At 40.3% G+C, this 122,112-nt stretch overlaps 1 protein-coding gene across 5 annotated transcripts; it reads right to left on the bottom strand.

The window, feature by feature from the left end:
• Positions 1–2,889: 2,889 nt before the first annotated feature.
• col18a1.S (collagen type XVIII alpha 1 S homeolog) lies at positions 2,890–115,594 on the bottom strand. 5 transcript variants are annotated; one of them, NM_001088739.1, is given in 43 exon segments: positions 2,914–4,705; positions 5,306–5,421; positions 5,883–6,080; positions 6,170–6,421; positions 6,501–6,536; positions 7,448–7,576; positions 8,284–8,357; positions 8,555–8,711; positions 8,826–8,927; positions 9,831–9,874; positions 10,296–10,358; positions 10,910–10,946; positions 11,297–11,341; positions 12,184–12,252; positions 12,431–12,475; positions 12,582–12,617; positions 14,339–14,413; positions 17,079–17,141; positions 17,315–17,341; positions 17,949–17,978; positions 18,180–18,263; positions 19,691–19,726; positions 20,250–20,312; positions 20,429–20,473; positions 20,723–20,749; positions 21,623–21,673; positions 22,197–22,337; positions 23,455–23,499; positions 24,046–24,099; positions 25,591–25,749; positions 27,716–27,769; positions 28,202–28,285; positions 28,605–28,667; positions 29,791–29,817; positions 29,970–30,161; positions 30,268–30,294; positions 37,951–38,069; positions 38,843–38,945; positions 40,635–40,676; positions 41,723–41,806; positions 47,222–47,766; positions 113,600–113,664; positions 115,420–115,494. In NM_001088739.1, coding segments are annotated over 43 exon segments (3,933 nt in total). In that variant the 5' UTR covers positions 115,431–115,494; the 3' UTR covers positions 2,914–4,491.
• Positions 115,595–122,112: the final 6,518 nt, after the last annotated feature.

Genomic DNA, 122,112 nt, shown 5'->3' with positions numbered 1-122,112 from the left:
CAATCCAATTTTATTACTTGTCTCTCTATTCAGCAACCAGATGGCTGCTGAAATGCCAAACTACTAAGCTGCTGAGCAAAAAAAATGTAAAAACCACAAAATTAAAAAAAATGACAAATTGCAAATCTGCCTCAGAATATCTACCTCAAACTAAAAATGTATTTAATGGTGAACTACCCCTTTAAGTAGCCATAAAATGCAGTGTTAGAATGCCCAATCCCCTTTAGAATAATATTGCAGTCATGCAACTTGAAATTGCTGGTAAGTGAATGCTGCTATATGGGGGATGTTTCAGCAATGTTTTTGGCTGCTTAAAATACAGGTATGTGACCTGTTATCCAGGATGCTTGGGACCTGGGGTTTTCCAGATAACAGATCTTTCTGTATTTTTGGATCTTTATATTAAATATATTAATAGTAAAAAGATGCAGGTTGAGAGTGTTGCTCCATTAAATAATGGTACCAGTATGGTTGTAACAGATACAGATAAGGCAAATATGTTAAATCAGTTCTTTTCTTCAGTGTATACAATAGAGGAGTCTGGGTTCACAGGCTCACTTAATAACTGCACGAATGGTTCAGCTCAATCTAGTCAGTGGCTGACTCAGGATATGATTCAAAAAGCTTTAATACAAATTAATGTAAACAAGGCTCCAGGGCCTGATGGCATACACCCCCGGGTTCTAAGAGAGCTTAGTTCAGTTTTAGACCAGCCCTTATTTCTGATTTTCTCAGATTCACTGTCATCTGGTATGGTGCCTATGGATTGGAGAAAAGCTGATGTTATTCCAATATTTAAAAAGGGATTACGATCTCAGCCTGGCAATTATAGGCCAGTAAGGTTGACATCTGTGGTGGGCAAATTATTTGAAGGCTTGTTAAGGGATCACATTCAAAATTTTGTCCTAATGAATGGCATTATGAGCAACAATCAGCATGGCTTTATGAAGGATAGGTCATGTCAGACGAATTTGATTGCATTTTATGATGTGGTAAGTAAGATTCTGGATAGTGGGGGGGCAGTAGATGTGATCTATTTGGATTTTGCCAAAGCGTTTGATACTGTGCCCCACAAACGACTGCTTTCTAAACTAAGGTCTGTTGGGCTTAATGAAGTCGTTTGCACATGGATAGGAAACTGGCTACAGGATCGGGTACAGAGGGTGGTTGTTAATGGGACATTCTCTACTTGGAGTAAGGTTCTTAGTGGGGTCCCCCAGGGCTCAGTATTGGGTCCACTTTTATTTAACTTGTTCATTAACGACTTAGGGGAGGGTGTTGTAAGTAATGTATCAGTGTTTGCAGATGACACAAAATTATCCAGCCCAATTAATTCCATCCAGGATGTGGCATCCTTGCAACAGGATCTTGACAAACTGGCAATCTGGGCAGCTAAGTGGCAAATGAGATTCAATGTTGATAAATGTAAAGTCATGCACCTGGGATGTAAAAATATCCAAGCCACTTATACCCTTAATGGGACTGCACTAGGCACATCCATTATGGAAAAGGACCTTGGAGTCCTTGTAGATGATAAACTTGGCTGTAGCAAGCAATGCCAGTCAGCAGCATCAAGGGCAAATAAGGTCTTGAACTGTATTAAAAGGGGCATAGAGTCACGGGAGGAGGGGGTCATTCTTCCACTGTATAGAGCACTTGTAAGGCCCCATCTAGAATATGCCGTACAGTTTTGGTCTCCATCACTCAAACAGGACATTATTGTATTAGAGAGGGTACAGAGAAGGGCAACTAAGCTGGTAAAAGGTATTGGAAATCTTAGCTATGAGGAAAGACTGGCCAAATTGGGGATGTTCACGCTGGAGAAGAGGCGCTTAAGGGGTGATATGATGACTATGTATAAATATATAAGGGGATCATATAACAATCTCTCTAATGCTTTATTTACCAGTAGGTCTTTCCAGCTGACACGAGGTCACCCATTCCGATTAGAAGAAAAGAGGTTCCGCCTAAATATTCGGAAGGGGTTTTTTACAGTGAGAGCTGTGAAGATTTGGAATTCTCTCCCTGAATCAGTTGTACAGGCTGATACATTAGATAGCTTTAAGAAGGGGTTGGATGGCTTTTTAGCAAGTGAGGGAATACAGGGTTATGGGAAATAGCTCATAGTCCAAGTTGATCCAGGGACTAGTCCGATTGCCATTTTGGAGTCAGGAAGGAATTTTTCCCCCTCTAAGGCAAATTGGAGAGGCTTCAGATGGGTTTTTTTGCCTTCCTCTGGATCAACTGGCAGATAGGTAGTTAATAAACAAAAAAAAAAAAAAAAAGGTTGAACTCGATGGACATGTGTCTTTTTTCAACCTTACTTACTATGTTACTATGTATACCTTAAGTCTACTAGAATATCATGTAAACATTAAATAAACCCAATAGGCTGGTTTTGCTTCAAATAAGGATTAATTATATTATAGTTTGGATCAAGTACAAGATATTGTTTTATTATTACAGAGAAATTTTTATAAAAAAAATTTGGATTATTTGGATAAAATATGGTCTATGGGAGATGGCCTTTCCGTAATTCTGAGCTTTCTGGATAACAGGTTTCAGGATAACGGATCCCATACCTACAGCATCTAAAGACCCATTAAAGACTTGTCTCCATTCTATAATCCAGAGAGACCAATCATAGCTGATTTATTGTAGCTACAATACGCCAGTAAAAGCTAATTGATGATTGGTTGTTGTAGGTGGGACGGCCCAACTACTATACAGTATATCCCAGCTTAACACATCTCCAGAAGTTTGATCAGGGTTCTTTAGTGTGTCTGTGATTTAGCAGTGGAAGTCCCCTCGTGTGTATGGGTGACACTTGCTCTCGATAGACAGATCAACCCTCAGAAGCACCGAATCAATAAGTAACACACACAGGGGTTTGTCCTAGAAGTATTTATAGCAATGAATGTAAAATATCCACAGGTTTGATTTGTTTCAAAAATACAAAGATTACAGTAAAATAAACTTCATCTGTTTCCTGGTTTAAAAATAATCTAAAAGCATTTAAAAAAATAAAGATTTTTTTTTTAGCACCTTTAGAAGTAGAAAGGAGTTTTATCCCTCACTGACGGCAATTTATTACTATAAACCTGTGTGCCAGGCTCTCATTTGCTGACATCATTACGGACAAGGCAAGTCTACCAACCTCAAGACTGTAGCCTACACCCCAGCTCTCTGTTCCTCAGCTCAAGGTTCATGGAAAGCTTTCATACAGGAGATATATGGCACCATGATCCTGAGAGTTGAGGGAAAGAAGTCCTGTACTGCAAATACTACAGGCCACAGACAAATACATAGAGTAAAACAGCACCTGGATGTTGCTTCTCATACAGCAGGAAGCTTAATGCCATCTGCTGACTGGCGGCTATGGAGCTAACTAGTATCACTTATTACATTAACCCCCCCCCCAAGTGCCAGTGGGGCCAATTAGTTCTTCCATGAAAATTGCTGGACCAATTTAGGATAAAAGCCGCATTTAATTTGTGCATTTGCTGCAGTTGGGGTTGTCACTGTGCAAATAAAGGTTGGTCATTTTATAAATCACCACTACAATCCCCAAAAGAATTCTAACTACTGGAAAATGTACATATTTTTTATATTTTCACTAAAATCTGAAACTAACTGTACAAATCAACTTTTAACAGCCGTGGCCAATGTTTATAAACGAAGGATTCCTTGTATGTCAGTTAGGCCTAGGTTGTCTCAGTGTAGTAAGGTGGGGCTTCTGGTTATGAACTGTATTTTATCATGAAGAATCTGTACAGAAACAGCCCATAGACCATCCCTACTGGAATCCCCCACGTAGCTAAGCAAACCCACATTAGGCCTGAGTGCACTCTGTAACAGGTATATACAAAGGAATATAGGAGTGCCTAAACATTATGCCAAGTTGCTGCAAGGAGTCAGTGGTAGAAAGAGGTTTTTAAACCTTTTATGGGTAAATTCAATTATTTTCCTGTTCATAAACACAAACTACGTTCTATTAAGCATTTGCCACCAGGTGTTTTTTCAGTGTATAAGGAAACAGACAAAAGAAATACATGTAGTAATATGTGTGGGTCTGTGTAACTAATAGTGGTTAAATATTACAGAATACATACAGACTATTCCTATTTTTGGCCGCCGAGTGAGTGGTGATGAGCACCCATGAGCTCTGCATCCACCCTGTCGGCCTCAAAAGGCTTTTGTGAAGAATGGGTTCTGGAAGTTCCACATTCCAGGGAAAGGATCATTGTCTGAGTTTGGAGAATGTAACACTAGAGCTGCCACAGGGTTTTCAAGCGGAGGCAGGGAATAGCTCACACAGTGTTTCCAAGCAATGTTGCTCCATGAAGGCTGGGACAGTAAAACTGCACATAACGGCTCATGGGAGAGCAGCTTCAGACACTCTTTGGTCTCTGGACAAAAGAAAAACAAATCCTGGACAGTCCATGTGCAGCCTCTGTTAAGATTAGCACCCCCTAGCTTCATTGTGTGCATCTACTTCCGGTTATTAGTCATGAAGCTGTTCTCTATACACAAAACAATGAAGTTCTTGTTGCAGCTCTGTGGGCGCTGTTCTAAGAGTTTCCCACTTGTCAGCGATGAAGCCTGACCAGTCACTGCACTTTCATCTGTGCGCCAGGTCTCGCAATAGCTTTCAGTAAGTCGCCGCCCTTTAGCGTCTGACCCATGCCAAACCATCTTCTGTGGCCTAGACAGAGAAAATACCCATCAGACAATCTTATACTGCTGTGTCTACAGAGGCCCCAGGAGGCACACAAACATGGATGGTAATGACAACTAGGATGTTTCTACACAGGTCCAGAGAAAACATGAAAACAGATGGGAATGACAGCCAGGAGATTTTGTTCATACAGGCTAGAAGAAATCAGGTGCCCAACCATAGAGGAAGCAGGTCCTTAAAGTGCTTGCGGTTAGAAAGTATGGGGGCCCAGTGGGACACTGACTGATGAGTAATTTTAATACATTAAATACTGTATTTCACTCGTAAATGCCTGTGAAGTGGATAACTCTTACTGGGTCCTTAATTGATCTGCAGAAACAACACCATGCTAAAGAAACAAATGCAAAGTTCCCTGGCCCTGGCACCCATGTACCACTAATCAGCTGATTCATTTCTTCATTAGTCTAAAAATCAGTTGCACAGAGATGTGTTCCAAAGGCATCTGAATCTTGTATGTATTACTCACTCACAGAAAAACAAAAACCCACCCATAACTGATTGAGGCAAATATATTTATATGTAGGAGTTATTTGTTGGAAATGTATTGTACATTTAGTTTAAAATTACCATGTAGGGTCCGTTGCAACATCTTTTCCATCAAAAGAGAAGATACGTGCACCAGGCCTCATCTGAGCTTCCGAACCAGAAAACAGTGACTCCCAGTTGTCATACAACACTTCATCCTGCATGGAGATAAAATCAGTTGCATGTTAGTGACGGTCAGGTAATGCATTCCATTCCAACTACAGCACTTTTCCATCAGCTGGTAAACTGCTGCTCCCAGCATCCTTTGCAGGATACAGGTATGGGACCCGTTATCCAGAAAGCTTCGAAATTACAGAAAGACTCCATTTTATTCAAACAATCCAAAAATTTGGATTATTTCCTTTTTTCCTGAAATAATAAAACTTTACCTTGCACTTGATCCACACTAAAATAGAATTAATCCTTATTGGCGGCAAAGCCAACCTATTGTGTTTATTTAATGCTTTTAGGAGTATTTTGTAGTTGTATGGTATGAAGATCTAAATTACAGAAAGATCCATTATCTGGAAAACGCCAGGTCCTGAGCATTCTGGATAACAGATCTCATGCCTGTACTAGCCATAATTAAGGACAAACCAAGCCACATGGCCACACTCACCCTGAGATTAACAATTTGCACAGATTGCCGATCAGCTCTGCGTACAATGCTGTACAGATCCTGAAGTCGGGAGGACAAGAATGCTCTAAATGTGCCATGTAGTCCAGACTTGCGGGCCTGCTCGAAGCACTGGAAGTCCACTCCTCGGATGGATTTCATACTGCCACTCAGAGGAGCGTTCAGAGCCACCAAGTGAAGCTAAAAATACAGGTAAGAACATGTCACATGCAAGGCTGGATTACAATCGCCCCATACACTGCTAAAGCCCACAGGTCTAGGCCTCTTACCGCAGGATTAAACTGTTGGTGAGTGTGCACAGGTGATGGTTCCAGTGGATGAGGGTTTCCATGGTGGTGATGGTCTGGAGGTGGTGGATCTACTCTTGGTGGCTCTGGGAGTCGTGGATCACTCCAGGGTCGGGCACCTGAAGGAACATTTGCATTGTTGCTGTTCTCCTCTGTAGACTGAAGGTAATCTGAATCTTTGTTACGGTGTGGATATGGAACTACAGGGGCTTGTTCCGCAGCAACTTCATTATCCTGTTGAATAAACATCTTAGTTCATACCCAGCCAGGAACTATTGTCCAAAGCAAATAATAGTAAATATACAGAACATACCTGTCCCGGGCCAGAGAGTGCTGAATATTCACCAAGCTGCCAAAAGAAAAAAAGTATTAAACCTCCAAAGGAACAAAACTGGTGCATAATAGTGTAAATACAGTGTTGCTTCTAAGGCAAACATTGGTGTTGCCATTGCACAAGTACTGGTGCTGTATTTCTGCCATAGGTGTGTCTGTGCTTTGACTCCTATCACCCATTCACAATCATCGCATACAAACATAAAAATGTACAGTATATTCCCATTTCATTGTTCCCCTAAGAATTATTAGTGCTGTCCAGTTGTCTGTTACTTAAAGGGATACTGTCATGGGAAAACATATTTAATAGTGCTGCTCCTGCAGAATTCTGCACTGAAATCTGTTTCTCAAAAGAGCAAACAGATTTTTGTATATTTAATTTTGAAATCTAGATATGTTGTTCGTTTCCCAGCTGCTCCAGTCATGTGACTTGTGCTCTGATAATCTTCAATCACTCTTTACTGCTGTACTCCCCCCCCCCAGCAGCCTAACAAAAGAACAATGGGAAGTTAACCAGATAGTAGCTCCCTAACACAAGTTAACAGCTCCCTGGTAGATCTAAGAACAGCACTCAATAGTAAAATCTAGGTCCTACTGCGACACATTCAGTTACATTGAGTAGGAGAAAAAACAGCCTGCCAGAAAGCAGCTCCATCCTAAAGTGCTGGCTCTTTCTGAAAGCACATGACCAGGCAAAATAACCTGAGATGGCTGACTACACACCAATATTACAACTAAAAAAAATTACACTTGTTGGTTCAGGAATTAAATTTTATATTGTAGAGTGAATTATTTGCAGTGTAAACTGTGTAATTTAGAAATAAAAACTACATCATAAAAATCATGACAGAATCCCTTTTAATATACAAGATTCACAAAAAGATATCAATACCTACAACACAATTTGACTATAAGTATGAAACTCACAAGAATTTTCCGGAAGCCTTCTCTCACACGCACATACAGCTCCGCCCTCTCCTGGACCAGCACAATTGTCCCTTCCTGCAGTCTGTGGGCTAAGTTGATCATAGTCTGATAGGTCTGCAGCACAGTAGCCTGAGCCAAGGAAGAAAAATTGGACATTTATGTCATGGGGAAAATATAAACAAGCATCTTTTTCAGTTAAGGGTCATGGTCCTGAGTGCCAAGATGTTAAATATACTGTCTGGCTGAATTGTGGTATGCTTAGTTACCCTCAGAAGCATGGTTATTAATAGCTATGTACAGTAGGGGCAGTTTTTTTTTCCACAGCCATCCTGGGCATCATGGTGCAACTACATTTTTTTCTGGAACTGGATACTGGATATATAGACCTGTAAGCTTGTAGCATAAGAATAATACCTTATTTACATATGTGTTTTCCCAATGCATTTAATGATAATTTACAAATTATAGGTTTAGTGTTGTTCTGTCGCTTGGAACTATAACTTGCACAGGAAAATAGGACATTTTGTTCAGAATTCCCATGAAATTCAATCTCAGTGGGTAATGTGAGCCTCAAAGCCCTCTATCATCTCAGGGTCTGTCTGCCCAATATGTTGTCATCAGCCCTTGCTAAGTTACAACCCCACAAAACCATGACATCTAGGAGTTATTTTTCATACAGACTAGATAAAACAGCCCTGGGCTAGTATGAGAACCATAAAAAAGTTTGCAGCTCAGGTTTAACAATGGGTAATATTACATATGTGCTATAAATAGATTTTTGTGTAGTCGCACCCTCTTCCAATTAACCATAACGTAAGAATTGCATTTAATCTTACCCCGGACAATCCTCCTGATGTTCCTGGAAGACCTGGTGGGCCTGGTGGGCCAGGAGGTCCAGGTATACTGATGGCTGCAAAAAAACCCCCAAAGAATTTAGAATTGCAGAATTATCCTTTGTTTCACAGAATATACTTCCAATAGCTCAGTTCATTGATCATACTGAAATGTTTAGTAAACAGGGTTAAAAGTAATTGGAGATTCAATTAAGCTTATAGTGCTTCCCCAAAGAATTCTGGGTACTGACTATGGGCTTCATGACTCACTTACTTTGCCTGTGAGGGCCAGGGTATGAGGAGGAGGAGCCTGGTAAGCCTGGTGGACCTGGGGGCCCTGGTGGACCTTGCCGTCCTTCATAACCAGTTCCAGGATGTCCTGGTGGGCCAGCTGGGCCGGGAGGACCTTGGACACTTTCTCCTTTAGCTCCCTGATAAAACAGATGCCACACTTATTATCATTAAACAAATATATGTTTGTGTGTTTGGTTTAAAACTATGGATACTGTAGTAAGATTATATCCAACAAGACCTCAACCTCTTACCGGTAGTCCTGGATATCCAGGGTTTCCAGATGGCCCTGGGATCCCCTGTCCATTGTCACCACCCCCAGGTTCACCCTTCTCTCCTTTGAGTCCAGCTTCTCTCTGTTAGAGCACAATTTGTCAGCTTGCAAAGTTTAACATATAAAGTTTTCTAACATTTAATATCTGTTATACAGTTTACAAAATATAACGTTGTAACCAAGTCCCAAAAATATAAACGGATGATTTGCCCAGGTGCATCCAAACAGTGCACATGTCTATATAGCAGAAACAGGAGCACTCATGGGACTTGTAAAAAAGTTAAATAATTCATTGTCAGTGTTTAAGGGATCTTTTCTGTGCCATTTTCACATGTAGCTGGCTATTTGCAGGACATGTACAGTAAACAAGACATTCTAGTACCATGTATATAAGTTGGGCACATCACCCCTACCCGAACCACATAATTTGTACTGCATGTACCCCCTTCATTCTCCAGCTCCTAAAACAGCAGCTTTCACCCGGCGGCCATTTTCCTTCTGACACAGAGGCTGTGTCCTGCTTGGATTGAGCACTTTAATGGTTATGCTGAGCTCAGGAGAGGAGGTTGGGAGAAAAAAATAGGGACAGCTAGAGCAGTGTTTCTATGAGAACCAGCAATCTCTCCACTGACTGCTAGACTCTAGGGTGTGTTTAGTAATCTGGGAACAACTGAGCATGCCCAGTAACCAACAGCCAAAGTAAATAACCAAAGGGAGGGGGCTTGAGCATGTTGGAGCAGAAGAAAGAATTCCAAGTCATTAAGTGGATGCAGCAGCCTTAATATTAACCTTTGAACAACTAAAGTGGCAGGTATTGAAAGATTTTAGGCTATTCATAGATTTTATTTTTGTGGGGGGTTTACATGTCCTTTAAGGTTGTGTTGGTGTTTGTTTGAAAGGCTTGCCTTGGCATGACAGACACATTGACAATAAATTATTACAACTTAAATATTTGATGTTATCAGCTACACTGGTTGACACTCACCGTTAAGATTGAGGCAAAGGTACTTAAATCATAGGGGAATGAACCTGAAATAAAAAACACTGGATGTATAAGTCATGTATTGTACATTTTCCTCTTTCTTTTAATCAACCTTCATACTGCCATAAATATATATAATCAAAATAACCAGTTCCCCAATCAGTACTATTATCAGTATGCAAAAAATATCACTGGTAAGTCCTCTGACTCCTCTCTAAGCATTTAAATGGAATGCATTCATAAATTAAGCTCTAATGGATGCCTCCATTATTGATCATACTGGGAACGTTAAACTTAGTGCATGTATACAAACATTATAAAATCTATGACTTTGATGAAACTGCTGTAAAAACATTAAAATGCTTTCAACTGGCCAAACAACATTAATATATTTTCATATACTGTTAAGGTGAATGATAAGGATCAGTTTTTACTGTGCAGCTGGAGCTAAGTGATAACTTTACATACCTGGTGGGCCAGCAGGACCAACATCACCTTTGGGTCCAGGAAATCCTCTCTCCCCTTTTTGGCCTGAAGATCAAACATAGACAATTTGAGGAGCTGAAACTAAGAGCTCTATTAGGTCAAGTCTGCAGAAAACACTGCAAAGGGCACACTGTTAGACCAAATATAGTAGAGTGAACTTAAACAATACAAGTGGAACAATGAAGACTGCAGAAGCAGAGAAAAAACCAAGAGATCTTTTTCCTGAAAGCAGAAGGTAAAGTAGGAACAATGAGTAACACAAGGAGAAATAACCCACAGTAATATTTTTGAAAAGAACCAAAGAAAAGTCCATAAAGATAGAAAGTTATGTTGAAGGATGAAGAAAGATCATATTTTATGATAGAAACAAGATGAGAACTTACAACAGAAAACAAAACAGAAAAAAGGAGGTTGGGTGTCAACAAAGATGGCTGTATGAATGAGTATTCTTAGGTAGATGCCAAACAAAATGGTTATGATTTGCTATGTTCAGCCTTGAGGAAAAATAAAGATGAAGGCGGACAACGTTTGCCAAGCAAAGAGGGGGAACTTGACACTTTGACCCCTTTTCATCTCATCCCAGCCCATCAAATCACCTGGATATGCTCTTGGGATATTCGGATCTCCATACACCTGAAATGAACATTTCAATAACAGTTATAAATATATTACAAGTATTGTACTGCATACCCTAAACTGTACAAATGTACAATGTTATTGTTTTCAAACTGTACTAGTCCATAGTGTGTATATACATATGTATTCATAGTTACATTGCATATTCCTACATTGTATATATTTCATATCAAATTGCATACTTAGAGTACATTATATATTCTTTTTAAGTATTCAGTTTGTATCACTGAATACTTTGTCATGTACACACACACGTTAATGTATACATCCACAAAATGTACAGTACCATCCACACAAAAATGTACCACAATTCACACACCACAATGCTCCACAATCACATAACTTACCACACTGCCAGGAGGACCGGGAGGGCCAGGAGGTCCAGGAGGCCCCTAAATAACAGAATAACAAACATGTAATTAAAGTGGGATAAACTTGAGAGGCAATATCTTCTCCACTGGTCCACAAGAATGCAGAGTTAGTTTTGGTTGCTGCACTTCAATAAACTATTTTTCCAAAACACCAAACTCAAAGATTACTTTAGTGCAGTACCTTTTACACTATTTGGATTCAACCCTTACTATGTGGTTCTCCCTGACAAGAAAGCAATATATATACGGATTTGTGGCAAGGCCACAAAGGCCCGGGCCTAGGGCGGCAAATTATTTGGAGCGGCACACGATCCGAATCCGGCCCAGTATATACAGAAACATTGTCGGATAAGTCAACTGGTTGTATCTAGAACAGCAAGCAAACACTGCAAACACAGCTTTCAGGAATGTCTAGGAGGATGGTGAGCATTCACCCTAAATGTCTAGTATTTGGGCTGATCCACTGAACCAATGCTTTGGTCAACATAGGGCAGTGGTTGCATGAAATCATGTTTTCATACATCTGTAATTATGTTGTCAGTTAAATGTTTGACATTAAATGTTTGTTAAATGTTTGCAAAGTAAGGGGAGGCTGAACCTGAAAAAGCTTAAAGACATCAGTCCATGGGGAGATCTGCAGTTTGGGAACTTCAGCTTTTAAAATTACTTCGTTTTTATTCCAGATTCTAGCCAAGCACACACAAGCATCTTTAGCTAGAAGTTGGCAAATAACTTTTATACTAGGACAAGTGAACACATGAATAGGTTTCCCAATCTATTACACTGGTTGGCTGTTTGTCTCCTCTTGGATCCTTTGTTTCAGCTACACACTATAATCACTTACTTTATGTGACAGAACTTACATTAAGGCCAAAGCCACCACTTGCAGGATCTCCTTTCTCCCCTTTCAGTCCATTCATACCAGGACGACCCTGCAGAATTGCAGTCAAGATCAGTTTAGGAAACAAAGGAGTGATAGTAAGAGAATGTACAGTCAGGTAAAGTGAAACTAAACAGAGAGCCAAAAAGGTAGGGAAGGAAACCAGGTAAACAACTAGACCAAGAATTAGAACACAAGTAGCCACCAAACCAACCAGACAGTTTACTTACAGGGCGTCCTGGAAACCCGATTTCTCCCTTTTGTCCAGATGGTCCCTGAAGTCAAAATGGTTAAAGGTGAGCAAGTCAGATGTAAACATATATACTTCCAATACTGTATTCACTGACACCCCAAAATTCCTATTTAGGATAATTAACTCACCACAGAGCCTGCTGGTCCTGTTGGCCCTTGCTCGCCCTGGAAAACAAGCAATTCAACATTTCATACTCTTGTATTACACTGTGACCAAATGGTCTATACTGTCAAAACTTTTCGATTTATTAGATCTGTGTTTTTCTGCTTAAAGGTTTTTTCTCATGTTTTTTTCAAAATGCACCAGTTAATAGTGCTGTTCCAGCAGACTTCTGCACTGAAATCAGTTTTTTTTAAAGAGCAAACAATTTTTTTTATATTTAATTTTGAAATTAAGCATGGAGCTAAACATATTGTCAGTTTCCCAGATGCCCTCAGGTCATGTGGTTTGTGCTCTGATAAACTTCAGTCACTCTTTACTGCTGTACTGCAGTTTGAAATTATATCACCCCCTCCCTTCTCCCCCCAGCAGCCCATCAACAGAACAATAGGTAGCTAACCAGATAGTAACTATCTGACACCTCTGTTAAAGGATTTGTTTGCATTACTAAAGGTGTTCCTATCTCCTCCTAGTGGTAGACATGAGATTAGCACATCATGTCAACTATGAGTTGGGGTTAGCGAGTGTGACCTAGGTAGTGGTAAAATACAATGGAAAACAATAGCTGTCTCAAAGCAGTTTAATCCTGAAGTGCTGGATCCTTCTCAAAGATAAGAATCGGGCACAATGCACTGAGATGGCTGCTTCCACATCAATATTACAGCTACAAAAATATATTTGTTGCTTCAAGAATAACATTTTAAATGGTAGTGTGAATTATTTACAATGTAAACAGTGTAAATATGAAATAAAAAGTAGACCAGAAAAATCATGCTAGAATCCCTTTAAAAATGACAACCAACAGCCAAATAACTTAGATATGTGAAGAGGAGTTTCTATTAAGGCATTTATTTATTGGTGTCCGCCTGCCTCAAGCGCACGTTATTTATTCATCACACTTCTTTTTCAGTGCCTTTATATTCCTTTTATTTAACAACTTTAAAGGGGCAGTATACCCCTAGTTCAACATGATTGCAAATGAAAATGGCTTTGGCTGAACATAACTTTTTGCTTATTGGTTTAATTAAGGAAAAGCTATGGTATTTGTTGTTTATTGAAGCTACTCCATGTTTGGTCCTTGTGATAATGATGATTACCAGCATTTTCCCCTCCCTCCCCCTTTAAGGGTCAGGGCAAACAGGTAGATTCAGGGAGATTAGTTGCCTAGCGACAAATCTCCTCTTCTTCGGGCGACTAATCTCCCCTAACTGCCTCCCCTGCCTTCCCGCCAGCTAAAATGTAAATCGCTGGTGGGGTGGCACTCGTTTTCCGAAGTTGCCTCACAAGGAAACTTCGGGCGACTTCGGAAACTGAAACGCGCCGAGTGCTATCCCACCAATGATTTACATTTAAGCCGGCGGGAAGGCAGTTCAGGGAGATTAGTCGCCCCAAAGAAGAGGAGATTTGTCACCGGGTGACTAATCTCCCTGAATCGGTCTGTGTGCCCTGACCCTTACTCTTTGTTGCAACTGATTTGTAAGCAGTAGCCAATTATGAAGAGGGATAAACTGTGGTCTGGTAACATAATTATCGCTTGTGCATGGACCAAACTCTGTAGCTCAATTGATAACAAAACCCAAAGATTTTATCTAATTAAAACAACAGACGAAATATATGTTCAGCACAAAACTATTCACTAAATTCATGTTAAAAAGAGGGTACAATTCCCCTTTGACACTTAAGTTTTGTCCATGGACACAAACTTTAAAACCTTAATTTTCCATACCTTCTCTGCTTTTGATAGGTCAGTATAAATGGTGCCATCGGGTCTCATAATAAGTCCAGGTTCTCCCCTTTCTCCCTTAAGGGAAACATAGGAATATTATTCATATCCACCTCAATAATTTTTGAGATTACAGTACAAGAATTCCAAGATAAATGTTGCTGTTTGTAATTAAATGCAACACAAAAATTAAATGTTGTTAACTTCAATAGTAAAGACTGGGCAAGCTTTATTAAAGCAGCAGACAACCAAGCCTATATTCCAATAGAACCTAAGGGGCTGCTGTAGTAGACACTGGGCCAAATCTTCACCTGGGCAGTAACTCATGGCAACCAATCAAATTTTTCCCTTTGGTGACTGTTTTTCTTGCAGGGGGATTTAAAAAACAAATTTTTATTTTAGGCTTCTGCCCAGGTACATATTTGCCCAGTGTTTATAAATGAAACAGTAACTTAAAGATTGTTCACCTTTGAGTTAACTTTTAGTATGATGTAAAGAGCGATATTCTAAGACAATTCGCAATTGGTTTTAATTTTTTATTATTTGTGTTTTTGAATTATTTAGCTTTACAATTAGCAGCTCTCCAGTTTGCAGTTTCTATAATCTGGCTGCTAAGGTTCCAATTACCCTAGCAACCATGCACTGATTTGAATAAGCTATTGGAATATGAGTAGGAGAGGGTCTGAATAGTAGTAGTAATAAAAAGAAGCAATAACAATACATTTGTAGCCTTACAGAGCATTTGTTTTTAGATGGGGTTAGTGACCTCCATTTCAAAGCTGGAAGGCATTAAAAGAAAAAGGAGAATAATTGAAAAAACTATAAAAAAAATAAATAATGAAGAATTGGCCATTCTATAACATACTAAAAGTGGACATAAAATGCCAAATATTCAAACGTTAGGCACCACACAGCGATTGTATTCGCTTAACTCAATGCTGTTCTGTGGTACCGAGGGCCAAAATTTTACTGGACTATGTGGTGGAGGGCCAATAATGGGAATCAGTGTTGGCCATGCCCCCTTTTAAACCACACCCATGTCACCACAAGAACTTTTAAGATCATATCCACATTAACGGAGGTAGCACACAAAAAAACCAAATGGTTGGTGCTCACTGCAGGGAAATCCCTCATCACTCATATGCGAAAAATTGAAGTCATGTTAAAAACATACACTTTAATCCATATGCCTCATCCTCCCCTGTGGATAATACAACAACCCCCCAACACATGATTAAACACCTTAGGGGCCCTTAACAACAATTTCCAAATGCTAACAAACCCCAAGAAAAAACTCCTAACAGGTTTATATTCCACAGGTAGCGTAGGGCAAGCAGAGAATGGCACACACAAGCAGTACTGGGCAAGCGAAGAATGGCACACACAAGCAGCACTGGGCAAGCGAAGAATGGCACACACAAGCAGCACTGGGCAAGCGAAGAATGGCACACACAAGCAGTACTGGGCAAGCGAAGAATGGCACACACAAGCAGCACTGGGCAAGCGAAGAATGGCACACACAAGCAGCACTGGGCAAGCGAAGAATGGCACACACAAGCAGCACTGGGCAAGCAAAAATGGCACACACAAGCAGCATTGAGTAAGCAGAGAATGGCACACACAAGCAGCACTAGGCAAGCAGAAAATGGCACACACAAGCAGCACTGGGCAAGCGGAGAATGGCACACACAAGCAGCACTGGGCAAGCAAAGAATGGCACACACAAGCAGCACTGAGTAAGCAGAGAATGGCACACACAAGCAGCACTGGGCAAGCGGAGAATGGCACACACAAGCAGCACTGGGCAAGCAGAGAATGGCACACATAAGCAGCTCTGGGCAAGCAGAGAATGGCACACACAAGCAGCATTGAGTAAGCAGAGAATGGCACACACAAGCAGCACTAGGCAAGCAGAGAATGGCACACACAAGCAGCACTGGGCAAGCAGAGAATGCCACACACAGGGAGGGAAGGCAGAACAGAGCAGGAGACAGGGAAAGCTATCATTCTAATATGTACTACATACAATGACACAGTGCTGGTGCCCCATTAGCATTTTGAATAAGGTGTGAACAGGTGAACAATGTGGGCAGTTTCAGTCTGGGTCTCTGGTGTGAACAGTACAGGCCTTTAGGATATAAACAATAGAAGTGTCACAAGTGTGAACAATGCAGAAGGATCACAGGTGTGAACAATACAGGGGATTAGAGTCTGAAAGTGAGGTTTAAACAATACAGGGGCCAGTTAATCTCTGTAGTGATACCTTTTAAATCTTATATATGGTAAACAGACACAGCATGTGGGGGGACACAGAAGGGGGGCCGCCAGTTGGACAGCCCTGATTTAACTGATACCCTAAACCGTTGCTACTTAATTTGGGTAAAAAAAAATAACAGTCCTTTAAGTGCAACCTTATATAGACCACACACCTATATAGACCACTCACATATATACAAATATATATACACATACCAATACTAACTGTGTTAGTATTATGATTGTCCACTTTAAAATCACTGACCTTTTTTTAAATTCATTTATGCTTGTCCCCCTTTGAAACCACTGACCTTTGTTAAATTAATTTATTCCATTTTGTTTCATTAAGCAAAAAAAACAGTTTTTAGGCAGAGGGCCCCTTTAACACAACTTTTTTGGAGAAAAGATGCAGCAACAAAATGTTCCAGTAACATTAGCCTTTTAGAGGTCTTGTCATGGTGACAGGGTGCGCATTCTGTTTTGTTACCTTTGCTCCAGAAGTTCCTGGGAAACCATCCAAGCCCTGATCTCCTTTGGGTCCCCTTGGGCCCTGCAGAACAAACAAAGAAGGTCAGACAAAACCGTCCATGTTCATCTGCATGTACAGAAACATATATATTCGGCATGCACGGACCCGGTGCAACAGCCAAATACACTGGTAGGCAATAAATACAGTTTCCAATAAACCCAACTTCCCCCAGGTTACTATTTTTCTATTCTCACCGGAAGTCCAGCTACACCTTGCCTGCCCTGCAAATGGAGAAGATTCAATTATAATATACATTAAGAAATGGTAAATGAGAGAACAGGAATACTTGGCAAAAAAGGATAAATGCTAAAACAGGCTCTCAGTTCCCGGGCCACATTCACTGAAGGGTTTGCAGAGCTTCATAGAAAACCATAAATAAGATAACGACTAGTTCTGTGCTGTAACTGAGGTGTATTTCATATCCGCCATTTGTGCAGCCACCACAGAAAGGATTTCAAAGGAAGAACCATATACTGTACTATACAACATCCTTTGTGTCCTACTGATTAAGACAGAGCTCATTTGCAAAAATATTAACTAAATTGAAGACATGTAGTTGCCTATAGTAAACAACCATCAGTTCATTTGGTCAGTCTACTGCCATCAGAAAACAAAAGCTAAGATCTGATTGGTTGCTTAATAAATCTTAATAAATCAGCCATGGTAAATCATTTTTTTTTTTAAATGTTCCAAACGACAAAGATTTGACATAGAGAGGAAGGTCATAGCTTCCACCATGTTCTTCTGGGCTCTCTCTAAATGCCAGCATTGCATCAGCCCTTGACCCAAAAACATAAGTGAATTATGTATAAACATTAATGCACCTACCTCTGGTCCTGAAATGGCACCAACAGCACTCTAAATCAACAAGAAATATATTAGAATCATTACGGGAAACAACATTACTTAAAATGCAGGTTATGCCCACCATTTTAAAGGAGGGAAACACAGAAGAGCTTGCTGGGACTGCGGGGATTAAGCTAAATGGACAATCGGATTTCTATGAAATTATCAGAGCAAAACTATTAATTACAATCTTTATTGTAAAAGGAGACTCACCTTGTCATCTGATGGTAAATAAAGAACCTGTCCAGGAGGTCCAGGTGGACCTGGAATACCAACACCATCACGACCAGGTTCTCCCTATTTGAGAAATTTGAAAATAAAAAACAGAGACATATATTCATTCTTGCAAGCTTCTAGCCAGACAAAATATGCACAGTCCCAAATATGATCAGTTTATGACAGATTATCATGGAGGAAATGGAGTTCATGTTGCCGGGGCTTAGCTACATGTATAGAACAATCAAGTCACAGACAGAACATTGTCTGATGTTATTTTTTCCTACTTATTTTAATATGAATGGTTAATGCTAGACTGAAACGAACAAGCAATTGTCTCACAAAGAATAAAATCTGCATATCTATGGCCAGCTTCAGGCATAAAAGTTAAAGGACTACTAAACCCTAAAAATGAATATGGCTATAAATGCCATATTTTATTTTGTACCAGCCTAAATTTTCAGATTCTCAATAGCAGCAATGATCTAGGACATAAAACTTGTCACAGGGGGTCACCATCTTGGAAAGTGTCTGTGACACTCACATGCTCAGTGGGCTCTGAGCAACTGTTGAGAAGCTAAGCTTAGGGGTCATCACAAATTATCAAGCAGAAAATGAGGTTTGTCTGTAATATAAGATGATGCCACAGGACTGATTATTAAATTCTTATGCTAATTGCACTGGTTTCTGTGATGTCATGTAGTAATTATCTGTATTAATAACTAATCAGCCTTATATTGTCACATTTCTATACTATGTGTACTGTATATTGTGAGTGGGTCCCTAAGCTCAGTAAGTGACAGCAGCACAGAGCATGTGCAGTGAAACAGCAGAAAAGAAGATTGGGAGCTACTGGGGCATCTTTGGTGGCACAGATCTTTACTGCTAAAGGGCTGTGGTTGCCTTGGGCTGGTACATAAGCCCAAAACATAATGTTGAACAGTTCTAGCTACTTCTTTAGTTACACTTTAGTTCTCCTTGCACATATGGAGCTGATGCATTCTTTATGTATTGGTATTTCCTAACCTGCCTGCTAGATATCTGCCCGATATTTGTGGGGCACGCTATCCAAAAGACACCACACATGGGCCAATAAGCAGCGACTAGAAGGACATTTTTATCAGCACATTTATGAGCACCTTTACAGCTGTATATGTAAATAGTGGTTATATGGGTTGGGAAACTTCCAACTATCTTCCTTCCAAATATTCCACATTATTCTCAGTTTCTATTGTACTATGGAAATGGCAATATCTGCCTCTGCATAGCATGTTTCAACTATCTTCTTTCAAATATTCCACATACTTCCCCGTTTCTATTGGATTCTGCCTCTGCATAGAATATTGCATTAGCATATTGTTAATAGGTGTGTGCAGAGGAACTTGTGTCTATTGCCTCTTTAACATGGGAAAGTCAGACTACATTGAACATCAAAAAGCCAGATAAACTAAAATTAGAATTATACAATAATAATTTCTTTAGTAGCAGACAGATAACTTGACACTTACCCGCTCACCATGTTCACCTTTTTCACCTTTTAATCCCTATAGAAGAATAAAGTGTATTTTATATAACAAAGCTTCATGATAACACATTCCTGCTGCTGTTACTCTAAATTATAAGCAGAGATCAGAGGTAAAGGATAATGCAGAAGAATGATGAAAGAGATTTAAGCAAAAAAAGTTGGAGGGTACAGTAGGAAGCACCTGAAACCAGAGTCGATACAACAATAAAAGTCTTAAGAGAATTTAAGAAGAGAGTTATGGTGACAATAGCTTAGACAGATGGTGCAGCCAATGACTACAACATACAATAGAGGAGGGGAGAGAATAGACTAAAGCAATCTTTATAACTACCCAGTTAGTTAATGTGGATGTTATAAGGTTATTGATGGTGAAGCACCACATTACACATAGGAGCAAAAAGTAAGAGATTTGGTGTGGGCTGATTGTTATAGAAATTATAAGGGCATTGCAACAGAAATAATGAACATTGTTGCTGGGCATATAGAAGACACCTTGTGTTCAGAACAGAGACTGGCAAGATGGACAGATCCCTGGCACTTACCTCTAGACCTGGGAAGCCATCCAACCCTTGCCTTCCTTCAGGGCCTGGAGAACCACTTTCTCCCTGTAAGAGACACAAAGCATCTCATTGGTCATTCTCACCAAATAAAAGAAAATGTGTGATGTGTTACAAGGTAAATCCAGGAAATAAAAGAGCTACATGTCTGTGAATTATAATACCTTCACTCCTGGTAATCCTGGCATCCCTGGATTTCCTTGCTCTCCCTGCAAAGAAAGTTTGTGTGAATAAATGTCTTATGTGTAGCAGAATACACAGACATACAAAGCTGTACTTTTTTTGTATATAATCTGTATGTGTATAAGCATGCCTATTGTATAGCTCAGTAGAATATGTTGGTACTTTCATATATATATGTAATGATAATGATGATGATAATGCACAGATTATGCCTGCACTAACTTTATGTGTAGTCTAGAAAAATACTAGTAGTTACACAAATTTAATATTCTGACCTTTGCCCCGGGAAGTCCAGAAAGCCCCTAAAAGCAGAGAAAATGCAGGTTAAAAGGAACAGTTGAAGCCAACATGTAGCTATACACACGCTGGGCATAAGAGAAGTGCAATTAACTGTGTCATGCAACAAATTTTAAAAAGATAGTAAACGTAACAGGCAGGCACTGATAAATGTGTGCCAGTTGTGACTGTCCCTCTATGCACCACAGACATCATCAACCAAAGCGATTTACTGTTTTGAGTTGTCACATACAATCAGATTGTACTGGATTTGTACCATTCAAAGTCATTCTAAGCAACATAGGGACAAGTCTGTCAGGTCTGTCTGGCTATTACTGCTCTAATGACAAAAGCAAGTCTTCCTCTGGAAATTGTATACATTCACATGCTTCAGACCAAGCATTTCTCAGCATAATCTACTTAGCTACGTTTAACCCATATAACATATGTGACAAGGAGGGTTTACAGTAATATGACAAAATCTTGAGAGGGAAGCTGAAAGCAGTTACCGTACCCAGTTTAATACATGCCATTTTAACATTTGGTTGGGCCAATGGCACAAGTAGCGATGTTATGTATTTTTCATCTGTGCGCCATAAGTGGGCAACAAATTGCTCATAGCAGCTCTCAATTGGCTTGAATGAATGCCAATTGCTTAATTAATGGGTTACAAAACTGCCCTCCAATCCAGGAAAAGGCTAAGGAACACAGGTTTAATAACACATAATATCAGTATATCTATGTAACATTGCTCACCCAAATTCTGTTCCTCTTACTTACTATAACTTATGTCTCTGTATTTATATAGAGACTCGTGACCCATTCTGATCTGCTGTAAGCACCCCCCTCTAGAATACAGAAAGTTACAATAAATATATAAGTATTTGAGTTCACATTACCTGTGTCCCTTCTCTTGGGCCAAACCCAAGCCCTGATGCTTCCATGTCATCCTGCATTATAAAAGTATATATTAAAATAAATAAAATAGACCTTTATCTAGCCCCACTGCAGCTGGCCTGCAAATGGCATTGCTGTGATCAGACAGCAGTGCCTCCTGGTGGCCAGATTTGGGCAACACTCCATGACCATGCCAAGGAAAAGGCAGCCATTGCAGAATAACAACTATGACTAGAGAGCTACATGGAGAATAATGTCACTGACACAGAATAAAAATGGCAGTAACTGTATAAGGAACTAAATTATCACAAGTAGGGCATGAGTTATCCCTTATTAGCAGGGATCATGTCAACATCATATAATTTAATTACGTTAACACCGTGCATGCAGCATCTTGTTACACATACATAAATGGTGTTCAGATAAAAAGATTAAAGGGGACAGTATGTTAATTATGGTAAAGATAGTGTTGAAACTATATAATTTTGGTGTTACTGTTCATTTAAATATAACGGAGAGACTGCTTTAATTTTGTGGCACCACAAAGTTCTATTTGCTAAATTGAAGATTACTTACAAAGCCAATTGCAGAGCCACGCCCCACAGGCCCAGGTAGTCCTGGAGGACCTGGTAGCCCACGAGGTCCCATTGGTCCAGGAAGTCCAGCTAAACCAGGTTGTCCAACGGCTCCAGGTTGTCCTGGCTCACCAGGGCTACCCTATAAAATATGCAAGAAATATAATACTTTACAAGATGAGTTTATAGCATAATAGGGAGATAATAGGGAAACTGTTTTTCCTTGCATGTGATGACTGAGCCAGAAGGACCATTGTAGACTGAGCTATATGCTGGAAAAGAACTGCTAATGATTCCACTCCATACACAAACACAGTGTCACAACTGCATGCTCTGAGAATCAAGCAAGCACAGAGTTCCCATCCACTTAACACAGAGCTCAATTCCAATTGTGGCTTATAGTGTTATTAATTTGCACAAAGTGACTAGACTATGCAACTAAAGGGTAAAATCCCCAGTTCCAAATATTGGGTTTAATATCAATTACTTTCCCTTAATATGGGATTGGAAAAATCAAGTTCTCCTTGAGAAGCAAAGCTGCATAGGTTGCCCTCCAAGGATAGGACATACATGTATGAGAATCCTTACCCAGAATTCCCAGGAGCTGAGACTTTCTGGATAAGGGTGTGTAGCGCTACTAACCAACGTGGTTTAGGAAGTGCTCCCACCTCCTCTGGTTTCTCCTCCATTCAGATCCTAGCTGTGGTATTAGGAAGACAGCATGTTTCTAAATGAAGAAAATCCCTGTTTTATAATGTCAATTGGTCTTGGGATCAGTGACGTAACTACTATGGGAGCAGGGGCTCAAGCACGTGGCCATTTACTTAGGGGGGACCTGAATCAGTGACCAGAATGTTATACTGCAGGGCTTGTGGCTGCAGCTCTGAATAGGGGTGCACAGTTGGGTGGCAGGTATGGGTCAGGTTGTCTGCCCAGCCAGACCCTTGCAGGACTCTAAAATGTGGGAAAAAAAATTAGAATTCAGTAACTAAAGACACCCTATAGACTATGGCTTACCACTCACAACAACAAAGTCACACAAATATCTCCACCCTTTGCTACACACACACAGCACTGAACTTCAGAGCATGCTTGGAGTTTGACACTTTTTTACCTCATTGTGAGAATAACGAGAGAACATCTCCCACAGATATAGTGGGATTGGAGGCAGCGTACTCTACAGGATAGTAAATTGTGTTGAGATGTGACACAAGTAAAAAAGTGAGAGTAATTATGGGTGCAGTAAACGCTTGGCTCACCTTTACTCCAGGGGCCCCTGGAAGACCAATCTCTCCATCTTCACCCTAAATGAGGACCAATATAGGCTCCATTAGAGAAAAAGATTCAATTTTGTATCATTTTCATACAGTATGTGGTCAACTCAGAAATCAAGCATCAACCCCCACGCTCACCAGGTATTAGGAAACACCAGACCCAGACTACCTGAATCCTCTTTGAGCAAAGAATGCCTAAAGAATGTCATTTCTGTTTTTAAATTACCTCCTTTGAAAATAGGGAAAGAAGGTCAGCTCTTTCCCTATGTTCAAAGAAAGCCCTAGCCATTATAAGATCTCTAGGCTTTATTCTGGAAACATGGTGCCAAATGGAGGGAACTGTGACAAGTGGTTACCTCTGCAAATTGTTTGCCTTTAGAGATTTTTTTTCTTTTAAACTCATTTCAAACAAATTGGACAGAGAAGATCATTATGGAGCTAGTTCCCATTATATGCAGCATGTTATTATTATATATATTATTATTTTAGCAGTAGTGAAGAAAAATCCAACCCAACATCAGTAACATTCAAATGATAAACTCAACCTAATAAATGGAAACCCCAAGACTTCATTACCCGTATTCCAGCAACACCAGCTGCACCAGTTAATCCATCTTTTCCAGGGGGTCCCTAAAGAAAGATAAAGTGGTCAAACAAGAAACCCAAAGAAACAAGTCCACCATATATATGAAGATATAGTACAAAGGTTGTGTACAAAGTATAAAGTACAGTTGTGTTCAGAAAAACAGCAGTGCAACATCACTAACCTGATCAATCACTGTTTTGGTAGAAATTATATTTCTACAAGGCAAATTATTTACTAGTAGGTGTAATAAAGTAATAGAAAACCAACAGACCCAACAGTCATGACATGCATGTTAATGATTCTGTGTAACTGAATCATTAATTGAGGCTTGTTCAAAATAATAGCAGTGTTCAGCATAATAATAGCTTGTTCCAAATAATAGCAGTGTGGAGTTCAATTAGTGAGTTCATTCATTCTGTGAAAACTTATTTAAGGAGGGAAGGTGGCAAATCTTGTGCATGCTGGAGAGAGGAAAGAATTTAAAAAAGTTCAGAAAATTATATTCTGCTCAGCTAAAATGAGCTCAAGCATCACAATATGGGGATGTTTCTCATACTATGGCGTTGTGCCTGTTTTTGGCATAACAGGATCAGTTTCAATACATGAAAGAGCTTATGTTGCATTATGCCGAATAGGAAATGCCCTTGAAATGACAACGACCATAAACACAACAGTAAACCAGCAACATCTTGGTTCCAACAGCCTAATATTCCCTTATTATATAACACAAACTTCTGAACTATTCATTATCCTACTCACCAACCCTAAGGATGCTTATCCCTCATATATCATCAATCTGAACCTAAAATCAAATCTACACCCTATTCCAGAACAAAAGGGCTTACAATTTGCGGGTGGATAATTATGGGCCTATAAAGTATTTTCTTTTTCAGCTATGCCCCCTGTGATTTGCCAGGGTGCTCCTCAGACTATGAACAAATCTCAGTACTATTTTGTTATGTAGCAAAACTACACTGGCAACAACAGGCAATTTTACCTGTTCCAACCAAACTCTTGAAGATGTTCAGTGCTTTTACCATAAAGCCATAAGTTAACAATATGGAATCCAAATTAAGTAGCTCATACATGCAGAAATTTAGCCTGAGCACAACTTTGCTGCTTGGAAAAATGAGTGCACATATGGATAACTTAAGGAAGTGCGAACAACCATATTGTGATTCCACGGACTAATACCCATTCTGTTTGAACATAAACTATGATCAACAAAATGGTAGGACCGGAATAGTGAGAGGTTGCATCTCATCAATAAAATGAGCAGATTAGTCAGTTATATTATTGGGCCTACTGGTTGCTTAATTGTAACTTCTGCCCATACATGTCTGCCTTTAAATATTTGCTGGCTTCTTCCTTTTTTATGGCTCACCAGCCCTCTGCATTCACTCAAATAATTTATACAACTTGTTAATGCAAAAGTGCTTATTAATGCACAAAAGAATATGCATATATTTCTGTATACCACTACCAATGTACACTGGATGTTACCAAGCAGTGTGCATTTAATGCTATTTACTTACTGAAGGGCCAGGAGGACCTGGAAATCCTTCCTTTCCTGGAAGACCTGGCAACCCAGGTGGACCTGGTAATCCTGTATTGTTCATTCCAAAAGTTCCAGGTACTCCAGGTAAACCAGGTACACCTGGAGGACCTGGGGGCCCAGGTAAACCAGAGGGTCCCTGAAATATACAATAGAAATAGTGAGAACATTAGTATAAATTAATACTAATGGCATTTTTCTGTGTTACATGGTCACAATAGTTACAATTGAATGCAGCTACAAGTATATATATTATGCAGGAATCTCATAAAGCCACAGCATATGTATGATGTACATGCTACACAATACATTTAGTACTACAACTTGTAGTAAATATTCTAATGATATTTGGGTAATAAATGTGGAATAATGTACATTTTCACTTAGATTGGTAATCACATAAATGCATTAACCCAAAGTCTCCTTTGCATAATGCCTATTATGAATATTATGATGTATTTTATGCTATGTAACTTATCACCCCAAGCTTTCATAAATGTCATAGAATATTAAGGTGTCTTTTTGGATTGGAAATATCCAGTCTGCAGCTCTCTAGCTGCTTTTTAACTACTGCTGCCAGGTTTATGTGGCATAGAACAGTCAGGGCAAAGGCCTCAAGGTGCAATTGAGGCTAGGTTCTTTTTTTAAGAGCAAGAATTCTAGTTACTGCCTACATGCACATTGCATTCATTACTATCTTGAGTTTATACTGTACATTAGTTGTTGATGTATGCAAAGGGCAAAACCACCAATATACAAATGTGCTCATGTGCCTTTCCCTATGTGGATCTCTGACAATGTCATGAAGGCTGCTCCAGTACTTGGCACAAACACTGGATTTATAACCTAATTTGAATAAATAGTTTTTTTAAGAATCAAAGCTTTGCAGATAATATAAACATTATATGTACATTCAATCTGCACAAATCTAAAAATTAAAATAATAACAAATACATTTTTTATGTTCGTATAATAAAAATATCTGGAATGACAGATTAAATTGAATCATTTTCCTACCAGTTATAGATTTTCGAGGTTCATACAAACAAGGATGTCAGGAGTGCTAAATATAATTGCTTCCATGAGCCCTAGGGATCTTATTATATCTGCCCATTCCATGTTGCTAATGAAAACATTCCCATAACTAGCTTAAATATTTCAATACCTTTCACTACATAAATTGATATTTTGGAATTCTCACGTAAAAACTAGACTAAATAAATGAGGGCTGTGCATTACTTATACCGATACTTCTCTAAATGATAAACACACAATTATAATAGTTTAGGTAACAAAACTCAAGCAACATCTAACAGTGGAAGAAAAGAAGTTGAAGTTTAATGGCCAGATAGCATTAGGGGAGCAGAAGGTACACTGTTTTAGAATGCTTTGTGTTTATTGGTTTTGATGTATACTTAGACAGGATGAGGTAAGCATTACTTTGACTGATTTGTAGAGATTTATGACCTGGAAAATACCAGATGGTATGTTCTCATCAACATCTTTGGGGCTCTGCTCATTACAGTTGTTTGTTTGCTGGGGAGCTGTTTATTTACCTGCCAGATATGGGCTTAAGCAGGGTTGATGTGCTGATCACATTACTCAGGAAACCCTAAGGCCTTTTCCTATGACTACAATTGTTTATGTGTAAAAGGCCGACTAAAGACAAGAGGTGATGAGGGCTCAGCATGCGGAAGTTTATGGTAAGAGTTTGGTACTACATTGATCTATTCTAGCAATGCTAGGCTATGCAATAAATAAACCTACTGGTTGCTCAGTGGTAAACACTGCTGCATTTCACAGCAGGGTCCAGAGTTCAGTTCTGACCTGGGCACTACCTGAGAGAAGTTTGTACATTCTCTACCTGTGTTAATTCTTCTGGATACTCCAGTTTCCCCACGCATTTCAAATTCAAGGCAAGTTAATTGATTCCTGATAAAACTTACTCTAGTTAGTAAACTCCACTGGGGCAGGGATTGATGTAATGGATAAAACAATCCCATATACAGTGCTGAGTAAATGTGTTGGTAGGCATAAATAAAAGTGTATGACAGCTTCCCTTTCTTCTCATTGTTTCAGTCACTTCATAAAAAGTGACTACTTACCCTGACATTTTCCAAATCTCCACCATATCCAGAACCTTCCATGTCAATGAATGTCTGAAAATGAAAGACAAGAAGCTAATGACTATTGCACTAAGCTACACAATCACTGAATCAGCATTCGTGACATTTGCCTCTAACTCATACAATGGTTACAACGGTAAGAAGGCTCATGTAACAGCCATATTATTCTACATATGTACTGTAGTTCCATATTTGGTCATTGCACAAAAATGAGTTAAAAGTTGCTCACTTTCTGCATATTTTTATTTATATGTCTATGCTTATGGTGAATATAACCACATATTTAAATCAAATTAAAGTTTGTGACCTGTCAGTGAGTTAAATAGGCCAACAATACACATACACTAACTATATATATATATATATATATATATATATATATATATATATATATATATATATATATATATATATATATATATATATATATATATATATATATATATGCCTCTAGGAAACACCTACCAGCTTGTCCATTCTAGAAGGTCCAGGGGGGCCTGGTGGACCTGGTGGCCCAGAAGGACCTCGCATACCAACACCAGAATCACCCTTAAAGAGAGAAGGTACATTGAATATATAATAATTATATGACCATAACTAACGAAATTAATTATTAGGAAACTAGGAAACTATACATTTCTGACCAATGTTGCCAATCATACTTTAATTTTCTTTGGCCAACATGGGCCCATCTTCTATAATACCACATGTAAAATCCAAAACTTTATTTTCATTAGTATTTGCTAAAAACCTCCTACTGGGAATTCATCAAATCACAGCCACCTGTCACACTTGCACGCACTACTGATTTATCTCTGGCTCACACTTGACCCACCTTTACTTCTCCCAACCAAAAGAAAAACCTCACCTTTTCTCCTTTCTGCCCAATATCACCGGGGGTCCCTGGAAATCCTTGTGGACCAACTTCACCCTGCAGTGTGACAAAAAAATAATCTGAATATATTGACTAATCTGTGCACACTTGGCTGTATTTGCCTTCTTATGTTGAAGAGAAAAACTTAGACTACAAGATGTAAGGCTGTACTTTTACCTCAAACATGGAAAGAATCACTACACATAAAGGCCATATACTAATTCAAATAAATGGATATCAAGCTAGTATATCAGGGTCACTCATGGATTTGATTAGTGTACAAAAGACTGATCAATGTACACAGTATAAGTGGGAAAATAAGACAGAGAACATGGATAATGTAGCAGAACGCCTTTTACATTAAATACAAACACAGCAGAGTGGGTTATGGGGTGCACAGTTGCTGGGATTTGTTACACAAGAGCAGCTAGCACAGAATACCGGCTTAGGGCTTAACTACACCGGAGATTTTGATCAGACTTTATCTGACCCACAAAATCCTGTCATGCAACATAGTTGGAATGTTCAAGGGATTCCCTAACCCGCCCTCCTTCCACATGCGCCCGCCTGAATCTGACTTCCAGCTTCCCTTTATAGACCCGCGCCGACGATGATGTCACAAAAGGGGAGGGGCGAGAAGGTGCACGCCTATAAAGCTGGAAGTCGGGCAGAAGTCTGCTACAGTAGCACTATTAACTGATGCACTTAAGAAAAAACATGATTTCCCATGACAGTATCCCTTTAAGTCGGATCAGAAAAATTCGGGGTGGTATGGTTTGTTCATGCTTCTACCACATCCAATATAAAGGACGGCATTTTTGTGTCAGCGCCATTATATTTTGACCCATGCGATTACTTCCAACTTGTAGGATGTGATTTGTCGATCTGACGCCATCCAACAAAATATAGTTTAGCGCACAATTATAGTTGCGCACATACACAAATCTAAGTTTTCCAGCTCAGTTGGGAGGAGGTAAAATGCTTGAAATTGCTACTCTATATAGTTTCATTTAAATCCCATGGACCTTGCCAGAACACATGTGGGCCAGTGATTATCAACCAGAAGACTTACTGCCTCCTCATGTGCTATAGCCCTTTGGATGTACTATAAGCTCATATGACAAGGGCAGGTTTTTTTCATGAGTTTTAACTGAATGATAAAAACAGCAAAGTAACTTACGGTTTTTCCATCTTCACCTGGATCACCCTGAAAATAAAATAGAGATTTTCCTTTTACAGAATAAAAGATATTGTGTATTGTTTGCAGATTAATTCTTTCTTCTGAATTTTTTTTTCGATATATTTCACCCAAATATTTTCTCATTCATATTTTTACACTTTCTTTTGTGATTTACTTACTGGTTCCCCGTCATTTCCTGGCGGTCCTGCTGGGCCTTGAGGACCTGGAGGTCCTGTGACCTGCTGTACTGTAGTTCCATCACTTTTTTGTAAAACAGATGGTCCAGGGGGGCCTGGATGTCCTCTTGGTCCCATGATTCCAGGATCTCCTTTCTGCCCTTTAGGCCCAGGATAACCAAAGCCTGCACTTCCCTAGTGAGCCAGATTGATGGACTTAATAAACCAGACTGAATACATAGTAGCAGCCAATGAACTAGTCTCAACCATCGTCACAAAATAGCCAGAATGTGTCACTTACCTTGAATCCGACCTCTCCTTTCTGGCCCTGTGAAACAATTTATAAAATTGACTTAATAACTTCAGTACATGGTATCTAGCTTTTATATCATATAGAAAACATCCTGTGCTATGCAAAAACAAGTACAAAGGGAAATTACAGTAATGGAAGTAACTGTGAAGCTCAAGGTTATTTGAAAACCATTACATTTATAGAATCATGAATTTGAGTTCAGATTCCACAGACCAATAGCTTATCAAAGCAAATTATAACTAACTTGTTGAATTTTGTAGTGATATATGGCAGCTTTATGCTTACTTCATCTTTAAAGGTAATGTAACATGGTGCTTGGGAGTACATATTTTACCATTTTAATACACAGATCTAAAGAATAAAATACATTCTCAGATTAAAACTGTTGGAAAGTGTGTATGTCTATTAGCTGGTCAATGTCAGATGTTTTACAATATTGGCAGGTTTCCTGGTCAGGGATTGACAGTACTGTGTCTGGTGTCTTGTGCCTGGAGTAACATGAACTGTTCAATAACTAAGCAGGTTGCATGAGTCAGGCCAGACTCATCATCGCTACTTTTTTTCTGTAGAAATGCTAATAAGCCTCCAGGGGGTAGATAATGGGATTTTTTGATACTCACCGTTAAATCCTTTTCTCTGTAGTCGATAGGGGGGCACAGGGACTCTAGGGGTTACGCTCCACCCTCTAGTAGGCAGGACACATACAACTGATTTGCAGGGGGCGTGTTCGGGACTCCGTCTTAACCCCACACTGCCATAATCCCTCAGTTTGTACCAAAAAGACTGCTGAAAAAGGGATTATCATAATTTAACTTGCAGAACAGGTAATTCAGGAAAAACATTTCCCATGGACCAATTGGTCAACTTTCGCTCAGGGTTGGGAAGCCCTGTGTCCCCCTATCGACTACAGAGAAACGGATTTAACGGTGAGTATGAGCTAATCTCGTTTTCTCTGTCATCTCAGGCGGACACAGGGACTCTAGGGGATTTAACAAAGCAGTCCCAAAACAGTAGGGCGGGAGCGAATTTGGATCTGCACCACAGTATGCAGTACCTTGCGGCCAAACGCGGCCTCAGCTGAGGGAAACGTGTCAAGGCTGTAGAATTTTGTAAATGTATGTACTGAGGACCAGGTGGCTGCTCTGCAAATCTGATCCAAGGAAGCAGAGTTACGCCATGCCCAAGATGGTCCCAAGGACCTTGTGGAATGTGCTTGAACATTCTCTGGTGGAGGCCTGCCCTTGGATAGGTAGGCCTGACGAACGGTCTCTCTGATCCACCGTGTAATCGACGTCTTGGAGGCTGCCATGCCCTTTTGCGGTCCGGAAGGCACAACAAATAGGGTTTGAGACCATCTGAAGGATTTGGATCGTTTGGATACCATTATTATTCTTAAGGTCCGGGCAAAGGGATGGAACCACTATCTCCTGGTTAATGTGAAAAGAAGATACGACCTTTGGGAGGAAGGATGGCATGGTGCGGAGTACTGCCTTGTCCTTATGGAAGACCAGAAGGGAGGGGTCACATGCTAGGGCACCAAGTTCTGACACTCTTCTGGCTGAAGAAATTGCCATGAGGAATACCACCTTCCAGGTAAGCCACTTTTCAGACACTACCCCTAAGGGTTTGAAGGGGGGGGGGTCTAGCAGAGATTCTAGGACCAGGTTAAGATCCCACACTGGGAGCGGTGGTCGGAAGGGGGGGGCGATGCGTACTACTCCTTGTAAGAAGGTACGGATGTGATTGTCCATTGTGATTGTAGTAAGATGGACAGAGCTGAGACTTGCACCTTCAAGGAACTCAACTTCAATGCCAATTGAAGTCCTCTCTGAAGAAAGGACAAAATCTGCGTCTTTGCACCAGTTCCAGTAGCTCCGCCAGACTCTGTGGTAAGCTCTGGATGATGTAGGTTTTCATGATTTAAGCATCGTAGTGATGGCTTCTTCAGCTATGCCTTGTCGTCTCCAAATGGTGGCTTCAACAGCCATCCCGTCAAAGCAAAGAGCCCCGGATTGTGATGGACTATGGGACCCTGCTGCAGAAGATCGTGTCTGGGAGTGAGACGAATTGGCTGAGCTATGGCCATCTCCTGAAGATCTGAGAACCATGGGCCAATATGATGCTATCACGATTACTATGATCTGCGACCGTCTGATTTTCTTCAACACTCGAGGTAGCATGGGAAGAGGAGGAAAGATTTAGGCAAGGTTGAAACGCCATGGTTGTCTCATGGCGTCCACTCCCATCGCCATCTGATCCCGATAATGAGCAAAGAAGTTGGAAACCTTGCGGTTGGTTCTGGGTGCCATGAGGTCGATTTGGGGAAGACCCCATATTTCTACCAACTCCGCAAATTATTCCGGATGGAGTTCCCATTCCCTCGGATCCAGCTGGTTTAGGCTGAGGAAATCCGCTTTTGTGTTGGAAACCCCTGGGATGTGAATGGCGGATAGTCTTACCGACCTGAACTCCGTCCAAGTTAGAATTAGCTGTACTTCCGCTAGGGCTGCCCTGCTGCGGGTTCCTCCTTGTCTGTTTATGTACGCCACCGTGGTGGAGTTATCGCTTTGCACTCGGACAGACTTGGTTTGAAGCTGGCGAGACCAGTGATTGAGGGCTAGTCGTACCGCCCGAAGTTCTAGTATGTTTATGGTTAACTTGGCTTCTTCGGGGGACCATGGACCTTGTAAAGATAGATTGTTCTAATGTTGCTCCCCAACCTAGTAGACGCGTCTGTCGTAACCACAGTCCAGTTTGGCATTGCCCAGGATTGTCCCATGGCTAGGTTTTCTTGTCTTTGCCACCGGGTGAGAGACTCTTTTGTTGTGTTTAGTAGGGTGAACGTTTATGAGAGAGACCCTCCCTTCCACCCTGAGAGAATGTTGGTTTATAGCGGAAGAAGATGTATCTGTGCGAAGAGAACCGCCTCGATGGATGAGACCATCAGTCCTAGGACTCTCATTGCTAAGTGTACAGTGGGACGTCGGTTGCAAAGTAGAAGGTTGACCTGGTCTCTGATTTTTAACTGCTTGTCTCGAGGTAAGGTTACCCGTTGAGTTAGGGTGTTGAACTTGAGACCCAGAAATATTATCTGGTGACTGGGCTGCAGGTTGGGTTTGTCCCAATTGATGTTCCAGCCGAAGCTCTGAAGTAACCTTATCGCCTGCTAAAGATTTTGTCTGCTCTGCTCCTCCGTCCTGGCCTTGAGGAAAAGATCGTCCAGGTAAGGTGTCACTGAGATTCCCTGGAGTCTCAACGTTGCTGCAGAAACTGTCATTAGTTTGGTGAAAACTCTGGGAGCTGAGGACAGTCCAAATGGTAACGCAACAAATTGGTAGTGTTGATTCTTGAAGGCAAACCTCAGGAAGCGATAATGTGGAGGCCGAATCTGTACGTGGAGGTAAGCATCCTTGATGTCCAGGGACATCAATAAGAGTCCTGGATCCACCCCCCAGATTACTGAACATAGTGTTTCCATCTTGAATCGTACAGACCGAATGTGTTTGTTGAGGAATTTGAGATCCAGGACTGGTCCGAATGATCCGTCCTTCTTGGGGACTAGGAACAGATTGGAGTAAAACCCAGAGAATGTCTCTGACTGAGGCACTGGAACGATTACTCCGTTTCACTCCATGTTGGAGATGCAGCCGTAAAAGGCTTGAGCTTTTTTGGCGGTGGATGGAACCCGGGACATGATGAACTTTTTTGGGGGGGGAGAAGTCAAGATGGTAACCTACAGCTATTATCTCGTTGATCCAGGCGTCTGATGAATATTGGTTCCATATCTCCCGGAATCACAGCAGTCTGCCCCCTATTGGTTGCTGAGATCCCGGAGGGGGTGATCCGCCATGCGGAGGTAGATTTATCACCCGGGGACTTGCTGTGGAACTTGTTGGATTTCCACGTTGGTCGACCCTTGTCATTTGTCTTTGATGGGAAGTGAGAACACTGGGGAGAATTGTCTCGCCTGGTGAAGCTTCCCCCTTGGACACGAAAAAACCTTCCTTGTTTTGTGGAAGAAGTGGATTTGCTCTTGTTTTGAGGAAGAAAGGTGCTCTTTCCTCCCGTGGCCTGCGAGATAAACTTTTCTAGTTCCTCACCGAAAAGACGTTGCCCTTTGAAGGGTAGCGAAGTGAGGGACTTTTTTGAACTGAGGTCCAGTTCTTTAGCCATAGGGTTCTGTGGACTGCAACCGATATTGCTGACGTACGGGCCGTGATTTGCGTCGTATCTAGAGTGGCGTCACATAAATATGCTGATGCTTCCGCTATGGATTGTACCATTGACATGAGATCAGTTCTAGGTACTACTTCTTGTATATCATTTATCAGGGATTCAGACCATGCCTGGATGGCTCTGGCTACCCATGACGAAGCGAGTGCAGGGCGTAGGGTAGATCCAGCCAATGAGTACATAGCTCTTAGAAAACCCTCGAACCTTCAGTCACTTGGGTCCTTAAAGGCTGCAGCATCCGTGACCGGCAGGGTTGTGGATTTAGACAGTCTGGAAACAGAAGCATCAACTGAGGGAGGCATAGACCATTTGTCCACCAAGTCTTTGGAAAAAGGATAGGACTTAGAAAATTTTCAAGTGGCTTGAAACTTTCGTTCCGGAGAGTTCCATTCTTCTTGTATGACATTTAGCAGTTGTTCATATGAAGGGAAACAGATTGAGGACTTTTGTTGCCTTTTGAAAAGGCTTGCCGTAGAAGACAGTTGTTCCGCAGTTTGCGTGATTTTTAGAACCTCCGTTACTTCCCTGATTATGTTGTCGATGTCATGTTGGACATCCCTGACCTTAGATTCATCTTCATTTTCATCCTCTGTTCCTGAGGATACTTTGGATGGAGGGAGTTCGCCCTCAGAGCTGGAGGGGCTGTGGGGCTGGAGGGGCTGTGGAAGTGCCAGCTACTTCAGCCTGAGCCATGTCTTGTAGAGGGTTCCCGAGGGGGGTGTAATGGAAGAGTTGGAACAAGACCTGCAGATGGGCTCTCCCTGGCCCCCAGGAATTTTTGTGTGACAGCTTTTGCAAGAAAAATAGGTGATCTGCGATGCTGTGGGTGCCCCCCCCCTGGTATGGGGAATAGTTTTCCTGACTAACCTTCTGCTTTGTTACTACCTTGCAGCAGTGTCTTAGGAACCTGCTGAGGGATTATGTGAGGCCCGGATGGAAAATGCGGGTGAGGATGCTTAATAGCAGAGATAGATCCTGTCTGCTTGTGGCTGAAGGCTTTATTATCCCTTCTCTAGTTCAGTGTAAAGCGAAGAGAGAGAGAGAGAGAGGAAGGACCGGGCTGCCTGACGTTCCCCGTGCTGATTTACACTGTGGCGGCGTGAAATAATATGGCGTATGTGACGTCAGCGCGACCTCTGTATTCGGGTCAGATAGTGTGCACCCAAAATGGCAATTGGAACGGATCACGGAGGATACGTTCCATTCACTGTGCGAGGGTAGAAGACACCTCAGGGAGCTCCCACCTTCCCATCCAAGTGCGCCTTTGATGTGCCCGGCCACGGAGAAGGCAGGAAACTCCCCTAGAGGCAAAGTAGTATAAACTGCACCTTGATTTTAAGTCTATTTCCCAACGGGTGACTATGAGTTCATGGCAGTAGGGGAGCACCCTGGGCCTTAGTGAGTATGTAGTAGTACTCACGTGCAGGGCCGCCATCAGGGGGGGACAGGGGGGACAAGCGTACCGGGCCCGGGCATGAAGGGGGGCCCGGCAGCGCTGCATTTTTTTGAAGATCCGGGCCCCCCTTACGAGCGCCCGAGCCGTACGTCTTGCCTCTTCAGTGCCGAATGCGGAAGTGCCGAAAAGCCGAAGCCGATGCGACGAAAAGACCCGAAGTCACGGAAAAAGCCGAAGTCCCGAAGTCACGAAGCGCCGAAAAGACCCGAAGTCACGAAAACAGCCGAAGCCGAAGTCCTGAAGCAGCGCAAAGACCCGAAGTCACGAAAACAGCCGAAGCCGAAGTCCTGAAGCGGTGAAAAGACCCGAAGTCACGAAAGGAGGCGAAGTTGAAGTACTGAAGCCATGAGTTCAATTCTACTGAACACCAGTTTGTGTTTTTTTTTTTTTTAATCCCCTGGCCACCAATGTATTATTTTAATATTCTATAGGCCCCTGCCACCAATCTTTTTTTTAAAACTTTTGTTTTTGGGGCCCCAATTTTTTTTTTAACTCGTAAGGGGCCCCTTGCCACCATTGTTTTTTTTGGGTTTTTTTTTTAAAAAAAAAATTAATTTTCTTTTTGGTGGCCCCAAATTTTTTTAACTTGTAAGGGGGCCCTTGCCACCAGTTTTTTTTTCAAAAAAAAATTATTTTTTTAAATTTTTTTTGGGGCCCCAATTTGTTTTTAACTTGTAAGGGGGCCCCTGCCACCATTTTTTTTTTTTCAAAAAAATTTTTTTTTTTTCTCCAAATTTTTTTTTTGGGGCCCCAATTTGTTTTTAACTTATAAGGGGGCCCCTGCCGCCAATGTTTTTTTTTTTTTTCAAAAAAAAATTTATTTTTTTTCAAATTTTTTTTTGGGGCCCCAATTTGTTTTTAACTTATAAGGGGGCCCCTGCCGCCAATGTTTTTTTTTAAAAAAAAATTAATTTTTTTTCAAATTTTTTTTTGGGGCCCCAATTTGTTTTTAACTTAGAAGGGGGCCCCTGCCACCAATGTTTGTTTATTTTTTAGTTTTTTTTACATTTTTTTTGTTGGGGCCCCAAGTTTTTTTTAACAGGGGGCCCCTGCCACCAATGTTTTTAAAAAAAAAAAAATTTTTTTTTTTTTTTTTTTGGGGCCCCAATTTTTTTTATAAGGGGGCCCTGACCATCAATAGCTTTTTACAACTTGTGTGGGGGGGGGGTTACTTTTTTAGCGCTGATGTCTGTGTGGTCTTTTAACTGCGATGTGGGCGGGATATGGGGCGGAGCTTGGTCGTCAGTGTGGGCGGGGCCCAGGGGGCCCCAAAAATTTTGTTGTACGGGGCCCCGTGATTTCTAATGGCGGCCCTGCTCACGTGTGACTTGTTCCACCGGTCGGACCATCTGCCACCCCTATGGTTGGGGGGCAGGAACTGTACAATTGGTCGGTGTAGCCCTTGAGGCTAGAGTATGACCCTGTGTTTATCCCTAGAAGGGGGTCCTTACTCTGAAGGGTACAGGTATTCCTGGCCCTGGAGTACCCCATCCTCTATCTTCTATCTTCAATCTACTTGTCTCAGGAGGACAAGGTTTGTCCATCCTCCTGGTAAGCATAACACTTAAAAACTGAGGGATTATAGCACTGTGGGGTTAAGACGGAGTCCTGGACATGCCCCCTGCAAATCAATTCTAAGTGTCCTGCCTCCTAGAGGATGGAGCTTAACCCTTGGAGTCCCTGTGTTCCCCTGAGACGACAGAGAAAAGGGAATTATTACTAGTATTAAGTCCATTTGCTAAAGAAAAACTGCTATCGGCTAGATCTGAGTCATACAGCCTAGCTTGTTTTGGCACTGCTCTGGTACCCTAGAGGGATCAATATGAATATAAGAGATACTAGAATATATTTAACTATAGATAACTATTGATGTGGTAAGAACATTTTTAGAGTATATTAGCACAGGATAAATCCATTTTTCATTCTTGGTCATACTTCTGATGATCCAAGTGGAAAATGTCAACCAATTTCAATAAACTTACCTTTTCTGCTTTGGAATCAGAAGCAAGGCTCACACTTGCACTGTCTCCCTTAGGACCAGTCAGTCCCCTCTCACCCTTCTCTCCACGATCACCCTTCTCTCCTTTAATCCCTTGCTGACCTATGATGAGAAACACCAGACCATTATTAATACACAGACCTAACATTATACCCACACTGCAGAGTTCCCATTAAGTTGGAGAGTCCAAACCTGGGTATCTAGCTGTTTCTAACCCTCAACCAGACTGTGATTTGTGTAAAGGCCATATAGGACTACATTTTGACTACTCTGACTACAACTCCTTCATCTTCAGCCAACAAATGTTATAGGCAATTGTCCTTTTCAGTCCACACATTCAGGATGAATTATTCTGAAGTCCAAATGGTGTTCCTTCAGTTGCTGCTGTGGTTCTAAATGATCTCTAGGGTGATCTACTGATTAGTGAGGTGACTAGCATAAGGCATTTCAACCTTAACTGAACAACAAATCTCAACCTTTATCTCAGTACCTATGGAAGTCAGTGTTGCTGCCCATATTTTCCAATACAAGCAAGCAGCTACACCTAAAGGAAATAAGGCCCTATGGATGAAATGTGTTGGATATTTGATATTGGGCTTCCCAATATGAAGAAAAAGCTTCTCTAATGACCTTTTATGGCACATCAGAGGCACTGGCTGAACCAGAAACAGGATAAGGCTTCTTCTAATTATTTAAATGAAATATGCAGAAAATTGCTATGTGTGAGGTCAACTTTATAGTGAAACCAACAGACTTGTTTAAATCAAATATAGCAATATATTCTAAACAAAATAAGTCTGATATAAATGTTCTTCCTACCTATTTACATTGGAAACCAGTCAAACCAAAAAACAAGATTTGGAAAGAGATAATACCTTGACCAGTCTGAACAATCTCTTTCTCCACAGGGTTCTTTTGTATGGGAGGGACATTTATAGGAGGCTGCACTTTGATGACCACAGGAGGAGAAGCCGTCACCTGATGTAAATAAACAGTGAAACAAGATACTTGGCTCAATATAGAAGCACTTTTTTAATTTGTTTTTTTTTCATTTCCTATTCATTTTTCTACTTACAAAGCAATTACGGTATGCAATTTTACCCAGCTTCAAGCATTTATTATAACTTATGTGATGATCTTTCCGGCAGGTTTTTCTACTTTAAACTTTATAGAGCATCATGGGAATCAGGGAGTAGAGCTGGCCATGCACTGGTTAGTAAGAACCTTTCCCTATTGGTTTGTTATTAGGGGCTTTAGTCCTGGGGACAGACTGGGATAGTTCCTGTGATGCCATTCCTTTCCTTAATTTTTACTGTCATGACAAGCAAACATTTTCATACACCTGAAGAGTGTCAAACAAGAGGATCTTAGGTTGATATAGGAACCTATGCTCTGGGCCATATTGGGCTAATCTGATCGTTTGGCCCTCGAGTCATTCCAAAATTCAATACCTACAGATAAACTATGATTAGGTCTAAAGGGGCTTAAATTTGCCAATTTACACTGGAAACCTAGAAGTTGAAAATTGGGTCAGAGTGGGTATGCGTAGGCTCTAGCTTTTTAGTCTTAGAATCCTAGACATTGTTAGCGAGTGATAAGTGGTAGCTATGCAAAAGATTATCTATAATGTAGTAAACGATACATTGTTCTGTATTCAGATCTAGCTAAAAATGTATGGTCATATTATTATGCCATTTCTATGGTAAAGTTATCTTCATTTGTATAAATAAATTGGAAGTGACTTTTTCTTCCATCCAAGTGGAATCATTGCTGGTCTGGAATTTTGATGTGTAGGGATAGGTGTCATGTGGTTATGTGCAAAGGAAATCAGCCATGGGTAATTCTTGGAGCTTCACAGGAGGGTACTTGGCATTGCTCCAGAAAAGTAATTTGTGCACACCAAAAAAATAACATTGAGGTCAATTATCCTGTAAATATTGTTATTACATACCAGCAAAGTTCCTATTTCATTAAAACATTAAAATTCATATTGTTCATACTTTTATTCACCTCTCTTTACCTTTTTTTAATTTAACTCTAAAAAAAAAATGCAGGAATTGACTCAAAAGCGTTGCTCATTATAGAAAATGGAAATGATTGTGTGCACAAGCAACTATGGGCAGAAAATGCAGGGTTTTTGAGCAACAGTTACAATAAGTTGCAATGAGAATGATAAGAAACTATTTAAGGTTATTCAGTCACTAGTTTTTATCCAGGATAAAACACTCAAGGCACACTTGTCATTTTGCTAAGGACATGTTTATGTTAGGATCAGCTGCGTACACATCTGCACAGTGTCTTTTCACTGGGTCGTAATTGGGTGCAGCCTCTATGATGTTATGGAATGCATTGCCTTTAAATTAAAATAATTATTTGAATGAATACAGTCCATATAATGCTAAAAAGTGGTAGGGTGTGTATATAAAATAGAAATAAATTGCTGCTTTATGTAGAGTACAATGCAACACTTACATTACAGGCATGTAACTCAAAGACCAAATGACCCTTCCTCATATCACTTCCTAATTGTTTCCATGAGTCACAATTAGTTCCTCTCAACTGTTGTGTGCCTCAAACCCCCAGCTTCGTTTTGTCAAATATATGCCTAAGCCCTGTTTCTCTGTTAAGGAATGATACAGCTACTGCTTGCTGAGGTCGGCATCTTACCAAATCATTATCTGCAATACCACTGCCAAAATCTCCAGAGATCTGCGTGAGAAATAAAAGAAATTATTGTAAAAGTCACGCTGCTTGAGAAACAACATTTTTCCACCATCCCATTGGCCTGTATCCCAATATGAACCCAAGAGTAGAATTTTTTGCAAGTAATGGACTTTTCAAACTTGTAAATGGTCATTTTCAAATAGAAACATATATAATGTCCTGAGCCGTCACTAATCAATTCTTCCACCACTGCCAAAAATATATGTTGGTCTACTCACTATGGTAAAGTGCAAGCAAAAAAATGGGAATCTCCAAAATAAATTAGAATACTTTAGGGGACACATTTACTATTGGTCGAATATCGAGGGTTAATTAACCCTCGATATTCGACCCTCGAAGTTAAATCCTTCGACTTCGAAGTTGAAGGATTTAGCGCAATTCGTTCGATTGAACGATCGAAGGAATAATCGTTCGATGGAACGATTAAATCCTTCGAATCGAACGATTCGAAAGATTTTAATCCATCGATTGAACAATTTTCCTTCGATCAGAAATTGGTTAGAAAGCCTATGGGGACCTTCCCCATAGGCTAACATTGGTGCTCGGTAGGTTTAGTTGGCAAAGTAGGTAGTCGAAGTTTTTTTAAAGAGACAGTACTTCGACTATCAAATGGCGAATAGTCGAACGATTTTTAGTTCGAATCGTTCGATTCAAAGTCGTAGTCGAAGGTCAAAGTAGCCAATTAGATGGTCGAAGTAGCCAAAAAAAAACCTTTGAAATTCAAAGTATTTTTTATTCTAATCCTTCACTCGAGCTAAGTAAATGTGCCCCTAGATGTCTAACTAGGAACCATAACTTAACCATAACAAGGTACTTTTAAAAGTATACCTGTAACTGATCAAGTAGCCATTGTAAAGATTAGAATCAAGAGGCATCCCTCCAAATAATTCTCTGCAGAGTAGTTTCAAGCCTAAAAAACACTTTGGCTTTTGGAATGTCTTTTGGCAATACTTCTGGATACTTATCTCCTCAAGCAATGGTAAATATGCATCTGATTTCACTCCAAGAAACATTTATCTAATATTACTCACCCCATCAGAGTCATCGCCATCATCTTCACACTGTTGTTCTGCTGCTCTTGGATCAGCTACAATCTTTAGATCTGCTATGACACCCTAAGAAAAGAATACAATTTTTTTTTAGATAGCGCACAGTGTGCAGGAACTCCACACACAGATACATATCTGTAATATTGTAAATATATTGTAAACCCATAAAAGCTATCTACCAGTCTGGAGCAAACTGTACCCATGTACTACGCTCAAGATGACTGGAAAAAATGACACATATTTTTCAGTATTGCTATGAATCATATAATGCGAGTTTTCATCTTTCCCTCAATTCCTTCAAATTTAGCGACCAATATATTGAATCCAAATACTGCTTTGTTTTTGGGGTTTTTTTGGGGGGGGGGGCGGCAAATATTACTCTCTGAAATGTAAAACATTTTGGAATGTGTCTGGTGGCCCAACAAGCAGTGCAATTATTGAGGGTTTATTGATCAGGCAGCCAGTATATGTTTCACTGGAAGAGAAGGAAGTGAAGAGGAGGCAGTGTATGGTCATTGTATGGTTGACAGCCTGCAAATTAATCATTTGGATACTATACAGGGTTGTTTCATGTATAACTGCCATAAGGCAGATAAAAAAAAACCCAGTTATCACCAAGACCAGTACAGATGCTTGAGTCTTGGTGAGGCTGACCTTATCAGTGAGGCCCATAAAAATGCTTTCTCTGCCCTACTCTATGTTATTACTAGCACCATCAATGGAATTATTGTTGAAAGCCTACAAGCAAGGAATGCAACATTTTAAGCGATGAAATGATTAAGGGGTCAAAACAAGGCACAATGTTGAAGGAAACACTGGAAAGATGAGTTAAATATAGTGGATAATGTAGCCCTACTGAAATGTATTTGGATATTGGAAGCATCTTTAAATTTCCAGGGAACATTGCTGGGAAGTTGCTGGAAGCCAAGTTCACAATGACTCTGCCTACTCCCATAGGGGACTATGGATCTCAGAGTGGGCGACTTTCCCACTGAAAAAAAGTTGTTCATCTGACCCTTGTCTTGTCTGGTCTGTTTTACTGTGCGAGTCTTACTGTCTTTGTAAAATAATAGCTAACAGGGAAACATAAACGTCACTTTATAAAACATTGTGTGCAGTTCATTATTCATGTTATTCTTTTTATGGTAGGGGCAAGCACCTGTACAATAGGTTTAATCCAACCAGTGAATGTACCAATAACAAATAACCTTAACTAATACACACACACAAAATACCCAAGAAATAAGTTTGAAGATGTGCTGTTGCAGTACAGTACCACAAGAGGGAAGTAAATCACAAGTGCATAGACTGTTTAGTTCAATCTTAATGCTACACATGCAGCACACTTAAAAACATTCTTAAAGGAACAGTAACAACAAATTAAAGCGTTTTAAAGTAATAAAAATACTGTATAACATGCTGTGTTTGCTTCAGAAACAAACACTACTATTGTTTATATTGTAGCAATGGGTGCAGCCATTCAAATGAGAAAAGGCTCAGCTTCCACAGCAGGTAGCAGATAAGCTCTGTAGAACATAATGGTGTTATCAGTTATCCACTATTTAACCTGTGCCATATAGCCTTTTTTTCAATTTACACCATTGTTACACAGTAGCTTGTTTATATGAACTATAGTAGTGTTTCTGAAGCAAAAAGATCAGTTTTACCAGTGCAGGGCAAGAGAACATGATATTTTCATTACTTTATAAAACTTTTAATTTTTGGTCTTACTGTTCCCCTTAAGTCTAACCAACTTTTCAGGAGATCTGACAAAATGTGTGTCTGGATGATTAATACGAGAGAGGCCTGAATGGAAGGATAAGTAATAAAAAGTGACAATAATAGCTTTTTGTTTTGCTATTTGGTCAGTGATCCCCATTTCAAATATGAAAACAGCCAAAAAAGAAAGCAATTGTTTTATAAAATGTTAAAAATAAAACAATTAATACCAATGAAAAAGTTGTCAACAGCAGCACAATCTATAACATACACAAAATGAACTAACCACTACAAGCATGTGGTTGCCAGTGATGAAGTGCCCAGCTATGGGGCATGAAACGCGTTAGAATTGTACACCCTCCACTGTCATCCTTCCTATGCGTGAATAAAGCCGAACGTTGATGTTAACTGTGCCGGATTCCTGGTATTCTTGATCTGCGCTTTGGTAGCGGTTTGTGGCTTTGATATGGTTGCCAGTGATCCCATTTTTCTGTGGACCAGGTGGTTGTGTCAGACTGTTCAGTCACTTGCACACAATAAGGGACAGATTTATCTGTGAGTTCAGATTTTAATAAATAAGTTAGAACTCACCATTTAATAAAAACGAGGGTGAGTTTTTATTTATCTAAATCCGAAGTCACATTTTGATAAATCTGCCCCTAAGTGTGGCACCAGCAAACCAAACATTTTCAGGTTCATGGATACTATGGTTGGGTTGGAAGCAAAGCCCAAGCAATCGAAACTATAGGAAGTGAGTTCAGCCTCTGCCAAGGCATCATGCACCTGCCTACAAAGGAAATCATCTGCAGCTATGTCCAATTTGACAGAGCAAATGTGATGCAGGATCACAGAATGGTCTATTGAAAATCCTAGAGCTGACAATCATGAACAGTCAATTCAGCCAAACTGCCAGACCAAATCTGGGCATGTATGGCCAGCTTAATCCCCAAAAGCTGGGCACACATGGAGTGATGGTCCAAATGTTAAATACTAAATCTCTGTAAGGCAGAGATCTAACACCTGTCACTACAGTTCCCAGCATGTGATACTGTACAACTCCCTGCATCCCCCAGTCTTCATACGGCCAGGGAATGTTAAAGTGTTAAGAACAGATGGGAAGCCAAATTTTGCAGGTTCCCTCAGTCTTCATTTTCTGCAGAGAATTAAATAAACGTTAGAATAAGAAAGAATGTTGCCTCTGCTTGGTTCCTCGACTTGCTTGCTTAACCTTGCCTTTTTATAACTGCCTGCCCTGACATTTGCTTTTGATTATTTTATAAAAAAAAACCCTCCCTGACCCCCACTGGTGTCTGAACTCCAATTCAAACAAATATATATTCTGCCTGCTGCCCTGTTCCAACCTATAAGAGCATGGAAGACCCAGGGGTAGTGCCTTAACCTGCATGTAAATCCATGTGCCCCCAAATTGTATAGTACGCAGCATGGGTAAAGACATAGGGTCAGATATACCATCTATGCACAGATCTACTTTAGATAAGGGCCCTGGGAAAGCTAGCTTTTTTTTTTAAAGAATTAGCCAAACACTAACCTAGCACAATGGCCTTATGCTGCATGTGTCCTGCACTGACTGACTAAGCGTAAAAGCAGAGAGAGCACTGAATTCTTATCTGCCATACAAGTCCCTGAGAGTGCCTTCCCAGCCAGGAGCCTGCAGATCAAATGATGTCCAGCAGAGACCATATCAGGTTAAATTATTCTATAAATTACCAAAATCAGCCATATGGCAGAACTTCCTATTAGTGACAGATTAGAAAGCCAAAAAATATTCACAATTGTTCTTTCCTAAAAGCTTCCTGAGTGGATGCAAAATTTAAATATTTATCATAGTGTTTATACCTATTACCAAGGCTTATTCTGCTTCCTAAAACTATCAAACAATATGAATTTCAGCCTTATTAAATCCAGAGGATTTATGTACTATTACACACGCGCTATGTTCTGCTTGAGAGGGCAGCGCTCGTGACCCTCTTATCCTGTTGGCAATAACTTGTCTGTAACTGAAGTCAAATAAAACCATCTGACTTGACATTCCCTCAGCTGTTCAGCATCCCATAGGAATCCCTTGCTCCCTCCCAACACTAATTATCAAACACATATCCAGCCATTTTCAGCACTCAATTTCCCCTTTGTGTGTATCTCCTTAATTTCCAAAGTATAAACGACTGCTTTGTTCACATACTGCAGACAGCAAATTCTTAACACATTACTCAGAATTCATCTGTTCACACCCCCAGTGTCCAGAACGGAATAACCTTACACTAAGCACAATGAACGGAACAGTGGAGATAAGTGAAGGAGGAGAGAAAATAGAGTGTTTGTGTAGGTGACAGAAAAGAAACACAAAGCAAGATGCATATAATATTACTGTAGAACATTTTTCTCCCATCTACTTCAGCCATCTACTGTACAGTCTTTAGTGGGAAGCTATATGAGAATTACAACTGTCTAACGCCAGCCTTCATGAAGATCTGTGCTTTTTGGACTTTATTTTGTTAAAGCACCTGTTTGAGGTCCAGCATTTGGTCAGGTCCTACCCGTTGTTCACTATCAATGTTACATATTTATGAAACCATTATTTTATTAGCCATTCAGCCATAACTTCAAGCATATGTAGGGCAAAAGTGTTCACCCCAATTCCCATTCTAATAATTCACCTTCAAGGTGGGTTTATCTAGAACAGTGATCCCCAACCAGTAACTCATGAGCAGCATGTTGCTCTCCAACCCCTTGGATGTTGCTCTCAGTGGCCTCAAAGCAGGTGCTTATTTTTGAATTCCTGGCTTGGAGGAAAGTTTTAGTTGTATAAAAACCAGGTGCACTGCCAAACAGAGCCTCAAGGTAGGTTTACAATCCACATAGGGGCTACCAAATGGGCAATCACATATTTCATGCTAGTGTTGCTCCCCAACTGCTTTCACTTCTGAATGTTGCTCACGGGTTGTAAAAGTTGGGGATCCCTGATCTAGAAGAACAAATTATAATGTTTCACCACATCTTACCCAAACCATCCTTCTACAATCATTTGGAAGTGAAAAAATGTTAGTAAATTAGTTCTAGCCTTGAGACATAGCTACCATTTAACCTCAGAATTCCAGATACAGGCATATTTTCAACCAGTACTACTCATTTATTCATGTCATGGCATGTTCTACTGGACACATTGGGAAGCAACTTTTCTAGCAAAGGCCACGTGTGTCAAAGAACTTCCTCTGGTACTGAAAATACACATCAGTGAACTGAGGACCCGAAGCCTTGGCCAGCAAACCTTGAAATCCTTGTCATCTTAATCACTAACTAGCACTCAAAATACTCCAGGTCACACATTAAACTACTTTACTTTCATTGTTGTTACTCCAAATAATCTCAGCAGGACAACTGAGGTTAAGATCCTAATTTGTACCCAGTCAATTAATCCAAAACTTGGTACATCCCAGAAATGATAAAACCAAAAAGGTTATAACCACTGATAATGTCCTGATCTATAATAATACTGTTTAAAGTATTATATTGAATTATAATACCATATATCCTACTAATGTTGGTAGGCCCTTATTTGCCCTGTTCTATATGAGTAGTTAAAGAGAACACTCAACTCAGGCCAACTATTCTCTCTTCCTTCTGCTCTAAGAGGCACACAGTAACATAAGCAATTATTATTGTTTTGGCTATCTTTTAGACATTTTAGGCAACCATCCCCAAATAAAGAGTTTGGAATAGTATATTCAGTTGAAAACTCATTACCTGATATCGATCTGGATCAGCACCACCTGCCTGAGCAACAAAGAGCCCAGAGCCATCTTCTAGTTCCATCTCATCAGGAGATCTCTCGAAGCGCACCCTTTCCATTTCATCACAATTCATGAACAGTACAACTTCTTCATCCTCCACACTGATTGAAAAGCGAGACCATCGATTCACCAGTGATGGGACATTGAAGGTAGCAGCTATGTAGGAATCCCGTGAGCCAGGCTCTGTGTAGTAGAAGATGATGTCTTGTTTCCCATCCTTGGCTTCAGAAAGCTTCACCCCGATATACACAATGGACTGAGAGGCATCAGTGATGGCAAACAGGATGCCGGCCTTGTTAGTTGTTGGCTGGACATGGAAGAGAAGAGAGAAATCCCTATACATGGGATTGGGCAGATGGTATTGGGCCACCTGACCTGTATTGGCTTCTTTATCAAATACATAGGCAGGAGTCTTGTCGGGCCCAAGCACTTTGGTGATCTGACTAGGTACAGGTTCTCCAATCAACTGCAAGAGGCCAACTTCCAGGCCGAAGTTGTCTGTTAAATAAACCAGAAAACAATTCTTAGCAAATGTTTGCCCCGTTATCTCAATTATATGTGCTGAGCTATAATAAAGAGAATATAATGTGCATAATTATACATTGAAAACAAGATGAAAATGATTCAGCTAGAAACAAGCATGCAGAATGAAAAAAAGCTATATGTACATGGTTAATACAATATATACAACCATACAATCTATGTATAAATGGGATATATACTCTGTGTATAGATATAGTCTATCTTCCACTTCTTCTTAGTTGTAAACTAGAATTAGAAAGCACTGTTGGTGAGCCATGGACAGTCCTACTCTACATAATTACATAGCATATTATGGTCCTCAGTAAGGGAAATGGTGCCTGCCATGACAACTATCTCCTCTATCAGCATCTCACAACAACGGTGATATGTGCCAATTATGGCACACAGAGGAAACTATGCCTATGGCACATGAGGAAATTACTATACTTTTCTATAGGAACCAGTGACAGATGATTTATAAGATCACTGTTATTCATAAGTGTTAGTCAAAATGCTCCATGTGCCATGGTCCTAAGGGACTGTGTAGGAACATCATTATTAATTTGTATACCCTAATGATCCTTTCATCAGTTTTAAATAAGCAATGGTGGCAACTGCAAAATAAAAGCATCTAATTGAAATGCTTCTTTTCCCAGCGAGATGATCCTGCATTTCACTGCATCCCGGGAGACTTTCTACTTTACAGGATCTTCATGGGAAAATCCTAAAGCAAGAAGAACAGCTGAAATTGTCATGGTCCTTAAAGTGAAATGTGACGACGATGTAGAAAGAATCTCTCATTTATACAGTACAGATGGGATATGTTGGCAATGACAGAATTATTTCACATGGAATCAGAGCAATCTCCCACCAATTTTACACTCAGTAGCCAATGCGGAAACGCAGTAAACCTGTGATCTGGTGTACGAAAGAATGCTTTAGTCTAAAATGTTTAAAGGGAAAGTAGGGCCTGAGTCAAACACTGCATAAAAGTTCCAAAAACAGACCCTCGTACTATGCTGTGTGGCAGTTAAAAGGAATATGAAGCTTATACTCTTTACATTTGTTGCACTGGGCAGAACCAAATGGCCATACAATGGACCTGTGTGTATATAACACGGAAGGGGTCCCTCAGCCCTGTGCAATGCAAGTAACTGATATAATAAAACTTACCTTGGAGCTTTACTTCCACTTTAATTTTATTGTAAATACAATATGCTTTTATTACATATTAGGGTTTTGCTGTATGTATGCATAGAACATTGACACAGTTTTCTCTACATTTAGACAAATAACTAAAGCTGTACTGCAGCACTCCGAAATGGTGAAAATACTGCTTTGGCACTTTTTCAGAGTGGTGCAGAGCAATTCTTTCTGGAGTATCCAGTTCCCTTGGCAGTGGGGGAAGCAGCTTGCACCCAATGCTACAAAAAGCAGAGGTATAGTGGAAGCAACTTCAACAATAATATTTGATAAAGCTGCCATATTACATGTTACATTACGTAATACATGGCTTCCTTTGCATTGTTAGTGCAGCTTACTACCCCATACACAACCAACTGCCAAGGTACTATGAGAGCGTAACTGATAATTGCACTGGATAAGACAGGCCAAACAAAGCGCTGAACTTTTACCACACCTGCATATGAAATCTGAACCTCTAATGTGGCAGAAAATAAAAGAAATATATAAAATAAAAGAAAGAAAGTTGATTATGTGAACACACAAGGGGAAATAAATGTTAGATAAACATTAAGGTATATAAATGGAATGAGGGTTTCTTTTTTTGCAATTATGTTTTATAACAATGTACAGGGAGATATCCCATCTGACCAGGAACCAATTCAGTGAGGAAACGTTGGGCGACTATTGAAAATGCATTGCAGCGTGTGCATTAGCGCAGGCGACTTTGCATTGTAACCTATGGGGAAAAACGCCAAGGCAGTTCGGGGAGATAGTCGCTCAAAAGATGAGGCGATTAGTTGCCAGGCGACAAAATCTCCCCGAATCTCCTCGTGTGTACTAGCCCTTAATGGGTACAATTGAATGAGGATTCAAAGCTTGGGGCGGAGGAGCAGAAACTCCACATTCCGTGGGCTCCATTCTTTTGTGGTTAATGACGGATCATCCTTGAGTACATAAATCAGCACAGCCCTAATGTTTTGGATCAGTGTTTATATGGCTGCATCTGCAGTAAAGCTTTCTGTTCCGTTTAGCTCAGTGGCTCAGAGTACAGATGGCTTCCGACGAGAAGGCCTCTCTAATACGTTCTGATTTATTTGCTAAAAGGACAGAACTGCTGTTGCTGAATACATGTAGCTGCATATGATTTACATTCTGTATTGAAAGAACGCCCCATATCTTGCTTTGGATGCGTGACCAGTTCTCAGAATTCCCATTGTAGCATGCAGATTAAATGATTTCAGACTACAATGCTGCTCTGTGAGATAGTGGCTGTATAAGAATCTTTAGATGCCAGCAGTGCGAGAAATGTATACCCACGGGGGAAACATCCTGCGCATAACCAACATTATTTGGAACTGAACTAAATGCTAACCAACAGCTGTTCTGGGCAGGAAGACAAAACTTCTTGCTGAGGAAACAAGTGTTTGCAGCTGGAAGGAGTATATCACATCATAACAGATGTACAGGGATCATTAGAAAAGATGATCCCAACAGTATCAGTACAATATCAGAGCAGGCTGTAAGCTTACTGTGTACCAGCAGCAATTTCACCTCCAGATCTGCATCAGATATAAAAGAATGGGTAGGGGACAGGCTACAGGTTTTTGGCCAAAACTACTATTACAAGGTTAAAAGATTGTTCCTCTTATTTATAAGGAGTTCATTGGAGCAATCAGATTTAACCAGGTGGACGACTTAAATGCCTATCTTACCTTAAAACCAACTTTTAGTACAGTTATGGGACCTGTTATCCAGAAAGCTTGGGACCTAGTGTTTTCTGGAAAACAGATCTTTCTGTACTTTGGGTCTTTATACCTTTAGTCTACTAGACATTAAATAACCCCAATAGGCTGGTTTTGCATCCAATAAGGATTAGTTACATCTTAGTTTGGATCAAGTACAAGGTATTTGTTATTACAAAGAAAAAGGAAATCATTATTTAAAATTTTGATTATTTGGATAAAATGGAGTCTATGGGAGATGTCCATAATTCGGAGCTTTCTGGATTATGGGTTTCTGGATAACGGATCCCATACCTGTATTATTATTCATTGTAAGACTCGTAGTGCTATTGATTGAGGCCATTGTTGGTAACTCAAGAACTACTTAGTAGTGGTTGCCCTAAGCATACCATGAACACTGTTCATTGATATTACTGGGGCAAACATTACTAAGTAGAGCTTATTTTGTTTATTCTGTTTTATTGCTGAATCAATAATTATCAGAAGCTGCTGATATGGATCCTTGCACATTCTGAGTGGATACAGGAGTCCTTTTCCTCAATGTGGTGGGGTAACAGACCTTATTTTCTGGAGGCTCATTCGGAAAATACCACATATAGCAGTGACACTGCTTTGCAACCCATCGTGAGAATGGGACAGAGACAAATTATGCAGAGACAGAAAAAGAAAATTACAACTTTTTTTTATATATTACTGAATGTCACTTAGAAATATTCATATTGATTTTCTCTCCTAGTTTGGTATGAGGTTTAGACATGTAATTCAGAATTTTGCTTCTTAGCAGGATAGTGGTCAGGCAATAATAAGCTATATTATTATTATACAAAAAGTTTTTTGGAATAGTAAATAGTTTGTGTTAGCTGGTGGAACAAATGCAGTTAAGTCTATAGACTAGAACTAGGGATGCACCGAATCCAGGGTTGGATTAGGCTGAATCCTTCTGCCTGGCCAAACTGAATCCGAATCCTAATTTGCATATGCAAATTAGGGGCAGGATGGGAAATCGCATGACTTTTTGTCACAAAAAATGTTTTCCCCTTCCCACTCCTAATTTGCATTTGCACATTAGGATTCGGATTCAGTTCAGTATTCTTTCACAAAGGATTCAGGGGTTCGGCCGAATCCAAAATAGTGCATCCCTAACTAGAACAGGAGCCACAGTGCAGCCAAACTAGGTGACATGTCCTCACATGCATGGATCCATATGACACAATGTCTTACTGGAATCTGCCTTCAGCCACTGATCATATTGACAAATGAAGGTGAATGAAAAATAAAAGGATCATAGACCAATTGGCTATAAGGCTAGGGCCCCACAACAAGGATCTCCGCAGGTCGAGAACCTGCTGCTCCTCTTCTGCTGTGCTGCCTGCACCCGGAATCATTACTTCCACTCGGGTCCAGGCAGAAGGGCGGATTTCAAAATCTGTTGTGCCTGAAGAAGAGAAGGGGAGCACTAGGGGTCAGTGGCGTAACTACCGGGGGAGCAGGGGGTGCAATTGGGCCAGGGCCCGCACCCCCGCAGGGCCCCCCGGCAGTCACGCTGACTGGAGTCGACTGCAGCGCCGCACGGACGAGGGTGGGGGGCGGGGCCCGGCTGCACGGCTCGCACCAGGGTCCGCCCCCACCTAGTTCCGTCACTGCTGGGGGTAGTGGATTCCCTATCTGTGAAGAATCCATATGGTCTGGCCCTAGACTTAAGGTGGCCAAATAAGTGGATCACTCTCTGATATGCCCACCTTGAGGTGAGAGCTATCCGGCTGATTCGATTGTGGTCTAGGGCTGAAATGCTGAAATTACAGGCGGTAAGATCGAGGACTGCATTAACGAACTGATGTGGTCCTCAAGCCGACTGGATTTTTATACCTGGCTGATCAACATCTGGCCGATTGTCTGCAAGATATTGATCAGGGAAGCCTGTCGGAGGGGCGCACACACTGGCCAATAATTTGCCAATTTGGTCTATCTGCAGCTTATATCGGCCCGTGTATTGCCACCTTTAGAGTGTGTAGTCATATCGGCCAATTATCTACTAGCTCATTCATCAGGACAAATCTGGTAGTATGGTCCCAACTTTAAACTGCCCACAAACTAAGTTTAAAATTATAGTTATGTAAATAAGTTGTTCTCAAGCCACACATGGGCTCACTGGGCAACAGTTCAAAGTGTATCTCAATCGGTCAGTCAGAACTATCAATCTGATCAACACCCCTTCATAAAGTGAACTATAACACACCCTTGTGATCCAGACTTTAATTCAGATGTGTTAGAAAACTGAACACAATCCTTTTCTGTGGCACTAACAATGAAATCACAAGGAATCAGGCCATGTGTAGCTTTCACAGACAATAGAGAGGAGAACACTCTAGGGCCAAAGAGGAGGGCACAAGCATACCATGCTATAGCCAAGGAAAAGAGAGAGAGGAGAACAACACAATACAGCCACGAAGCAAAATGAGAACAATGCACTGTAGCCAAGGAAGAAAACTAGAACATCCCACTATAGCCAAAGTGAAAATTAAGTGGTGAGAAGAAAACACAGTGTATACAAAGAATTTCACACAGGCTTCCCTTCAGTCATCTAGCGTGTTTGGGTGTGCATGAAGGTGTGTTTAAACTATTTTCTCAAATAGCAAATTATAAATGTGGGATGTTATTTAACATGGGTACTCCACAAACTGCACAAAAAAACAACAAGGAAGCAAGATTGCTAACTAAAAATAACTAATTTATAAAAAAAATAAACATGGTTTTCTCTACACATCTGTACCTGTTGTTAGATCTTGGTTAAGGCCAGCAGCAGACTGCAGCCAGTCATTCTAGAGAGAAAATCCTAGTCTGTCAGACCTCCTATTCTTGTGTGTGGGCAGTATCATAAAAAATCCACAACCCCCCTCCAGTATCGTAAAAGCCAAAAATTAAGGAGCCACACCTCCTCCCATTCCTTTGCTATACATTTCTACAGGGGAAAAATATCAAAATTTTACCTAGAAGTTAGAAATATTAAATCAAGAATACTACCGCATTCTCTTCAATAGGAATTGCCTATATTTACTATTTCCAGCAGAAACAAAAAAAGCCACTTCTGACTTTTTACACACAATGTTGAAGTGCTCTACCTCTGTATGCTTTCTTTCGAAATCAGGTGCTCAGCAGTAAAATATCCCACCTGCCATGGGTTAGGGAATACACATGTAAAGTCCAAAGGACTGTGGCACACTGACAAGATGAATGTGTTTATATTCGTGGCATTTATTGGCTCCAATTCAAGTAAACAAAGGGCAACGTTTCGGGCCTCACAGGGCCCTCTATCAAGGCCAAGCAATGGATGGACAAGAGGGGGGTGGCAGTGTGAGAAATTTAAGGACTGTGTGCCTGGCCAGCCTTAAGATTTTTAAGGTGTGACCCTGGATAATGGTATGTGGGGGTGCATAAAACCACCCTTGAGTGGGTACCAAATATTCTTGCCCTAGCTCCATGACAAACATGATATCAGGAAATGCCAAGGACTTTTACAACACCTCAGCTGGATATAATAATGTACATTTATTTGCATTATGAACCAGCCATGCTTCTCTATTAGGTCACCTTGAAGGAAATCATGTGAGAAAATGTTTCTTATAGACACCCAAGCGAATATTCTAGAATTTCTCTGGAATAATTCCAAGTCCCCAGTCAAACCAAGCCAAGAATTATCTGAGTTGCATGCTAGACACTTGCTACACAGATTAGATGTTATTAGACTGCACTGCTTTCCATCATTTCAAGGGTCAACAAACATATATATATATATATATATATATATAGATAGATAGATATAGATATATATATATATATATATTGTATGTGCTCCTGTAGCTGGCTATTGAAATGTGGCTACACTGGGGAACCTAGTACCCACCGTCATCCTAGCCTAATATCAATGCCAATGTAGTCTTCCGCTACATCCTGAACAGCTGGAAGACACTTGCCATAAAAGTGAAGGGGAATCATGCTGCCTATGGCAGAGGGTAAAGAGTCAGGTGCAAGCTGCTGGTCCACCTGCCAGGGACCCACGTATAACTACAAGAAACACACGCTGCAGCACTTCGAATCCTGTGACAGTTGTTTACCGTGCCAACAAACTAGGCAATGGTTCGGACCAACACCCTTTCTCAAACCTCTTGATGTTGAGGAGGGGGTGAGTTGCGTTGAGAGGCTTGAGAAAGAGCATTGGCCCGAAACGTTGCCTAGTTTGTTGGCACAATAAACCACTGTCACAGGATTCTGAGTGTTGTATCGTGTGTTGCTTGATGCAAGCTACTGGTTAATAACCATTCCGCATAACCATATAGGGAACCCACATGATGGTCTTTGAATATCTCACTATTCTGCATTGTTGCCATAATCATTGTGGTAAGGGCATAACAACATAGGGTCCAGGATTAGAGAGGGAACCAGTGGTGGTTCTGATTGATGTGCACAGTAAATATATGTGCTAAACAAATCAACTAATACAAGTACATACTAAATTTGACATGACTTGTCCAAGGCTGCAAGGAACTGGCACGGTATGAAAACTAATAAGTTGCTTGTTTGTGTACCATTACCTTATTACCCTGTGCAGGGGTAAACAAATATGAATTCTTCAGCTGCTAAAATGTACCCCCATAATCATCAATCAGTAACCTGCCTGCCTGCTGCAGATTATGGGAGTGTTCTGCAGGGGAGTCACACCCTGTGCCATGACACTTGCTGACACTGTGTAATTGCTTGTTCTTCAATGGTTAAAGAGCCGCAGGTGTTTAATGCTTATTTAACGAATGTTTCTGCAAACAGTTACCGGCATTGTTTCTGATAGAAATATGCCATTAAACAGTGCAGATATAAATTCTCTCTTTCTACAAGTTCTAACAAGCAGCAGGAAACAAAGCCTGGCACTAGATCACTAGCCTACACACACACACAGGCATTTAACCAGAACCTGCCAGTTTTTAGCAGCTATCCACAAACCGTAACACTATAATGTTTACCTTTGTAGTTATATTCTGAACCACTGACCGGCTGTTGCCACTTACCTGTCAGCTCCGAAGATGCAGAAACTTGTGTTTTGGGACCTGCATAAAAATGAATATAAACACAAGAAACCCCAGAATTCTTCTCAGGAAGAGAGTCACATGACACTGGGAGATGTGATCCCTCCAGAAGATTCCAGCAGGCATCCTGCAGTACCTCACAAAACTGACGGCATGGCACCAGCGGAGGTGCCACAGTGCCAGCGTTACACCTTGGAGCCAGCAGCAAGCACAAATACGATTCCAGGTAACGGTGACACCGAGATTTAAACAGCCCCTCCCAATCATGCAAAGCGGCCTGAATTTCCAGCACAGTGCTATGATTCAGAAAATTGGGGAGCAGAAAGGAGTCAATTCCTAATCTTTTGCAGAAGGAGAGGCTGGTAGGGGTAGGCAAGCAGCGAGAATTTGATGGAGTCAATCTGGGCAAGATAAAAGCAGTCCTGGAGCTATTATGTCTAAAAGATGGAATGGAAGATTTAGTGCTGGTTAGTAAATCAGTTTCAGATGGATGGGAATGTCCCTTTAGACTAGTTACATAATGATTAGGTGCAGAAACACCATAAAGAGTGGCAGCTATCCCAGAATGTTTCAGGAGCTCAGGGCTCTTATAAACATGATTGGTGGTGTTAGAACTCTGTTTGTTATTCCCATTCAATTGGGATGAATTTAACACATCATGGGATAGGCCACTGGAAAAAGAGGTTACTTTCAGTGGAATCTCACTGCGCATGCTGCCTGTGTGATCCGTGAGCAAAGTTTGTGCATCCACTGTGCCAGGGATTAGGGCTGCTCCTCCTAATACCAACAGGCTGCTTGGGGATACTGGTTCTACATTGTCAGCGCTGACTCCTGACACTGAATTGCCAAGAGGTGCAGCAACCACTGTATCCACTGGAAAAGAAGAAATACCTGGTAGAAGTGTCTTGTTGTGGGATGAGATCAGTTTATGTGGCTCAGACACTGGACGCTCTGTATGGTTTTCAGTAGTATTCTCTCTCTGTTCTGCATCGTTGTGATTTAAGGTACCAGTGTCATTAATGTTAAGGCTTCTGACTGTCGTGACAGTCACCATCTCCGTGTCAGGGGTAATAATTTGCTTTGTGGTGTTGGTAACTTTATCTTCCCAGCCATGCACAAAGTTCTTAATTCCTTCTGCTACATTTAAGATCTCGGCCCCTACACCAGAAATGTTGTGTTCACTTTCCAGCTTGAGAGGGTTTGGAGCCTCTGACATGGTGGGTCCACTGGTTCCATCTATCACTACAGGAGTTGTGGCCAAAGTCCCAGACACCACGTTTTCCTTTCCTTTCTGCACGCTAAAGATGTTCCATATTTGCTTTTCCTCCTGCCTCCTGACAGTAGTGGGGGACTCTGTCATTTGGAGGGGTCTGGTCATTCCTGCTGTCTCTGTGCTGTCATTCTTGCCCTCAGTGGTTAGAATCACTGTGCTGGGCTTGGGTACGGCTGAGGAGGATGCTGTGGGTGAAGGTTCTGTGTAAGGTGTTGCTGAAGGTGTGAGTTTCTCTGATGATGACAGAGAAGCTGGCTCTAAGTGAGCGGATGTTGCATCTGGCAGGTTATCTTCTTCAGTTGGGTGCTGGACTACAGGTGCTGATGTATGCAGGGCTAAGAGGAGTGCCTCCGGTGTACGGTGCAATGTAGTTGGTGATGCATCAGGTGAGTGATGCTGCACAGTACTTTGCACTGAAGTAGTTGCTGGAATCACAGGTTTCGTTGTCGGGCTCACTGTAGTCCCTTTGTTCCCTGTCCACAACCAGTCTGTCCAGAACTGGCCATTGGACAGAGCAGGTAAAATGAGCACGAGCACTGTGATCCCAAGGCTAAGCCGTGTTAAAGCCATGAGCTCAGTATCCCTACAGATGTGCAAGGGCTGCCTGATCACATTGACTTGTCCTCTACAGCTTGAAATCTACACATTACCCTTCAAACGAGAAGCTGAATGGAGGTGTGGCCAGAGAAATACCAATCCAACCCTCATTATCAGGAGCCGGCCCCACACTGAGTTGGAAAGTTGAAAAAACTGCCTGGCTCTTCCCTAAATGACCTCACATCAAAAGGCACAAATTGAGGCTCCGAGAGATTAGAGTTTGGTACGGGACAAAAAGAAAAAGGGTTTCTACCCAAACTAATCTCTGATGTAGGTGTGCGCAAACTAAATGACACTGCAGCTAGACTGCAAGCAGAATGTACCTTTTCCTCCTTCACCATTATGGAGCATTTCAAATCAGTAATATTTAATATTGTGTGTCTCTGCTTCAGGTATATTAACTCCTCTGCAAATACAACTGTTGTTTATTCTACACATACTGTACCTGTATCAATATATTTTCCCACTTTTGGTCACTTGTTATCAGAGACGTCCAAATGTTGCTGCTTACATTTCCTAGGCACCCCAGCTGTTCAGAGATTATAGTTAATCAAATATCCCTGAAATAAAGTTTGCCAAGGATGAAAGTTTTGCTTGGAGAGCTTACCAGTCAGGGATGACTTGACTATTGACTGGTTTACAGAGTGCAAGTATTTTTCACAACACTAATCTATAGGCAGAGGTGTGCACAGTGTTTCAGTAAGTGTAATTGTCAGCAGGCTGGAAAAATTCTTCTCTGTGCACCCAAGTTGCTTACAAAGCTCTGCAGCTCTGGATATAAATCAGCAGTAATATAAGAAAGACTCAGATAATTGCTTCCTCCTCCATATAGGAATGAATCTTGATTTCTGCTATTTTATGGCATGCTTTACACTATAGTTTGCTCATGTATCAGCAATCTGTTCTGTATGGCAGAGTTATTATAATATTATTATATAAAGAGTATCCCCCTATTGAGTTCTTGTCCAGGTTAAAGTGCTCTTATGCTCAGTCGCTCGCACTATGTGAAACGCACAAGGGAAGACGTGGGGAATTACTTGGGCTCTGTTTTCACAAGCTACTAAGTTACAAGGGGGTTAAATTTCAAAAGTCTGAGTAAATGTATCACAGATAAATGCAGAGCCGACTTCCTCTGCTTTTTGTTTCACATTAAATTCCTTGCACTGCAGTGAACTTAAAACTTACAAACTTAGAAGGAATATTATAATCACAGCCAGGTCTGCTCAATGACAGTTTTTATTCCAGGGACTGACTGAAGATGGTTACAAGACAGAGCTAAATTGACAATTTCCATATGAATTAAAGTGAAAATACAACCCACTGATAAGAATAGAATACTATCATTTTACAGATGTTCAGTAAGCATACAGTCACCACTGTTCATGCCTTGCGAGCCTTATTTATCTCTACCATTTAAAGTAATATAGAAGCTGCCATAATAATTTGTCATGATAAAATTAATCATATGCCAAATGCAACACTGTTCCTTAATAACAATTTTAAGTAAAATTGTGATTTTAATTTTCAGGCAAATCTTGGGTTTTACTTGGCAAGAAAGGCAACACGATCACTGCATGAAAGGGGAATTCTACCCAAAAACTGTTTTTGAATTCTGAATGCATGGAAATTTAATTATAAGGAAATTTCTAATATACATTCATTTTAAAAATGCCAACATGTCTAAATTATTTGTAAATGTAACTGAAATAAAGTTTTGCCACTTTATATTCTCTGCAAGCCTGGTACTGACTCCTGAATCAATTCTGCTGGAGCCAGGTAATTCCCAGACACAGATTATTATAGTAACCTATGCAAAACAGCACCATACAAAAACGACACTAGAGCTCGCTGCCCATTTTACATTAGCTTTTCCTTTGTGTTACTTTTTACTAAGTGATTGCAGGCTGCTGGGATGGGTTTATTAAACTTGCCTGAACAAGATCAGTGCCAGCAATCATGGACTTTCCAACTTGTTTTAGAAGTCAGATACATTAAAAAAAACAGTTGGGAGGATTGTACAGACAGGAGAGGGGGGAGTATGAATGTTATAATGGCTCATATGAACTAAAAGAAAAGTTTAGAGAAAAGCCAGAGTGTAGAGAGAAGAGCTTGGGTGTTTATATCAGCGATGTCCAAAAAGCATCCTTAAGGCCACATGCAGCACCTCTATGCTCCCATGTTAGGGGGCCAACCAAAAAGCTTTGTAAAAAAAAATCATATGCAGCATAGGTCTTTCTCGGAGCCTCCCTATGATGTCAGAAATGCCTTAGTAGAGGCTTGCCTTACTAGCCTCCTCATCAAAAGTTTGCACAATGTAGCTCCTAACAGCAGCACCTATTTCCCTTGAGGTATCTCTTCTACTTAGGACCTATTTATGTAACAAAAATAGGTCCCCAAAATGTCCTCATTTAAGAAGTCACAGGAACAAGGTTTCCTCATTCTCTGTAGACAGCCGTGCCGGCAGCAGATGCATCGTATCCAACATGGCATGCTGTGATACAGGGTACATTGCTCGAACATCCATGGAGATTCTGAACCCCTGCCAAACTGTTCAGAAAATTCAGTCTCTTTTTTCTTTTATACCATAAAACCCGCTTCTCTATAGTCTTCCTATAACCACACTACTACTGGTGCACTAATACATATAACGAATACATATTGGGGATATATATATATATATATATATATATATATATATATATATATATATATATATATATATATATAAAGTACATACTGTACATCCCATACAACTGGACTGGAGAATGTGTAATGCTGCAGTTTTACCCAATAGAGGGGTCAGACCCATTACAGCACACTGTGCTGGGAACATGTACTTTTAGCATCTCTAGGATTAAGTACTTAAAGCTGGTAAATCCCAGGCACACAGTTATTTCAGAAATTATGGTTCCTCTGGGCACTGGGGGCTTCATGTAAGCTGGGAACATAGCTGCAATAGAAGAGGTTCCAGATGCTTGTCAGACCACAGATGAACATGCGTATAATGTCTCATCTTCACCATTAGATATAAATAACCAAAGAGCAATCATACTTATGCTTCCTGGGGCAACACAGACCTTGCTTTGTACCTTTATTTAAAGGAAGAAGACCTATTGGAATTTGGGTAATGCTGAACTATCACCCCCAACACTCACTTGCAATCTTCAGCTACTGGTAGGGTGCTGGGAATTATACTTTAACAACAGCTAAAGCAGCACAGGATCGGCAACACTAATAATAAGTGTTACTGTTACCCCTTTGCGCTGCCAGCCAGTGCCAATCAGTAATTGATCTTTCAGGCAAAATGGGGTATTGTTTGGCAAAAGGCACCATGCTGCAACTTGTCATACATTACAGGGTATGTGCCAGCGCTGCCATCAGTCACTGAGCTGCACAGTACATGGCCGTTCTACTGTTGTATGGGGAAAGATAAAAGTCATGCGCAGAATTAAGCCTGTTACAATGTGCCCTTTGTAACATTCCCAAGTACATGGATGGGAAGCTTCCAGCACCAGACAATTCTTACAAGGGATTCCAGGTTGCCATGAGACAGATCTCCTACTGCCATCCAACAAGGAATCAGGATGGAATTGCTTTCCAATACAGTTCCTTCCTTCCAGAGGTGCTGATATAAGCATACACTTGCTAAAAGGCAGCAAAACTAAATATGGATGTATTCTGCTTCCCTAGTTTGTTGGTAAAGCACATGAATCACGTTATTGCAGATGGGAAAAATGCAGTAAGACTTTAGTAGTTTAAGCAGGGCACTCTAATACTTTAATTCACTGGTATTTTTGGGTGTTTTGTCGCAGACAGGAGCAGATTTTGTGTGGATGATGAAATGTCTGCCATTGCTCATAATTCAATGCACAAGGTACATTTTATGTTACATCTGACCGACAGGTGTTAAATTCCAGGGTTTTGCTCCTCTAAAAGGTGCTCCTACTTTTTTTTTGAATTTTGGGTATGAGTAGAAGCTGCCATAGTAGCTCAATCTACTTATGCAACATATATCTACAACTGCAATTAAAAAGCCACAGCAGATTTTTAAAATTAAAAAAATGACAGATACTGTATGACAGAATGCTTGCTTGGCATTATCAAGGGGTAAATCTTTTAAATGAATGTCTCAGGAGTATCTTATTTCACTGAGGAAGAAAATTAAAGCAAAACAGCATCTGTTTGCTTTCAGAATCCATCAGTAGTCATCACAATGTTGGCCCCTTATATATCCATATATCCATGAAGAACAGACTAGGTCCTGTTTCTTAAAAAAACACTCCAGCAGTTGGCTAATGGTTATTTTCAGAGGTGCATAGAGGAGGCGGCCCTCTTGTGGCCAAATTAATATGGATCCATGTACAAAAAAAAAATGTCTTATGGGAATGCTCAGGACCTGGAGCTTTCCAGATAACGGATCTTTCCGTAATTTCGATCTTCATACCGTAAGTCTACTAGAAAATCATGTAAACATTAAATAAATCCAATAGGCTGGTTCTGATCCAATACGGATTAATTATATCTTAGTTGGGATCAAGTACAAGGTACTGTTTTATTATTACAAAGAAAAAGGAAATCATTTTTAAAAATGTAGGAACTTGTAGTGTTAATCCTATGGTCTAAGACCTCATGGTCTGGGAATTCCCCTGTTTGGCTTGAGAGTGGGTTCTCCTAGAGTTTCCAGGGGCAGAGCTCTTGCATTGGTGTAGCATGGCTGATCCCAAAAGCAGCCACAAGGTGTCGCTGTGCCCTATAAAAGGGGATTGCCGTGGGTTACAAAGATTTGGATTATTTGGATAAAATGGAGTCTATGGGAGATGGCCTTTCTGTAATTCAGAGCTTTCTGGATAACGGGTTGCTGGATAACGGATCCCATACATGTACAACATTTTTTACAGTAAAAACCAGGACCATTTAGGCCATGCCCCTAGTCTGAACTAGTCATGCCCACACAAGCCCGACCAGCCTTAAGTCATGCCTTCTTTTTAGAATAAAAGGGTGAGAAACAATGAGAGGTATGTACATAGATTATGGTCCGTAAAACACTTCTTCAGACATTGCCAGTATTAAAGTCATTCCTGTGTGAGTCGCCCCCCCCCCCCACACAGCTGAAGAGCTTGGCTGCCTACACCCAGTATTTTGTAAATAATAAACAAAAAGTTAATTATATTCCCATGGCCCTGGGGCACAGTAATTAATCACAGCCTGCTGAAGCATCAGAGAGAAATAGGTTTTCACAATTGCACTTCTTTATCTATTCTGCTCTCTGGGCTAATTACTCAATGCTTGTATAAAATTGTGTAATATCACTTTCAAGGCTCTAGGGAGGGGATTTTGTGTCAGAACTCTGAATGCATAGTTAATGAATCAGGAGACGCAGCAACAATAGGAGAAAGCTACAGGCTCAGCCCCCAGTGCCAATCAGTTGGACAAGGTTTATCAGTATGTTTATTTTAAATTACAGAATTTTATACTGAACAATACAGTAATTTCCTTCCACTACATGGACGGTCTCATGTAAAATGATATAAGATTTATTTTCAGTAAGTATTAAATATACTGAATTTAGCTCTAATTTCCTGTTTAGGCAAACAGTTTTCTAACTGTATTACTTGCCCTTTATTACAAATTAATAATAGCACAGCAATGGTATCATTGAATAAATAAATTAAATCACCCTTCCTGTTGAAGGGTTAAACAATTGGGATTATCTACAAACTGGTAATCTTATTATATACCTTACAAGTGTCAAAAATGGTGTAGAGTGAAGAAGAGACCATGGTCTATGGAAGAAGAATCTGGCCAAACTGCACTAATATCTGGCCACCACCCTAAGCACTCCCCTGCATTCTGGTTTCATGCTTTCAGCCGCAGGGGAGCGCAGGAGTAGACGCACTGAATTCTTTTCACAGACGCATATAAGCTCCAACGCAGGTTGTGACGCAGTATGTTGCATTTTTCTTGCATTTGGCACTTACATGCGTCTGTGTGAGTACAGCCACATTGAAAATAATTCAGTGCGTCTACTCCTGCGCTCCCCTGCGCACGAAACCGGAACGCAGAGGAGAGCAGCTAAAAACGCTCGTCTGTAAGAGCCCTTACAGAATCATTAACCAGATTACTCTGCTCAGTATAAATCAAAGTTATTAAATAATGGTGCTGCGCTACTTGCTTCCCAGTACCCCTTTTTGTTAAATATCTTTCAGACAGGTTGGACTGGGCTACCGGGATATCAATTTGGCTCAGGTATTATGGCCAGAGATTGGGCCAATCAGTGGTAGCGGGGGAGTAGAAAATGTTAAATTTGAAAATGTCCCTTAACATGGTAAATTGCCTTAATCCCAGGCGGGTAATTTCATGCCTCTGGTAGTTTAGCCAATTAATGTTTGGTTTGAGCTAATAGTTTTGGGAAAGAAGGTGTTTAACATTCAGTGGACAGTTTATATTTGACAGTTCATTGAGCAGAACAGCTGTAATAAATCTCCACTTGTTTTCCTATTTAGGAATGAGAATTCTCTTAACCTGAGATCAGTCTGAAGGGCACCCAAACATTTTCATTCTTCGACCCTCGGCCAAGTAAAATAGCATTTCTAAAAAATTATCTTTTTTTTTTTAAAAAAATATATACTGTAAATTGTCTGTTGAAGAAATAGCCTGATCTTATGTAAACATATAAATCTCCAGTTCTGTCTGTTAATTCAGAATTTTTATGAAAACTGAAGATTACCTGTAAGCAATATTCCACTGATAAATTATTTTACAAATACATATCTATCTATAAAAATACATAGTTCTGTAAAAGACATAGCATTCCCCTGAATATCCCAAAACATATCAAATGATTTGTACTAGGCACATTCCTATATTTAAAAAATTGTGTAAAAATGCAGAAAACTATATAGAACAACTAAATCTTCAACCACATTAACATTTATTTTCTGGGTATTATAGCATTGCGATATAAAGTCACTTCAAACTTACAGTAGCATTTATATAAGCTCCATCAACTTTCTTTTAGGGATGCACTGAATCTATTATTAATCGTTTGTGAAAGATTCGGCCGAATACAGAACGAAATCCGAAAATGTTTACTTCCTTGTTTTGTGACAAAAAGTCACCGATTTCCCTTCCCGACCCTAATTTGCATATGCAAATTAGGTTTCAAATTCGGTTCGGCCTGGGAGAAGGATTCGGGCCTGTTTATATATATATATATATATATATATATATATATATATATATATATATATATATATATATATATATATATATACACACACACACACACACATCCAGAGTGAGAGAGACTACCTCTTTATTATCTGTGTGCAAAAATTAAAAAAAATCTAAAGTAATGATTAAGTAAATTGTCGTCTGTTCAGTTTCTGGGATGTCATGTAGCTCCTACTAATAAATACATAAATACATTTGCAGCACCCTCCATGTTATCATATCATATGTTGCATTCAGGCTTTACAATACACTGTGATATGTGAAATATTTGTCAAGAAAGTATTTTTCCAAATTACTGTCTCCATTCTGCCTGGCAGGCTCCAAAGGAAAGAAGAGTGTGTGTGTGTCGGGGGGGGGGGGGGTTGTTGAGGAAAAATGAATTAAATTTATGAAGAACAAAATGAACAAGACAATAGGAACATATCACATCATGGATGAAATTATAGGTTTCTATAAAAAAAAAAAACTTTTTAAAATGTCCCGAATTTGACACCACATTATTGGCCTAGTTACCGTAAGAGCATGTTGATCCCACTCTGCTTTTAAATCTATTGTATGCTGTGTAATATAAAAGTTTTAAAAAGTTACATACAAAGAGGAACCTGACATCTAGCTCTACTACACAAGATGTTAAGGATCACTTAAACCATATCATAAACATTATAACTTTCTTTCTTCAACGTTTCACAACCAAAGTTTCTAAATGTGAATACTATGAGTGGGTGTGACTATACAGAAGTGCACAAGGGATTAAAAAGATTGTGTGTCATTTAAACAAAAGCACTTGGTATGACTGACTGTCCAACAGGCTTGTACCTTACAGACTAACAGACAACTCGTGTGACAGTACGGTTATGGAGCATTATATTACCCTATGACACACGATGGTAAGAGTTTGGAAAAGCCCGGCCTCAGTTTTCAAAAGATCCTTCGTGTCTGAGAACAAAGACATTTGGCACAGAGACGGCTGTGTTGAAAATTAGAGAGTGGTATCAAGAACACAATTTCCCACTAACTGATTGCTGCTGGCTATGCCAGTTAAATACTTTACAACCGTGGGAGCTGAAGGAGATAGAAGGTCAGAGTGAGAAAAGAAAAGTCCTGCAGTTGGGGCTGTATTTTATGGCTTCTAATAAATAACGAAGAGTGAGTTTATTTTTATTTTGTATGTGTATATAAATATATACATTTATTGTTTTTATGGAAGCATTGCCATATGTAGGACCTTATATTTTTAGAATTGGCAGGGTCCTGGGCAATACAACTGACTTTGTAGAGCCTCTTTATATTGAAATCCTTGAGCCCCAACTAGCGAGCAACAACCATAATAAGCCTTATGACACATCAGATGTTTCATCCTCTGCTAGAGTAAAAACTTGTCGCTACTCGGGTTGCTTGCCATAGACTTAAAATGGTACGACAACCTCATCTATCCGTTCAGGAGGAAGCCCAAGTCCCCACTGCTATATAGGCACTGTCTCTTTCTACTATACCTGCTTTCCCACAGTCATAGTCCCTTCCCAGAGTCTGTAATCCATTATAAAAATTTTACTACATTCCAACTGCCTCCAACTGCAAGGGCTAGCATTCATTTCATTTATAGGCAAGTTCTCTTAAAAGACTGAAAGTCAGTTGTGGGAAATAGGAAAAATGACATTCTTGAAGGACAGCAAATTACCACCCACCCATTGGATTGAAAGCAGATTCGTGAGTAGAGTTCTGTGATTACAATCTGTTAGGAGTTTGCCACAAAGCCGCTGTATAGAGGCACTTGTTCCCATGTATGTGTAAATGTTACAAGAAAGCCATTCATACAACAGCATCTTGTATTTGTAGCCTCCTAACTCCTTCCACTAATGCCAAACATCTTGCAGATTCTTTTCTCCTGCCAGTGAACAAAATCATAATATGTGATTGTGTAGCGAGGTTAAATGATTTACTCCCTACTTATGCTTTATCTCAAGGATTGCCACCCTTCGGCTTTCCAGCTGTTAAAGGACAACTCCCGAAATTCCTGGCAACTGAGAGAGGGAAAGTTTGCAGAAGAATGTTTCTATGACTTAATGGCCAAAACTTCTGTCCATGGTATGAGCCAGTTAATAAGAGGTAGATCATGTTTTACTTTTACCCTATGTAACCAACAGGCAGATGCATCACTTCTGGCACAAAACAGTCAACTTGATTGGAGGTGTGTAATGCTACTAGTATGCAAGCTACTGAACACAAGCAGAAACTTGTATGTAATATTTAAGGTCTGACAATCATTCAGTACAGATATGGACTGTGCTGGAATTATCATGGTGCATTTCAAAGCATAGCAAGAGACCGACAGATACTGACGTCAACAGCATTTATAACTAGGAATGCACCGAATCCAGGATTCGGCCTTTTTCAGCAGGATTCAGCCGCATCCATCTGCCCGACCGAATCCAAATTTGCGTAAATTGTTTTGTGGATTCACCATTAAGTTGTCTACGTTGGCAGAATTTATATCTTTCAGCAACCACATTTACTCTTGGCAGAAAAAAGTTCTTTATAGCAGTAAGAGCAGTTTCATAAGTATCATCAGGTAATGGTAATGTATAGAATATACTCTGTCCCTCTGCTCCCAGGCACTGAATAAGTAAAGCTTTCTAGCAGCAGAAATCTTCCCTTGGTCAGCAGCAATAATGTAATTTTCAAACATACAGATCCAAGCAGTAAAAGGTATGGTAGGCTCCCAGGGTTTGGGAGAAAAGGTGCAGGCTGCTGCAGAGGTCTTTGTACATACATGCATCTGCATATATTACTGATAGGACAGGGGACCAGGGAATGTGCATTGATCAATTTTTCTTCTTTTTCTCTATGTCTGTAGTTAATTTGGCCAGATCAGAAGCATTTCCATTGTATTTTAGTAGATTTTTATTAAGCCATGGAGTGCTCCCACAACCTTTCCTTTTTGCATTTTGTATTGTAGCAGATTTACTCTGTTCTGAAGTTCAGCAGCTATGCTGCAGGCCAGGCTTCCATGTGGTTGTAGCACCCCCTCACCCGTCCCTTTAAATGGTGGAACAATGCCTTTGGAAATCGGTTTTGGTCTGGGCAGTTTCTCTCTCTTAAAAGCCGCAAGCGGGGGAGGATTAATTTCATGGAACCAATGCTGGGGTCTAGGTTATCTCTCCCCTTTGAAAGCTAATGGGGGGGGGGGGGCTAATGGCGGGGGAGGACTAAGCCCTATGATGAAAACCAATGCCCAGGTCGGGAGACCTTTTATTTCAGGTAATGCTCTTATGCCGGGAGGCTTTAGCATTTAAAATTATGACCAGAGGTAAATAGTTAGGGACTGCCATATGGGTTTTACCTTGACGTGGTATGGTGGCTTATCAATCTTATGATCATAATTTTGTAACTAAAAAACCCCTGTCTTTGTAAATACATGCATCTGCATAGATTACTCATATGACAGGGGTCCAGGGAATGTTCATTGATCAATTTTTCTTCTTTTTCTCTATGTAATATTTAAGGTCTGACACAATCATTCAGTACAGATATGGACTGTGCTGGAATTATCATGGTGCATTTCAAAGCATAGCAAGAGACCGACAGATACTGACGTCAACAGAATTTATAATTAGGGATGCACCGAATCCAGGATTCGGTTCGGGATTCAGCCTTTTTCAGCAGGAGTCAGCCGAAACCATCTGCCCGGCCAAACCGAATCCGAATCCTAATTTGCGTAAAAATTGTTCTGTGGATTCGCCATTATGTCGTCCACGTTGGCAGAATTTATATCTTTCAGCAACCACATTTACTCTTGGCAAAAAAAAGTTCTTTATAGCAGTAAGAGCAGTTTCATAAGTCTCATCAGGTAATGGTAATGTATAGAATAAACGCTGTCCCTCTGCTCTCAGGCATTGAATAAGTAAAGCTTTCTAGCAGCAGAAATCTCCCCTTGGTCAGCAGCAATAATGTAATTTTCAAACATACAGATCTAAGTAGTAAAAGGTATGGTAGGCTCACCAGGATTTGAGAGAAAATGTGCAGGCTGCTGCAGAGGTAGAAGATCCATCTCGTCGTCAATCTGTTATGTTTTGGGTAGCCGAGGATGAATAGCGTATAACAGTGTTTTATTAGCAGGCTCTCAAGCAGCCATTACACAACAGTAACTTTCACTTTTAAGCTACCAGGAAGTATGCACAGCATAAGTCTGGGCACAGTGACATCTACAAGCCATTTGTATAAACACCACAGTGACATTTCACATGCTCTAGAACTCTTGTATGGACTTATTCCACAGGAAATCCCTTGCACTGTCAGAAACAAGAAACAGTAATTAATTATAATCAGTTCAACAGTTAGATTTACTGATCAACTGTGTTCAACACAAGAGTTTTAGAGTAGAAGGAAGGTGGCTTCTTAAGCTGGCCATAGACGCAATGATTTAATCATACGAATCTCAGTTTCGTACGATTTTCAGGCCGAGTGTCCTGACATTTTTCGCGAGATGGCGATCAGTTCAGTTGATTGGACAGGTTAGAGAATTTCTGTTGGCTACCGATAATGTTCGTCCAATATGAAGTTAAATCTGCACGTCTATGGCCACCTTTACACTCAACACAATGACAACTATAGTATAGGCTGAAGGCAGATCATACAACTTTACAAGGCAACACATGGGCAAATATAAGATTCAAAACACACTGGGGGATCAAACGGGTTGTTTTACAAAGTAGATCTTTACATTAATACAATCTAATTGCCCATTTCTTTTGGAAGATGCAATTCCATGACTGCTGCATGGTGCTGGTATTTACAAATGTATTTTAGTGGTCCCAATACACATGCACAACTGGAATTAAATTAAAATCACATCCTGGCCAGATGAACCAGCACAAAATATTTTTCCTGTAATTTCAATTTAGAAATTTAGAAAATGAGAAATATATCAATGGATACAAATATCATATCAGAAGCATATAATTAGATACTTGAAGGTATCATGTGGGTACAGTATGTGCTCCTGAATAAAAAATGCATTTTTGCAATAGGAGCGGCATAGAATGCATATATGATTAAATTAATTTATCTGCCCCTCCTGTGAAAAAGTCAAACTCCCTATGAGACTGATCATTTCTTTCTCTGCCATGCAGAGAGCTGTCTTTAGCAACGTCCAAGCAGGCGCAACCAAGCCCGACTGGCAATCTGTGGGTTCTGACAAATGCCATAGGGGCTGCTGTAAGGTGCCATAGACAGTCACTATTTATTGGGCTGGTGGGGAGGCTATTTTATTTTGGGCGCAACTGACCTGGGTTTTCTCCAAAAATGAGCACTGGCCTAGAAGAAAAAAAAACTTGGAAACATTTGGCCACATGAGGGCACTGTTCATTAAGAGTTTCTATATATTACCCTGTTCCATGCCTGACCAAGAACAACAGGCGTCAGTCATATGGAATATGTCTTGTCACCAGAACGTTCCAAAGAAAAAATTAAAACTCCGAGAGAGAAAATAGAATAAAAAAAGAATGTTCTAAGTGCAGCATTATTATTCACAGTTTCCCACACCACATAAATTATGCACTAAAAAAAGGGTTTCCCAGGGTCAGACTGGAGCATTGGGGGTCCACCGGGACTGCAAAACAAAGGCCCTCCTGGCAGTCTCCGGGGGCCCCCTCCTGACATCCAAACTCCTTCCGTGAAAGACAAGTGCATGCGTGGAAGAAGCCAGGCGAATGCACGCGAACTGCCACGGCGTTGCGCACCAGCTGATTGCCCAATCAGGAGATTAGGTATTTTCCCGGTGTCCTGCCAGTCCGACCCTGGGGTGCCCCCAGAGGTAAATCACAGCACTCAATTGTGCAACTATATCTCTTTTTACTTTGCTACATTGTATATACTGTAATTGCATAAAGATGAAACAAAGCAGTTGTGATTTTTATGTTCTCATTGCCATCTTGTGGCCAAAACAGAGGAAAGATAAGTTCATGTGATTCCGCATCCGAGGATGTGTATTTACTGTTGGAAACCTGATTTATGATCCAAAAACACCAACCCACAATTTTCATTATTCAAAGGGATTTTAAACAATAATTTCTGCTGAAAGCACGGTCTACCCATCTGTTTACGTTCTCTGCACTCCTGGGGGTATAAGTGTAAGAGGGTGGTCAAGTGTTGAATATGTATCTGAATGGATGTTATGCAAAATTTGTGATTGGCAGAATGTTAAATGGAAATGTGATTGTGGATTGTGCAAAGTGTGAAGTGCTTGGAAATTGTTGTAAATATCTGAATGTAATTACTAGAAACTACACAAGGTGGCAGTGGTGTCAAACCTATGGTTCAGAAGGTTCCATGCTGGGTAACAGAGGGAAAGCACATGTACAGTATTGAGCACAGCACATGCACAGTAAGTGTTAGGGTAGTGTTTAATTGAAGAAGGTATTTAAAGGGGAGACACACCCAAAGGTTTGTGGACATGCATTTGGATTTAGATAGAGAGAGGGCACAAGTATGAAATACTAGGTATTTCAGATAGTCAGGACTATTTAGCATGGGTAGTTAAGACCCCAACGAGGAGGTAGTGGCATATGTGCCAAGGCTAAGCCAGTGAGGGTGCAAGTGGCAGTTATAGGAAAAAAGGACATCCTGAAGGAGGGGGAAAAGAAAAGTCCTATCCGGAGTAGGCCAGAGGGGCATAGGTCGTATGCCGGACTGGTAGGACCGGAAGGTGTCACAAGAAAAGTCCTACCCTAAAAGGTCAGTGGTGCACTGGCGTGGTGTCAGCCCGGCTGAAGCAGGGAGGTGGTGAGTAACCCTGGAAAGGGATGTCCTTCGGAAGGTTTTGGGGAAAAACCTTTGTGTGTTTGGAGTGTCGGCTTAGCCAGCAAAGGAGAAGTGTATCATTGCCGTGGATTGTATAACTGTATGCCCTGATGTGTGGAAGAGTCATCTGATGAAAGAAAGTGTGTCCAAATAAACAGTTCAAGTTTGTTTTATCATCAAGAGTGTGGACTTCAATCCTTGGATCAAGTTGGGTTTCCATGGTGACAGTGTTAACCCCTTCCTACCCTTGCATTACTCGGTGTTAACCCTTTAACCCCCTTACATAATTTGGCGCTGCGAGCAGGGTAAGGAAGAGTATGTGCTTTGGGAAACCCCTGTGAAGACCTGGATGTATGTTTTGAGACTGTGTATTGCGCTGTTTCCTGGTTTGGCTGCCTGTAATTGCTGTGACAGGAAGGACGTATGTGAGGCAACGTCTGGTGCCAGGCAGGAAGAGGGCAAGCAACTTGAGACCCATCTTCACGCCACAGGAACAGGAAACAGTAGTGTGGCCATCTTAAAAAGACTAAAGACTGTGAGGTGTGGCGCAGTGCTGTGGTGCCGTTACTGGAAGAAGCAGAAGCACTTGTAACCATGCAGAGTACCTCCGCAACTGAGATGTCGGACAAACAGCTGGCCGATACCGGATGCCGGTTCATGTGGACTGGTATCTTTGCCCAGAAAGTTGGCCGGAACGGAGCCACCGTGATGGTTCCCATGTGTGGGAACTGCGGCGATGAGGCCCAGTGGTCGGAGGTGCGGGCGGCTGGACATTGCCCGGTTTGCATCCGGGATTACTTTACTGGCCCGGTCTACCTCAAAACCCAGCTATCAGAATCGATGAAGGACATCGACCGGCGCCTGACAGCATGGGGAGCCTGGCGCCTCACCGTACCGGAAAGTGAAGCTGCACGGGTCGCAGGCAGGATGACGGTGACTGGACCGCTGAGCTCCGATTCCAGCCACGAGGCTCCACCGCCCTATATCGTGAAGGATGGCGGTGTGGAAGCGCCTGCCCCGCGCCCAACCTCGGCAGCAGGTATGATGCATAAGGCGTTGCGCACCAACGACAAGCCGTGGCGTACGGGCAGTGACAGTACACTGCCCAGTGTTCCCATACCCCCAGTGGTGCAGGACTCCATCGCTCGGGTGGATTCTTGGTTAGACCTGCACAGTGCCGGGACATCAGAAGGGGCCCCGTGGGAAGAGGATTGGGAGGCAAGACCCCATACGGGAAGCCCAGAAGTCGCCGCATCTGTGACGGTGGTACCCGCGGTAACTGAGTCGGTTAAGGCGGTGGTTACCGAGGTTAAGCAGAGGGTATCAACCCCGGTGAGTGTATTGTCGTTGGGTGCTGGATCCCGAAGCAGCGTGTATCGGTCACCACATACCCAAATGGTGAACGATGAAAGCACATTCTGGGTGTTACCGGGGAAAGCTCAGGGAAAAGAGTTTAGGGCCGTGTCCCGGGTCCAAAAGAAGATTAACCTGGAGATTAACAAGAAATGGGGCTTCTACATGCCGTATGCCCCGGAGTATGTTTTTGACGAAGTTGAAAAGAACTTAGAGCAATGGGTGCGGCAGGATATCCTCTCCTTTTTGAAACTGGATGAATATAGTTTGGTGCACCCTGACGGTGATACTCGGAAGAGAGCGAAAGATCTCCTGGAGGAGACTGTTCCCATGTGGTGGCAAGGGCGCACCGTGATGCGACACTATGTGCGAAGTGTGACCAAGCACACCCCAGAGCGGCACCTCAGTGTCGATGTACCCTTGGAGGGTGGGGGTACTGTTGAAAAACCTCACCCAATGTATTACATCTCATTTGTCAAAACCAAGAATTGGTTCACTCGGATGATTTGAAAACAGAGACTGTTAGTTGATTGCACAGAACTGTTGGTGAGTGCAAAGTTTACAGAGACTGTTATTTGGTTTTGAACATTTCAAAGGATTACCCAGTCGGGGTAATCCATTCAGACTTTATGTTTGAAACTTGTTTCGCATCCAGTTGGAGGATGCATCATACCCTTAGGTTGAAGATGGTTACCCAGTCGGGGTTAACCGTGGACTTATTGTTTCAGTTTTACATGTGTGCCTTGTTCTACAGTTTTATATTGATCAAAAATTTTACTGACCTTATGAAGGTAATAAGGTTTTACAAATTTTGTTACTAAAATTAAGTTATTTCAGCAACCGCAATCTTTTGTGTCTGTTTTCATTATTTATGTGTTATTGGTTGTGTGCACGAGGACGTGCTTGATTCAAAAAGGGTCGAGTGTAAGAGGGTGGTCAAGTGTTGAATATGTATCTGAATGGATGTTATGCAAAATTTGTGATTGGCAGAATGTTAAATGGAAATGTGATTGTGGATTGTGCAAAGTGTGAAGTGCTTGGAAATTGTTGTAAATATCTGAATGTAATTACTAGAAACTACACAAGGTGGCAGTGGTGTCAAACCTATGGTTCAGAAGGTTCCATGCTGGGTAACAGAGGGAAAGCACATGTACAGTATTGAGCACAGCACATGCACAGTAAGTGTTAGGGTAGTGTTTAATTGAAGAAGGTATTTAAAGGGGAGACACACCCAAAGGTTTGTGGACATGCATTTGGATTTAGATAGAGAGAGGGCACAAGTATGAAATACTAGGTATTTCAGATAGTCAGGACTATTTAGCATGGGTAGTTAAGACCCCAACGAGGAGGTAGTGGCATATGTGCCAAGGCTAAGCCAGTGAGGGTGCAAGTGGCAGTTATAGGAAAAAAGGACATCCTGAAGGAGGGGGAAAAGAAAAGTCCTATCCGGAGTAGGCCAGAGGGGCATAGGTCGTATGCCGGACTGGTAGGACCGGAAGGTGTCACAAGAAAAGTCCTACCCTAAAAGGTCAGTGGTGCACTGGCGTGGTGTCAGCCCGGCTGAAGCAGGGAGGTGGTGAGTAACCCTGGAAAGGGATGTCCTTCGGAAGGTTTTGGGGAAAAACCTTTGTGTGTTTGGAGTGTCGGCTTAGCCAGCAAAGGAGAAGTGTATCATTGCCGTGGATTGTATAACTGTATGCCCTGATGTGTGGAAGAGTCATCTGATGAAAGAAAGTGTGTCCAAATAAACAGTTCAAGTTTGTTTTATCATCAAGAGTGTGGACTTCAATCCTTGGATCAAGTTGGGTTTCCATGGTGACAGTGTTAACCCCTTCCTACCCTTGCATTACTCGGTGTTAACCCTTTAACCCCCTTACATATTTATCAAAGAGTGAAGTTAGATATTGCCACAGCCCTCTAGAGTGAAATTCCGCCACTCTCCATTCATTTCTAGGGGATTTTAAAAGAGTATTTATCAATAGGTAAAAGTGAAAGTTCATACTTTGATAAAATCCCATTTCAAAATCCCATAGAAATGAATGGAGAGTGGCAGAATTTAACTATAGTGGACTTTAACTTCATACTTTGATAAATATACCCCCTGGTTCTGACTCCTGAAACAATGAAGCAGAACCCAGCTGGGAGACCTGGAAGAACACAGACTTCCTGCTACATTATTTTATGAAGTTCAAACAAACACAAACACAGCTTAATGTTGCAAATACATTTACAAAAGGCTTCAAAACGAATAATAATTATGAATTAATTTCTACTGGACAGTTTGTTAGAATTACATTTTCTTTAATCATGCAAAATGTTTGTTGTGTGGGTGGCAAGGAGTTTGTATGATCCCATGTTTGCATGGGGTTTCCTCCCACACTCTAAAACCATACAGGTAGTTTAACTGATTCCTAATAAAACAGACCCTAATTGTGTGTGAATATGACAAGGGCTTAAACTCCACTAGAGCAGAGACTGAAATATGTATAATCTCTGTCAAGTGCTGTACAATCTGTTAGTGATTTGTAAAGAGAACATAATACATATATATAACATTTACTGACTGTACATGTAGACTGAAATATGTATAATCTCTGTCAAGTGCTGTACAATCTGTTAGTGATTTGTAAAGAGAACATAATACATATATATAACATTTACTGACTGTACACTAAGTTTTAATGAAAACCAGCATCTACATGTGCCTTCTCTTGCCACCATTACAAAACACATAATAATAAGCAGTGATGTCAACCAGCTGGGCATATTTTTTAAGTGTGTTCATTATTTGTCTGGCCATGCCCCAATCACACACTAGTTCAGGATTTGTAGGCATTTTCAATAGCGAGGTTGAAATGAATTTGAGTGCAAACTATAGGAAGCAGGAGACTGGGATATTATTGAGAGAGGCCAAACATGTGTAACTCAGTCAGGCCCAGACTGGCAATATGTGGGTTCTGGCAAATGCCAGAAGGGCTGCTGTAAGATGCCACATAGACAATCACTATTTAGTGGGCTGGTGGGGGCTATTTGGCCCTTTCCATACTTGGAATGCCAGGGCCTATTTTGACGCCCAGTCCAGTGCTGGACTCAGTTGACATGTCTGAGAAAGATTTTGCTGATCTGAAATAGAAAAAGCCGCCTTCTCCAATTCCCCATACAGATGTAAGAACCTTCAGTTGTAAGTCTGTAGTCATTCAGCAAGGGAATCTGTCACCCATCCAGCTGTTTAAATGTAGAGATTTCCGGTTTATGAGATCATTGCATGCCTGTTGATCTTTGGAAGGAGTGCTACATGCCTTCTTTACAAACAAGTTGAGTAAGGCACCAACCACATACAGATGACTTGGGGCTGCCTAGGTGGCCCTGGGTTTTGTCGACAAGTGGCTGATACAAATGACAAATGCAAAGAGGCAAAACAGTGACTATCTATCTTCATATTAATAATGATTAATGGTCTTCACTGGTGTCCTCTGTAATAGAAAAACCTATACAAATTCTGTTGGGGGGGTAGCTATTCAATCCCAGATGCATCAGTCATCACAGAAGGGCCTGAATAGTGAGAATAAGAACCTTGACCATAGCCGCCTGCCAGCTGCACAAGTTATAAAATGAAACCCCCCAGAATTCCCTTCTTTCAGTGTGGTAGGTTCTAACACTGGAGTAGCTTTTGTTGAACTACAAATTCCAGTATCTAGTGACATTTGAAAGCAAACAGCAAAAAAAAAAAAAAAGATTGCATTACAAATATGGGACATTGTAGAGATAGGCACAAATTTGTTTCCTACTTGCTTCAGATGTATTCTTTTTTTAATCTCTTCCTCCTTTCACTCATTTTTCTTTGTTTATTCTGATAATGCCTTCCACTTAGCTCAATTGACCAGCTAAATCACTTATCACCCTGAGCTAATGTAAACACAAACATGTCTCCTAAATTGCCTAAGGGTAAGGCCACACTGGGCGTTTTGGGGAGATTTGGTCGTCTGGCGACTAATCGCCTCGCCTTTGCGGCGACCAATCTCCCCAAACGCCTTCCCTCACTCTGCGTCAGCTAAAATGAAAAAACGCAGATTCGTTTTCCAAAGTCTCCCAAAGTTTTCTCGTGAGGCAACTTCGGAAAACGAACCACCGTGTGTAATTAGCACTGGCATTTTTTCATTTTAGCCAGCGCAGAGTGAGGGAAGGCATTTGGGGAGATTGGTAGCCGCAAAGACGAGGCAATTAGTCGCCAGACGACCAAATCTCCCCAAAACGCCCAGTGTGGCCTTACTCTTATAACACATCAGATGATGTTCTGCCCCTGACAGCAATCATATGAAAGCTATGTCCGACAAATAGTAGTAACATTCACCCATTTATATAATAAGATAGGCAATACATGCAGAGAAATTATCGTTAGCCAACAGAAATCTTTTAACCTGTCCAATCGACTAAACGACCGATGGCCATGGTAAAAAAAAATGTCGGGACGACCCCCACACAGTCTGAAAATCATACAAAACTTTGATTCGTACAACTTTATCTTTGAGTCTATGGCCAGCTAAAAGCACAACCACTACGCCTTAGGAAAAATAAACTGGTCTGAATGGATACGTCTCAATGCAGGTTGGTTGAACAAATATTGGACCAGCACAAGTCCAATTCCCGCATTCCAGCAGTCTCCATGAACAGAGTTACTTTTATGACTATTTAATATCAAATCATATTTGATTCGGACCAGATTCCTGTGAGTTGTCTTGCTCATGGTTTGTGCCAAACACAACAAGTCTATGTTGGACATTAGTCCAAATGTTGGTTCTAAACAGTCAACTTCTCAGACATAAGCTGTATGCATGCCATGATTACCCCCTAAAAACTGAAACACATTAGTTGGAGAAGTTATATGGATGTCATAGGTCTTATTTATAATCATTTAAAGTGGTCATAGGCCTACAATGGATATGTAGGACCATACATGGTACAGCCATTTATCTATTGTCCTGATTGATTGGACTGACTGACCAAAGCATTGGGACAGAAGAGGACCTTTCAACATTTGTAATTAAGATGTGTGGTACAAAAGGGGGACACTTCAGATTTACAGAAAGCCAGCCCACAACCAAGTAACTTGTTAACTGTATGTTACTCTCCTGGCTTTGCATGTCCATAAAAGCTCTCTTGTGCAGGCACTTGTATAGATTTCAGATGCAAAAGGGGCCATGCACAAAGCAGAAAAATGAAAACAAAGCGATGCATTCAGGGTTCTTCATTTGCACGTCACTACTTTGAAGTGAGAGCATTCGGAAACAAATGGGATCACTGAATGCGCTGCCATTCAGAGGGAAATAGGTTATTTCTTGTTGCTACCTCTTCTTAATTATAATTCTATGATCTGGTACATTCTGGGATCAATATCAGCTTGCACAGGGTACCTTATAAATATATATATATATATATATATATATATATATATATATATATATATATATATATATATATATATATATATTTCAAGAGCTTGCCATTGCATGCAGTTCTACAATTTGGCACTACTGAGTCGAGAGGAAAGTACACCCAAAGGACATGGAAAAATAAAGAGGTAAAGAACAAAGTCTAAATAGAGACATCAGAAACTAGAAACCACTGCTCAATGTGCCTGGTTGGGTCATGACATGGATATGCTAACAACTCTAAATCCAATGTGCCCCATGAGAGCACTAGGGAGACCACTGACCTATCAGAAACAAGTAGGGAATTCACTTTTTATCCAACCTAACTGAATCTGTGCAAAATGTCCAAATTACAGAGAGACAGGTCATTCTCGACCACTCCTTGCAATATGACCTTTTTTTTTTTTTTTACTAAAGAGCGCCCACACTGTGCAAAATAGTCCCTGCAGGCAAATTTCTTGGTTGCCCATGTGGTTAGATCACCAGTGTAATATAAGCCTGACACAAATATCCACACATGGTACTTATGTTTTCGACTTCTTATGAAATGTGATGAAGACATAAAGCAGTCACAGAATGATTAAAATCCTACAAGATTATGGTGAAAGGTTATAAAGCAGAAGCTTTACAGCTAGAATCTCAAAACAAAAACTGTGGTACTGTGTTAGTCAGTAGCAAAAATACAATATAAAAAAATAAATACAAAAGTATTGTAGAAGTGATACCTATATTGTCTAAAAATAAAATACATTGCAAGCTTTCAGAGCACCAAGGCCCCTAGTCAAGTATAATACAACTGAGAGCTGGAAAAGCACAGCTTTTTATATAACTGATTGATAATGATTTACAATATATACATCTGCTTTGATAATGAATCAAATCCTTGGTTTAGGTAAAAGCAGCATATTTTTGGATGGCTATTGTCCAATGGTCAATGCAATATGTCTTCGTTACAGCAGATAGACATTAATCTATCCAGACAACTTATTTGATTAACGAATAAGGCCTTGTACAAAGTTAATACTTTGACTAATTAGAAATTTGGGTTTATGACAACAGTTTGCACAACACATAAGAGAAACCTACTGAGAATAAGGGGAGTCCAGTGTCCTTGTATGTGCCTTGTTGGGTAAACAGTCATAGCCATTGTTTATTGTTATATAATACACAAAAGCCATGAATATCCTGTAAAATATATCCTTATAAACGGTGAGTTCTGGTGTCATCAGTTATAAACAGTGAGTTCTGATGTCATTTCTGTCAAATGACTCACTTAGATTTGTGTATTATAATAAATAAAGTACCCCCAGTTGCAAAATATGAGGATATTAGAAGTTACCTTGGAGTTCCATGACCTGTATAAAAACACGAGGCCGAACTCCTCGGTAACTTATAATATCCTTATATTTTACAAGAGGGGGTACTTTATTCACTATATAGTAAACATAGGTATTGTTACCCATCAAATAGCCCTAATAATACCAGGCAGACAACAGCCTCACAAGCCCAATTTATTATTGGCTGAAGAAGCATAAAGTTCTTAAAATAATGGTATTTGCTGTTTTTAAGAAACAAATTTGCCTAAGTCAGCAGTTGGGGTTGGGGGTTTAACAAGACATTTGGGCATAAAAGCACAGCCTTTGCCTTGGGTCAGTAGCTTTGGACCCATGAGTAGGTGCCAGGATTTGGATCATCACTTGATTATCGGGAACCTGAGGGTGCTGAAGCAAAGGTTGTGGGGCTCCCCGATTGTGCCGATTTGATACAGAACTGGATATTCTTGTAATTACCATCATACAAAGCTAAGTACATGTTTTTAAATTCTACCTTCACTTAATAATAATACAATTATAATTATTATTCATAAAGGTTCATCCCTTTATTACAATACTGTTAGATCATTGAAAGGTATTTATGGGCAATCAATTTAGGAAGTTACAGATAGATAAAAATAACTTTTAGAGATAATAAAAGTAATTAGGGTGGATTGTAAATAGTCCAGGGGTCTGGATTTAGTTAGGTCACATAGTGTGACATGAAACCTGACCCTAAATTAAGGCCCTGGCTTATTGTGTTAAATACCTCCATTAATTTGAATTCATAGATCTTCCTTTCAGTTTTAAATTTCCTTTTTAGAATTAAGATCTTCATGTCCTGAAGACTGTGATTTAGATTGCAGAAGTGTAGCCCCACTGGGCCTACTATTCCTGTGCTTCGTCCACTGTGGTGTACATGATTACATGTACTAGGCTCTCTACAGGAGGCATATAAAAATCAACTACCCACAAGGATGAACCATCACCAACATAAGATCAAGACCAAATCATTTGATACATCAGTGACGCAACACTTCTGCAATCAAAATCCCAGTCCTCGGGGCATGAAGGTCTTAATTCTAAAAGGGAACCCTAATTAAATTTATTATCTCTACAATTTACCTCTATTTATCTGTAATTTCCTAATGTATTGCCCATGAATACTTTTCAATGACCTAACAAAAAGGGACCTTGGTGCCTAACAAAAGGGACCTTGGTGCTCTGAAATCAGGGCCTAAGAACCTAAACATTTTTTTTGGTGGTTATGGGGGGGGTACAGGGGGAACTGTGGCTGTGGGAAAGTATAAGTGTGTGGGATTATGGGAAGCCGATTAGCCTCATTTAGCTCCAGGCCATCTCAAACACCAAGCAAATGTCAAGCAGTAAGATAAGAGACCGGAGATACTCTTGGAATGTAACCTTTCAGTCCTCAGCCATAAATACCATTGGAATTCATTCCTCAACACCTTTTTAACATGGGAAGTCCCCGCACAGAATGGCACTTGCTTTAGTACCTAAGCTGCACATCTGGACTTTGTCTACAATGTCGGATCAGAAGGTCGGAACAGACAGGTTTTGCTGTTTTCATTTAGCTGAAACATTTAGCCGAAAACAGACAGGTTTTGTTGTTTTCAGCTAAATGTCAGTTACATTTAGTATTTATGATGGTAACTCTCTAATTACTTGGGCTCAGTCAATTTTTTCATAATCTCTCAATAAGTTTAACAGTTTCATGGCTGCTACACTTCTTTTATGCAAATGCGCCCCCTAGATTAACTGTATCATGCTAGTTTAATGTTGGGGGGGGGGTCAATTAACAGCAGTACACGGTGCAAAGGGCAAAAAAACTTCTAACATATGGTACAAAACCACAGAAAATTTTGTATGTATGTATATTAGAATTAGTGTATTACTAACGTTGCTATTACTTACATTGCTTCGAATTACGGTATCTTCCATTCTGAAAAAAAAGTTACACGTTCCCATTTAAAGTAAGGGCATAACCAGTTCAATGTAGGAAGTTAGTTTCATGAAGGGGCAAGCTTTACACATTTGTTGTGGAGTTGGTTAACAGATAACCTAAACATTCATTAAAGTTAAATGCAACTTGTTACAAAATATTCCTCAGTCACAATTTGTTGCTGTTCTGACTCCAGTCTGCACATCTCTACAGGACTTGCTTGTTGTATTATATACAATGATGTTACTCAACAAGACTTCCTTTACATAGGGATACAATATATGAAGACTTGAAATGTACCCACAAATACAAAAATGATTCCATGTAGAGCTTAACTAAGGAATCAAGGATTTTTTTCTTTTCCTAATTCTTATCATATGGAAAACATGGAAAATCATTCCTCCTACCTCTTTCTATTGCAATTATTTTAGATTTCTGTAGCAGACTCAAACGGACCAAACTGAACAATGAGACTATTACACACAATATCCGATTGCTTTGTCAGATGATGACTATACTCATTATTGGCCGTCCAGAGAAGCAAGTGAAGGCTCGTGTAGGCAGCAGACGCATCCGCACGGTAATTTAACACTAAACCACAGAAACTATTATATGGGTCAATAGGGAAACTGATCACAGATCGTTATGTCGTTCATTTCTGCTAGTCAGCTATGTGGGGTATCCTATGTGTAGGTGCTTAGATATATATATATATATATATACATACATATATATATATATATATATATATATATATATATATATATATATATATATATATATATACACACACACACACACACACACACATATACACAGAGACAGACAGACTTAATGACTTTGATTTATTTTGAACTCACAAACATGCATTGTGTGATGATGCAGGCAGACAGATGCTGCACCCTGGCCCTGAGACTTTGGAAGTCCTTGTTGACACAATTAGACCTGCAAAGAACCGCAACTTGAATGATCCACTGTATAAACAATTGGTAAAAATTATATAAAATATATATTTTCATGAAATATATATATAGGTACGGGATCAGTTATCTGGAAACCCATTATCCAGAAAGCTCCAGATTACGGAAATGCTGTCTCCCATAGACTACAATATTTAAAAATGATTTCCTTTTTCTCTGTAATAATAAAACAATACTTTGTATTTGATCCCAACTAAAATATAATGAATCCTTATTGGAGGCAAAACCAGCCTATTGGGTTTATGTAATGTTTACGTTATTTTTTGAGACTTGAAGGACCAGTGAAATAAAAAATAATTTGTGCGGTGCTCGATTTCTCCTCCCTGGTTATCTCCTATAGAAGGCAGGGAGAAGAAATTGAGCGCCGCACGATGGATCGTCGCCCTGTCGCAGTTTCTGAAGAGGAGCGCAAGCAGAGAATCGGTAATTAAGTAATTTCTTAATAAACACTTTGCGAATTTTAAGTTAAAACTGTCTTGGTGTTTTTTTTTCATTAAGTAGAAACAAATTTAAAAAAAAAAAAAATGCTAGTGGTCTTTTAAGGTATGAAGATCCAAATTACAGAAAAATCAGTTATCCGGTTGGGTATCAGATGGGTATCCCTGTACTGACATGGTATTCCCATTGATATTGTGCTAAATATTAATCTTTCCTAAGAACAATGGGAGTTGCGGATCAGAAACAGCAGCAAAGGATAAACATAAGCGTACAGAGGACTGGGAGTATTAACCATTGAACTGAAAAAACAAACAAAATGCATGACAAAAGGGTCAGAAACAAATTAGAAACAAAAACCTGATCAATTTGAAATGGAAATGCCCCCATGCTCTGATCTCCAGCAGCCATTCACAGAGCTAATTACAGCAGGTCATCGCTCAGCAAATAGATCGCAAGTCAAATATATTTCTGAGTAAAATAAATGTTGCTACAAAAAGCCATTTTAAATCGTAACACAGAAGAATAGGGACTGTGTCTTTTCCAGTCGTTAAGAATTAATAACACTATAATTAAAATTCATTCATTATTATTCATAATGAGAAGCGACTTTGTTCCCCGTTCTGTGCGTTGACTCAAAGTATCTAATGACAAACACAGATGCTGTGGTTCATGTGGATTTCAGGCTGACGCCCCCGCACAGCACTTCACATTATTTGGTTTTTGACGGTTCTTTTTCATTTCTGTCCTCACCTGCCAACAATGACTCTGTGTATATTACAGCAGGAAGCATCTGGCACGGGGCAACGGCACATATAGGAAGGAGCCTTTTTTTTCTTAATTTTTGAAGCGCACAAAACAGATTTGTATAGACAAGGATGAACAGTAGCACCAACTCAGAGCCAAGTTTCAAACCAGCACTATGTGCAAACACGATATTATCATATAAAGTGTCAACATATTCCACAGCACTGTATAATAAAAGGGTGTGTTCACTAAACAATCAGAATTCATAATAGAATTATAGGCTTTTTTGCCCTGGCCATTGGAAGGATATTTTTGCTATTTTTACCCAGAAAATAATGTACAGGTATGGGATCCGTTATCCGGAAACTCGTTATCCAGAAAGCTCCAAATTACGGAAAGGTTGTTTCCCACAGACACCAGTTATTTTTCTCTGTTATAATAAAACAGTGCCTTGTACTTGATCCAAACTAAGATATGATTAATCCTTATTGGAAGCAAAACCAGCCTATTTATGTTTAATGTTTACATGATTTTCTAGGAGACTTATGGTATGAAGATCCAAATTACAGAAAGATCTGTTATCCAGAAAGCTTTAGGTCCCAAGCATTCTGGATAATAGGTTCCATACCTGTACCTACAATACAGGTTCTGCTGACTAAAAAGCAAAAATAGAAAATATCTATATGTGAAAGCTGATTTCCTGGATGCATTTAAAGTCCTACCACACTACTATAGCCAAGAGCTAGCACCGTTAACTAACAAACTGTAGAAAAAAAGACTGGAAAAAATGTGGGCAATTTGGGGAGAGATCCGCTCGTTTGGCGAAATCGTCAAACAAGCGGATCTCTACGTGTATGGACACCTTAAGAGTTCACTTCAGTTATTGGGGCACACTCCTTAAGGGTAAGGGCACACTCCGCTAGTTCTTCTACGGGCGAATAATCTCCCCAAACTGCCTTCCCGCCAGATAGAATATAAATCGCCGGCAGGATGGCACTTGGAGTGCTTTGTTTTCCGAAGCTTTGCAGGTTTCTGCAATTCAGCTGATTTCGACACAGCAATTTCTGACAGCTCAAAGGCAAAGGGATTTTAAGGCAGTTTGTCACCTGTACAAGAGGGGACTTCAATATGATACCCAGTGTTTACAACTAGCTGCTGCAGTTAGAGCATTCCACACTTGAATGGAATGGAATTGACTTGGATCACACTTTTGTCCTTTTCAAAAACTGTTTTTTGTTTTTTTTATACATTCATTAAAAAATTTAAATGTATTTAAAATGTGTAAATATGACACACACAGTTGTTAAATGACATTGAGCTTCCCATTGTGTCCTTTGCACAGGCTAGTTTTCAGGTTAAACATAAAGCAAAAGAAATTCTCTATTTCTTTAGGAACATGAAGCACGTTTTTTTTAGATAAACAATGACTCTGACATTTCAATATTGTCCTGTCCTTAAATATGGTTTACAGCAGAGCTGGCAATTTTAACAGCAACAAAAGAAAAATAAATCTAGTTGAAAAAGTGGTGACTTATTAACCAGAGAGGAAGAATAGCTCTGACATGCAATGCTTCTATTTACTGGGTGTGGCAGCAAAGAATATACCTCCAGGCAAAGCTTTTCTATCTGGAATGCCATAGCTGGTTAGAAAGACTGAAAGATGAAGCCCAGGTCTGTCCTATTATTAGATACATCTCTATCAGTTACCTATTTCCTATCTATCACCTCTGTGACACTGCCAGCAAAAGGGACGTCTACATATTGTACAATTCTGTGTGATTCATCTTTCATGGCAATAAAGTTTATGAAATGGGAGAATGAAGTTTGCTAATTTTTCTGTAGCATGCAAGGCAGGCAGATATTCCATGTGTTTTAATAAGATGCCACTGGGAAATTGTTCAGCTAATTAGAATCAGAACAACATGGATAGACCCGTGTGGTAGGCTCCGCAAAATAAAAAATATTTTTTGGGGCTCATGAATGTTATCCAACTAACTAATTAAGTGTAACGCACCAGCCAAACCATGTATCAATGCAGTTTGTTTATCAGCAAAGTCAAAATTGAATACAATTCTCTTCAATGATTCTGGTACCCTACACACTCATCATATGATAGAAAAATGTACACAAAACGACTTCTTTGGACAATGTTTAAGTAACATTCCTTTAGGATGAGTGCTTGCTCATGTTATCACTGGCACGCGGCTCTGGCACTGTGCCCTACTGGCTTAGCGCATCTAGCAAAATTTACTTTCATTCCAGGGGTTAAAAATAATAAGTGTTACCCAGTTTTGAATTTAACTTCTTAAGGTGGCCATATCAGACTGATACGATCGAGGTCCCCACATACAAGCCAATAAGCTGCCAACTCGGTCTGTCGGCAGCTTTTATTGGCCAGTGTATGGGAGCCTTTAGTCCACCAGTGAATCTGATATTAAGGGCCCTTTGTAAGTAACATTCAATATAAATGTTATATATAGTATTAGTATGGCTCTATGGTGAATGAGTTGATGGGAATAATGCTACAACAGAACACTACCAGGCTGACCCTAAAAACTGTATTAAAAAGCTGACCTATTGCTAGAAAAAGTTGCACAGTTAAGTTATTTTTTTACCTTTGGCACCTATCTCATTACATATAGAAATGATTGAAAACAGGTTCAAGACTTAAATGCATTACACTATTTTGGGCACCAGTAGACAAGGAAATCTTACTATGATAAAGAGATGTTTGCCTGTGAGAACATAAGTAGAAAACCTACTTGCCTCAGCTGTGCCAGGCTGGTTTCTTTGACCTCATTTCACAAACACACAAACACAGTGGCAGATAACTCTAGGGATAACAACAGGTTGTAGAAAAAATACACAAAGGTGAATAGATGATAGCTAGGGTTGAATTAGCTTGCAATGTGTCCCTCCCCAATTAGAGTGATTTGCCACTTTATACAAGAATACAAATCTTAACACAAAAGGCAGGCAATTCTTGTCAGGTTTGGCAACAACCTACAATATCTTCAATGTTCTATACTCTTCATTTATTTCACAATACTCATGAGAGACACTATTTGTTTATAATTTGGAGGAGCTACAAAGTTCAGCTTTGTTGTTTCTGAATACAAATTGTTTAGGAGTAAAACCAGGTAATGATTATGATTTTACACTTTGTTCACATAACATAATTGGCCCTGTAACCATTACTATCCATTTAGCTATAAGCGGTAAAGGGATACCTGCATACTGGCCAATCACATTATCCTGTCAGTCTTGCTCTGGTTTGCCTTGCCCTTAGGGTTTGACCAAATGAAATATGAAGGGACCCAATTGACAAGCCTAATGGACACATAAAAGAAACGTGCTATACTAATTTTTTTTATAGAATATTTAATTTAAGCAACTTTCAAGCAGCTTGTTTATGTATTTCTTGAATTTGAAAAAAATACCAGCAGCACACTGTGCGAGTTGTAATCGTGCTCAATGAAGAATTTATTCAACCCACATCATGCAAAAAAGCAATGTTTCGGGCTTGCAAATTGCATTACCGGTACGTCTTGCCTGTATTGCCCTAGGTATTTGAGCAATGTTTTAGAGTGCAATACAGCTTGGTCCTAGAATACAGAGATGACTGTGAAGTCAGCATTTTTATTGGTGATTGTGGGAGGCACTTTGGGTCTCCCCACTAACTTTCATGTCACTCACTGAAAATTCAGCAAAGCATCAGGAGCTGCATCAGAGCCCTGTCCTCCTGGGATACAAGTTCTTGTCATGTCAAGTGAACACTAAAGGGCATGCTCTTGCACCCGTGCACTAGCACCCTGGGGTAAAGTAAATGCCCTAGTATATTGTCAAAACACACAGGAACGTTTACTGGCCTCTGTGCCAATCACGCACATCTTGTTCTTAATAGGGTGCAATGTTCCAAGCCTGGAATGCTTCAAAGATAAGGGGCTTTAGTAACCTGCAAAATTTTCAAGGGGTACATATTGGCAACTTTCAGATTCCTTAGTATTATTAAAATGTAATTCAACATTGGCTTATCATATCTATATCTATCTATCTATCTATATCTATATATATATATATATATATATATATATATATATATATATATATATATATATATATATATATATATATATATATATATATATATATATATATTAAGCCTTGTGACACTTTGAATGTTGCCAGCTCTGGTGTGGAGAGAGCCTCGGCTATATTATAGAGCTCTACAGACAGGCTGTTGACAACCTGGCAAGACTTCTGTGCTAATGTCCTGGGAATTCTTATTGTCTGACCTTGGCTAGCATGTCTGACCTTGGCCCACACAGACTGCAGCTTTCTAGCAACAACAGGTGAGTCTGTCTCCAAAGAGGATCCAGGTGTATTTACATGCAAATGACACACGCTCATTAGTCGGGTGTATGGCAATCTCATATGTTCACAATTTGAATAATGAACCTTGACAATTTAACCTAGAGAAGGAAAGGTGCCTGTCTACCTTTGTCCTATATCAGATTTTGAGCTGCAGACAAAGAAATACCAGAATATAAGGCATAGGTTGTGTAGTTGAACTTTAATCTGCATAAAGTATTTTCGAAAAGCCAATAGTTTCATTTTAGAATCGTGTATCACAGAACCTGAGATCTGGCTAGTTGTTTAAAGCACATGCCTTATAAAGCATTTTGTCAAGGACACTGGGGTAAACAAAGCAGCTTTTACCCTAAATAAATTGGTCCAGTCACATCATCACCACAATTTATGGCAGGTAATGTCCATTTATTTCTACATTATGTGAATTTTGCCATCACTAACCCACTGTTGAAATGTGCCAACTTGTTTTTTTCGGGCAAAAAGGATAATTGTCTGCAATCATAAACTGGATCCATTACACAAGCCTGGCAATTATATATAAAAGCATTTTGTTCACTTGGATTGCTGTTTTATAGTTCAATGCATATGGCAATAAAATCTGTTTTGACTGCAGCATACGCAATACAGCCTTTCTCTACAGCCTTTTATTAAAAGGATTGTGATTATGGCATATGTTTTTTGTCTTAGAAAGATCCTTCCATGCACTGTATAAAATTACACTTTATGCATGTCTTTTTGTATTAAGTTTCTTCAAGCACTATTTTACTCCAAGTGGCACCCAAAACTTTTACACTTTGAGCACTGTTTGCCTAATATGTAATACAGGCAATTATACTTTTGCAGAAAAAGAGAACTGTCAGGCTTCACCTGTCTAGAACCAAGATGTGAGGAGACGTGGCCAAACTGGAGAGTCATAAACTGTTCACGTGGAGTAGTTGTAGTAGCGGTTAAGCAGAAGAGAAGTCGAATGGGCAGGCCGAGATCAGTGCAGGCGAAGTTCAGTCGTAGTCGTTAACAGGCCAAGGTCGATGCAGGCGGAGATCAATCGTAATCGGGTAAACAGGCTGGGGTCAGATGCAGGCAGAGATCAAGCGTAGTCAGAGATTCAAAGCAGAAGTCAAACCGGAATCAAATAATTAGGATAAAAGTATACAGGAGCAAAGTTTATCACCAAGCACAGGACATTTCCCTGAGCGTTCTTTTAAGGAGGGCGTTTTGGCGCCAAACGTAGTGACACCTGCGTTCATGTTAGCGGACATTTAGACGCCCTCGTCCGTTTTGGCACGCGGTGCGTGATGATGCACATGCGTCCACATTGGCGTCCATCTTGACACACGCGTTCATGCGCGCTGAATCCTTACAAGAACTCAGCACTTTTTACCATATTAATGTGTGGATGGTGAACACAGGTGACATACATCCAACCAGGTTATTTGGTCCTCCATGTAGGTGGCCAAAAATGAAAAAAAAGCATTGTTTGGTGAGCTGGACTCCCTGCATAATGAAGCAAATATGGAGTAGCTTAAATTTCCCAGTTTCCCCTGTCATGGAATAAAATATGTTCAGCACAAGCCCTATTCACTGAACTCATGTTGAACAAAAGGGTGTACTGTCCCTTTAAATGTCCTTTTGACCAATTATGCATCTCGAGTCACCGAGATCCATAAATCCAGAGCCATATAGCCCAACATTTTCTAAATGGCAACAATGCCCATACTGACGAACCCTACGAGTTCTCTGAATTCAGGCCAAATAATACTGTCTCACACAGATGATATTTTCCATACTGAATGTGCTGCTTTTGCAGTATTTTTAGGACACTGCAGTAAGTCTGATATGCAAGAAACATTGTAACAACATCATTTATGTGGGAAAGTAAGTGTCTTGTGAACCCGAGGAGGTCGGAATGTTGCTCTCAAAGACAGAGTCCCCATCATTTGTTGAAGATTGGAAGCGAAAGCCACAATATTTAAGTGGATATTTAGAAATTGTTTTTGCAAATAAATACTTATTTATGAAGGCAGAAGGAGGGAGAAAGGTGCCATGTTTTGGGCCACAGTGCATTTTGTCCGTCTTTGTAGCACCTGCTGCAACTTTTTTGCCATGGTATAGCATTGCCTAGTGCAGGCCTATGTTAAGGGCTTACTCTGCTCCACTGAGCATTTTACAGAGCACACCTTGCACTGCCCGTAGGTTAGGTGAAAGTGGTTAATAAAAGCACCAGTTTTACAGTCATAATGAGTCAGTTCCTGCATTCCAAACAATGTCTTAGGCTGTTTATAAGGTTTAGGTGAAGAGGCTGCACCTAACAGGGGGATGCTCATTGCCAACCACCATAAAGAAAATAAAATATATGGCTTTTACTTAAGTGGAATGTAAATTCTCAGACCTGGAAGGGGTAAAAAGTTTACGTTTTCCCTTCTTTTTACAAAGTATTTTAAACTTTTATTTTTCTTTAGGTGAATGACAAGATTGCTGAATGGGATAGAGTACTGGTGTAAGTGAAAGCATAATGCACGTAAGGCACACATTGAACATCTCTGTTGAAAGTACAATTCTGATCCAAGTAGTAACCAGTTGCTGCAACCAGTCAGATCAAAAGTATCTATCCACTAATGTCAGAATGTGCATCATAAATCTATCCAATGACCTGAATCTGCACCTTGAATGTGTCAATAGCAAATCAACCAGGAATATGAACACATCTGCACAAAAATTGACCAGTCTATGAGACTGACCATAATCTTCAGAATATAAAACTCATTCAACAGTGGAACAATTGCTCTTATAACCAAAAACAACCAGAAAAAAACTCAATGCACGTGGACTACTGTAAAGAGCAAGTATTATATAAATGTACCTCGTGTAAAGGTACAGTTAGATAAAACCATGTTTAACATGTTACTGATGCACTTCCTGCACAACAGAAAAATGTCTTCTGTGTGTTAGTCCAAAGAGATAATATTCAGGCAGTTATATGGTGGTTCTTACATCATCTGCCGGTCATCATCTTTACCGTTTTACAATGTATTTGGTAGAAGTATTAACCTTTGGTCATAAACGATATTGTTCCAGGAATGCAATACATGTCTGCAGACACTCATCAGTAGCTGGACTGTAACGTTCAGTCATGCAAGGCAGTCACCAGGGGGGCACAGATACTACATCAGAAGAGTTACCCTTCGTTGTTTATACCCTACAAATCATTATTTTTCATGGCTTCTTGTGTCATGGGGGACAGAAATGTTATGCTTGAGATGGTCCCCAAATGCATTTCTGTTGGTGGCCCTCCTATCGTGACATGCCTCTCCTGCATTTTAATCATCCAGCATTAAGCAAGTAAGTACCCAAAGTTGTTTTACACACAAGGAGAAGCAAATGATTAGTTCAGCAGTTTACTAAATCACAAACCTAATGAGCATTCCTTACACACTCTCTTGTCAAGCTAATCAAGGAAAACATACCATTTGTTATCTCACAGTGCCCTAGAAACATACCAACTAAGAATGACTCACAGCTTAATGTTCTATACCAGCCACACATTAACTTTTAAGAATGTAATTAACCCAATACTCAAATCCTGTCTGCAATGAAATGGAACAGACACTGTAATGCCAGCCTTTCACCTGGCTGCTTTTTTAAGAGAGATGATTTATACAAATATGAAGGTAAACTATATTGGGGAACTATTATACATTCTGAAGGGTTTTATTTACTGACTAATAATAGGTTTCTCTGAACAAATATTCATTTTGTATGGCTTTTCTTGAAATCTTGTTGAGAGATATTTGGTTTGAAGACATTTATCTTAAAAAACACAATATTTTGAAATTAGAGTTTCTCCAACTCTTTTTAAACACTTTTTGTAACATATAAATGGAAGAAACATTTGAACGAAAAATATTTGGCAGCTTAAACATGGCAAGCTTCTATACAGGAGGTGTATTTTCAACAGTTAAGCTTTATAATATTTATTTTTTAATGAATGCAATAATTAGATTTTTGAGGCAATTAGGTGTTTACATTTTGGCAATATGCTGCGTTTGACTTGATTTGTGTTTATTATTTTATGGTTAAGTTTTGTTGTTGTCATTTTTATTTAAAGGAACAGTAACACCAAAAACCGAAAGTGTTTTAAAGTAATGAAAATATCATGTAGTGTTGCCCTGCGCTGGTAAAACTGATGTGTTTGCTTCAGAAACACTACTATAGTTCATATAAACAAGCTGCTGAGTAGCAATGGCGGAAATTGAAAAACGGCTATATGGCACCTGATAAGTAATGGATAACAGATAGCATTATGTTCTACAGAGCTTATCTGCTATCTGTGTAACTTGAACCTTTCTCCTTTGAATAGCTGCCCCCATGGCTACACAGCAGCTTATTTATATAAACAATATTAGTGTTTCTGAAGCAAACACAGCAGTTTTACTAGTGCAGGGCAACACTGCATTATATTTTTATTACTTTGAAACAATTTAATTTTTTGATGTTACTGGTCCTTTAATGGTCTTGAAAATGAAAAAATCACTCAATTTGTGATTTGTTAGGATGGTGGCAGACGGGAAGATAAGTCGCCCAGCGACAAATCTTCTCTACTGCAGGCGACTAATCTCCCCGAAATTACTTCTCGCTGACAAGAATACAAATCGCCAATGGGATGGCATACAAATCGATTCGCATTTACGAAGTCGCCCAAAGTTTCCTCGTGAGGCAACTTGGGGCGGCTTCTGAAATCTGAAGGTATTCGTATGCCATCGAACCGGTGATAAGTATTCTTGCCGGCAGGAAGGCATTTGGGGAGATTAGTCGTCTGCAGTAGAGAAGATTTGTCGCTGGGTGACTAATCTTCCCGTCTGCCACCATCCTAACAAATCCCAAATTGAGTCCCAAGTAGAGCAGACTTAAAATATTGACTCCTGAGTTGAGCAGACCACACATGCCATGATTTGTTCATGTAGTATATTGCCCACCGATCTGGCCATGTATGACAGGTCATAAGGAAAATTATACCTCCAAAATAAGTAAAAGATAGTTTATATCAAAATAAGAATACTGCCAAACTGGTATATATTATTTAAATAAATATTTAAATATTATATATATTATTTTACATCTATAGCCTTGAACCACCATTTAGTGATGGTCTGTGTGCTGCCTCAGAGATCATCTGACCAGAAATACTAAAACCCTAACTGTAACAGAAGGAAGCAAAAGACAGAACTGTCTGTTAATTGGCTCATGTGACCTAACATGTACAGCTTGTTTGGTTTGTTTGTGTGCACTGTGAATCATAGAATCCTGGGGGCCACCCTTATTTTTTAAAATGGCAATTTTCAATTTAGGATTACCCAATAGCACATACTACTAAAATAGAATATTTTTATGAAAATGGTTTATATATAGTGATGGGCGAATTTATTCGCCAGGCGTGAATTTGCGGCGAATTTGCGCGATTCGCCGCCAGCGAATAAATTTGCGAAACTCCCGCGAAAATTCGCGGCAAAAATTCGCCGGCGTCAAAAAAATTTTTTCGGAAAAACGAGGCGCCGGTGCCGTTTCGCAAATTTTTTGCCGTTTCGCGAAATTCGCAAATTTTTCGGCGAATCTGCAGACCATCACTATTCGCCCATCACTATTTATATACATGGAGCAGGGTTTTACATATGAGCTGTTTTATGTAATAGATGATTTTTTCCTTTATTAGGTTCTGCTCTGTTTGTGTCTTGTAAACCTGCTAATGTCAGCTGTAAAAGAAAGGAGAAACAAAAAGTGGCCCTAAACTTAAATATAACGAACAGTACATTTTGGGATCTTAAAAATGTGTGTAAATTGGGACAGAAATCAAATTGCTTTGCATAAACGTAACGGCTTAGTTTCATGACAGATGTGTCGATTGCTTTAGTTATTTAACAAGCTTCTGCCCTTCTCAATTTCAATGTGTCTAGTCCTCAATGTGTCTAGTTCTCACATGAGCTCTTGTTTATGCTCAAGGTCTTAAAGACAAAGACCTAAAGTGCATGCTATTTCTACTTGAATAAGCATTCTTTAGCATCCACAGAAGCCAAAGTCAAACAGGGGGCTTTCCCATGCCAATCCATTGTTCATAAGGGTCTGCTGGATTAATAGAGAATGCCATGTCACCCCACCTTCATTGTCAAATATCTTGGGGCCTACAGAACATTTATCACAGTATTTCCTGATGAACATGCTAGCAAAACATTGATGATTGTCAGTAGTGCATGTGCCGCTTAGAACACGTGCAAGTGATCTTTGCCTGAAAAGGCAATGTGATATCTTTGTTTAGTCAGGTGTTGACTGGACCAGATTCGTATTTGTCTGAAAATTATGTTTGAATTGTATTAATAAATATAGCGCACACATAGCAACATATTTCTATAGATCAGCTTAGAGTTTATTTGAGTTTACTTTTTTGAGCACACCAGCATAAAAATAAGACACCAAAAAATAAGTTAACAGTTCTTGTGGGTACTGGGGCCACTATCCTGAGAGAAATGCATGTGACTCAGCAACTTGTGATTCAGTTGGCAACCACTCAATGATAAAATAAGTCTCCCCAACTGGCCCACCCCTTCCAGCTTACAGCCTGTGTTCCACATTGAGAAAAATTCATTTGTACCTTGCTCCTTTCATGGGAAGAAAGAGGCCCATGGGGCACTTGCAATAGGAGCCTATAGTCAGAGTGAAAGCAGAACATTTATTTCTTAGGGAACACTTAAAAGGATAATTTCCAATGGGAACAAGGTGACACCATTTAAAAAATCAGCAAATAAATAAATTGTGACAGCAAAAACAGTTTTTAAGAACACAATCACTAATTAATTTGGGGTTGACAAGGAGATTGTCTACTCTGGAATTTTTGCTAACAAAACACTCTTTTCTATCACTTATGGAGTATTTCACCTGACTTAATAAAACGCTGTGCGAGGGAGCAGACAGGCTTGAGATCTACCCAGCAATCAAATAAACAAAGAGACCATTCATGGCCAGGACAATGTCAGCTCTTTCTATCATGTAAAGGAAAATGAATGAAGATTATTAAGCACATTGTTGCCTATTAGTATAGATGAACCCTCAGCAATCCTGTTTAACTATTTCTAGTAAATGAAGAGTAAGGAAAGGCATGAATGCCAGAACATGTAGCAGGCCTGTGAGATGTACTGAATCAACATGCTTCTTACTATCAGTCACAGTTGACTTTAACACAGCAATTGTTGAACTATCCATTCTGTTTCCTCTGCGAATGGAGATAAGGTGACTTTTGTTGAAACAAGAATGTAAAAAGCATCCTATGGCTGTAAAATATATAATGGAAAAAGTCTGTTACCATAACTGTATTTTTTAAAAAAAAAAAAAATTAGCAGTACATGGAAAAATGACCACACTCACAGACTGTATTCCAGCATGCACAACTGAAATCAACATGACCTGCCCACACAATTTTTGGTCTAGAAATACAGACATTTGTGTTTTTGCGCAATTCGAGTATAGAGGTTATTACCTATACTCTATGCAATACAATTACTATAGTTAGTCCTAGGCAATTACTAGTTAGTCCTATAACAATGACCTACAAATTTACAAAATGTTCCACTATTTTAGAAATGCAGCATAGAGTTGGTCAGTCATAACAAAAGATATGGGTGGCTGATGTCCCTAACTGGATGCATCGTCAGTTGACAATCATACGGTTATGCCATATTTGTGGTTTTACACACCACAGTAATGCTGGCCATAGACGCAAAGATCCGATCGTTCTTTCCCATCTCCCGACCTGCCACTAACCATTCTGATCAAATAAAGTAGTAAAAGAACAGATAAGCCGATGTTCTGCCCCTGACAGCAATCGTACGAAAGTTTATGTCCAACCAAAGCTAGTGTCAGTCTCCCACTGAAAATCGTACGATCGGCAATACACGCAGAGATATTATCAGCAGCCAATTTTCTAACCTGTCCGATCGACCAAACGACTGATCTTCGCCGGACGAAAAATGACGGGACTCTCCACATACAGTCTGAAAATCGTACGAATCCTCGATTCGTACGATCAGATCTTTGCGTCTATGGCAAGCTTAGGGCTAGTCCACACGGGGAGATAGCCCTGCGTTTGCGGTCGCGGCGACAAAGCGCCGCGCCAGTCGCCGCGACCGGCGCAGGCGACAGTTTTGTATGGGCGCCTATGTAAAAACGCCTGTGCTAACCACACGAGGCGATGCGCTTTTCAACAGTCGCCTGAAAAAGCCTGGCGAGGCATTTTCAGGCGACTGTTGAAAAGCGCATCGCCTCGTGTGGTTAGCACAGGCGTTTTTACATAGGCGCCCATACAAAACTGTCGCCTGCGCCGGTCGCGGCGACTGGCGCGGCGCTTTGTCGCCGCGACCGCAAACGCAAGGCTATCTCCCCGTGTGGAATAGCCCTTAAGTATGAGCAGATGACAATTGCATGCTTTCAGCAGTGATACCACTTCAGGCCACAGGGAAAACAATGACAACTACATTTAAAACCAAAGAAAAGTCTAAAGCAATTATGTGATTAAAACTGCTACCTGTTGGTGACACGTAAGCTATGGGCACATAGGCTGTTGTTAGCCTGCATATTTTTTGCAGGCTGAGAGAAGCAGATCTGCTCAGTGCCTCTGCTCCACTGATTTGAATCCGATCAGCCTGTGTTTTGGTCACACACAGTGGAGCTGAAGCTGAGGTCAGTGTGTGAGCGCACACTGGCTGGTCGAATTCAAATCAATGGAGCAGAGGCACTGAACAGATCTGCTTCTCTCAGCCTGCAAAAATACACAGGCTGACAACAGCCGCTGACAACAGCTTGTGTGCCCATAGTCTTAACTGGCTGCTCCCATTATAAAAATAACGGCAGCAATGTAAGAAAAAGCATTCCTGAAACATACTGAGCTTTCACAAGCATCGAGCAAGGTTGTTAATGGCACCAACAATAGCAGCTTCTGGCTTATCTGTCTTAAATGAATAAAAGTGGGATCAGTAACTAAATAGTGCTCAAGAGATATTTTGCCATAAAGCTGAGAACAAAGGGTACTGCATTCAGCCACTGACATCAGATCTGGCATGTCGAACAGAAAAGCATTTATGCGCTTAGGTAGGAGGGAAATACGACACCTATATAGCGAAACTTTTTCTTGTAGCATAAGTCACTTTATTCTCTGTTTAGTTCAAACCCCTACAAATTCGTATACAAATAGGCTCACTGTTTAAAACACACATTGTTTTGACAGTTTAATAGGTGTAACAGCAGCCATTACTTTGGAAACATTCAATAAATTACTAGAATTAGCTGTTCCCTATTGCTTGCCCACCCCCACACCTTTAGTGCCCTGACTTTTTAGAGAGGTAATAAAGATAAAGGAGAGCAAGGCAGGTGAATGAAATGTGGCTGACATCATTTTAATTTTTAAAATACTTGAAATGTTTCAGTTTAGGCATAAGATTACCGCAAACTACTGTGGGGACCACTAAGCCAATTTAATTTAATTCCTGGCATTAGCAGATATTAGCCTTTATTTATATACTGCTGGTATATTCTGCATAGATTATACACCATTCACATCAGTCTCTGTTAAAAGTCTTCATATACGCACCCTCTATAGCCACTTTCATCAGGAGCCAATCAACCTGCCTGTAAGTTTTTGGCATGTGTGAAGAAACCTAAACATACACAAGCCCACTAATTCTGTGCCATATATTTATCTGTAAATTAAACACAAAAGTGATCATATACTGCACCCCCATACAGACTATTGTAAGCAAAATACGGATGCATATTTACTCTCAGCTGCCTAAAATATTGCCCAAAACACATTTAGTAATATACAGAAGTGACACAATCACAACAATTTTTCATTGTGATACACTTTGCTTTGTTTTTTAACACAAATTATACTTGTAGATATGACAAAATACTTAACTACAGGAGCAATATTCAGTAATGTTTTAAAGATGAGACTATGAGATATACAATGACATGGATGGAAGTGTACTATAGACTTGAGCAATGTCTACATATAAAAGGAAGCTGATCTTGGAAGAGACCTGCTTATCTTAAATAGTTAAATTTGTATCTTTGCTTATCTTAAATTGTTACAAATGTATCTAAGTGCAGCTGCTTAGTGTTTTCAGCTCTCTGCCAAAAAGCATCTTATTTTAATTGTTTCAAAAACGTATCTTTTTCTGGTGTCTGTAGGGATACTGCGAGATAAGCTGTCAAAATCAGCATAAAATGGGACAGTTGGAAGGTATGGAAATCTGCAACATCAAGTTCCTGTATCTGAAACAATTCAATGGTTCCAGGTGCAGGCAAAAAAGAAAGCTAAAGCTAGTTTAAAGGGGTGATTCTCGCCCTGCATTTTTCATCAGGCCAAGATCAGCCCCCATGTGCATTATAGCAACCAATTATTGATAAAGACATTTAACAAATATAAATATATATTAGCAATAATCTTTCTTGTTAACTATATGAATAGGTACAAGTATGGGACTTGTAATCCAAAATGCTCAGGACCTGGGGTTTTCCAGATAAGGAATATTTCCGTAGTTTGGATCTTCATAACTTAAGCCTAATAATAAATCATTTAAACATTAAATAACCCCAATAGGTTGGTTCTGCTTCCAATAAGAATTAATCATATCCAAGGGGTCCGTTTACTAAAGTGCGGTAAATCTGACTTTAAGTTTCCGCATGTTATCGCTGAGAATATTTTTACGGCAGAATATTCGCAGCGACTAAGTTTACTAAACAGCAATACACTCAGAAGTCATTGCGATCACTTGCGGTAACTACGTTAAGGAACCAGCTTACGTTAGCGGTAATTTTAGCGAGTTGCGAATTTTCTGGTGAAAAATTACGTTTTTGCGAATATTTATGCTATAAAATAGTCTTGTTTTATGGCGGTTATTATGGCAAATTTTTACTGTGACATTTATGGCCAGAAATGCATCTTCAAAACTTATAAACTTTATTGACTGATGATTATACCATCCAACAACATTACCAGAGTAACACCAATCAAACATGTCTGCATCATATAAACCCTTCTGCCAATAGAATCATATGAACAAGAAATCATACCAGTCTATCTCTTTGCTTCATAGAAATGCACAGTTTAATGTAGCCAATCACAATGAAACCAAAAAAGCGTAGAGGCTGACGAATCCTTGGACTTTGATGCCGCTGCCAATAATACGACTCTGAGCTGAAACTGCTGCTGTTGCAGGAGATAGAAGCAGAAGCCAAAACATCCTGTCAGCAATAGCTACAGATCTCTCTCCTGTCAGCAAAGAATGATGGGTAAAAAAAAACAGTATTATGGGATATTTCCTGCCCCTTGAGAATTTTCTGGCGAAAAAAATACTTTTACGCCACTACATAGGTGGCGGTAAAACTTTGCGAATATTCTGGCGTTAATTTTGTCTATAGCACATTTCGCTGTTTAGTAAACCAAGCGTTAATGTGTACGTAGCGTTATTTTCAGCGAATGCGATAACTGGCGAACAATTATTCTTGCGCAAGAAAATTTGCAAATTTATATTTACCGCAGGTTAGTAAACTGGCGATAACATATTTGGCTATTCTCTATTAATTGTGCAAATATTTTTAATGCACTTTAGTAAACGGACCCCTTAGTTTGGATAAAAGATATTGTTTTATTTTACAGAATATTCTACAAATTTAAAATATCGAGTCTATGGGACATGGCCTTTCCGTAATTCGCAATAATTGAAATTCTGGATTACAGGTTTCTGGATTTGGATTCCATACATGTACTTGTGAGTAAAAAAGTTATTGCTTGCTGAGTCAAGGAAGCATCTCATCATTCTGAATGTGCTGTTTGTATGGGCATTATGAACATAATGTACACATACTGTCATGTTTTTTGATGCCTGCTTTAAGCAGCGCCGTATGCCACTCAAGCAATGAGGAGTTATGGAAAGTAAAAATGTAAATGATAAACTGTGCAATTGTCAGGAGTTGAAAAACAAATATGATATATCAGCATATTCAACAGATGCTTTTGTGTTGAGCCATAGTTTAGAAACAAATTACGGTTAAACAAGAGCATATTAATATATTTATATTGATTTTATTGATTTTGCTGATTATAAACAGAGGATTATTTCTTATACTTGGCGTGTTTACTTGACAGGAATAAAACAAGAATGTAATTTTTCATATTAGACAAGGGGGCATTATAAGCAGCGAGGGGGTGTTGTCTTGTTTAGAGGCAAGTTGTCAGACTTTGACAATATGTTTTCCTGCAGTCAGCCCTCTAAACTTTCACCCACTCTTTCTTCATCATATACCTCAAACTATTTTCTCCTATGAAAAAGATTAGTTGCCTAAATTATGAGCTATATCTTCCTCATGATTTATTAATTAATTAATTAAACCATACTTGAGGTTTAAATCCCGAAATCTATTTTGTTAAAAAGGCCATCATTGCTATTTTTGTTCTTGTTGATTTCATAGGAAATTCCCTGGGGCAGCCGCACACTACATAACCCTGCACAGTATCCCCTCAATCAGACCATAATATATGGATTTGGGTGGATCATCATCCCACCATTCAAAATGAATATTTTCTGTATGTGTATGGCCAGCTTTATTGAGACCTAAAAAGTAGTCAGGTCTAAAATCCCTAAATCAGAATCCTCCAGTCTGATTATTACTAGACACAACAAAGTGGTGGAAGGAACCTAGAGTACCTGGAGGCAACTAATGCAGACAAAGGGAAAACATACAATATCCATGCAGATTGAGCACTGAAAGGAAATGAACTCAGGAACCCAACTGCAGGGCAGTCATTGTGCCGCCCATAGTGAAATGTTAAACCTTTGTGTACAGGTCACGGCCGCTGCCAGCTGTCACTCAGGAAGCATACACATACAAAGAACATGGCACTTCTTGACCTTAGATGAGTTGTGTTGGGGGAAGCTGCCCAAAGCTGCACATTCTATGTCAAATAATTGTTGACAACCAAAGTTACATACCATTCCATGTATTATTGTTAGGCAATTGGTACAGCAGAAAGTGCTGGTAGCTTTGGCAGATTTGTGACACCAACACTATTGGGCTGAAAGTTCCAGCACCTAGAAAGCTTGTCTTCCATACAATACAGACTAGTTCCTCTCCATCCAACCCAAAGGATGAATTGCACAGCTAAGTAAATAAATACATGGTGAACAGGATAATATAAAAATTTAATGATGGTGCCACTTACTGGCTTAAGGCACACATTTTTTTTCACCGTTATTCACACAGTCAATCCCCTGTGCATGCACTGCTATGACTGAGAATGGAACCAACAGGGAGACTGGAGTTGTGTACTGCTGCCATTACTGTCCCTATCTTCAAGTGTATTTACTCTAGGTCTAGGTTGATTCAATGTTACTTTGTATTATTCTGTAGTTATAGTACTGAAATATTCTGCAGGTCCCTTCTACTATCACTCCCACACATAATCAGAAGTGACAATAGCTGTGCAGATGGGCATGTTCCAGTAATTTAAAGCTGCCATACCTCTGGGTACAATCCCAGAAACAGTTAAAACACAGTGGATATGAAATTTCTGTTTCTTGTTAGGGAGCTAGCACACAGGCAGATTCTGGGAGATTTAGTTGCCTGGCGACTAATCGCCTCTTCTGCTGGGATCTCCCCGAACTGCCTTCCGCCTGCTATAATGAGAAAACGGTAGTGCCAATGCACTCGCGGCACTTTCCAAAGTCGCCCGTAGTTGCATCACGAGGAAATTGAAGCATCTCGAGTGCATTGGCGCTAACATTTTCTCATTATAGCCGACAGAAGGCAGTTCGGGGAGAATGTTGCCTCGCAGAAGAGGCGATTAGTCGCCAGGCGACTAAATCTCCCTGAATCTGCCCGTGTGCTAGCTCCCTTAATGCTGTAAATCAGGACTGTTCAAATGGAGAGCCAGGGTCAGGTCAGGCTATTCAATGAATTTTTATGCCCCAAGGGATCCATAGATTACTTTGTATGACACAATCATGTTAAACCAATGTGCAAATTTGCTACATCAGATAATTGGGGCATTTTAGCACTAAAAGGTGAAATAACTTCCTGATAATCTGATTTAGCACATGACATGAGAGGTGGTTGCGGCTGTGAATTAAAGATGTTTTGTAAATCACGGAAAATTTTAATCCCTTCTATCATTACCTTTTATTTATTTTTTTCAGTTTTACATAAAATCTACTATTTCTTTTACAGCAGAAGTTCTGTGGCTTTGTTTGTTTTGGTCCAACCAAAGTTTTTGATACTAGCCCTTTGGAGCTAGCTGGATTTTGATTTCTGATTAGCTCAAGAAATATCAGATTTTTCATGATTAAACTTATACGCAAAAAGTATTTTCAAAGCAAGGGTCTGGCGATACGGGCAGATTATTTGTGGCAACTAATCTCCCCGATCTGCCTTCCCCTGCTTTCCGCTGGCTAAAATGAAAATCGCCTGGGGGCAGGCACACGGAGCGATTCGTTTTCAGAAGTCGCCCATAATTGCCTCACGAGGAAACTTCGGGGCGACTTCGGAAAACGAAGCGATCCGTGTGCCTGCCTGAAAATACTTTAGCACTGGCACCCACTGGTGGGTAGCACCTATTTCTCATGGTTGACAAATCTCCTAACAATGGTTTTGCTGAGCAATACAGCAGAACAAAAGCGCAAATAACAAGGAAAAGAAAAAGAAAAGCAAATACAGTATATGTTCCACTCATCAAAACCAACTGAAAAACTGAAGGCACAGTAATGATGCCTATACAAACTGCCCAATGAAATGTAAAGCAATTATTACATTTAATTCTACAGTTACTGTCAAAGAACAAATTATTCCCACACATCTGAAGCAGAAAAAATATCAACATGTAACTAACTACAATCTGCCATTTGGATGGGAAAATAAACCAAAATGAAAAAGCCTCAGGACACAAACCAGATAAGATGTGATATTCTTTCTGTAAACACCATGGCAGTTCTACCAGCTGCAACTGCAGCTTTATCCATATTCTACTATCTGGGTTTGGTACTTTTTTCTGTCAAAGGGAAGTAAAGGCAAGATTTTTAAATATTGTTTTGAAAAGGCAGCATTTATCATCAGTGAAAAATAAAATCATATAAATAAGCACTGGGGAGTGAGCGTCATAATTGCTTTTTTGCTGTATATACACCCAAGCAGAGCCAGAACAAACCTCTATTCCATCAGACCGTTAAAAACATTTTCAAGTCTAGAACAGCTAACATTACTGTTCTGACAATTTTACTCAACTATTAACTCTAATAGGAACAGCAAGAAAAATTTGCACTGCTAAGTTCATAAGCCTTTTTTCTTGCTGGTGGGTCCCAGTATAATCTCGCTAAAAGCCTTGTATGTCTTGGCCCATTTGCAGCTATGCTACTTGCCTCAGGGCAATTAATTCATCTGTATCTCAAGGCTGTTAAGACTCTGATAAGTACATATGAGAACAGAAATGATAGTTCTGTGATGATGGACCTCCAAAGCGCATGGTAGCCACTAGATTAAACTAGTATTAAATTTTTTAAAGGGCAAGTAACCCTCCTACCACTTTTGATAAAGTATCGCTCCAACAGCCGCCACAGAAAGAATTGATTTCTGTGGCTACAATGCACATTTTTCAAATTGCCACTATATTAAAAATGTTTTTGACCCTGGGCCAATGATTGGATAATAATAAGAACAGACAGGACAGAGTAAATCACTCCTCCTCTATGAAAATGTTCAAACCAGATATTGGTCAGATCAGATAATCCCAGGTTTGCTGTTAGTGAGAATCACCTCAATTAAAACACTTACATGACATAAATGCACAAAAAAAGGTAAGAAGGCACACAATTTCTGTGTTTTACCAATAGTAATAGTCACTACCTGCAATAGATGGGAATTTTATAGTGTTCTGTCCCACAACAAAATGCCAAGCAGAGACATAGTGGGCCAATGGGACACCAGGAATAAACCTGGTGGGCGCCCACCGACCCAGACCCACTCTCTGGCCAGAAACCGTGTGTGCTTCCCCCGACCTCCAACCCCCCTTCCCCGGCCTGCAAAAATAAGTCACTTTAACAACTAAAAATAAGACAACGCAAATAGATGTTATTCCCTGGGAACAAGCCATTCAAGAAGTAAACAATTTCCCAAAAAACTGTGCCTATAAATACAGGCCTGACTGGGCATGTAGGAAGCAGTCTGAGCTCCACTGTGCGTTGCTAAGAATAGACGCTATAAAAGTCACAAGCTCACTGCTCTCCAAATTTGGCGAATATGAGAACACCATTGCGGCAAGTGAAAAAAAAATTGGGGGGAAAAAAGATATTCTGCAGTTAAAGAAAGTATCATGGGCATAAAGTTCTATTACCAAGTAATGTTGTTGAGCCAATGATCCAACAGTACAAATGATCTTTTATAATTCATGCCTTAAATGTGACCTATTAATAATTAGACATTTTCTTTCGGGTAGGAATTCTGCACAAAGGCTCATGTTTCATAGGCATCTAAACCACATCAGAGTTAGCTTTTTGACTCCTTCATTGATAGATAGATGGTATTGGTTTCCAAACGCCCCTCCCTTCATGAACAAGGGGACAGGTTTGCAATTCCTTGCATTCTTCCTTTTACTGCAGCCTTGTCACAGCCTGTACCTCTAGGAATGCTTACTCAGGAATCCAGCTTATAATTGCAGATTTAAAAAAAAAAAAGGGGAAAAAGCCACATCAAAAGAGAAGGGATCCTCAAGTGAGCATATCTGTGTGTAGATTAAACGACTTCCGAAACCCTTACTTTTATTCTCCAAAGACGCAATAAGGTTGGGGCATGGGAACTGGTGACAAAAAAACTTTAAATAGACCAGGACCTAACAAAGGAGGTCACTGTCAATTTAGTGCTACATTGATTATCAAACTTTGGCAAGAGCATTACAATGTGCTTAGTCACACCAGTCTGTACGGCTCTTGAGAAAAGTAGCACATGATCATAGATCTGTGAGATCAGTTAATCTAATTATATACATAATTATGTTTTATATGAGCTCAATTTGCTGTATAAGTCACACCATTGTATGTGTTACCAAATTCTTTTTTTTTACACATTTTTAGAAGGTATATAAGGGTCGATGGCACACGCAGTCATTTTGGGACATTGTGTTACCTGCATTTTCCCCATCGTTGAAATTCAGCATCAAAATACCTGTAACCACCGATCACTCCTATTGTTTGCAATCAAATACTGTATATAGTAGGGCTAGAGGATGATTTTAAGAGTTCTGATGCCTTGTTTTTAATAAGAGAAAAAGCAAAGTTAAACTGCTCACAAAAGCCTTATCGCAGACAATCTTCTTTCTGATCCATGCAGCAGAACAACCAGATGATGTGCAGTCTGGGAGAAGCAAGGACTTTTGTACAAATGACCCAAACAATCAACTGCAATCCAATAGAATCATGTACATTTTTCTCATCTAAACGGCCTATACAGAATGAAAGCAGGTCATTTGATTGACTTTGCATGGTTTACAAACTTAATTTGTAGAAATATTGATGTGTATATTTAAAATTATTTTCTTTTACTTTTTCGGGCTTTAAAGAGCCCAAGTATGATATAACATTAAGTTGAAACAATAGCCCTCAGAATGGGTAGAATTTACATAAGAACAAAATTGACTGCAAATAAGCAACTGATTAAAACATGGGCAGATTTTAGCTTGTTTGGTTGGAAACTTGTAAAAGTTGCCAGTGAGGAATCAGCATATGTTTTCCTACACTCTCCTTAGCTTCAGGCTACACTTGATAATGCAAAGTTTTCATGCCAATAACCCGTCAAGAGCAGGCTCCAGCAGCACATCAACTAGATCAGTGCAAGTTGATAATTCACTTAAGGCTCATGGGGTGGGCACCTTCCACCACACTAACTGCAATAGTCTTCTGTTCATTTGTTTTTTTATAAGCCATTAACCTTCCAATCAACATACACTACTGAATTCAACAACAATTAAAAGGGGTGCAGAGACTGACGATGATCACTATGCATTGTTACCCATGAGATCCACACAATCCTATTAGTCAAAAGTAGTAAAGTACTTCCTATTGTTGGTCCACTTGTTTTGCAGCATGTTATCAAAAGATAAACCAACCAAACTATATCCTCTTTCCAAGTCTGCAACCCATTTTGGGAAGGAAATAAGAAAGTTTAGCGATACAGATAAGAGACGTTAACATTGAGAGCAAGGGCTTCACTGAGCTTCATACAGACATCTGACCTGATAATGTGTATTAAATCTGAAAGGACATGTACTGTATAATGCTGCATGAATTTCATTCTTACTGCTAACTGGGGCTATGTGCAGAAGGGGTTTCAGCTCAAACAAAGCTGAAAAAATTATTTTGGGGGGGGAGTCACAGGTGCCATGACCAGTAAAATGTTGGATACTTTATAAACAATTAGCTTGTCTACTTGATCCCATCTGATAGAGGCTCACTATCCTACGTGCAAGATTTGCAAAAAGTAGTTTATTATCTCAATATTTTTTTAAGCCCAAACATGGGAAAGCCGTGTTTATCTTACAAGTACTAAATACCAATGGTCATACAAACAACTTAAACCTCAGGCATTTTCGCATCTGACAAACCCCTCATCCACTTTTCTTGATCTCTGTATAGTTAGCATAGGAACACAGATAAATTAAGGAACTAAGACTAAGAAGCATTCACTTCCTAGGACCTCACCCTGCGTTGGGTAAGTCCTTTGATTCCATCTGATTTATAAACAACCATCCGTATGAAAATCTGATTTCCATTTCATTTATTGAATTGTTGGTATAAAAGGGCTCATTTATGAGGTACAGGTCATAAATAAGAAGAAGCTTATAGTTTGAGTTTTTCAGTTTATGAAAAATAAAAAAAGACCTAAATTATCATTTGTGTTTCCACCAGGCTGGTAAAAATGATGCTTGATGCCAATGTTAATAATAGGTAATACAAATATACAATGTTGTAGAGAACACTGATGTTTCAATCCAGAAAATGTTGCGAGTGAAATTTTTTGGCAAGTTTTCCCGCGAACAAGACGCCCATAGACTCCAATGGATGAAGACATTTTTTGCGTGTCAAAATAAAATTGTCGCAGATAGACTTCAATGCGTTTGGCAATTTTCCGCCTTTTCACAAATTTTCGGCGAAGCGAAATGTGTCGGATTCACCCAACACTAGTAGCAACCCTTACTATAAGAGTGCAACACAGTGGCAATATTAGAACTGAAAACAAATAAGCAGTCCATGGGGAAGCCCTCTGTATAAACAAACCCTATCAGGTATCTTCTAACCAATCAGTCCAAGAGCTAATCAGTTGTTAACTGAATACTTATCCACACAATTATAACCTTAGCTTGATAATATCCACACAGGTTGAAATGCTGGCATCAATGAAACTGCATGTTGACATCAGCCTGTGTGTAGCCAGCTTTACTTGCCTGCATGCCCTAGGCTCGTGTACTGTGTATGTATCTCCATGCTATTTTGGAAAGGAACACCATATGTTCTTATACTCTGTAAAAAGCACAACGTTGAGACTTTGTATTGTGTCAACACATGTTTTAAAAGAGGCAAGTATTGTGCTTACGCGAAAGACAAACAAAAGGAAGAACTCTGAACACAGACTGAAGTGCCTGTTTGACCTAATATGGAATTGGAAAGGATGCACTGTGATATAATAAAAGGAAGTTTAAAGGAACAATATGCATGGGTGGGCATATCACAAGGGAACACTGCTGCAGCCTATGCAGTCTATCACAATAGAGGAAGAACAGCCTTTATCATGGACCACCCAATGTTTAAGTACATGTGCTATTCATAACATGTACATAAAAATGAAACAGAAAAAAAAGAACACCACCTTATAGCCTTAAAATTACATAAAGATGTAGAAAACTGCAGAGTAAAGCATTTTACAATAGTTGGATGTTCTATTCTGGTTCTTGTTCTTAAAAGACCACAAAAAAAGGTTGTGTTTGTGAATAAGTATAACGTTCTCTACATAAGATGTACTGCTAATAATTGTGAGTTTGCTTTACAAACAGGACTACGATTTATAAAATTAATAGCAATTGCGGCAGCCATTCACCTTTAAATTGGGCTACTGGGCAAAGGCTTAAATAGCAGATATCAGATAAGCTTTAAAGAATACAATGAGTTGAATGCTTAAAAAAGGAAGATGGACATGGGTGAAATGCCATCCATGGCTCACAAAAGAACTAGAGAATACAAATCCCTCTCATTTAAAAGTCATTTTTAGGTGCTGGAGAAACACATTTCTTTCAACACTTTATATTTTAGCATTATATGTCATTACTGGTCCTTTAATGTGTACCTAGAATCCCTCATAGGGGAAGCCAAAACCAGACACACTCCTGAAATGAAATTCCAAAATAGAAAGGATGTGGCAAGGTGCGCAGGAACAGTTTTATTTGTGCACTAAAACCCTGTAATTGCAGAACTCCAGATTTAACCAAAACAATCATTATGATGCACTCTATGTAGATTCTAGGAAATGGTTTGTCAAAATAACCGTTTTATAAAACTTATAAAGGGGGTCAAATCAACAAATTGAACATATTTCACAATGAAGACACACTGAAAATGTAATTGCTTGGTAAAGCTAAGAAAGCTTTCTACCATTAGAGTCACTAGAGGCCAGTTTTCACTGCAATATATGAATAAAGATGGTGGCTATTACCTATACCAGCACGCTTTGCTGAACATTTAAATATATCATTTTAAGGTAACCCCCACTTTATTTTCAAGAGCTGCTGATGCGAATGGGGTAACACTGCATACTTTCCAGGGGAGGGGGGAATGGAAAAGGCTTTATTATTAAAAGGCTTTTTAGAACTGGAAGCTATTTTGGTAAGGTTACATGTATGGACATGTATGAACAACATTGACATCCTTCTTTCCAAAGAGAAAAGCTATATGAACGCTAAACATTGATGTATGATAATCTACAGCCCTCCGGCTCCTTCATCTGCCAGGGAATGCTGGTAGTGCAACAACAGCTGGGCCAACACATACTGGACACCCGTGCATTAAACTGACTGTAACTAGAATAGATTGTATTTGTGAGTTACAGGCTAATATCACACTCAGATGTCTGGTTACAGAAAGAAAGTTTCCTGTAGGCAACCTTTATGGTAGTGGCTTGCCACATAAAGTCTAGAATGGCAATCTCTGAGTCACTATTTATTGGTCTGGTAGGGGTGGGGGCTGTTTGGACCTCTGATCATACCGCCCAACTGTCCCGTTTTCAGCTTTTGTACAGCTCAACCCGCAATCCCGCATTTGTACTGAAAAGTCCTGAATTTCTCTGCACTGAACAGCCAGAAAAAGATAAGTTTCTAACTTAATTCGCTTTTGGCAGAGAGCCCAGAACAGCCACCAGGTGAGACTAAGATACTTTTGCAGCAATTTTGAGACAAGCAAATAAGTAACTGTAACAATTTAGATTAACAGGTCTCTTGTGAGAAGTTAGACTCACAGCTTAAAGGCAAGTCACCTTCATTAGCAAAACTAGTAATAACTGGAAAAAAAACACAGAAATATGTTCAAACTTTCATAACCTGACAAATTTTGTAAAATGAACATGGTAATTAGGGGGTGTTTCCACAAAAACAGGCATGGTCAAGGGCTGTGCCACATTGATTATGGAAACTCTATTCAGCCAGCAACAAGTAGTACAAACCCAAAGACTGTGGCAACCATGAAGTTTTGACCACGGACGTTCACTCAGGAAGAACCAGGTCACTGGCAATACACTTACAGGACAATATAACCCAAATTCACTACTGCTTTAAGGCAACCCCCCCCCATAACTTTAATTGCTAACCTGGTTCCAGTCATAGGGGGGTGGTTTACAAATTAATCCCCCAGTGAATTTAGGTTTCATTGTCCTCTGATTGCCTGTCACTGTTTTCACTAGAAATTAATAGACATTGCCTATGGCAGGTAGGCAATGCTCAAAAACAATAGCTTGTGCATTTTTGAGTGGTACCCACCTGTCACTGCCAATGTCTGAACACTTCCCAATCTTTTCTATGGTTTTTGACTGCCAGAGTTCTCCATGAGTTTGCCATGCCAGTTGAAATACCCCTTAGGCCATATCTCTTAGGCTAGGGCCAGACCATGATACCAATGTATACCAATACCAGCAGATTCTCCACCTGCGGAGAACCCACTGCCCTGCTGCTCCCCTTACCTTTCAAACTGCAAGTTGTGTTTCAGTGGTGAAATCTGCCACGTCTGACTACGCCAAAGCAGAAATGATGCTTCCAGGTCCAGGCAGAACAGGAGCAGAAGAACAGTGGGACAGTGGATCCACCATCCAATATCACCTGGCCCTAGCCTAGAGTTCCAATATCTAGATTAAGCTTTTGGTGTAAACTATTTTTTATGAGGATGGGGGGAAGCAGTTTTCATTTGCACTACACACTTCTTGTCTAGGGGGTGTGATGTATAAACATAAGATACTTATTAGGTCAGTGTAAACTGCTTCTCTGAGCAAACACAATGGGGGGAATTCACAAAAGTGTCGGGAACGAAAAAACGTCTTTTAAATGTCGTAGAAAGTGTCGTAGCAACAGCCGCCAAATTCACACTGCAATTCTCTGACATATACGGCCCTTTTGAAATAGTGTCGCTAAAAGTGGGCGTGGTTTTTTCGGTGCCACGTTTCCTTCATTTTTATGAATGGCTCGTAAACTCATTTGTTTTGCCGACAATGTTTCCGACACATTAGGCTCTCCAAAATGAAAATGTTGGTCAAATAGTCTTTTAAAAATGCTCGGTAAAATGACGTCTGTCCGACGAAAAGATATACGAAATTTTAGAAAATTGATGGACTTACGAGACATTCAGCGACGGTAACATCTGTCTTTGTGGATTTGCCGTTCGTACGACATTTTACAAATTTGTCGACCACTACTTCTGGGTTACTTATTATACCGACACTTTTGTGAATTTCCGCAATGTGTTTGTGGAAAGGAAAAAACTGCATGTGATTGTTTTGCTTTTGTTATTTTTGCATCTTTCTTTTATTCCTATGAACGGGGAGCAGCTATACTCCTTACTTTGACAAGCTCATCCATAGACTGCAATGTGAAACAGTGCCTTCTAGTGGCCACAAGTCATAAAAATGGTAGAATTATTGCTTGCATTTACCAAGCAGTAACTTACACCTCCCAGACTTTGAGCACTTTTGTTTCACTCACAGGAGAAGCCAAACTATTGTTTTTAAACATTCAAGGGGTGGTTCACCTTCAAACAACTAGTTGGTTTCAGATAGATCACCAGAAACAATGACTTTTTTCAATTACTTTCTATTTTCTATGTGTGAAGTTCAAAGTGTAATTTTTCACCTTCTGAAGCAGCTCTGGGAGGGGGGTCGCCGACCCTGTAAACTGTTCTAAATGGATACATTTTGTTCATACATTTCTTATATTTGCCCCTGCTGAGCAAAATCTCTGGGTTTCATTACAGGCAGCTGTTAGAATTGATACAATAGCTGCTAATACTCCAGAGATGCTGCTGAGAAATGTATCAACTAAATGTTGCAAAATTGTAACAGTTCAGAGTCTGCGCCTGAATTACTGAGTTGCCAGACTGAAAACACCAGAGACAGGGACATTAAACTTTAATCTTAGATTTTGGAAAAACAGTAAAAAATAAATAATGGAAAGTAATTGAAGAAATTCTTTATTTCTGGGGAACAATCTAAAAACAACTGAATTGAAAAAAGTGTTTGGAAGATGAATAACCCCTTTAAATTAGTCTTTATAATAACCATTACCATACCAGAACATAAACCATATTTATTTTCGGTATAGCTTGCATTTAATATTAATGACAGGAATACATTAAATTGTTCCTTCCTGAGTACAGAGAACTGTATATCTGCATTGTATGCACGTGTATGAGCTGCTTTTTACTGTTTGCCTTGCCACCAGCATTCTCAATATATAATGCTTGCTTGCTCCCACATAATGCCCCTAAATTCCTCTAGAAATACAATATGTGGTAGAAACACATGGTAAAACCATGAAGTAGAAAAAAAACTTGTAGTTTTGCACAAAGGTGGGAAACCAAGAATGGTAAAATATGATACCTTTTAAAGGCCAAGTATATAGAATATTAACAAAGCAAGCTTTCAAAATAGTGAGGTCCCTGACAAAGAACAACCCTCAGAGCACAGAATGCCAGCTTTGTTAATATTTCTATATACTTGGCCTTTAAAAGGTATCACATTTGTACTGTTCTTGTCCTGTATTTCTACTTCAGTGCAGAACTCTTCTCTTAGTTCATAACCATCAGGTACAGACTATAAGTTCCATAGCCCATATGAAAGACAATAAACATGCATATAAATCCAACCTGTATATATCTAGTAGACCTGATCACACTTTATCAATCTAGCCTTTTCCTTTGCCCTACCTATGATTACATGTTACTGCACCGCCTAGAGCAGGGATCCCCAACCTTTTGAACCTATGAGCAACATTCAGAAGTAAAAGGAGTTGGGGAGCAACACTAACATGAAAAATGTTCTTGGGGTGCCAAATAAGTGCTGTGATTGGCCAATTTGGAGCCTCTATGTGGATTGCCAACCTACATTGAGGCTCAGTTTGGCAGTACACATGGTTTTATACAGCCAAAACTTGCCTTTAAGCCTGGAATTTCAAAAAATAAGCCCCTGCTTTGAGGCCACTGTGAGCAACATCCAAGGGGTAGGAGAGCAACATGTTGCTCACGAGCTACTGGTTGGGGACCTCTGGCCTAGAGGATGTAGAAGGTTTAGTTTAAAACAAATAGATATCATAACTGTCCCTGTTTGGTACCTGTAACCATTGTCTGCTAATGCCCCTACAGAGTTGAACCAAAGCACTGGGCCATATTCTGCCGTATGGAACCATGTACAAATATGTCACTGGCAGTGGCACAAGTGAAGATAGTTGGGGCTACAAAAGCTTCACACAGCATGGGTACACATCACATGAGCGGAGCACCACCCCCACTATACCTTTCAATGACCCACACAAATCACCTCCCTTAATCCCCAATTAACTGGCTGAGGTTTCAATGGCCCATAGCTCACAGGAGCTTCCGCCATGCTGGAGTTAAAAAAGAAATGCAGGGAGGGTAATTCTCCAAGCTGATTAGCAAGCAGACCACCATGTTTTCACTCCTAAATTTAGTGTGAGAGTAAGGGCCCTTACCTTTGCCTTGAGAGGAGACCAGGAGCGCATGATATGCAGCATAGAGCAACAGGACCCACGTACACCTGCAAGCACAGACAAACAATCTGACCAACACAGTCGCACAACATGGAAGCAGTAGCTCACTAATAAAGCAGGTCTGCCTTTAGTGCTGGCAGGGCCCACAGCAAAATACATGCCGGTTGAATGATCAAGTAGGACAGTCCAAATTTTAAGGCACTTCAGTTCAGTGGAAATATAACTCCCAACAGTTTTGAGCTCTGGAAGTTTTTAATTCTCATCAAATGGAGGTTGGGCAGCACATAAAATGTTTCTTTTGCCAGTCCACCTTATAATTCTACAGTCCAGTCACCTTCCCTTTGCCATACCTTATTATACCCAGTGCTGCCTGCACTCACAGTCAACAGATGAATATCTAGTGTGTAACTGAGATTCCCAACACTCTTTCTAATTACCACAGATACTCTGCTGGGGTTCAGGGAAGTTGACCTTGATTAAAACCCAAATATAGATTTGCTACTAAAAAAAAAAAAACATTCCCCCAAATGTAACTCTGCTGGAACCAGAGTGATGTGTCTTGAATTGCATGTACCATATGAGTGTGCTACTCCTATGCAGGGATAAAAATAAACTGTTTATTTCAATATACACAGAAGGCACAGGGATCTTACCCTTGTAACTGCTTTTCCTTATTTTATTGAAGGGGCTAGAGCTACACCTACAACATGTTTCTATACTTATCATCTCCATCCCCTTGACCCACATAGAAATGATTCTCAACCCAACCCGGAACCAGCTACCACTCCTAAACTTTATAACTGATAAGTGGCAATTGTATCTTAAGGGCAGGGGCACAGGGGCAGATTCGGGGAGATTTAGTCGCCTGGTGACTAATCGCCTCTTCTTTGGGGCGACAATCTCCCCGAACTGCCTTCCGCCTGCTCAAATGAAAAATCGCCTGTGGCAATGCACTTGTGGTGCTTCGATTTCTGAAGTCGCCCAAAGTTTCCTTGTGAGGCAACTTTGGCCGACTTCGGAAATCGAAGCGCGAGTGCCATTGCGCTGTTGTTTTCTCATTATAGCAGGCGGAAGGCAGTTCGAGGAGATTGCCGCCCCGAAGAAGAGGCGATTAGTCGCCAGGCGACTAAATCTCCCGAATCTGCCCCTGTGCCCCTGCCCTAAAGAGCCCCCAAAGTTTACTGAATATCAACCCCACCCTCCTGCTAGTACAGGTCAGTCAGTAACAGACACAAAGAACATTCCAGAAATGCACCTATCCTGCTCATCCCTGGTAGCATAATAATAACCTTATGGGTATGCTCAAAGATTATTATTATACTGCCACAGGGATGACCAGGAATAGAAAATGACTATAAGTATGAAACAATTTTCTCCTATACAGCTTGTTAGCCCCCACAAAAGCTCCAGAGCACAGGGTAGTTAGGGCTCACATGAGCAACAAGAATACAATTAGGTACAACCTGCAGGATTCCAGAAGCAGCCTAATGGCTGTTGAGAGTAGTAGTTCAGCCATTTACAGGTGAGGAATGAACTAAACATAGAGATAAAAGTTCATGACACACACACACACACACACAGTAGAACATGACACAAGGGGATACAATGAAAGTTCGCACAAGACACAAAGAGAAGCAACACAATGAGGGTAAAGAGTAAAAGCTGAGAGCACAAAGGGTTAAGAGAAGAGCCACAGATACAGCCAGACATGGGGTCGCACACACACACACACACACACACGGGACAAATGACTTAGGGGAAAGTTCATTCCCAGGCTGGACAGACACAGTTAAAGTTCGTACCTGAGAATCATGTCGTGCTGCTTTGTGGAGCGGTGAGAGAGCAGGAGCCGCCTGTGTAGCTTCCCTCACACTTACACACACATATACACACACTCACACACACTGATACAGTGACACACTCACACCGGCTCCTCTGCGCTGCTTTGTGATAAGAGTGGAGGGTGCAGGGCATTGATTGGAACAGTCCGCGAGGTCCTAGCGCCCACTCCCAACCTTCATCTGCATAGGGCTCAGCCTATTCACCAAATTCCTTTCTTTCTTCTTCTTGTCATTTTGTCAGGTTCAAAGGAAACCTTATCCCCGGGGCATTGTTTTTTTTCTACTATCCCTCGAGTGCATTGTTTGGCAGTGATGTCTGGCAGAGAATGAGTTAAGTATAACTGTAGGAATGTATGGAGCCACAGGCACAATCCTGCACTAGGATATACACTTACATATCACATCAATGCCCTCCACAGCTGTATAACCTGCAATGGGACACACACATTTATCCAACTACAGCCTACTCTCTAGTATTGTGCAGGAGCTGGACAAGGGGTTAAGCACCTGACCTGATCCCGTGCAGAGCAGCCACTAGCATTTCCTTAATGGGATTCCCACTTTCTATTTCTACTAGCAGACATCAGGGTCTCTCATGTACTGAAGGATTCCCAACAAGCTGGGGTCCTTTTTGGGGTTCTCTATTTCTTTGTGGCACACCCAGTGCTGTTCCAAATGCCAGGGCCACCACCATCCAAAGCCTACCCTTTCCAAAGAACAAATAAAAAATAATAAATATTGGTATTCAGGAGCGAGCAGAGCACCATACAACTACAGATGCTGCCCGTCCCCTGACACCATAGTGCCTTACTATCTGACTGACATTACTGTACCCACTATCTTGGTTTCAGACTTGCTGTCTCTTCCCAAAAGTGCCAAATCTGTGTGTGTGTGGGAGAGACACACACACACACACACACAATCTAGGTTCTTTCATTTTGCCTCTGCTCACAAAGTTTGCACTGCTGTTCCTGGAGTTTGTTCAATGACCAATGGAGAGGGGGAAAGGGGGAGATGGGGAAAGGGAAAGGATGGGGGGAGTGATGCTTTCCTCCATTCTTCCGTTGTTCCAAAATCACCATGATAATGTTCCAGGCAGTAGGGATGTCGCGGACTGTTCGCCTGCGAACTAATTCGCGCGAACATCGACTGTTCGCGTCCGCCGAATGTTCGCGAACGTCGCGCGACGTTCGCCAATTTGAGTTCGCCTTAGCTGGCGCTTATTTTTGACCTCTCACCCCAGACCAGCAGATACATGGCAGCCAATCAGGAAGCTCTCCCTCCTGGACCACCCCTACACCCCCTGGACCACTCTCCTTCCTGCAGCGTTTTTTCATTCTGCCTGTGTGTGCTTGGAAGAGCTAGTGTAGGGAGAGAGCTGGTTAGTGATTTGAGGAACAGTTGATAGTAACTTTGCTGGCTAGTAATCTACTTGATAACTGCTCTGTATTGTAGGGACAGAACTCTGCAGGGATTTGAGGGACATTTTAGGTTAGGTAGCTTTGCTGGCTAGTAATCTACCTTCTACTGCAGTGCTCTGTATGTAGCTGCTGTGGGCAGCTGTCCTGCTGCTGATCTCTCATCTGCTGACTGCTGCCTGTAACCCAATAGTCCTTGTAAGGACTGCTTTTATTTTCTTTTTTGTTTTTTTACTTTGCTACTATAAGAGCCCAGTGCTATTAGTCTAGCTGTGTTGGGGAGTGGGACTGGTGTGCTGCTCCTCCTAGTAGTTCATCACTACCAGCACCAACCAGAGTCAAAATTGTTACAAAGTATCTTATTTGCACCTGTTAGCTGTTCTGAGCTCTTTGCCAAAAGCTAATTAAGTTAGCTGTTCAGTTCAGAGAAAAGAGGGACTTTCCAGTACAAAAGAGGGACAGGGGGTTGAGTGGTCAAAAGAGGGACAGTTGGGAGGTATGCAAGTGCCACCTAGCTGTGTGAGCTTTTTCACATTCTGTCTAAATAACAATAATAATTCTGTGTCCGTAAACATCACCTGAGTGATACAGCAGCAATAATATATTGTAATATATAATATCCGTATCCACTACTGTATACGTTGCCCTTGCAGGCATTGTTTGCCCAGTCTTTAACCAAGTGCCACCTCGCTGTGTGAGCTTTTTCACATTCCGTGTCCAGAAACATCACCTGAGTGACGTAGTGTGATTTCTGCCCTTTACAGCACAAAACGCAGCGCTGTGTCAACAATGTATTTTTCAGATACATTTTTGCCCTTGATCCCCCTCTGGCATGCCACTGTCCAGGTCGTTGCACCCTTTAAACAACTTTAAAATCATTTTTCTGGCCAGAAATGTCTTTTCTAGCTTTTAAAATTCGCCTTCCAATTGAAGTCTATGGGGTTCGCGACGTTCGCGAACCGTTCGCATTTTTGACGCAAGTTCGCGAATATGTTCGCGAATATTTTTTCCGCCGTTCGCTACATCCCTACCAGGCAGACAGCTTCGGGAAATCAGTGGAAATGGAGACAAGGCAAAGCGCACTTGTGTGGGTGTTAGTGCAGCTGTAATGACCATTAGTGGCTACATACAAAAACCTTCACAAGCAACAGACATTTAACTAGGATCCCAAATAAAATCTTATTAGGGCTTCTTTCCATAAAACCCTTTGGAAAGATAATTTATATAGAGACCCCTTACAACAAGGCCTTTTACTATACTGTCAGAGAAATCAGGTAGGGAATGGTCACTTACCCCTTTCAAGTAAATAAAGGACCCACCCGGCCATGTGCTGCCAGAGATCCTTAACCTATGAATTTGTTAGATCTAGGAGATCAGCTCCTCTGATTCAGGTTAGTTTTCAATCACTGCTCAGCTCAGCTTTACCTTCATTTCTCTATAATGCATAAACATTTACTACTCCCTGTAGAATGGCTTAACATTTACTCCAACAGGTGAAAAAGCAGACCACTGACCACCAATATTCCCCTTAATTATATATCGGCTGTATGCGCAAAAATGGGAACATTGCTTACCACTATAGCAACACACACAGTGGGTAGAGTTTCCACCTTTCCAGTGAAATCATACTGACCTGCAGCGGGCAGGGGCTGTTGGGGGTATGATCGGAGAGTAGGTGAATTGGGAGTGCTGGGAGCTTATATGTTGGGAGTGGGAATGGGAATAGGTTTGGGTGGCAGAACATTTCAAGGAGAGGAGGAAAGAACAGGTAATTGCAAACTTACAAAATACCAGTTAGGCCAGTGAAATACCAGTCAGGGGGTGACCCTTAAGCAGCCAGACATGAAGCTATAGTCATAGAAAACTTTGTTTCATACAATTTTTGGATCGTCTATGGGCTCAGGATAATCACCCCAACATTTTTTGTACTATAGTGATCACTCGTTTAGTCGATCAAACAGGTTAGAAATTTTCTGTCAGATAATGATATCTTTGCATGTATTGCCTGACACTACTATTTTTTGGATACAACTTTGGTGTAATTGCTGTCTGTCAATTGAATAGTTTGTTGTAGACCGTTACATAGAAACAAACAATCTTTTGTCATACAAAAAATAGAATCTGTGAGTCTGTGGCCAGCTTTATTGTTGGTCAAACTGGACAATAAGGACTGGATCACTGATGGCAACCATATAATGTAGTGATGGAATTATGGCATCCAAGGTGCTTCTTATGAGACCTTGGCCATCCCAGGGGCAGCTGAAAGACCACCTAGATCAAAACTGGCCAGTGCTTTCTGTCCATGTATAGTCACGTTAAAGGGGATCTAAACCCAAACATAAAATCACTGTAAACTTTCTGAGATTGCTAATTGAACACTTTTGCAATTTACATTAGTTTTCTAATTTTAGTGACTTAGAAATATTAAACTGCTAGTTAGTTTGAGCTCATAACGGGCTTTACACCTTGTGAGTTAACCCTGGAGTTGCTGACAATCTGACTGAAAGAGAGCTGCTGAGCAGAAAGCCTAGTTTTGGCAGTCTAAAGCAGCTATGTCAGAAAAACATAAAAATTGATAATGTAAAGTGCAAAATTGCAATCTTAGTAATTTTCCATTCATTTTCTATTGTATCCTATTTAAGTTGCCATAGGTAGTTCTTACATCTTAAGATAAACAAGAAGCTGACTTCAAGAGATGATGAAGTAGTAATAAGTGGATTGGGGATGAGCCTACAGGTGAGACCCCACTGACCATTGCCTGGTTAGGCTCAGAGCTCATCCAGACGATCGATTTAACCTGCACTCCCCTGTGTTCCGTTTTAAAGCGATCAGCCACAGGGAAGCACAAGAAGGAAAGTAGACAACTCTTTTTAGTGAACACATACTGATAGAGATGGGTGTAAGCGCTGATCTGCATTTAATGCTTACATACCCCTTTAAATCAATAGTCTGCGTTCCTAACTGTGCTTCCCTGCGCTGAACGCTTTAAAAGGGAACACCAGGGAGCACAAGCTAAAGCAATCGACTGGCAACTGCTGTGCTATGCTAAGAACTAGGAGGGCCAAGGTATTGCTTACCTGTTTCTTCTGTAGTATTGCCTATGCTTGCCCTTGCTGCCTGAGCAACAGAATGTCTGAGTGAATATCTCATAGGGGGTATTCCTGTGTGGTTGCAGCTATGGTGCAACTCTACTGAACATTTTCTCTATGCACCTAAGAGGGTATATTTAACTGCATGTTTCACAACATGTGTCTCAAATTCTCCAAACTTTATAATTAATACAAATATCAACTACTGATAAACTGATACTATTATTTCTGAGAGGGAGAGAGAGAGAGAGCATTTTTTCCTCGCATTGCTCATCATAAGTTAAAACTCCAGACACATTTTTACATTATGACTTTGATTCCAAAGGTTTTAAAAAAAAGCCCCACAAGCAACATGCTGAGACAAGTGAGAAAAGCCTAGCAGTGACTGCAATTTTCCCCTACAATTTCTTTATTACTTACCATGGAAAATACACAACCAAACCTGATATATACAGATTTCTGAGTGATAAATATATTTCACTGAGATCGCTGAGGAACCTGAAGCTTGAGAAAGGGTCCTGTGAGGCCCGAAACGTTGCCACATATTGTCTGCTCACATGTTTTAAGCCTATAAAATTCACTTTTGAAAATTATACATTCCAGTGTGCGGCAGTATACTGGACTTTCACATTGATTTTCTGACCCGTGGCAGGTTGGATCAAATACTGCTCAAGCACCTGATCCGAAATGATTCATCACATGAGGTTAGAGCACTCCATTATTGTGTAGAGCCCTGTATAGTAGAGACTTGAACTGGGGCAAAGGCAAACATGGAATTTTGTAAACTTTGCTCTCCAAGGGCAACATAATGGGCATACATACTGTTGGACTCTAAAATCATGATATCCGCAGTTAAATCTCACATCATCACACAAAAACATAAATTGTTCATGTGCATGGGCAAGAAAATGCCTCAGGACACGGAATCTTTTAAATCTTAAAGCCCTTGCCCAAAAAGCAGGAATATGAGCTTCCCATACCTCTCTGTTTCCTGCCATACTACATTAGCTAGTGCTATTTAATGTTGTTTGCTGTAAACACCATTCCCTGGATATGGACTTCACAGATACAGACACATTTTAATGATGTAGGTCACTGCCACAAGCATATATGCAACGGAACAAGTGATACAGTAGTGCTGCACCTAACCTTCCCACCAGTTATCTGTATACATCAGACAGGCCCACACTGGGCAACTCAGTCTCCTTTGTGGCTCTCGCCTTAGAAAAAGAAATGTATTTACACTGTATGGATATCTGCTGCAAACTTTGCTTGTACTTTATATACTGTAGGTGATGTCAACTGTGTGCAGCTTGTTTATATATGCTGCTCTTATTCACTCCTTCCTTTGTGTAGCTGCACTGCAATGTATGGCGTTCACTTGCATGCGGATCCACATTAAAATGTAAAAGTATGCATTTTGCATTTGAGAAATAAATAGATATATAAATAGATATATAAATATACCCGGATCTTTGGATGATTCTAGTATGTGTTGGGTCTAATCTGCCCAATATGATCTTTTGTATCTTGAGCCAACAAATGGATTTAGCAAGGGACCTGCAGGAATTGGCTAGGTTTGAAAATATGAAATGTTGATGCAGCATCTTGGCCAGCACATACCACATACCACTTCCGGAGGTTCTGATAATCAGGCCCGGATTTGTGGTAAGGCTACAAAGGCCCAGGACTGCAAAATTTTGGGGTGGCATGCTCCTGTTCCCTAACTTCTGCACATACTAGGAAGTTTGGACAGCCGCATGCAAAATCCCAGAGCCGGAGAAGTAAAAAAGTATCCCTGCACTCTGGGGGGGGGGGCAGCTGGCAAACAGCTGGTCTAGGGAAGCCACATATACAAATCTGGTCTTGCTGATCATTCATGCCATGGTGGTCCCTTGTACACTCTACAGCTGTTCAGCCTATGGGTCAGTAGTTTGGAGAGAGTACCCATTTGGCCCATGTAAAAGCTGCTGCAATTCGATGTAAGAGCCCGCCGGCAGTTTGCAGGCATACAAATCCACAGCTCTCCTTGAGGGGGGGGGGGCTGCATGGCCTGCAGCCGGTACCCGAGCTGGGTACTTACATTAAGATGGCCATAGATGCAAAGATCAGATCGTACGAATCGAGGATTCGTACGATTTTCGTAC

Source organism: Xenopus laevis, chromosome 9_10S (genome assembly GCF_017654675.1).
Source record: "Xenopus laevis strain J_2021 chromosome 9_10S, Xenopus_laevis_v10.1, whole genome shotgun sequence".
Taxonomy (NCBI): Eukaryota; Metazoa; Chordata; class Amphibia; order Anura; family Pipidae; genus Xenopus; species Xenopus laevis.
This window is presented reverse-complemented; position numbering and strand designations above follow the sequence as displayed.

What these genes read in the sequence shown, in the direction of transcription:
- col18a1.S (XM_018237340.2), bottom strand. Translation starts at nt 57,635, where the DNA reads ATGGCTTTAACACGGCTTAGCCTTGGGATCACAGTGCTCGTGCTCATT. An exon ending in GTATTGCAGATAATGATTTG is followed by an intron (nt 38,946 to 40,634) that starts GTAAGATGCCGA and finishes TATTTACATCAG; the next exon opens with GTGACGGCTTCTCCTCCTGT. An exon ending in CCCTGGCCCTCACAGGCAAA is followed by an intron (nt 8,358 to 8,554) that starts GTAAGTGAGTCA and finishes GTTTTTTTGCAG; the next exon opens with CCATCAGTATACCTGGACCT.